This window comes from Podarcis vaucheri, assembly GCF_965113315.1.
Source record: "Podarcis vaucheri genome assembly, chromosome: 14".
NCBI lineage: Eukaryota > Metazoa > Chordata > Lepidosauria > Squamata > Lacertidae > Podarcis > Podarcis vaucheri.
In genome coordinates this window covers 24,475,856-24,620,034 of record NC_138752.1, presented here as the reverse complement: position 1 = coordinate 24,620,034, position 144,179 = coordinate 24,475,856, and positions in this window count along the sequence as shown.

The following is a 144,179-nucleotide window of genomic DNA, read 5'->3' as shown; positions in this document are numbered from 1 at the left end:
CCTCTCTCCCTCCCCCCCCCCTTACCAAAGCATCCTATGCGTTCCCTAAAGGAACCTCTCTGGGTTTCAATTTGAAGCCACAGTGCGACATAAAGAAGGTAAAGTGAGGCTGAGTAGCTGGAGAGAAGGAGGGAGAAGAGAGCCCCACATAAAGAGCAGGGTGGTGGTGGTCGAGGAGCGCTGAAAAGAATTCTTTCCCACTTTTCTTTTGCTTCTGCCCCCCCTCCCCAGCTCCATTTCCCGCACTTTACACTGGACTCTGCATCAGGCCCCGACAGCTCTCTGTGGGAAAATGACACAAGGAGAGAATAGATCACTCATTTGGATTCCGGCAACATATTCGTAAATAAAACAAAAGCGTTGAAAGAGAGAGGGGTGGGTGGCTTGGCAGGGCAGGGCAGGGAAGAGAAGAGAAGAGAAGAGGAGTTTTCAGAGAGGCTGATGGGGAGAAAGAAGAGCAAGGAGGTGAAGAGAGCCACACACCAGAGGAATCACCAGGGATCCGCAATCCTAAGGCTGGATCTTGAAGGCACTTACAATGTCAGTGGCTTGGCCTGGCCTGCGTTCAGATGGCTTACAGCTAGGAATCGAGGGGAGATTTGATTTTGTTTGCATTCTATTTATTTATTGAAGTATTTCTATATAGTCCCATATCATAAAATAGCAGGACAGCATTCAACCATAAAACACCATTAGAACAATACAAATAATCGTTAAAGCGACCAGCTAATTAAACAGCTGCAAGGCCCATCAGCAAAGAAAGGTCTTCAAGAGACACTTGAACGTCAAAAGCAAGGATGCCTGTTGAATCTCTGGTGGAAGTGTGTTCCACAGCATAGGAGCAGTGATACCAAGTGCTTGAAACCTTCTTTAGAAGAAACTACCCAATCTGCACTTCTCAAACCCATACACAAACAGAAACACAGTTCGCTTTTGAAATTTGCACTTTTCTGAATTCTGCAATGGTGTCCTCCAACCATACAATGTGTACAGAGACGTGTATTTTTAGGGTTAATTGTACATACTTGTGCACAACTTCCCAAGAAGAATGTAGGGGAAAAAAATATTACATATTAAGGAAAATTGCTTGCAAAATACATTTACTAGGAGAAATTTTCACTAAAACGTTGACCAATTTTCATGAAGATTTTTTCTTTTCTTAGAAAAAGAAATCACAAATTGCTGCAGAAATGTGAAGAACAGAATTTAAGATTCAAAGAGAAGAAAAGAAACCAAACTTGATCTCAATCATAGAACTTCTTCATTGGTATGGGAAGGCTTGCTCAATTTTTGATACCAGAGGCACAAGCTCGTCATTGATATCTCCAGAACAAATAGAGATAGGCTTAGATTTGTTCAATTTATACACTTCCCACTAAAATTTGCAACTAAAGTTTTGCAAGCATGGCACGTCTGCAAACATAACTTGAAGGCTGGCAACATCACCCCCGCAAAGCAGATGTCTTAGGACGATCTATCTTTTGCGTAGTGGGGAAAAGTTCCATTAAAATCATTTCCCTGCAAGCTGGTCTTTCTTTTGACTAGCAATGGGACCAGGATTTCTGGGCAAGGGTGACTCTCAGATTCCCTTGTGTAGCTCAGGCCTGTGTCAAGGAATCTCAGCACATTCTTATTCCACCCCTTGAGATAATGCTGCTCTCCATATATTGGACATGAGAGGCAGGATTAGGTTGAACACCTCCCAACTCCATGAGACAGAGAAAGGCAATGGCACCCTCACCATAAGGTTCATTTCACAAGTTGCAGTTCATTGTCTCCTGTGCTGGAGATGGCTGAAAAAAGTTCGTCTGCATGCCCAAAGGCATGGACTCCTTTACATTTGCTAGTGGAAGAAGAAATTTCAGCAAAGACAGCTATTCTCATCTCTGCATGACAAGCTTCTCCTGCTCTGCATGATGAGCTTCCATCCTGCTCACCCTAACCACCAGGGCTGCCCCAACATTTTCTGGCAGGGTTCCTGTGCATTTAACTTGTAGGCCATAGGCCAAAAAGTCAAAGGAGGACTATTCTCCTGTCTAAATTTCTACTTTTTGTCTTTGAATTGCAGCATCCTTCCACTGCTCAACCATTAAAAGCACAGGAGCATTCTTGAAATAAAAAGTGGCAGCTGGCAAGGTCTGAAAACAGAAGGGGGGAAAAACATATGGGGAACATGAGATATTGTGTCATATTGGGCACTGGGTAGGATTGCCAACTGATCAGGAGTCAACATACTAGCCTGCTCCTGTGCTTTTAACACCAACTTGATCTTGGGTAGCTTGGGGAGAGAATCAACTCATCATAGCAAGCGAGAAGATCAGCCTGATGAGTTGCTTGTGTCCACAGATCAAGCTGCAGCTAAAAGGCCCAGGAGCAGGGACGGGGAATGTATAGAGACTTCCATGGGCCTTATGCATCTTGTATTTCCTGTGTATTCAGAAACATATAGGCAAAGGCCCTATACATCCAAAACTTCTCCTGTTCTCCACCTTAGATCCTGAGCTTGGAACAACAGCAAAAATAGGAAGGTCCCTGAAGGCAAATTAAACAACACCAGCCCCACAACCCTCTAGAATCACTGACTCACAAACTCCATTGCCTTTGGAGTTTTGCTGCTCTCTCGGGTCCTAATAGCAGGTGAGAACACAGCAATGCCTGTGGAAAAATAACATTTTGCCAGTCGAACGACACCTTTAAATTTCAGCTATTAACAAGTCTTTTACAGAAACAGGAACTGCCAATAAGAAATTTGGTTCCTACAGTACCCTTGGTAATAATAACCCACTAATTTGACCAGGTCCCAGTTGGTCGAGCATAACTTTTATTGCTTAAAGGGACCTTTTCTTCTTCTCTTTCTCTTCACACTCTCTGTCACCTCTCTGCCCCCCCCCCGTACCAGTCTTTGTTTTGGTTGATTTTGCAGCTGGGAACTCTTATCTCATTTGGGGGAAAGAGAGGTTGGAGGGGGGAGAGCAGTGCAGGGGAACAGAGAATATATGCAGAGATCTGTTGCCAGCTAAGAATTCCTTTTTGGGATAAAGATGTTAGATGTGGCATGAGGGTGATGATTGTCTTATGTGGGCCTTTGACATGACTCAGGCTTTTCACAGCTGAGCTGAAGGATTAGATTGTTAACCTGCCATCTCCCTCAGAAGAAGAGTAAAGCAGAGAGGACGGAGTTAATTAAGACATAGACCAATAATAGCACAGAGTGATTCCTCACCGTTTGCTATTCCCACCACTATCTCAAGTGGTACCAGTTCCATGATGGGTGTTATGCACATTTAATGGTGAAGGAAATCAAAATGTCTACAATAGCACCTATTGATGGAATCTGTAGGAAAATACATACTGGGATGCACAGAATTGTTTTACAGAGTTGCCAAATGAGTTGAAGAAAATGAAACGGCCGGGCCACAGATATCTTTCTGAGCAAATGTATAGCATCTTGTTCAGTAACGGGGTCAAAGAAAAAAGAGGTTCCAGTGAGATTTCTCAAAGGGAGGAGGGAATCCACTATGCCTGTCAACTTTTTCACTGACCCCTCTTGAGCATTCAGCCACAAACCCACCTGTGTGTAGTAGACTGAGCAGCTACTCTGACTTTGTGCTGAAATACACTAAATGCTGAAATATAAAGTGGTTTTGCCTCAGGTGATGCGATTTGCAGTTTGCAAAACTTTCTTTCTTTCTTTCTTTCTTTCTTTCTTTCTTTCTTTCTTTCTTTCTTTCTTTCTTCTTTCCCTGTTCGAGGTCTTATACAGCCACACGCCAAATGAGATGATTTCCACCCCTTTTTCTGTAAAGAAAATTATTCTCAGTTTATACAAGGATATCTAAGGCCTCCTGCTTCTCATAAAAGTGGCATCCATGCGGCCTTTGAAATTTGTAACTTCTGCATGTTTTGCTTGGAGGTAGATTTAACACTTTATAGCAGTTTTCATGGCAAGTGATTTGCTTTCTAAATTTCTTCCTCTTCTTTTTTTGGCCTGAAGCCCAATCTTAATGTATGATCACTGGTGCTATAGTTAAACATCTGAGTTGTTTTGAAGTGTCCTCAGCAGTACAGTGATAAGACACTTGACTCCCCAAGCAGCTGCATCAAGGAGGGCAGTTTTCCTGCCCCCTATTGGGGAAGATGGGAGGCTAGAAGTGTGTGCGTGTGCACACACACACACACAAACCATGTGGTTGGGTATGCATGGAGATTTATCAATTGCTAATTTTAAAAACCGCTGAGATTTGCTGACGTAGTATGTACAGTAATTAGTCAAATTAATTGCATATTGCCAAATTCACTGCAGAAATCAACAATGGTGTATCTAGGGTTGCCAACTGATCAGAGCATAATCCACAATAGTCCGCTCTTGTGCCTTTAATGGGGTCTGCATGGATAAAAGTTTTAAAACTCAGCTGTTTTAGCAAAGTGTCAGCCACGGTGAGAGGCTTCTTCTGAATTTTGTAACTGAAGGTAGGGGAGGAGAAATCTCCTGATTCTGGGTTTCTCTTAGTTTCTCATTTTTCCAGCCTAGTTCAATTCTCCACATTTCCACATATATTTGTGTGTTTGTGTGTGTGTGTGTGCGCACGCAATTCTGTGTGCATTTCTCATAACATTTATCCAGAATTCTGAAGTTAATTCACTTTTCTCAGGTGCAATTTTCATCCAACGTTACGGACACAAATATTATCTTGAGTCTACATTATATCCCCTTCCCCAAACAATGGAAATCTCATTGGGATAGATAAACACACCCTAACTATTAATGTCTTTTCAGGAAAAAAACCCTCAAGATGACGTACAAAAAAACATTTTTAAAAGTACAGAAACAAGAATAAATGCAGTTTTGCCATGTCTGTGGCTGTATGCCTTTTGCAAGCAACTTCCCTCTATTAGTTTCCATTTTTGTATGTTGATTTTCACTTATTAATGCACTTTTGTTTTGTTTTATTGGTTGAGAAATTGCATCACAGAATTTGGAGAAGTGCGAATTTCTAAGGAAAGCTGTGTTTCAGTCCGCACACCAGTTTGGCAAGTGCAAATTCAATGGGCCCAATGCAAATCAAATGGATTTATCCCATATCCTCAATGGTATTGAGTGCATTCTTGGGAGACCCAGCAGACTTGAAGACATCGATCCACCAGCTGCTTCCCCTTGCCTTGAATCTTCAGCATCAGGGAGAGATTCCTCAGCAGATAAGTTGATGCAGAAAGAGTTCCCTGAAGGTGGAGCAACAACCCTCTGTCTTAAGAAGCGGGAGAGATCCCACTTGAGAGAAGCGGATGACAATAAATGTGAGGGGCGGCTGGCTTGTGTTGACAGGTGTCAATCTGTTTCTCTGCCACTATTGTGTTGCTGATGTCGGAATGTGGCCAGAGATGGTCTCCTCTTTGAGGAAGGAACCATGTAAATTCCAGCTGTCAACATGGACGAGGGATAAAAGGGGAAAGTTTTCCCCTATTAAATTTGTAGGTTTTAGCTACTCATTCACTGCATGTCCTTTTGTTTTGGAAGGTGTGGGCACTAGGCCGGGGGGGGGGGAGAGAGAGAAATAACTTTCTATCTCTCCTCTCTCTCTTAGCAAGCTGTGAAACCCACCAGGAATAAATGATACAAGTTATTTCCGTCTGCCTCTGACCCCCCACCCATTTAAATTGCACCCCCCAAAGGAAACTGCTAGCAACAAAATATCTCTGTTTTATTTTATTTCATTTTATATTTCTGCAAAGGAGGTGCCCCCACCCACATACCAAATAGATTGAATTAGAATAGAGCTGACATCCACAATGTGCCCAATGAACAACCATTGGGGGAAATTAATTCACAGGCTGTTATAAATGAAATTTCCTTGACTGCCTTTCTTTATATGCTGCATGTGTCAGCTCTATTGCGATATAAAACCTTTTAAAAAGGAAAACTCATTTAGGAGGTGGGTGGGATGCACCATATGTACATTTCCCCAGCAAATACTTGCATTTAAAAGGATATATAGGGCCCCTGGACACCCACCTCGCTTGGTTTATCTGTACATCGAATATATGAACCTGTCTTATACTCAGTGATCATTGGTCCTTCTGCATAGGAAGTTGTCGTGTCAGGCCACTCACCCATCTCAGTACAGTATTGTCAACACTGGCTGGCAGCAGCTCCACGGTGTTTCAGGGAGGAGTTATTCCTGGCTCTTAACTGGACAAGTCAGGGTTCAAACCTAGGATCTTTTACATGCAACGCGTAGTTTCTGCCATTGAGCTAGAGCCCTTCCCTGAGATTTCCAGTCTGATTATGTCTACTCTCACTGAAAGTTAGTCTCCAAGGTTTTAGACAGAGACTTTCCTCCACTGATCTGAGATCTGTTAATTCTAAATCTCAGGGACAATCAGTGCACATATTCACATTTGCATCATGCATTTAAAGCACTTAAACCATGGGTAGGCAAACTAAGGCCCGGGGGCCGGATCTGGCCCAATCACCTTCTAAATCTGGCCTGCAGATGGTCTGGGAATCAGCATGTTTTTACATGAGTAGAATGTGTCTTTTTATTTAAAATGCATCTCTGGGTTATTTGTGGGGCACAGGAATCCGTTCATTTCTTTTCTTCCCAAAATATAGTCCAGCCCCCCACAAGGTCTGGGGGACAGTGGACCAGCCCCCTGCTAAAAAAAGTTTGCTGACCCCTGACTTAAACAGTCATGGCTCCCCCCCAAAAAAAAACAATATTTCTGGGATCTGTAGTTTGTTTAGGGCACTGAGAGTTGTTAGAAGGCCTCCCTATCCCCCTCACAAAGTTACAACAACCAGAGTTTCCCAGGGAGATGGATTGACTGTTAAACCCCTCAGAGAATTATAACTACAACTCTTGAAGCAGTTTCACAGTCAATCCCAGTTCCCAGGAAACTCTGGGAAGCGCATTTCTGTGAAGGAAATAGGTGGCCTCCTGACATCTCTCTCCTCTCCCTTTAAGAAACTACAGTTCCCAGAATACATTGGAGAAAGCCTGTTTAAAGTCATATGATACTGCTTTAAATGAAGATGGGACCTAAATCTGCAAATCCCTGCTAGGCTGCCACCAGATTTCAATCCGGGATTGTCTGTTGTTTGCATATGTTCCCAGGGTCATGAATGGGACAATCTGTTTCCATCCCTCTGGGTCACTTACTTTCAACCCAAGCCTGATATTTTGGAACCCCCAATAGAGGGGGGGGGGCAAAAAGAGTTGGGTGCTGTGTGTGTATATACATCTCAATTTGTCCCCTATGGAAGACGGGCTGCAGAAAGCACCTTTTCAAGCCAGGAGAATACTCCAGCCAGCCAGGGTGTTATAAATTAAGGGTTGTCAGTATTACAATGTATATTAATAGTCACACCTCTTTTTAATGAGTTTGGCATTGGCAGCTGAGAGGAAATACAAGTCATCTCAGCTCTGCTCATGCACACCCCGACAAAGGAATCCGTAATAAATCTTCCTCGAACAGCACTCACCATAAATATGTATCACATAAGGCGTCTGTTTTACATTCTGCATATAAATCAGCCCAGCGCTGAATAGCAATGAATCAGCTTTCAATGCCTGATTTGATAACAAATCGACTCGGATCTGAGGAGAGAGAATTTACAGCCCTCACCCTCAAGACAGATCGTCAATACTTAAGGCAGGTGCCAAGTTAACTTTCCTTTGCCCAGCGAGTTTACACAATGAGACATTTTGGATTAAGGAAACACAGGGGGTGGGGGATTGCAGGCAAGAACTAAGCTACTTGCCAAGGGTTTTATTTTTATTCTCACCTCAAAGGACGCCTCAAGTTGCCTCAGTGCCTTTTCTCCATGCTACCTGCAGTCACAGGCAAAGTTTTTGACACAAGTGAAAATTGAATCATAGGGGATATATCCAAGACTAGTCCTAGAGTGAATATTGCATTAGTTTCCGTGATTATGATGATGGTGTTTCTGTCATGGTTTCTAACATTCCTTTCAGAATGCAGTACCTGTTGCATTATGGAACTTCTGCTGCCACTAATGTCCCACCAACATGTCACTCTAAATTTCCTCCACACCAGTGGGTGTGGCACAGCAACAAACCACACTGGATAATGTTGCTACTCCGCAACCCCTTCCACACATTGCTTCTGTTCCCCCATGAAAATGGGGGGACGGGACTGTATGCCAGTATACTGCCTTAAATTTCGTCATTTTACTCCCATGATTTTCTAGGTTAATGGGATTGCAAACGGATTTCCCCCCACCCGAAGCAGTTAAAATGGAAATGAGAGCTAAACTTTCACTGTATTCTGCTAGATTTCCAGAAGTGGCCTTTACATCACGTGAAAACTCAAATATGATGTGGAAATTAACAGTTAGGGAAACTGAGTAAAAGGTTGTGTGATTGCAACCCTAACCGGAGTAGGCCCATTGAAATTAATGGATCTAAGTTGATCATAGCCAATAACTTCAATGGGTCTGTTCTGATTAGGACTGGCATTGGATCCAACCCTCGCATGTGTGGGTGCAAATATCTCTTCAGGTGATACATCTGAGGAATTTTGAGGGAAGGCAAAAGTTGGTGCTGTCTTCTTGTGATGTGTGAAACATAATGGCTCTACCCATCCCTGCTGGACCGCCATCAGATTTTGTCCCCTGGTATTTCAGATCTGAAGTTGTTATTCCTCGAGATGGCCTATATTCTGTCATTCAGAAGCATTATTGCCCAACTGAGGAGACACAGCATAGCCATCATGGCTAGCAGCCATTGATAGCTTTATCCTTCATGAACTTCTGCAGTTCTCTCTGAAAATCATCCAAGTGGGTGTCCGTCACTGCCACCTTTGGGAGCAACTTCCATTGTCCAACTATATATTGTGTGAAGAAATACTTTTTTTTATATGTGTCTTTAATCTTCCAACATTCAGCTGCACTGGATGTGCACCAGTTCTAGTGTTAAGAGAGAGGGGTAAAAACTTTTCTCCATCCATCCACTTGAAATCTAAGTCTTATTTTGGGGGGACAGAGGCAAAACATATATTCCCATTGCTTGTATTTATTTATTTATTTATTTATTCCATTCCATTCCATTTATGAACCACTTTCCAAGAAATATCCCTAAACGATTTAACAATAAAGGCACCCGCAATTACAACTGATAAGGAATATCTGCAGAAATCAAGGGTCCACATTGTCACAAAAATCGCCATTTCCTGCTCTTTGTGGTCGAGGGAAACCTTCAAAATCCTATTTGGGTTTGTTTTTTTTTTGTTTCTTTTCTAAAGGCCGGGGGGAGAATGAACGGGAATGAAAGTAGACAAATATAGCATTATTTAGCTTTAAGTCGGTATTTCTTTTTTCTTTTTTTAAGAAAAAGAATGAAAACAGCAAGGGCAATAATAATAATAATAATGGTCAATCATATGCTGATATAGTGACAGCCGTCCTTCCCTTTTCACTGCTGCACAGGATATCCTGTCTAGCAGCAGGAACAAAATGTGGAAATGAATCAGTTAGCAGCAGACTCTCTCCCACTAAAGCTGCTGGCAGCTCGCATCCCTGCAACGGAAGTTGCACACACACACAATCCGAGGAGGCATTTACTCTTGGCATAGGACAAAACTTTCATCTATTCTCCCCTCCTCCCCATAATTTGTATATTTATCTGACCATAGCCACACCATGCATTTAAGTAGGGTTGCCATATTTCAAAATGTGAAAATTCGTACATAAAAGTTGTTGAGCTGCTTCTTCTTCTTCTTCTTCTTCTTCTTCTTCTTCTTCTTCTTCTTCTTCTTCTTCTTCATCATCAAAGTTGTTCAGCTTTTCTGGCAAAATCTCCTGAAAAAATAGAGAACTTTAAAAGCATTTTTAAAAGAAAATCGGGGAAAAAAATAATCACTTCCGGTATGGGCTGCCATATGCCTGGGTTTTCCTGGACATTTTAACTGATTTTTAAAATTCCGTGCAGATGCCATTTTCGATGGCTGAATTCCGGCTGTGTCCAGGAAAATCTAGACATATGGCAGCCCTAATTTAAAATACTATGATACTACAGTGGTACCTCGGGTTAAGTACTTAATCCATTCCGGAGGTCCGTTCTTAACCTGAAACTGTTCTTAACCTGAAGCACCACTTTAGCTAATGGGGCCTCCTGCTGCTGCTGCGCCGCTGGAGCACGATTTCTGTTCTCATCCTGAAGCAAAGTTCTTAACCCGAGGTAATATTTCTGGGTTAGTGGAGTCTGTAACCTGAAGCGTATGTAATCTGAAGCATATGTAACCCGAGGTACCACTGTACTTTAAACAATCATGTCTTTCCCTTAAGAATTTTGAGCTGCAGTTTGTTCAGGGTGCTAAGTTGTTAGGAGATCCATAAATCCCCCCCCCCCGAGCTACAATACTCAGTGTTTAGCTCCAGTCCTTCTTCCCAAGGGATTCTGGGAACTGCTGCTCAGGAAGGGGGAACAGGGGTCTCTTCACAACTCTTAGCACCCTGAACAAACTACAGCTCCTGGAACTCTTTGAGAGAAGCCGTGACTGTTTAAAGTGGTGTCACAGTGCTTTATACAAATGAATGTGAATGTGGCCTCCCTCATTCTTTCACATGTGCTGTTGTATGTGCACCACAGCTGCTCATAAAGAGTGTAAAGGAGCCATTCTGGATCAGGCCAAAGGCCCATCTAGTCCAACACCCTGTTTTCACAGCGGCCAAACAGGTGACCACTGAAAGCCCACTAGCAGAAATAGAGTGCGATAGAAACTTGTGTTCCCCAGCAACTGATTTCAAGTGTTAATCAAGAGCTGGGTGACTGACTCAGCATAAGGAAATTTCACAGAACTGTAGAGTTGGAAGGGACCATGAGGTTCAGCTCGTCAAACCCCCTGCAGTGCAGAAATCTTTTCCCCAGCGTGGGACTTGAACCAATAGGCAAGGTTAAAATGAGCTGCAACTTAACCATTGCTGAATCCTACTCCACTGCCCTCGAGTATTTGCTGTTTGAGGCAGTTTGCTTGAGGCACACTTGGTAGGGACATGGGAGAGGGCCTTCTTGGTGGCTCCTCCCAGACTTAGCACCCTAGAGAAATTAGGCTGGCATCCTCCTTCTTGTCCTCCTGCTGGCAGGTGACTGTTTTCTTTTTCCAACAGGCTTTTGGGAACCGACTGTTTATAAGAAAAGCTGCTGGTGTTGTGATGTTTTTATTCTATTGTTCTGTATGTTTTCACAGATCTCAGATTATTAGATAGATATAGATAGATGACAGATGATAGATAGATGATAGATAGATATAGATAGATAGATAGATAGATAGATAGATAGATAGATAGATAGATAGATGATAGGTAGACAGATGATACATAGATAGATGATAGATGATAGATGCTATTAATGTTTAATTGTTTTTTAGTGATTGCTTCCCCATCCATATTTTTAACTCTTTATATTTTAGCTGCAAGCAGCCTTAACAAGGCTGTTGATTTGTTTACAGGTGGGCCTGTCTTATGCATGCACCTGCATCTGGTAATAAGGGTTTCAGGTTAGCGGATTTCCTCCTCAGGCATGCACCAATTGTTACCACAAGGGGGCAAAATCACGAGATGCATTTATGGCGGAGGTGTCATAAACTGATGCTGAAGTATTTCTTTCCTCCCACATCAAGTGTGATATTTCTTTCCAGCCTTAAATCCAAACTCCTGAAGACAGGGTGAAATAAAACATCACATCCTTGCAGCTTTCATTAATCTCTCCCATATGTGTCCATCTTTTTCCAACTCTAGTTTATCATGTCAAATAATAATAATAATTAGAACAATAATCCAGCAGAGCTTAAGCATGTTTTTGTTTTGCTTGATTCCATGCATGCACCGGTCTTCTAGCTGTTCTCGGGCCACCCAATGGACTGACATCTTCCCTTGACCTCACTGGGAGCCATTGTGGGGTTAACGAGTTTGTTTTTGCGTTTCAGAAACGAAATTTACGGAGGCCGATCATCTCCGGGGTGGGGCTGGTGCCGCTGCAGAACTCCACTTCATAGCTCACCAAGATCTTGGCTGAGACCACCGGAATAGCTTTTTCATGTGTGGGCTCATCTGACCATAATTATTTCACAAGCCTCAGGAGGAGACAGCACCCTGGGTCTTTCTGCTGGAAACAGAGAATCGGAGTCAAAGGGGTATGGGTTGGACCACACAATCCCTCTGCATTTCACAGGAGCCCTGCTCTCCTTTTGCAGATGATGATGAAATGAAAACATCACTTCTCTCTACACAGTTAAGAGAAAATCCCTCTTCCTCACATTCTTTTTTTTTAAAAAAAGCTCTGACTTCCTCCCTCCCTCTCTGTATATATTTACAGAGGAAGGGGCCAAATGGGATCTCCTCTCCCCTCTTCAAAACACACAAATGATCTGATGTTAGCAGTTGGGGGGAAACACACACACAAACATCTGGCTCCTACTTATGTGATCATAACAGATGTTTTGCATGACTGTTTCCTGCAAGCTTTGCTTAGGGGCTATTATTGCCTTTACCACACATTAGGTTGAATTGAACTGAAGGGCTAGGATTGTTTATGTGAGTGTGCAGTTGTGTGTGTGTTTAATCCTTCTGTGCAGCAGAAGTAGCTCCATCAATGGCATTAAATTGTGGAGAAGAGCGAGGGGTGGGCCAGAAGGGGGTGATAACCTCCTGATGTCATCCATAAAGCAATATTGTGAAGCGGTTATGAAACCTCGGCCCAGTGGAGGGCTTGACAACCTGGTTTGTGGCTGTTGCTATAACCACTCTGTTTCCTCTCTCCTTCTCTCTCCCAGCCCCCAGCCTCCAAACCTTGTTCCAAGTAGAGCAGGCAGATGGAATGAAAATAAATTGTCAATGCATTTCTGAAGGCATACCGAATGGTGGTCTTAAATGCTTGCACACACCTTCCCCATTTATTAAGAAAGAAAACAGCTTTGTGCCATACCAAAAAAAAGGATGGTTCTTTCCTGTCTCCCCAGATCCCTGTGACACTGTGGGGGGGGGCATCTCATTCTTTGAGGTACGTCATCTTCTCACATCCCCATCATGGCTCCAAACCTGGCTGCTCTAACATTGAGTGGACCACTTCTCCTGACACCTTTGAAGAGGAGGAGGAGATAAGCGCTACACCGTCCTTGGAACTATAGCAAGGAGAAGAGGATGGTAAGATGAACCTTGATATGCGATGTTCATGTAACTGGATTTCTGCAATAAGTGGTACAGTAATCTGGGGTCATGGGAGCTTGAAGATCTAGTACTATTTCTGCAATAGGGTCCCACTAGGTTCCCTGTCTCCAGCATCCTAGAGCCACACAATCAGAGTAAAAGTAGGTGACTTAGCCATGAAAAAATGGCTTCTAGGGTCACTCTGGAGAATGCTCACAGGAAGAACATTGAGAAGGAGCTGTGCTAAGCATTTAGGAGCACTGAAAATGCAAGGTGCTTCAAAGTTCTGCTATATCCAATGAAGCTTCACAGAAAACACAATTTACCGTATTTTTCCATGTATAAGATGATACTTTTTTTGCTAATTTTTTTAAATAAAAAATTGGGGGTCATCTTATACATGGAATGCACTGGGGTTAAAAGGAACACTACTTACCTTCCCACGGCTGCTGTGAAGAAGCTGCCAGAACTGCTGGAGCCACTGTCCATGGAGCTGCAGCAGCCACCTCCTGCTCCTTAGCCCTGGCAACACACTCATGGATGGAGGCAGAGGTGGGGGCTCATTGCTTTATCTGTCCTTGCACCGCCCAGAGGACGATGAGGTGCTGGACGATGATGAGGCAGAGGCAGAGGCAGCTGGCTGGGCAGCAGCAAGAGTGCTGGTTCTCCTTGTCGGAAGGCGATGGCGCTCTGGAGCTGCAAGCCGGCTTGGATGATCTCCCCCCCAAAAAAATGTTCAATAATTTTGGACAATCTTGGGTTGGGCGATCTCAAAGTTGTTCTGCTTGATGTTTAAAATACTGATTTCTTAATTTTGGGTTAAAAAAAAATAGGGGGAGTTATACACGGAAAAATACGGTAAGTCATTCCGAAAGAAGACACTGGAACACTCCAAATCATTTGTTCATATATGTGCACAGAAAATAGCAGATCTAGCTGAAAGGCAATGCATGGAGAATTGCTTTGGTTGTTTTAATGCATCCCTAATTATTATTACTGTCTAAGTTTACTGTATAATCTTAGAAGGATGTATAATCTCAGAAGGGGGCGCGGCTGTGAGGGGGTGTGACTGTGGCTATCATGAAGTGACGTGACCAGGGCCATCTTACCCATAGGTGCTAGGGGTGTGGGGCACCCAGGAGCCGGGCTCTCAGGGGCGCCAGGCCGAGAGTCTGGGGCCCAAGAGTTGAGTCTGGGGCAGAGTCCATCCGTCAGTTGGAGCGCTTCCACTGCAGGCAGCTCTGCACCTCGAGTTCGGGTGCGACCAAGCCAGTGAGATGCTGAGGCGGCTGGCTGGCTCCACCCTCCTGTGTGCCTGGGACTGGACAACCAGGGGGGACGCTGGGCAGATCTTTGCACCCCAGCGCTGCATATGCTTAAGACAGCAGTGGGCGTGACATGTATGAATTTGCCACCACACTGCTGGTTGCAGTTATTTCTGTCAGCAAAGCTATTCTGAGAAGTCTAGCTCGGAAGTGAACTGCTGAGTTCTCAAAAGGTTGCCTTCAAAGAGAAGGGACATTTTTAGACCTCCCCAAATCATCCATTTCTCAAGTGTTATGTTGAAGGTAAAATGTGTGAGTGGTGAGAATGGGGGTGAGCATGCTAACTCCAACCCCCCCCCCTTAACATCCTTGTTGGGTGGCAACCATTCTGTGCCAGGAGATTCCAGTACTTACGAAGCCTCTCCACATATTCCAGATCCCTGATTTTACAGGATTCAAGGACACTCCTATTTTTATCAGAGATATGTTGAAGGGTATAAAATAGGATATCCCTATTTTCATTGGAGAAATGTTGGAGGGTATGCATTCAATACTTTGGGAGAAATCTGCCAAGCAGTGGGCATCACCAGATTTAGCATGGCCACTATTCTGCAGCATTGATAGGCTGTTATTTAATCTGGACCTGGCCTGATGCTTATTCTGTGTATCAAGTGGGGAGGGAACCAATGCTATAAAACGGCATGCTGACTTGTTTAATATACTAAGGCTGCCATATGAGTAATTCCTTACAATAACCAGGACTCTTCTGCTTCTCTGAAGTTGGGTACTAGCTGTGCTGCATTTCCTGTGAAATGATTCCCAGTTTTGGCATCCACTAATTCTGTAACCCTGATCCTATAAATCCCAGATAATAGATATTAATACTGCCATGTTTCAAAACATGCCCACAACATTTCTACCTCTGAGAAAAGAGCATGCATCGTAAGATCTCCCCTGATTAAATAATAAAACACATTTTCATCTAAGGGGGAAGGGAAAGGGGAAAAAAGAATCATTATAGCAGGATGGTAATTTACTTTATATGACCTTCAATTGATTATCCCACGCCTGCTACACAAATATCACCAGTGCTATTGATCGTAAAACCAACCAAATAGATCTCTAATAGCTTTTACGGAGAGGTGGGGAGAAATAATTATTCTAGCACTGTGGTCAAACACACATAAACCAATGTGGAGGTATTAATATATAGTATTATTACCTATCTGTCTGAAGGCCTGTGGCAGAGACACAATGGATCTGAAGGTGCAATAGCTGGTCGAACAATCACAGGGGGTTGTGCCCAAGGATTCATTGCAAGCGGCAACTGAAGGGTTGCTTAATAAACAAAAAGGTGTTCAGAGCCACCTCCCTAATTGCATCACAGTCATGCCTTTTTGGCCTTCAACTGATTTTGAGGCCTCCCTGCTGACCTACAGGTTGGCACCTTCATTGTATGGCTGCTGTCATCTGTTGAAGATGCACCTCTGTCTCTCTATATACACTCACATATATAGCTCACCCTATTCTTAAAGCACATTGCTTTATTTATAAAGAGGATGTTTAGCCTAGAGAGAATCCAAAGGGTCATTTAGAGAGGCTTGAAGGGCTGTATCATTAATAATAATAATAATAATAATAATAATAATAATAATAATAATAATAGTACCCCACCCATCTGGCTGGGTTGCCCCTGCCAATCTGAGCAGTTTCCAACATGTATAAAACATAATAAAACATCAGCCTCCTGATACACGCCTGCCTTCAGATGTCTAGGCCTCAGGTTCCCCCTCCCTGGGTTATTTATTATGTATTTTGTTTTTTTCTGTATTGTGATTTTATGTTGTAACCACCCTGAGACTTGTGGGTATAGGGTGGTATGCAAATAGTAATAATAGTAATAGTAGTAGTAGTAGTAATAATAATAATAATAATAATAATAATAATAATAATAATACTATTTTAAATTGACATCTATACATGTAGACGGTCTAGGGCAGGTATAGGCAAAGTCTGACCCTCCAAATGTTTGGGACTACAATTCCCATCATCCCTGACCACTGGTTCTGTTAGCTAGGGATGATGGGAATTGTAGTCCCAAACATCTGGAGAGCCAGAGTTTGCCTATGCCTGGTCTAGGGTGAGTTGAACTGCATTTCTTTCTATTTAAATGATAGCCATAATTTCCAAATGTGCAGTGATCATGTATAAATTTGCACAAGCAAATTCGATGGGACTCTTGGAGGGGGCCTCCAGTGATACACAACTGGCCTACTCTACACCAGCTTCATATGCTCATCAATATCCATTGTATTAAAGATGTAAAATTCCATGATCCATGTGAAGGGGAGAGGAGGAAGGCCAGAGGAAGGTTTCTCATCCCCAATTTTCTCCCAAAGAGAGCCAGGCTGTGTCACAGACTCCTAGAGAAGGATGGAGCCCAATAATGAGAAGCAAAGCATGATGCTCCTTTGAACCTAGTTGAGGAGTCGCATGAGACAGAGACAGGGGAGACCAACAACTCCTATACTTCTCCCAGCCTCTCAGGAACAATAGGGTTCAAATGTTAATTTTCCCTTTCCTCTTTTGGTCTTAGCAGTTTTGGTTGCCAACTGCAGAGCACTCAAAAGTTGGAGTCACTACTATCTTAGAGAATGATTTATGATTTGCAGGCAAGAGATAAGAACTTTTCTTGCCAAAAAAAGGGGAGTCGCCCCCCCCCCCCCCGCCGGCACCTACAACTTTCTTAAAGAAACAGATCCATGACTGTTCTCTAAAAACGTGCAGATTGAGGACTGCTGAATCTCCACTGCTTGAAACCCTTTTGTGAGACCCATAGCCCCCCCTAGTCCCCTTTCTAACTTCAGTGGACTGAGCAGAGTAGACATTTGTCAGCTGCCATCAACCTTTATGCACCATTGGACACATTTGGAATTTGGATAAAGTGTTGCGGGTACCAGTCACAAAATGGCTGGAAATTGTGAGGGGAAGAGAAGTCTCCTAAAGAGCACTTGGCACCCTTCACAAACTGTTTCTGGAATTTTGTGGGGGAAGCCATGGCTCTTTAAAGCACTATGCTTTAAATCAGGGGTAGGCAAACTAAGTCCCGGAGGCCGGATCCAGCCCAATTGCCTTCTCAATCTGACCTGTGGACGGTCCAGGAATCAGCATGTTTTTACATGAGTAGAATGTGTCCTTTTATTTAAAATGCCTCTCTGGGTTATTTGTGGGGCCTGCCTGGTGTTTTTACATGACTAGAATATGTGCTTTTATTTAAAATGCATCTCTGAGTTATTTGTGGGGCATAGGAATTCGTTCATATTTTTTCTTCTTCAAAATATAGTCCGGTCCACCACAAGGTCTGAGGGACGGTGGACCAGCCCACAGCTGAAAAAGGTTGCTGACCCCTGCTTTAAATGTAGAATGCAGATGGAGCAATTTTTTTGCTCCCGACTATGGGGAGTTGTGTACTGCTATTCCAGTCATTATTTCTAAATTTGCATCTAAAATAGCAGATTCAAATCTTTTCCTTCTTTTTTGACAATGTGTAAGCAATCATCCTATGACTGATCTATCCAGGGCCTTATTGGAAGAATGGCTCAGGGAGGTCCATGTGGGACAGTACCCATTCCCTTAAGCCCATAGAGGGCTGGGGGGGGGGAACTTCACAATTGCACCCAGAAAGTGACCAGCATCCAATAGCAATAGATGTAGAGGAAGGCTGCATTTTTGCCCAGCAGTTTATTCAGTTTCCCTGACATTTCCTTAACTGTTGATTTCTGCATTATATTTGAGCTTCCACATGATGTAAAAGCCACTTCCAGAAAATGAACGGACTCTAATAATAATAATAATTTCATTATTATTTATAGTGCATGTTCAGCACTCTTTTGTCTTTTTGTTTCCACAAAAGAGATAGTTTGCAGGCTCCTTAATGTGGAAATCCATGGTAGTAAAAATGATGAAATTTGGATACTGCATGCCAGCATAATGTTATTTTCTGGAGAAATCACGGGGAAACAGAAGCATGCATGTGTGGAAAGGGTGAGGTAATAGTGACGTTGTTGTGTCACACCATGCCCATTGGTGTGAGTGAATTTTAGTGTGACACACTGTTATATCGGTCAAAAAGGCACAGTTCCATAATGCAACAGGTACTGCAGCGTGAATGTTAGGAAATGGGACAGAAGCACCAAAACTATTATCAGGAAAACAGGCACAACATTCCCTGTGTCTCAATGCACCCCAAATGTAATATGCTCTATGTTAGTTGCACAGATTAGCAAGCGCTGCCAGTACAAATCCATTTTCGGTCTCTGCTATGTTTAGAATCCAAACCTCTACTCATGTTGGGCCAAGCAGGATTGTCGGAGGATACGTGGAATGCTGGCAGCACAGCCGCCGCGTCTGCTTGCAAGGGCATCGTGACATAAACGGTGTTATTCTTCCAGTGCTACGCAATTGGAAAAGGAAGGGAGCACACTGGTATTGGGGTCAAGGGGCAGGGCTTGTCAGCAGGTTGGAATCCCACCTGTGCTCGCTGATTGGCTGAGCCAGCTGTCAAAGTCGTTGAGCGCTCGGCAGGAGGATGCAGGGATGATTAATTGCCCTGTCTTGTGAGTGGAGAGTCCTGAGCTGCGGGGTTCTCGGCGTATGTAAATACAAGTGGTCTCAGCGCTGTAATGGGGACCAAATGAAATGAATAAAAAGACTTGACAAAAGGACTTGACTTGGAATGTTTAGATTTTGAAGATTAGTTTCCATTACGTCCCAGTGGGGGGAAGAATATGCAATGTGGGAAAGAGGCGAGGCTTAGTGTTCCACAAAGTGGAATTATCCCACTTCAAAAGGGGGGAAAAACCAGAGTTTCATTGCGGGGACGGAGGGGAAGGAAAGAAAGCTTTTCACAGCCACGGGGCGTGTGGCAGGAGAAGCAAAGCTCAAATCAGGTGCTTAAATTGGTTTTAAAACATAACTGAACTGGGTCTTAATGGCTATTTGGGAATTATTATGCAAGATCATCCAGGAGGGGATGAGAAATGAGCTAAGGATTGAAAGGAGCTATTATGCTAAAAGAGGAATCCTTGGCTGCTTTGGGGCTTACTGTTCCAAGTGCCGAATGCTCTTTCAGAATCTGTGATGAAACAAACAGTTTTAGAGAAGTTAGAAATGAGAAGCCCCATTAACAACAGTCTCGAAATCTGGTTTCCACACAAAAACCTATGGCAACGTTTTGCACTGTGTTGCATATTTCTGTGTTGAAATCAAGATTCCCCCCAACAACAACAATATTGTTTCCCAAATCTTAGGGTGTTGGTGAAAAGTTCATAAACAGTGGGTGGTATCTTTCAGTTTAAAACTTTTAGCCTTTCTATTTAGGGATGGGCAAATCTGTTTTATTTCCAGTAAATAAGTTGCATCCAGTGTTTCATCTGTTGGGGCCACATTCAAACTTTATCATACCTCTTTAAATAGTCATGGCTCCCCCAAAGAATCCTGAGATATGTAGTTTATGAAGGGCTCTGAGGGTTGCCAGGAGACCTCTATTCTTCTCCCAGAGCTCCAGTTCCCAGGGTGTTTTAACAAAAATCCAACTTCCCAAGGAACTCTGGGAACAGTAGCTATGGGAGGGAAAGAGAGGTGCCTAACACCTCTCAACACCTATTACAAACCACAGCTTCCATCATTCTTTTGGGGAAGCCATGACTGTTTAAAGTGGTATCATTGTGCTTTAAACACAGGATGTGAATGTGGACTTATAACAGATCCAATGAAATTAATGGACACAACAAACTTAGGTTCATTAGTTTCAGTGGGTCTGCTCTAAGTATGACTAATTTTTGGCTACAACCCAATATTCCTTTCACATGTTTTCATGTACCATTCTGTTCCATTTCCCTATTAATCTGCATTTATTATTTTTTAAATTATATATATATATATATATATATATATATATATATATATATATATTTGCTTTCGTAGATTTTCACGGGTACAGGAATGCAGGTTTTGGTGTCTTCGGGTGTCTTCCCGTGTAAGAGTCGGGGTGTCTGTGCGACGTTTCGACGAGGTCTCACTCGTCATCTTCAGGCTGGTGCTTTCGGCTTCTTGTTACTGTAGAATTGCAAGGCCTGGTCTGAAGCCTGGGACTCTCTCCTTCATTTCTGCCACTTGGCTCTTGAGCTTCTGCCTCACTTGCCATGCCTCCCGCCGAGATCATCAGCGGCAAGGCCGTTTCCGAGCAAGTGAGGCAGAAGCTCAAGAGCCAAGTGGCAGAAATGAAGGAGAGAGTCCCAGGCTTCAGACCAGGCCTTGCAATTCTACAGTAACAAGAAGCCGAAAGCACCAGCCTGAAGATGACGAGTGAGACCTCGTCGAAACGTCGCACAGACACCCCGACTCTTACACGGGAAGACACCCGAAGACACCAAAACCTGCATATATATATATATATATATATATGCAGGTTTTGGTGTCTTCGGGTGTCTTCCCGTGTAAGAGTCGGGGTGTCTGGGCGACGTTTCGACCCAAACCCAGACCCTCTCCACAGACATATTACAGACTCCATCCAGTAGCCAAACTATAGTGGCACCTCCGGATGCTGCACCCCCCTGCAATCCCTACACAGATCTGGCTGGCACAAGGCACAAAATCACAGCTCGCCCCTATACACGAAGCCAAGCCAGAGCACAACTAAATACAGCACAGCCATCTTCTCAGAAAAACTCTTCACAAGCTCAAGAGGTCAAGACACGAAAGCTTTAGCAACTAATCTACACTTAATGACCCACCCAGTGGTATTCAGAATATCACTCATGAAATCACTCAAGATATCCCTCAAGTAATTAAGGAACAAAAGAAGAAAAGGCACACTAATCCAGGAACTTCCTCTCTGCCCAGAACGTTGGAGGCTATACACCACACCCCTCAACAGTATTTATAGGAACTCAAACACCAGATTCTGCTCTGTTCCAGTAACAAGAAGCCGAAAGCACCAGCCTGAAGATGACGAGTGAGACCTCGTCGAAACGTCGCCCAGACACCCCGACTCTTACACGGGAAGACACCCGAAGACACCAAAACCTGCATTCCTGTACCCGTGAAAATCTACGAAAGCATATATATATATATATATATATATATATATATATATATATATATCCTTCTCAAAATATGGTAGGTGCATTAGGTGGCCCAGACGAACAACAAATAAGCAGACAGGATGCCAAGTGTTGGGATGAAAGCCAGATCTTTATTGATATCAGCAGGCAGGGTTAGGGTGGGCATGGCAGTAGGGTCTGGATCAGTTCCCCATTCCACCTGCCCAGTGCTGGTGGAATCGAATCAGCTGAGGCTGGACCATGCTGAATTCATTCCTTGGGAGTCGGTTGACTAGCATTGAACCTTGTCATGGTGGAAATCAAAATGGCATGGTCTCACTGGGTGACTGGGGCAAGAATCCCAGATAGGCAGGGACCCCAACCCAAGTTTGGGAGTGCTGTGGCCAACCCCCCAATTGACCCTGTCCAATGCCATAACAGTGGTACCTCGGTTTTCAAATGTGTCTGTTGACGAACATTTTGGTTTTCGAACGCCGTAAATGCTTCAGTTTTCGAACACACCTCGGAAGTAGAACATGCCTCATGGCTTCCGTATTGAGATTTTTGTTTTTGAACGTTTCGGAACTCAAACGGTCTTCCAGAATGGATTACGTTCGAAAACTGAGGTACTGCTGTACTGCCCTTATACAAAACATTCTTCACCTAACAAAAGAAAGCCATAATTTTAACTTTGGGAAAGGCAACAAAACAAAACAAAAGCAACCAAGTGCCAATCAGGTTGGGAGAAAATATTCCTTTCTGGCCCCATCCAGCAGTGACCCAAAAAGCCCTAACTGGAGGGAGGGAGAAGTTTGTGGTGCAAAAATCTCCTGAGGAGGGAGGAGACTTATAAAGGCTTCTACCCCCTCGTTCTCTCACGGTGACCCACAGAAGGGTTTCTTTCTGTGGGATCCCATTGAAACATTATGTGAGCAGACTTCTGCCCTCAGTTGTCATGCTCCCAGGTCCTGCACCACTGGCTAAAAGCATCCCAATCTGATTTTGGCCCAGAATGAGGTTTATATATTTATTTTTAGTATATAAATATGCATTTTATTTCAAAACATATATGAAAGGATGCATTGTTATATGTTTGAACTGTGGTGAACGGCATCACAACACAAAGTCTGTTGGGTAGTTATGGCTGAACCTGCACCAGGCATTTAATACAATATCATACCACTTTTAAGCTATTGTGCCTTTCCTCAAAGTATCCTGAAAAGTGGAGTTTGTTAATGGTTCTGAGAGTGGTTAAGAGACCCCTATTCCTCTCACAGACCTACAGTGCTTAGTGTGGTTTAACGGTCAATTCCTCTTCGCAGGAACTCTTGGATTTGTAGCTCTTTGATGGGAATCGGCGTCATCTAACAACTCTGGGAAAATGCTAGATGCTGACTAATGTGTTCATTCTAGGAATATATTAAACCTTTCCCTTTGGTTTTGCATATATGTCTGACCTTTCAACAATTGCCTTTACATTTTCAGAACACTTCTCTGTGAAGGCAGATTTTAACATGAATGCTCCTTTCTGTTTTAAAACATTATTATTATTATTATTATTATTATTATTATTATTATTATTATTATTAATTACCTGCCCTTCACCCTAAGGTCCCAGAGTTTAAAAGAATTTAAGTGCAAATATAACAGAATGAAGGGGAAGAAGAAACTATGTCGAGCCACATTAAGAAGCATAATCCATCACTCCTAATTTAAACACACACATGTTTAAACAGATATACTAATTTTAAGTATCCCGTGCCCTTGGCATCGCTGTTGCTCTCTGGCTTTCCTACACATCACACCTGCATGTATCCTTCCATGTTCCAAAGCACTTTGTGTGTTTTTTTATGAAAGGGGAAAATTCACTCTTTTATTTTCCCCATCTCTTTTCACCTGGCACTTTGCCCTGTTTTCCTAAGCAGCAGTGGAGCGGGTTAAAAATACCTTCATGTTTTCTCACACCTTTGGCAAGCGTTCCAGTGCCTAGTAAATAAAGCAGCTGCCCGCGTCCCTCTTAGCAAAAGCCATATATCTGCTCAGACTTGTGATTTGCACTGTTTATATCCTTTGCCCTTGAACTCTGCTTATTAATGCAATGTTTCTCCAAATGATGCCATATAAGTCTGCTCCAAGCGCATTCAGCGAGACTTTCGCGCACACAAAACTGCTCTGGAAGGCCAGTGCTAAGAGGAGAAATGGAGCAGAGGGGTGGCTGTGGGGGCGGAGAGATGAAAAGAAAGGGGGGGGAGCCAGTTTCTGAATTACACAAGATGTGCTGTCCTTTATATCATGCAACACAGAGCACTCTTTAAAAGGCAACTTAGATGGTGGCAGGAATTCTTAATCTATGGCTCAAACTGTATCTAACAGTTGTAAGTGTACGCTCCACCCCGGTTTTATTTTAATATTTTGCAAAAGCAACCCTGGAGGTTGCAAGGGGGGGTAGCAGAGGAAGGGGCTGTTTAACCCCTTGACCTCTGGCTGTTTTCTAGCTCAAAATGAATTAACCCTCCCCAAGCAGCTCTCTTCACACCACAGGAAAAATGAGAGGTATAACAGTATATTTCCTCCCAATGGGTGGAAGCACAGCTGAGTCCTTGATTTTGAGTGGATAAATGACCACAGGTGAAAGGGTTAAGCAGCACCCACCCACCCCACCCCCTGTTTTCCACAAGTCCCCTGCTTAAGATCTTAGTCTTCATGGAAGACTTTGGTGAGTGAAATAACATACAAGCTGAAAGAAACAAAAGTTGAATACATTGAGTCTTAGTGATCTTGTATAGACTCCTGTATAGAATGTTATTACATAGGATAGTCACTAGATGGCACTAGGAGGAGTCAGGAGGTTCCTGTGTCCATTTCCTGTGTTGGAGACAGACAATAAAGTTGTTGTCTCGTTTCTTGACGGGGTGACTGCTAAGCCTTCCATGAAAATTATTATTCCCATTTTGCAGACCCTGGGTATGGAAGGGGGTGAGAGGAGTCGAGATCTGAGGACAGCTCACCCATGGTCACTCAGCATGGAAGAGGGGAGCTCAGAATAAAAGACCTCCTGATTCATACTCTTCTGAACTAGTGTTGAGAGAGATTTGGGGACAAAAATCATCGGATCCCTTTTTCTCCCTTTTTGCAGTGCTGCACATTGACTGGTTGCCCCCAAGAGTTTGAAACCTGGGCAGTGAGGCCTGAATTGTATGCAATTTTTAACTTGTGTTCTGCACAAAAAAAGCTTAGGCTAAAACGAATCGCATTCACGATGCTCGATAAAGAAATAAAATGCTTTACACACGAAATATCAGAAGTCACAAAAACGAGGCGTTAAACGTGTTTCTCCCTCCGGTCAGGAGAAAGAACATAAAAAGGAGGTTCCAAAATGGTTTTCAAGAGAAAAGAATTAGTTTCATCTCAGGAACAAAACATGCAATCATTGTGTTAATGTAAAAAACAGGTTGTGTGGCTCTTCCAGCTGGGAAGATTCACCACATGGAGTTTGGGGAGCTGGAAGCCAGGGATAACCCTTGGTCTTATATCACCATTCTTCCAAAAGAAGAAGTGGAGCAACCTGGGAGAGAACTGAGATTGCAAAGTGCTTCTAAGTCCCTTCCAGGAGAATGAAGTCATAGCCAGGCAACTTGCTGAAGCTGATAGCTCAACTTGGCCCTTTCATGCACACAAAGTGTGGGGCAGATACTACCCCACAACTCTTACTAAACCAACCATGAAAAGGAAGCTATCTCTTCTTCCCTCGTGATCAAGGACCCTACTATGAAATGACAATTTGTTATACTGGAAACCTACAGGTCATGCAGTTTATGAGAGCTAAGAAGCAAGGCTTCTTCCTTCACTATCAACTTTTCAACAGGTAGCAGCCATTTCATTAGGCTGTAGTAGAGGAGGCGGAAGATGGGAGGAAGGGCCATTCCACCGATACAGCTGAGGGACCAGCAGCTTCCATAGCCTCCTCTCCTTGAGCTTTCCCACCTAGTTGATCTAAAGATCTTGTAACTTGCCCCTGAGCTTTCATATTTCCTCCTCCCTCCCGAACCATTTCCCTTTTGTGCCATGTCTTTTTAGACTGTAAGCCAGAGGGCAAGGACCGTCCCTGTTAAAGTGATCTGTAAGCCACTCTGAGATAAGAGCAGGGAATTTTAAAAATCTTCAAATAAATAAAAAAATCCCATTTTCTTTGAAACTGCTGTGCTCCTCCCATATCTGTTCTTACTAATTGAATTGTTCAAGATCCTCTTACTGTGACTTGAAGCATTCGTCAATTCCATCATGTCAGGTCTATATTTCATGTGTCTTCCGGAGGACTGTATGGAATCTATGAGGTCATCAGTTCTCTCAAATTGAGACATTAGTATTGACCGCCACCCTCCTTTCAATAGGAAATCAATAAATCCTCCACATAGACAAAGGAAAACAGGGTTCTTTCCAAGTGCAACAGAGCCACATGCTTTGTATTTTGAGAGTTGTTGTGTCGTAGGGGCTTGTACAGCTCGAGTGTGGTTGACACAGGGACACAGACTGTACATGCGTACTGTGCATGTGAGTAATTGTACATCTGAACTGTGAACCAGAGGTATGTGGATTGTACATTCATTTAATGTAAGGTGTGAATAGTTCTTCTGTGTACTTGTGTATGCAATAATGGAGCTGTATCAATCAAGAAGCATTAGGGTTGCCATATTTCAAAAAATCTGGACAAAGAAAGTTGTTTACCTTTTGGGGGGAGGGGTCAAAGTTGCTGAGCATTTGAGGGGGCAAAGTTTTTGACCTTTTTTTTCAAAATCGCCAGGGGGGGGGGAATAAGTTTTTCAGCTACTTTTAAGATAATTGGCACACAAAAAACCTCCACCATCATACAATTTTTCATATGCATGGCAGCCCTAAAAAGTGTACACATTTTGAACAAATACTTCCACATATGAAGAAAGTCAGTGTGGTGTAGTGGTTAGAGTCCTGGATGAGGACCTGGCAGACCCAGGTTGAAATTGGCTATGAAGCTGGCTGAGTGACTGTAGACCAGTCACTATTTCTCAGTCAAAGCTACTTCTCAGGGTTGGTGCAAGGATAAAATGGAGAGGGGAAGAAATATGTGAGCCAGCTTAGCTCCTTGGATAAAAGGTAGAGTTATAAATGTAAGTATAAAAAATTAAAATAAAAACAACAGGTACAATAGCAGTGTAAAACGTGAACTGACCACTTGTCACCACTACAGATGGGCCAGAAATTCAATTCCGTTTGCATTTAAATGTGAACCAAAGCTGAAACACAGCCATCCTTCAAAAGTCTCTGAATTTTGCAATGCTCTTCTCCAATTGAGCAACGTGTATAAAAATGCATATACTGAGGTAAAGCTGGCATAAACATACCTGCATTAGTGAAAATAACGTAACAAAAGAGCTTCAAATTTGGAGAAATTGCTCTGTAGAAATTGAGTATTTGGCAAAATTGCATGCAGATTTGGACATTAGAAGAAATTTACACTAAAATGCTGGTGAGTTTCCATGAGGGATTTTTTAAAATAATAATAAAAAATAAACCAATGTGGAATAGTTCCTTAATTCTCTAAAGTTGCAATACTAAAGGGGATGTGTGTAATAAACTACGCCAGTCTACCACTCTATCCAATACTCTGAAGTGAGAGCAGAGGAATCTCCTCCATCAAAATTCCCTTCCAAGGGAGTGTGAGAGTTCAGAAAGCTTTAGAGCAGTGGTTCCTAAATGTCTCTGCCAACCCTCATGGACCATGTGAAAACTGCTTATGGCCTTGATGGACCACTTCAGGATTTTCCTCCCTTTGCAGCAGTTGTTACATGCTGTGCTAGATGCTGCTTGGTTTTTAATTGTATTTTTATTTCTTCTTTTATATTGCATTTCTTCTCCAATACAGCTTGCCTTCCATAGAATTCAAATTGCAAGACAATAAAATGGAATATAAGAAATAAAAGACGCACTAAAAATACAATTAAAAATCAATTATGAATATTCAAATATAGACACAGACCACCTGAATGAAGCACACTGCCTGCTTGTGATTCACAGGCTGCAGTTTGGGAACTCCTGCTTCAGATCCAAGCCACTTCCTGGTAACTTGCTCCTAGAATGTCCTCTTTTCCTTCTCCATCCAACATTGGTGCTCCAACATCAATTGGGCCAGCATTTGGAGACTTATGACATCAGAGAGGTAGGTTTCAACATTGGATCTCTTTTTCTGATGTCTCTGAGAATTCTCATAGGAACCAAAAGATTGTGTGTGTGTGTGTATCTCAAATTCCTTGCAATCCATAGATCCAACCAAGACTGAAGGGGGGGGTCTGGACAAGAAATTTAGGCACTTAAGTAGTCTGCTGGAGATGATGGATTGGACAGACATGCTGGACTCAGTGAAAACAGATTTGGCAATCTTAGGATCAGATTAAATTAAACGTTGTTTTCCTTCAAGTGAAGGTGGTGCTTTCCATTCCCCTTGCCCCCACCTCCCATCCCAATATTGTGGTCTTGTTTTCAGAAGAATATCACTTTTATCTTTACTTTCCAAGTTGATGATACACAGCGGGTGATGATTGAGGGGAGTGACAAATACTTATTCACGGGAGAGCAATTTTCCTGCCCAAATAAAAATGAAGTGAGTTGGGTGGAGGGACATGACTCCCCATACCCTTGAAAGAGCTGGTTGTTCTACCTAGGTCATAATTTTTTTATTTATTTGGCCATGGTTTGTCCATTTCTCCTTTTATTCCCTTCCTGACTAGACGTTTGCTCAGTATCAGAAATGTAGCTCTTTCTTTGCAGCAACAACACCAGATTTCGAAAGGGCCATTTTCTGTGCTCATCAGAACTTTTTCAAAGGGAAGTCTGTTGCCAGTCATCTCAGGTATTTGTCGTTGTCTGGTATCTTTTCTGGGCATGAGGGATTCTTTTCAAATTCTCTTTATTCACATTTCTCCCTGGAGTTGGAGTTCTGAATTACTGCTCTGGTTTCCAAAGGGGAATTAAGGCACAAACATTTTCCCGCCCATATTCCATATCTGTAAAATGCCCAGATGTTTTACTGAGCATTATGCACACATTGTTTTCCATAGCTTTCAGTCCATTTGCGTCTCCCATCTATATTATCAATGTGCAGGTACAGGTTTCTTTGTTTTTAAGAAAATGTCCCTACACTGCACTCAAAATTTATTCCACTTTTTGCTTTTAACTATTCTTCATCAATTAATGAGAATATAAATTGCCTTTCAAACTACATTATGAAAGCGGAGAAATCTTTTCTGGTGAAATTCTCATGGGTAGGGTGGAGGGATTCTGCTTGTTTATTCAGAGGCAGGTTGACTCTAAATTCAAGACACAAGGAAACAGGTGAGGCATTCAGCTCCTGCTTCTGGGCTTCCCAAACACACGTGGTTGGTCAATATGAAAACAGGATGCTTGGCCTATTGGACCTTTGGCCTAGTTCAACTAGTTCTTATATACTGTTTCCATGAGGGAAGGGGAGAGTGAAAATTGAGAAGGAAGAGAAGGAAGCAAAAGATAAAGTAAAACTCTGCATACTGTATCTGATAAGTGTATCTGAAGAAGTGTGCATGCACACGAAAGCTCATACCAAGAACTAACTTAGTTGGTCTTTAAGGTGCTTCTGGAAGGAATTTTTTTATTTTGACTATGGCAGACCAACACGGCTACCTATCTGTAAGTACAAAGTTCAGTTATTCCAAAAGTTTTTCAGTGTTAATTTCATGCAGATGGTGCTGTAGAGTTTGATCCTTTGGTAATGTGTTTTCTCAAGAGGAGCTTTACAACACATTTTCCTGAAACTTCTTTTGATGCGTCTAGATCCAACCCGTGCATAACTTCATAAACTTCCACAATGTCGCAACTTACTCGATTTGTCCCAAAAGTAAAAAATGCTATACTAGCTCAGGATTGTTTACCCTGGCTAGCAGTAGTCCTCCCAAATTTGAGACAGGGGTCTCTCCCAGCCCTGCCTGGAGATGCTGAGTATTGAACCTGGGACCTTCTGCTTGAAAAGCAGATGCTTTACCACTGAGCTATGGTCCTCTTCCTCCAAACTTTATGTTCCATAGCACCAAAGGAAACCTATTTATCCATGGCCTAAAACATTGAAACACACACATATGGTGATGCCCTCACAAGACTTCAGTACTTCAGAAATTGTAGAACCTACAGGGCTCCTCAGGCTCCTCGTTTGCCTGTTACATAGCTTGGAGATGTACAGTTGGAATGACAAATAGAATAACAGCAGTTGACAACAAGCACATGGAGACTAATGGGGCACAATCAAAACAACATGTCAAAAGAGGGGGGGATGCAAACATAAGAGTCATAGAGATATTAGGGAAATATGGACATATAGGTGTTTAGATGTGAATGCTCAGAAAGGTTGAGACTGGCTTATAGTAGGACTGAAACTTAAATGGGGGTTGTATTCTGGGGGTCCATGAGCAAAGGCAAAATTGTGCAAAGCCAGGAAGAACCCTGGAACTGCCCCCCCACCTGTCCAATGCTGGTGCTCTGAGCTGGTAAGGTCACAGGAGTGTGACAGGACCACCTGGAGCCCTTTGCCTTGCTTACTGGGTTCTGGGGATGTCGTGGGAGAGCTCTGGGGGGTGTTGAGAGATCTCACATGGCCCCTTCTGATGGTTCCCCCCATCCTATTCTCCTGCCCTCTCTCTCTCTCTCTCTCTCTCTCTCTCTCGGTAAAGCATGCAAGGCTGCAATCGCATAAGTAAATTGCATGCAATTTTCTGGCCTACAGTTCTACAGAGTGGACAGAAGAGAAACTGGTGGAACAGTGACTATCAAAGGGATGTATATCATATATATATTAAAAAGCCAAGAGAAGCTTGTAGTGAAGGTGGCTTGTAAGAGCTGAGCTGTAATGTTGGGCGGCATTCACTCACTCACAACGTACACCCAGCTCCCTATTTCAGTTTGTTTTCCCCCAGGAGTAAGGTCTGTTAAATGGGGCAAGCAAAGTTTATCTGGAGGGAGGGCAGGCAGTGTTGCTCTCGTTCTGGTTTGGCTTTGTGACATCATCACTGGCTGTGTGGAATCATCAAGATGCTGATTCGGAGCCAGGGCAATGATTGGCTCAGTGGTGATGGCACGATGCCATCACATTGACAGTGTGTCAGGAAGACGCACACCTTTGTAGGTTATTCACTTTAAAGGTCACCAAAGAAGCCAAAGAAGCCAAAAAAGGTAAACAAGACGAGATTCCTGAAACCTTACTTTCTCCCTACAGCTGACTTCCATTTCTTTCTTTCCTTCATTGATCCCCAAAGTGACCAACAACATCTGAAACTACAGTGGCTTCTTTCTTCCCCTGCCCCCGTATTCAGACATTTTTTTACTGAACCTGAAATCTCTGGAACTTTGTCAGTCCACCCTTCTTCTTGCTTTATCTCATATACTGTCTCCCCAGGACACTGAACTAAATGCATAATTTAAAGAGCCCTTAATCTGCAATGTCATTCCCATTTGGTGAAATGTGTAAACTTCCCCAGAAAATGGCATTTTCCTGAGGATGCACTGCAGAGCAGCTTCTCATGTAAGCCATTTATTCAAGATGTCCCTGACAACCTCGTGTAACACTGGGGGCAGAGGTGATGACAATGGATAACCTTCAGTCCACTACTCTCTCTGGGAGGGACATGGTCATGGTGTTCAGAGGACCTCTTTAATTTGTATTGGCCATAGTCCTTCACACTAAAGGGTTGTCAATGATACCTCTACAGACAAGTTCAAATCCGTGTGATGGGGTGAGCTCCTGTTGCTGTGTCCCAGCCAACCTAGCAGTTCAAAAGCACACCAGTGCAAGTAGATAAATAGGTACTACAGCAGCAGGAAGGTAAATGGTGTTTCCATGTGCTCTGGCACTCGTCACAGTCCTCTGTGCACCAATAGTGGTTTAGTCACATGACCCAGAAAGCTGTCTGTGGATAAACGCCAGCTCCCTTGGCCTGAAAGTAAGATGAACACTGCACCCAATAGTCGCCTTTGACTAGACTTAACCCTCCAGCAGTCCTTTCCCTTTCCCTACAGACAAGTCATTCATTCATTCATTCATTCATTCATTCAGCCTTTATTGGCATAATAACTATTTCATCTTAGGCCACATTCACAGCATACATTGAAAGCACTATAATGCTACTTTCAACAGTCATAAAAGGTAAAGGTAAAGGTACCCCTGCCCGAGCGGGCCAGTCTTGACAGACTCTGGGGTTTGTGCGCCCATCTCACATCTATAGGCCGGGGGCCAGCGCTGTCCGGAGACACTTCCGGGTCACGTGGCCAGCGTGACAAAGCTGCATCTGGCGAGCCAGCGCAGCACACGGAACGCCGTTTACCTTCCCGCTGGTAAGCGGTACCTATTTATCTACTTGCACCCGGGGGTGCTTTCGAACTGCTAGGTTGGCAGGCGCTGGGACCGAGCAGCGGGAGCGCACCCCACCGCGGGGATTCGAACCGCCGACCTTTCGATCGGCAAGCCCTAGGCGCTGAGGCTTTTACCCATAGCTTCCACCAAAGAAGCTGAGTGTAAAGAGTGTTGAGACCTTTGTAAAGAGTGCTGAGACCTTGTCACAAAACTACCATTCCCAGAGTTCCCTGGGATGAGGGATCCCCCTCTGAGCATTTTAGCTCTGTGACAGGAATAGGGGGTTTCCTAGCAACTCTCAGAACCCTTACCAAACTACAATACTCAGGATTATTTGAAGTGGCCTCTTTGATCTCAGGTGGGAAGGAGTCCCACAAAATTGGACCTCTAATACTGAATAGAGAGTGCACAGCTCTATTAATGGGGGATCATTAACAATGACTCACTGGAAGACATCCCCTGAAATTTCAACCCAAGTAATTATATAGCTATCATGGAGTCATACAGCCAAAGTCATATTTTTTCAGAGAAGACTGTGTTTGTGTGTTTTAGACAGGGAAGCACCCCAAACATAAAACATCATAAACTGCGCATTCTGAAGTGTCACTGTACAGAGTGCTAACACCTTGAGTTCAGCCCTTCTTCTGTGAGCTTTGAATGAAGGTCATGAAATAGTCATTGTTTTAAGATGGCTTTCCAGCTTTCCTTTGCCATCCGTGAAGACAATGGGAAGTCAGCATGTTGAGGCTGACAAATAATATTTAGATAATTGCGAGACCCTTTATCCGGGATTCAGAAAAGTTCAACAAGATTGAACTTGGGCTCAGTAGGAAGTTCAAACTTTTCTTTGAAGAGGCCCATATTCCCTTCGAAGCTTCTTCTTCTTCTTTTTCCTTTTTACTTTTGCTGGCGAGAAAAACCACAAAGCTGAGCGATGCATAAAGCATCTCCCCGACCTTGGTTCTGGGGAAAAATCTATAGAGGGAACCAAACAATAAATAACCCAAATTATATTCATAATGGCTGTGGCAACTCAAACACATATTGCGGGTGATTGTTCCCACATTGGTAACGACTTGAGGCTATTTAATTCCAATCTTTGCCCAAACCTACTTAAGCAACGTCTGTCTCGAACGCACTCCATGGCTTGCATTTAATCGGTTACTATAATAAACATATATAAAAAAGATTCTCTCCTACCCACCCCATGAGAGGACAGAGCAGTGGCTATATAAAAGGACATCAAATGACACATTCTCCATCTCCCAGCAAATAAAAAAGCCATCAGCTCATAACAAGACGGTGATAAAAGGTGCTGAGGCCAGTAAGATTAAGACTTTGTAATAAGGTTCGGGCGCCAAAACTGACAGCCATTTTCTTTTATATTTATCATGTCTTCACATAGGGGTGAGAAGCCATGGCTCTGTCCCATTGCCAGGCGGAATTTATGGTGTCACCATTATTAGGAGATTGCACCGAAATGGGGTAAAGGTTTTTTTTCCCCTTTTCTTTTCCCCGAGAACGCCAACGATAGCCTCCTACATTATGCAGCTGACAGGTTTGTCAGCGCTTCATAACAAGCCTTGTAAAGTACTTTAATATCATTAGCACTATTTTCTTAATGTGTCTGCTGTTCTTGCAGCCTGGAAGTATCATAGATCATCCAAAGAGGAGAGAAGGATATTGTTATCTCCCCTCACACTGCCCCCACCGCCCTGACAGCCTTCCACCCACACGGCTCTGTTTTGTCCCTCATGGATTTTATGGCCGTATATGGGGAGCTTGATATTTTAATCAAAATAATGTAGCCATTTCCCTTTATTGATTAACAAGTAAATATGTATAAATATGTAGTTAGGGTGGGTAACCCTTTTAGGGGATATTGGAAACAACATAATTAATAGCTTCTCAGAGTAATTATGGGGTGTGTGTGTGTATGTGTGTGTGTGTGTGTTATATCAACCCATCTCCCCCGGTCTCCTTTCCGCTGTTGCCAGGGTATTTGTACATTACATGCTGAGGGTCAAAGGTTGCGGAGAATAAACCCCACACCTCCTTGCCTGATGCCATGTCTGCTCAACCTTATTGCCTGGGAGGAAGCGACTCTGTCATTCACAGGACTGAAATGGAATGGTGCAAAAAGCAGATTGCAATAATGATAGGCAATGATATTAAAGGATTATATGGATTCCAAAACAATAGCAGGCGATCCATTCTGATACATTTAGTTCTGGATTATATAATAGCATAATCCATCATTGTTACAGTCTACTTTTAGCACGATTACTTCTGCTGCATCTTACTGTTATTATAACAAAAGGTTTGTAATTTTTGTGTGTGGGGAGGGGGGAGAAGTGACAAACAGAAAAGGGTACGAAGCCACTGATTATTCCTTATATATCTATTCAGGGCATTTCCAGTCCACTCTTTAGTATTGGCAGGCTGGAGTACATAATATCAACAAAAAAACACAATGAAGAATTAAACCAATACATAAGAAACATGCACAGCTGGGGTCAAAATTATCTGAAGGACCTTATTCTCCCATAAAAATCTGCCCAGGTTCTAAGACTTTCAGGGACAGAATCTTCTTTCAGTGCTGCCACCTTCATAGAGAAGTCTGGTGAGGACCAGGGAAAGGGCCTTCTTGGTAGTTGTTCCCAGGCTTTGCAGCCCCTTTCCTAAAGAAGCTAGACTGGTTCCCTACTTGTCCTTCTGCTGGCTTGTGCGAACTGACTGCTTTTAAGGAAAGGGCTTTTAATAGTGTGCTGTACTAGGTTTGCTTTCACTTTTGTTTTTTTGCAGCTTTTTAGTACATACGTATTTTACATCATTTTAGTTCCAAAGGCAGTTTAATTTCTTTTTAACAATAACTTTTTATAAGATTTTGGCTGCTGCGTGCATTTTATCTGTGTTTGTTTTTTATTTTATTTTTGTGAGCTGTCTCAAGTCCTGTGGGTGAAAGTGGGAAATAAGTAAGTAAAATAAAATAAGAACATAATGCAAGCCTGCTGAATCAGGCCAATGGCCTATCTAGTCCAGCATCCTGTTCTCACATGGGTCGATCAGATGCCCGTGGAAAACCTGCAAGCAGGACCTGAGCACAGGAATATAGACCTGATACTTTCAGCAGTGATCCACAATAAATTCTGAAATTCTTTGGACTGGAGAAAAAAGGGGGTTAAATAACTGGAGCACAGGAAACTAGCCTCTGTGTGCCTGAGATTGTTGTGGTCGCTGATTTAGTTTTTAAGGGAAGTGCTTCCTTTTACCATTAAAAAAATCATATATATATATATATGACAGGGTTGCAGTGCTGGTCCTACTCAGAGTAGACCTATCAGAATTAATGAATGTTACTGACTTGGATCCATTTATTTCAACGGGGCCACTTTGAGTAAAAAATTAAACAAAACAAAGCTGTCAAGCACGTAATACCCTTACAAGAAAGCCTAGCTGAGGATGTCAAAATTCCCCCCACAGCATATGTGAGCACCCAGGAAGGCTGCAGGGGGTATTCCAGTGGAGAGGTGATTTGAATAATGAAATAAAGGACACTCAGAAAGCATCCCTTGGACACCTCAGAAGGAAGGTAAGCACTAAGGAAATTAGATAATGGCTTTTGTTTAACATTTTCCCTCATACTTTTTTTAAAAAATACAATGTCTTTTCTCATTAGCTGATGGAGAATGGTCTTCAGAGAAGGCGGAGTAATGCAGAAGGAATTTTCAGCACAGCACTACCATTGGCTTGCTTTCCAGAGAACAGACATTTCCTTTTTTAAAAAAGAAAAGCTGCTTTTCTCAAACGATACAAACTTTCTCAAGGTTATGGCTTTAATAGTTGCCCTCACTGCATTCTTGCCTATGAAAATAATCTCTTGTATCCGTCACTCTTCTCACCTTCGCTTTGGAGGCAGGCAAGCAGCGATGGAAGACGATAATATTTGGAATCCATCCCAGTGTGTGTTTTGATTGCATAGGCCGGTTAATGGACATTCCTCAGGCAATTTCTTTTGTTTGTGCTATTGCGTTCAAATGTTTGGTAGAGATGGAGATCTGTCGATAAATTGACCTGCATTTTGGGGGACAGATTTATTTTTTAAAGGGATTTGCATCCGGGTGAGAAAAAGAGTGTGCATTTCAGGTGCAGTTCAACGAATGCTAGATAGATAAACCATGAAAGTGACTAGGGATGGGTGAATCTGAATATCTCAGTTTCACATTTTTCCATTCTTAAATTCAGTTCTCCATATTTCCACGCCAGTTTGCAATTCTTTAAAAATGAAGTCCTCATGAAAATTCATCAGTATTTTTGTGCAGATTTCTCTGAATATACACATTTGTGTATGTAATTTCGCCTAATGCACACAATATTGCAAAACCATTTTCCTTCATATAAAGCTTTTATATATGTTACTTCCATAGATAGATAGATAGATAGATAGATAGATAGATAGATAGAAATGCACATCATTAGGCACACTTTACAGCAATATATACATTTTTGTACATATTAATTAGATGCTGGACAGTACAGAGAAATCCAGAGAATTGCAGCATTCAGAAGATGTCTGTGTTTCGTTTCACATATTGCTTCTGGAAGTGCGAATTAGGTAGGTTTGCCTTTAAGTGACCAAATCAGATTTCTGCTCCATCAGCACCTTTTCTGATACATGTATACAAAGTATATCTGAATACAATTATGGACCTGTGTGTACAAATGGATAATGCATCTGTTGGGTCCTTTTCACCACTGAAGCCAAGGCTGAATTGACTTCCTTGCATTTCCTTTGCATTCAAAATGCCTAGCATAGGAAAGACTTGGCTTTTTCTTTTTTCTTTTTTTGGCCATTAACTATGATGCTGAGCTTTATTGCACTGCCCAGCTTTTCTGGCTGTCATGCAACTCTTACAGAGAAAAGTAAGTCGTCTGTAAAACGAGCACCCGGTGCTGCAGTTGTATTGACTTTTCTGTCATGTTTGTTTCGGCGTCCCAGTCAAAACAACTTTCAGAGCTCTTCCCGCTGTCCAGCAGGTTCAATCTGCCTTATGAAAATGAAGCTGTCTTGTTTTCTGCTTCATAAATCATTGTCAAGCCTACAGAGAGAAGGAAGAAAGGAGTGCCGATTCTGGGGATGATTATTTGCGGAGACGATTCTATTAAATATACAGAATGCAACTTTGATTTTCATAAACTGTGTTGACTTAGCAAAAGTAAGACTTGGGTGGGGTGGGTGAGATATTAACTAGTAATTGGAAATCTGAATTCTAATGTCCATACCTTTGCAGTTCTCCCACAGTCATAAGAACATAAGAAGGCCCTGCTGGATCAGGCTAATAGCCGACCAAGCTCAGAATCTTGTTCTCACTGAAGCAACCCAGGTGCCTGTGAGAAACCAGGAACTGAGTGCAAGAACGCTCTGCCCTCCTACAGTTTCTAGCAAATGGTGTTCAGAAGACTGCTGCCTCTTACCACAGAAGAAGAGCAAAGCCATAGTGGTTAGTGGTTTTGACTCCTTCTTAGTCTTCTGCTCTCACAGCCCAAGAGATCTGCTTTATGAGCTTCAGCCTTCCGATAACTCCACCCTCAAATACACAAAGTCTCCTGCTGTTGCAAATTGCTCCACCGATTCTCCCTTAGGGACAGGAGGTCCTTCTCTCCTTCTCTATTTATATAGTCAAACCTCGGTTCTCGAATGGCTCCGTTTTTTGAACATTTCGGCTCCTGAATGCCGAAAACCCGGAAGTAAATGCTCTGGTTTTTGAATGTTTTTTGGAAGCCAAACGTCCGACGCAGCTTCCGCTTGAGTGCAAGGAGCTCTTGCAACCAGTCAGAAGCTGCGCCTCTGTTGTCAAACGTTTCAGAAGTCGAGCAGTCTTCCAGAACGGATTGTGTTCGACAACCAAGGTTGGACTGTACTTCAAATCAAAACCCATGTCATCAGTGAAGCAAACTAAAGACATCCCAACACAATGTGGTTGTGGCTATATAGCTGCTTGGGGAACATATTGGCTATACTGGCAAATGTTTAACTGTATTTTTTATTTTATTTTTAAACCCTCTGGGAATGGTAGCTCTCTGAGGAGAATTTTGTTCTCCCAACTATAGCTCCCAGAATTCTTTGGGGGAAAGCCATTCCTGTTTAAAGTGGTATCATGGTGCTCTAAATGTCTGGTGTGAATGTGGCCATGGTATAAGATAACCTGCTAGGTCAACCATGGACTTAACTCAGATTGATAGCCCTCATGGTACAGCAGCCATTTGTTTCATTGGAGCTTGCTTAAGAGAACTTCCCAGTGCATGGTGTCCCTTGTCTTTAGGACTCCATCAGATGCAACCCCCCCCCCTTTTAAACCCCAAATGGCTTTAACAATGTGAACAATAGATTTTAACCTTTTGCCACTTTCCTTTTCGGTTGCTGTTGTTTTATTATCCGTCTGTGCTTCCACTACCAACTTAGCACAGGGGGCTTTGAGCTAATTACATTCTCTGTGCTCCAGCCAAGTCTCACTTGCTTCACGCTGACATTCGGATACATCTGGGCCTGCTAACAATTACAAATACTCTGAGCAAACATTTTTTTTAAAAAAAGCGCTTACGTTTCAATGTGAAACAGCATGTTTTACAGCTCTCATAATGGTCAGATAAATACAATAGCCTCAAATCTCTCTTTGCTCCCCCCCCCCACCTTAAAACATTTGGCAATAATTCATTTTGCTCAAGAGATTGCCAACAAAGTGAAGCCAGAAACTTTGCGTTGCTTTTGCTTTAAAGATCTCAAATTTATACGGAATATTTCAGTCACAGCACAAGGACAGGGAAAAAGGCTTTTAAACACAGTTTGGTCTTATTCATTTACGTGTTTTTGTTTTGGTGGGTAAAAATCTTCTGCAACTGTTGCCAATGGGGGGGGGGGGATAAAAATGCATCTTGCCATATCAAGGACAAACTTATGACCATTATATATGGCTTCAACTGCCATTATGTTTCTCCAGGAATCCCGGGAATTATAGTTTTAAAGAAGGTGGATGAGAAGTCTGGGTTTGAGACCTGTGGACCTTCTTGGAGAATGGTGAAGTGGCCTTAGAACAAGTCACCTCCAATGACCCATCTAGTCCAGCATTGTGTACCCACAGTGGCCAATCAGATGCCTGTGGGAAGCCTGGAAGCTGGACATGAGCAAAAGCTCACTCTCCCCTCCTGCAGTTTCCGGTAACAAGTCCTTATGAAAATCCAGCAGCATGTTCATGTGAATTTTCCCCTATTTTGGAATAGCCAGTTGTTTTAATGATTGCCCTGGAATTATTCTAAAGCTCTCTGATGTTGCTGAACATTGCTCTTACGTTTTGCAAGAGGATGGTATATAAATTCTTTTATAATTAAAAACAGAATATTTTTTGTAAAGTATTGTTCCCCTATATACACATTTTTACAAAGCAATGCAATAAATGCTTGAATATTACTTGCACCAATATATGCAGTGCTTTTTTTCTTAAAAAAAAAAATATGTTTAGGGGTATTCTCATTTTGACTCAAGAAAACCACCATTTTATAGTTCGAATCGAGGAAAATAAATACAGTAAATGTAAAAAAGTACAAAGATTCACAAAATGTTTAGGGGTATGCGTCCCCCCAGAAAAAAGCACTGAATATATGCATTTATACCCATACTGTACCCTAGTAGTACTTCTGTATACATTTACTGGCTGGAGATCTGCACTTCAAAATCTGGAGAAGTGTGAATTTTCAAGGATGGCTGTGCATCGGTTCACATAGTGTTTTGGAAGGTGCAAACCTTTAAATGCAGGCTTAATTGAATTTCTTTTGTCTCCCTGGAACTCACTACTGATGAATTTCACTGGGCAATTCCAAGCTGATATTTTGAGACACATACACAGAGAGAGAACTGTTTCCATCCATTCATAATTTTACAAATGTCTCTTGTAGTTATCTTTTTCTCAGGCGTGATAGTTCCTCTTCATAAGCAGGGAGCCTCCAATCACCTAATGATTTCAAAATCCACAAAATAGTGAGTAAGCTTTTGAGTTCTCCAGAACGCCCAAGGCAAGATATTACCCAAAGCAGGGATGGTGATAATTTTGCTATTTCCTCCCTGCAAAAAAATACAAAAATATCCACTGACAACCAGAATTGTGCTCAGTATTCCAGATTCGACTGCAACAGGTCAATTTATACAAAGACATTGTGACATTGACATATTTATTGTTAACTACGTTTCTAATCATTCACAACACCGAGTGTTGCCATTTTCACTTCTGCTATACACTGTGTTGGTGTTTTCACCAAGATGTCCATCACGGCTAGTGCAGTGCCAAAAATGTTTCCCTTGCATTTTTGTTTTTAAATATTATTTTACCCTTCTCCATCAAAAATTGAGAAAGGAAATTGCATTCAAAAAAAATGGTGAAATTCTCTTGGCTATTTTGAGTGTCTTCAAAATAGGATAACAGGTAGTTAAATATAGGTGTCTTTTCATAAACCTGTGCCAGAGCTCTATGTTGTGTGTTCTACAAAGATGCTTCTTGTTTTTTTACTCTATTTGCTGGCACAGAAAATTCTTTTTTGGTGGGTGGGTCACCTAATTTTTCAAGGAATAGAACAATTCTTCAGTAATTTTGGGGGGCTGAGTGGCAGTAGCACATCCCCCCATGACTGCAAGTGGCAACACTAAGTGTGGGGCCAGTCTGGTCACCATTTTGCAACACCCACAATGCTTTAGCATCATTCTGAGGCACTGTGGGAAGAATAGCGGCTTTCACCACCCCCACCTCAAATGTGGGAAATAGAGAAAATTCTGCCAAGTGACCTTCTATTTCTGGAAGGGGTGAGAAAACAAGGGAAACCTCAGGATTTTTCTCTTGGGGAGAAAAAACCCATTTGGGGACACATTTCAGCTCTACCCCAATTTTACATCTAGGAAGTTCTGACATCTAGATGCATTTATTTACAGCATTTGTAAAAGGTAAAGGACAGTTAAGTCAAATGCTACTATGGGGTGTGGCGCTTATCTCACTTTCAGGCTGAGGAAGCCAGTGTTAGTCTGCAGACAGCTTTCCGGAATATGTGGCCAGCATGGCCAAAACCGCTTCTGGCACAATGGAACACTGTGATGGAAGCCAGAGTGCATGGAAACGCTGTTTACCTTCCCACTGCAGTGGTACCTATTTATTTACTTGCACTGGCGTGCTTTTGAACTGCTGGGTTGGCAGGAGCTGGGACAGAGCAACGGGAGCTCACTCCATTGCTGGGATTCGAACCGCCAACCTTCTGGTTTAGACCACAGTGCCACCTCCAGCCAAGAAACATTCCTCGAACCACTTCTATATAGTCACTTGAATATAATGGGGTTAGTAGAATTTGTCCTCTTTATACTAATTGTTAGATGAGCATTTTAAGGATTCCTTCCCCCCTGTGAATTTGGTTTTTCTATGAATCCTTTCTATGTATTTGTGTTTTTTAAAAAACATGATTGCCAAGCTGTTTTGCATTGAATAGACTTGCTACTCACTTTGAGGCATTTTCTTAGGGAAACAATAAATAAATGCAAATAGTCATAAAATAATTATGCAGGAGAAGGAGAAAAATTTAATACTGAAGCTTTCCCACACATTAGGGTTCCAGTTTTAGTACCCCCTGACTCAATAGTGTGATGATAGACAGCACAGTGGGTCCTCCTGAGAAACCAAAAATTTAGGAAAAGAAAACAAAGTAGATTTTATTCCTAAATTGCTTTGAGTGAATGAAAGTTCTTTAGTGAGTTTCTTCCGCTGTACCACACTTCTTAAGTACTTTTTTCAACAGGGAGAAATAAATTGCATGTGTAGCAGAGGGAAGGGGGAAAAGAGGTGAGCTAGAGGGAGAGGAATTAAAGAAACTCGGTTTACTTTGGGCCGTAACAATAATCAGCTGCCAACCAAACCTCGTACTGGGTGTGTGTTACCGCATCAGCAGCCATCCATCTTTTCTCAGTAAACAGTTGGGCAGTCATAAAACTGAGCAGCACGGCTGACTTTAACCTGGCAGATTTCCCTGCTCTTCATGTTTACGTCTCCTTAAGTATATCTTTGTCATATGGCTGCGAGGCTATTTTACAATCTCCGGTTTAATTCTCTGGCAGAACAACAGACACCTTCGCTATCGGCGTTTGCAAATGTGGAACTCACTTGTGGCCAGTCATCTTGCTCCCATTCCAACGAAAGAGTCCTCGATGCAACTTACGGATGGAGTTTGTTCTCCACCCCACCCCTGAAAACAACTTTGGGGCCCCTTCTGCTCGGAAATATTCCTAGGGAGAGATGTCCTTGACACAACTCTGTGAGTGGAGTTAATCCCCTACTGAAACAAGATGTTCTGGTCCCCTTCTCCTCAGAAATATTCCTAGGGACAGATGTTTTGAGAATGAAGCTTGCTTTCTGATAACTTCTGTGGGCTTGTTTTATCACTGACTATGCTGTTTTTCCCCCCTTGTGTGTGTTGTTTGCATGGTAGGATGGGGTTACTGACACAAATTGGGGCAGAAGCCCAGCAGAATTTTTATTACCGCATCTTTGCAAGGGAGGCAGGGAGAGAAAACTGGAAAAAGTTGACCCGAACTCTGGTAACCCCTTGGCCACCCCTCCCAATTCCAGTGGTCACCAGCCATCACTGTGTATGTGTGTGTTTTTAATGTGTGTGTGTGCGAGCCCGTGTGTGTGTGTGCACACGGTGGGGGGGGGAACGGGACTTTTTCTTTCTTTCTGGAAAGCCAGCTTCCTGCATTCTCAGGGGTTATAAAAATGGGAATCATTTTTATTGGCAATCCACTGGAATTGTGCTGAGACAAATGGAAACGTGAAGATAAGGATCCTCAGAGGTGAAAACATACAGCTGTTGGGAATTGCTAGAGATTCTGACCAATAAAGGAAGTCACTGTTTTTCCAGGCCTGAAGTGAATTATTGGCCGAGACGGGTGTTGTATATTTATGTAAGGCTACAGCAGGGGAGTTTAAGCGCCCGTATATTGCTGAAAGAGCATCATTCACATTCAGGCTAAGACAAAAGGTGGAAATGAAGTAACATCCTGAGAGGAGAAAGGCTCACGACAGTATAATAACATTTCAAAGAGGAGGGCTGTGTGCTAGGCTGTGGGTAGGCCTCAGAATGAGGAAATGATCAAGATGCGTTGTCAGGCTTTCAAAAAAGAAAAGAAAAAGCCCAGATATACACACATTCTCGTTCGCAAAGGTGGCCTGGCCGGGCGTCCTTGGGAAGGATGTCCATTTATCTTTCAGAGAAATGCGTACACAATTACTTGCAAACTTCATCAGTGGAGTAGTGAGCAATGGGTAGGTTTGGCAGAAATCCTGAGAAATCCATGCAGTGTATCACAGCATATATTACAGTTTTGCCAGGAGTCAGTTATATGTATCAGTCTAATGTAGTCTTTCCACGCTTCGCTATTAACAGGGGTAAGGGCAATAAAGTTGAAGGCATATCTTGAGCCCCAGAATGTTCTTGGTTTCAAGAGGATATCCTCTTGCAAATAATAATAATAATAAAAGCTTAACCTATCTTCCCGCCTCCTTTTTCAGGTTAAATTTGTTCTCCTGGATATCGTTCTGAATGCAGATTGGTAGCTCTCCAAGTATGAGAAGAAGTGAATGGAAGAAAGAGAATGGCTGAGAGGACTTAGAAGTTTTGCACATTTTCTCATGCAAAAAGGTTGCAGGGGGGGGGGGAATCATCTAGATATTCTCTTACACATGGCACTTAGCAAAGCTAATTGTGCACAAAATCCATGTATGTGTCAATGCTTGTGCAAGATTCTTTGCAATTTCACACTGAACTGTGCAAGCAGTATCCAGAGTACTCTCTGCATTTATTTACAAATATAAAAATGGGAAATGTTCATGCTCAGCACAGTTGTATGTAACATATGTGAGTGTATATATGACAGACACCCACTATCTGCACTTTCTGGAAACAATTGAAGACATTTTTGTTCTGACAAGCCTATCTATCTGGATGAATAAGGTCTTTGCTATGGGTGCCTATTTTACATTGTTGTTTACAATTAATATTTGGCCATTTTAATTTTCAAAGTTATTTTTATTATGCTTTTATTACATTTATTATTATCTTTATTATTATTATCTTTATTTTATTATATTCTATATTTACATTGCCTCGAGATATGTAATATAATTCACAAACATATCAGAATTTCCCACTGATATTTGAATGATTGGGAACTTTATGTAATTTGAAAAGTTTCTACAATATTCGTATTTTAGAACATCTTGTGTGGCTTACAGGATGAAAATACACACATTTACCTATTATAGCCCATTGAACATATGAAGCTTACTTCTGAGTAAACATGGCTAGTATTGCATGCAAGAATGTCAGAAATAATATTTTTTCATTAATCAATTATTTTGATTATTGTTTCCAAAAATAGCTAACATCTCAAATATTTCATGTTACTCCTTATTGGATACTCCTATTTTTTCTGTTGCTGATTCTAGTCGTCCAGTTTTGGCACAGCAATCTATTTTGACGGGTTGGGAGAAAAAGCTCTCTTTAATAACCCAAACTACCTTTATGCAGCTGATTGATGGATCAGCTTTCTTTTTTACTTAGCTTTCCAAAATTACCATCCTTTATACATTAAAAAGGTGGCTATGGGAGAGAGAAAAAGAAGGTAAGAGATCTGGCATTAGTCCTCTCAGTTGCAAGGAAATTGCAAAATGTCCCCACTTGCCGACTAAGCAATTTTTGCAGTCTGCTGGGACATCCATCTTATTAATGAGCCTTGTTTATAACCCGATGCCACATTCCAGTCACCTACCCTGTTTACATCTTTGGCCCCTTTAATTAAGAAAAGAACCAGTTAAAAGAAACTAAGAAGAAATATTAATACGATCTGATTAATTCAGCTAGCAGGAGGTTATGGGGGACCAAGGTTATTATAACTTATAAAGGCAGCACAAGCAAAGCTGTGTTCATTTGTAATTTTATTAGGCGGAGCAAATTAGCGGGTTTGCGTGGCAGTGACAAAAGACCCCTTCCTATTCACACTTACCCCCTGCTGAAAGGGCCAGGAGCTGAGAGTTAGGCCCAATATTAGGCAAATGGGAGCTGATAAATCTCAGACAGGCATCTAATGAGGCTCTCCAGATTCAGAGCTGCGCTAATTTGAAAAGATTAGCTGGACTCCCCCTATCTCCCTTCCAGTATATCTGAGAAGTCCAATGAACTCGAAACAGAAATTCCGAGATGACGAGAAGAGAGAGAAAGAAAACAAGATTCAGAGATAAAACTGCAGGAATATGTGAAGGGGAAAATTCAAGAACATATGGGAAATTAAAAGCTGAATTGCAAGCAAACAGAACACAGAGAATACAGTGATTCTGTGTATGCTAAGATGATTGTGGTTCTTTAAATGCGCGTACCAAAGGGATTATTATTATTATTACTTTTCATTAATTTATCTAGAAAGATAAACTGCTTAATCAGAGAGCTCTGTAAGAGGCATACATAAAAAAACTGCAGATAACTATAACTACTTTAGAAAATATTTATTTTATTTTAGAAAAATAAATATACATAAAATAACGACTAAATTACATGTTTATTGATAAATGCTTATTGAAAATGGTCAACCAACTATTACAGAAAGTACAGCCAACCATCCTGTAAGATATGTATTTATTATTTATCCCACTATTGCAAGTTAATGAGATTGAGGACAATGTCCAAGGAGTGACTTCATGATACAGGCCAGAAGTTAATGCGTTTACTTCTATCTCCCCAAACAAACGGGTCTGTTAAGAACCCTTCCAGAAACTATGTGAACTGTGTAGATGTTAATGGCCTTGCCTCTATGAGTAATGCCGAATGGCAACTACGCCAGAGTAATGCTAGTTTGCACCCATGGTGCATCACTATGGTCAATGGCTACTATCCATGATGGGAATGCCCTGACTCCATGGTCAGAGATAGTAATTCTTCTTAATACCAGTTGCTGGAAGCCACAAGAAGGGAGAGTGCTATTGTGCTCATGTTCTGCTTGCCCATTTCCCACAAGCACCTGGCTGGCAACAGTTAGAACAGGATGTTGGACTATATGTGCCAATCCAGCAGGCTCTTCTCATGTTCTTATGTTCTTACAGACATTTGTGCAACCTCCTGGTGAGCACACAAATTATTTTGCTCCCTTGTTGTCCCATTCCAGTTCCCAAAGATCCCTAGAATTCTTAAATTCTATCTGTGGAGGGATAGTAGGGTTAGTCATACGCTACCCCTAACTTCTCCCTGTACTGCCACCAGAACTGACTCAAGGTATTTTGGTACCTGAGGTAAACCCCAAAATGTACTCTCCTGCAGGGAGTGTGAGTGAAGATCGACATCGGGAATGAGGGAGGAATAAAGATCTACATCAGGAGCAAGGGTGGAAGGAGACAGTGGTGTAGCTAGGCGCTTGAGTACCCGGTGCAGCGTGGGCGTCCTGCAGCTGGGAGCAGTGAGAGCTGCCCATGGGGGTGGAACGAGCCAAGGCAGGGTGTGCTGCGTGGAGCCTCTCCACAGCCTCCCCCTCAGCTGTAGGGTGGCTGAGAGCCAGTGTGGTGTAGTGGTTAAGAGCGGTAGACTCGTAATCTGGTGAACCGGGTTCGCGTCTCCGCTCCTCCACATGCAGCTGCTGGGTGACCTTGGGCTAGTCACACTTCTTTGAAGTCTCTCAGCCCCACTCACCTCACAGAGTGTTTGTTGTGGGGGAGGAAGGGAAAGGAGAATGTTAGCCGCTTTGAGACTCCTTTGGGTAGTGATAAAGCGGGATATCAAATCCAAACTCTTCTTCTGAGGTGGTGGACAGACAAAAGCCCCGTGTTGCTCAAAAAAGCAGCGCGGAGCTTGCAGGCAGTCTGCCCGCCGCCTCCCCCTCAGGAGAGACGCGTGGCTCAGGCACGCTGCAGGCAGCACGGTGTGGCACCCAGTGCCCCCCATCTCACCTAGCTACCATTGGCATAGGAAGGGGGTGCAGGGGGTGCTCGAGTTATTTTTTCAAAACGAAGTGTTGTGAGCCCAATTTTTTAAATTTTATTTTAAAAACATATTTTTGCCATTTTGTCACCCCCTCAGTGATGACACCTGGGGCGGAACACACCCGCCACACCCCGCTTCCTATGCCACTGGAAGGAGGCCAGTAGTGTTTCCTATTCACCAAGAGGACACCGTAGAGGCAACATTGGGGAGGGGTGGGATCTGTACAGCAGATGGCAATCCAGTCTCCAAGGAGCTGTCACAGTCCCTCCAAGTGTCCCTATTTTCCAGGGACACCCCTGATTTAGAGAAGCCGTCCCAGTTTCTGATTTGATCCCAGAATATCCCACTTTTCCTTAGGATGTCCCTATTTTCATTGGTGAAATATTGGAGGGTATGGAGTTATCCGACCATCTGAAGACAATCCTGTATAGGGGAGTGTCAGGGAACCGACATTGGAGCCAGAGGCGGAGGCAAGGCTCTCAAATGATGCTGGAGAAGGGCCCAGCAGGGAGAGAGGCAGCTCATCAGCTGGGGAAGGATAAAGGGGGGCAGATGGGGGAATCGGCGAGAGGGCTCCAGGACTCTTCACCGGACACCAGCGGGGAGAGCACGGGTCCTCCGCTACCCACACCCTCCCTGCGCAGAAGACTTCCGCGCAGGGAGAGTAGGAGGAGACTTGGCGTCAAACAGCTTTTATGCTGGAAAAGGTTTAAGAAACGCCCACTGATGGATTCTGCTAGCGACTGAAACAGCCACGAAGTGAAGGGCTGTCCAGACAGAAAAGGTTTAACCAGGCATCCTAGCCAGGAGAGGCGGCAACTTACGCACGAGCAACCCCTATTATTATTACAGGGAGGTGTTTTGTTTTTTTGGGTTTTTTTTGTAAAAAATGTGGTTTTTTTGTGTTTTTATATATATCCTGGAAACTGGCCAGAGTGGCTGGGGCAAGCCAGTAAGATGTGTGGTGTATAAATAGTAAAATTATCAGTATGGAATGGGACGTCCCTATTTTCATCAGAAAAATGTTGGAAGGTATGCTGTCGCTGCCTACATGGCAGCTGCAATACGCAACACATTCCTTGGAGGCTGTTTTTTTTTGCCCCAGTGGATCCTGCCACCTGAGGCAGTTGCCTCACCTTGTCTCATGTGGTGAAGACATGCTTGGCTGAATGCACTTGCAATCGAAAACCCTGTGAGTTTAGGTTTCCCTATACAATGTCTGAATAGGACTCTAGTCAGCAACTATCTTTTCCAGATGTTGAGGCAGTATGCTTTTGCTACAGAACGTTTCGGCTCCTGAACACAGAAAACCTGGAAGTAAGTGTTCTGATTTTTGAACGTTTATCAGAAGCTGAATGTCCGCTTGAGTGTAGAAAGCTGCTGCAGCCAATCAGAAGCCGTGCCTTTGTTGTCAAACATTTCGGAAGCCAAACAGGCTTCCGGAACAGAATGTTTGACAACCAAGGTTTGATTGTATCAGCAAAAAGCGTGACACCATCCAGCGGTTTAAAAGAGCTGAAAAATAAAACTTATTTTTGTTTTGTTTTTGGGAACAGTTTCTTGAATAGACTTTAAAATGCAAGTTTGTGCTGGAAACTGTTGAAAGGGAGGAAGTTAGCTCTGGGAGGTTGTCAAAATGGGGAGAGCGCAAAATCAATTTTAAGGGTGTTATATTTTGAACTATGTCACCTAAGTTTAGATAGGAAATGCAGTCATAAATGTGATGAAGAATTACAAGCATGACAAAACCATTTGACACACATGTTGTGATCATTCTTAAAACTGTGGTCAGCTTCCTAGTATTGGGGGGGGGGAGCACCTGATGATCAACCTTTGTGTAAGGTAAGACAGCTGATGTTGGATAACATCTCACTTAGAATGCAATGGAATAAATGAGTGAGGAATGGATGAATTCAGGCTCTTAGCCTGTCAGAAATGGCAATTTTGTCACTTTCTTCCCATCAACAAAGCCTTACTAGGAATGGGGGAGACATCCGTTTAAGTTCACATTTAAAGGCGAACTTGCCTAATTCGTACTTTCCCAAACAATATGCAGAGCAAAACACAGCCATCCTTTGAAAATTGCAGTTCTTCAAATTGTTCAATGCAGTTTTCCAGCCAAGTTAATGTGGAATAAAATGCATAGGGTGAAAGTATCTACAGTACAGCTACCCCAGGCAGGATATCAATTTAATATAAAAAACAAAGAAAGCACACAGGCAACAAATGATCTAGGCATGTCCAAATGACACACGACCATGCATGCCCGCATGGCGCCGAACCCAGAAGTAGCCCCAAAATCTTGTAAAGGCATCAGGAAAAAGGGCAGGGCAGAACAGGGTGGAGTGGGCTTATGCTGGCTCCATCAATGCACATGGGGATCCAGAACGTAATATCTGCACAAAACAAGGATTGCCTTTACATTGAAATGACCTATGTTTCCGAGCACAATTCAAAGTGTTGGTGCTGACCTTTAAAGCCCTAAACGGCCTCGGCCCAGTATACCTGAAGGAGCATCTCCACCCCCATCGTTCTGCCCAGACGCTGAGATCCAGCTCCGAGGGCCTTCTGGCGGTTCCCTCACTGCGAGAGGCCAAGTTACAGGGAACCAGGCAGAGGGTCTTCTCAGTAGTGGCGCCCGCCCTGTGGAACGCCCTCCCATCAGATGTCAAAGCGATAAACATCTACCTGACATTCAGAAGACATCTGAAGGCAGCCCTGTTCAGGGAAGTTTTTAATATGTGACATTTTAGTGTATCTTTCATCTTTGTGGGAAGCCGCCCAGAGTGCCTGGGGAAACCCAGCCAGATGGGCGGGGTACAAATAATAAATTATTATTATTATTATTATTATTATTATTATTATTATTATTATTATTATTATGAAATGCATATAGTATTGAAAATCCTACAAAAGTGCAATGTGCTAGAGCAAACTTTCTGTGTCCCAAGCAAAATTGCATGCAAAAAAAGTGTTATGAATGTCCATTCATTTTTCAAAAAATAATTTGCTGTGGAAATGTGGGGAGCTTAGCTGAAACCACACCCACCAGAACAGACCAGAGCAGGATATAGGTATCCTTTGATTGTCCCAATTTATTCAATTTGGTGATGCTCACCTCAAAAACATTATCAATATGCCTCTGAAGATATATGTGTAATTTGAGAATTATGAAACTGAATTATGAATGCATGCATGCAAATGCAACAAAGACTGATCTGTTGCTCTCTACCTTTACATTTATCTCATGATAAAGTTCATTGTATGAAAAAATAAAATAAAAAGGGATCATTGCAAGTCTTTAAAGTGGGATCTGTCAGCATTTGATTCTGCTACCTAATTGGGGTTAACACAGGTTTGCCATGGATTTCTGTGGTCTAGTGGACAGAGAATTCAGATTGAATCTGAAAGCTTCAGAGTTCAAATCAGTCAGGGTCTCCCTGGTCTCTAATCTAGCCTTCTGTGGGACCCACATTTAACCCTCATTTACAACTTGGAATTCACCTTTCTACCATAAGAGGGTCTCTTTCTCCAGAGCCTATTAACAAATGAGATGAAATCAAGACGGGGTTAGATACATTGGATATCTAACAGACATTGAAGCCCCTTTTATGTTATTGCACAATGAGCACTTTTGGTCAATTGATGTTCTTTTATCTTTTTGATGTATTTTACATTTTAAATCATGCATGCTTTTATAATTGTAAGCTGTTTTGGGACATTTATAACAACAATGATGTATTGCAAAATCATGGGGGGGGGTGTTCTCCCCCCTCTCCCCCCACAATCTCAAACAGGCTGGAAAGAATTGTGGATATTGTAAAGTTATTAATTTGGAACGATAAGTTCCAGGAGAATATATATCATATTATAATTAGCATATTATAATAATGTAAATTAATTAATTGCATTGTTCTATAGCTGTATAAGTATCCTGTGTTTGTAAAATGAATAATTTGAACATAAGAGCATTGTTGACAGTGCAAAGCTGTGAAGGTTGACTTGACAGTAAGTTCCCCTTTGTTCAATAGGATGATTGCTTTAGTTGCTTGGATTTAAAGGACAGCCAGTTTGAAGCACATCTAAGTTGCATCCTAGTTCTGCTCTAAAACACATGTTTTGCAAGAGAAAATAAAACAACATTTGTTTATACTATAAGTGATTTTCAGAAAGAAAGAAAAAATCCCCCTTTCCCAGATTGTATCTCAAAGTCAGTCATTAAGGGGGGGGGGACGACAAAATAAGAATAGCTCTGTATGAACTCTACAATATACCGATCAACTGGTGGCCTTGGCTCTTCGTTACCTGTTTATATTTACAAGGCTAAAAAGTTTAATTGATTGTTCAATAAATTATCACTTAACAGATCAGTTCGGTCTGTGGAACAACCCACCTCTCATGAAGTTAACACACAGGATATAAATGAGTCTTCCTCAATAGGATAAAAATACGTTCCCAATGTACAGTAGGTGTGGCAATTAGTTTATTGATTTTAGGTAAATGTCTTGTTAATTATGCAGTAGGCTTAACTTCTGTCGCTAATTAACTAACTGTTTCATTAGATCAATTGCCAAAGAGAAGGGGGGGAACAGCCCACAGGAAGAAATGACCCTCTCCCAATGGACATGGGGGCAGAGCCGTTCCACGTTTCTGCCTCAAAATATCTGCAGGTGTGAGGTTAAATTGAGATTAGCATATTGTTATGAGCTAGCTGAGGGTGGCGTGTGTGTGTATAGGTTTTCTTTCCAGGGAACGTTTCTCCAGCCTAGCTGCAGCCAACCCTGCTGCCCACGCTTCCTGATCTGAGAGAGCCTCATGGCAGGAGTTGACACTCAAGACCATGGGTAGGCAACCTAAGGGCCGGGGGCCGGATACGGCCCAATAGTCTTCTCAATCCGGCCCGTGGACGGTCCAGGAATCAGTGTGTTTTTACATGAGTAGAATGTGTCCTTTTATTTAAAATGCACCTCTGGGTTATTTGTGGGGCATAGGAATTCATTCATCCCCCCAAAAAAAGATATAGTCCGCCCCCCCCAAGTTCTGAGGGACAGTGGACTGGCCCCCGGCTAAAAAAGTTTGCTGACCCCTGCACAAGGCCTTCCTCTGAGTTTTAATGGATGTGTGGGGAGGGAACCCGGGGAGACTGCATAGGACAGGCCACTGGTGAGACGATCGGTAGAATAAAAGAGAAGACACTCACAGACGCACCACAGACACTTCAAAAGTAATGTAAATCCAACAAACAAAAAACCAGGCAAACTACCCCTGAGAATTCCACAAAAACCCTTTCCTCCTCCCTTGATAATTTGGAATGCAATTTTGTTTCTCATCAATGGATGAAGGACGGTAGAAAAAAAGAAAAAGGAAAAAGAGGAATTTTTGGCACAGCAGTAAAGATGATAGTGAAGGGGAACACATTCTCAATGGAGGAAAGAGCCCCCCCCCCATTATTTTAAACTGATTTTTTTTTTAAAAAAAGGAAAGAAAAGAAAAGACAGCCTCCTGTAATAAAACAGTACAAGTTTGTGAGCAGTTCACATTGATGTTTACATGAAAGCCTGTTATACATAATTTTCCAAAGCTGTTTTCAATCATGCAAATGATTTTTTCCTTTTGCAATATGCTAATGCAATCTGATTTATTTCAGTTGTAAAAGTTAATTACAATGTGTTTGTGAGTCCCTAAAGATGATGTATTAAATGTTTATAACCAGGATTATTAAAATGTCCTGTCTCGATTACAGTGCTTCTCTTTCAAACACTAGAACTAATTGTAGCCTTAAATCACAACAACCTCGCCATTAAAATTAACACAAGGGCAACATTGCATAATTTTAATTAATTTTAATTTGGCCAAAGCAAATTAATTTTTGTTTTCTGGAAGGACAGCTAAACTATTCTGCAAGCCATTTCTGGTGAGCGTAGAGTTCACAAAGGTCCTCCCCTCCCCCCGCATGCAACGGCACTTTTATCTCTTTAATTTGTTCCACTGTTGCATATTTATTATTCGGCTCCCAACACAGCATCTAGCCTTCCTGCAGTTATTATATTCATATTAGCAACCATCTTGCTTTGTACCCAAGCAGTGGCGTAGCATGGGTTGTCAGCACCCGGGGCAAGGCAAGTAATTTGCGCCCCTAATCCGTGGATTTTAGTAGGGGCAGAGAGCTGTGAGTGCCAGTGCGCCCCCCCCAGATGTTGCACCCGTTGCGGCCGGCCCCCCCTGCACCCCCACGCTACGCCACTGTACCCAAGTAAAGAGGGTGAAAAAGCGAAAGGAATGTTGCATACTCATATGGGCTCACAACCAAGTGATTGGAAGGAGAACCTGTACCTGTTGAACCAGCAAAGATTAGATGAGCTTCAGGGGAAGTTTAGGGTAGTGGCCCACACACAACTTTTTTATTTTTGGCCCCACAGATGTGGAATGATAGGTAGATAATTAGTAAAAGGTAAAGGTAAAGGTACCCCTGCCCGTACGGGCCAGTCTTGACAGACTCTGGGGTTGTGCGCCCAACTCACTCAAGAGGCCGGGGGCCAGCGCTGTAGGTAGGTGATAAATCTTCTTTTCTCAGTTCATCTCCTATTATCCCTTTTTATTAGGGATAATAGGAGATGAAGTAAGAAAAGAAGATCGTAAACTATTTCTGTATGCCACGACTGTCGCTAGGAATCTGGTGGCCCAAAAGTGGAAATCCCAGGAGATCCCAACTTTAATGGAGTGGCAGACAAAATTATTTGAGTATGTAGAATTGGCAAAAATGACCTATAAAATTCGAGACCAAAAAGTGACAAAGTTTGAAGAAGAGTGGAGTAAATTTGTTGCGTACATACGAATTAACTGCAGAAGTTTAATAATAATAATAGCCACTCTGGCGGCTTCCAAAAAACCATTAAAATACTGCAATACATCAAACATTAAAAGCTTCCCTAAGCTTTCAGATGTCTTCTAAAAGTCTGGTAGTTGCTGTTCTCTTTGACATCTGGTGGGAGGGCGTTCCACAGGGAGGATGCCACTACAGAGAAGGCCCTCTGCCTGGCTCCCTGTAACTTGGCTTTTCGCAGTGAGGGAACCCCAGAAGGCCCTCGGTGCTGGACCTCAGTGTCCGGGTTTAAAAACTGTAGCAGGGCTAACATAAATCCTGTGATGTGAATAGAGGGTAAATAAGAATCTGTAAGAGAAGATGTAAATTAGGAAAACCGAATCAGGGAAGGAGGGAAGTCCAGGTGCGAAACTGTGCAGGGTAAATAAGATGATACAAAACATTGAATATAAAAGTTTAAGTTTTATTTATGTTTGTGAAAATCAATAAAAAGCATTTGGGGGAAAAAGTAGGTAGGTGATAGAGTTTTGTTCATGATTTTTTTTCCCGTTTTTTGTTTTTGTTTTATTGCTTCAATGTACAGTATTTCATACAAAGCTATTTAAAAATGGAAGGAGTCAGCTGGCTAAATGAGCAGGCTGTATTCTCAGTCCCTCTTCTGCGCCTTTTTATGTGTTATATCCAGTGCTACTCAGAGTAGACTTTTTGCAGTTAATAGCATTTCAGTGTGTCTTCTCTGAATATGACTCAGTTGGATCTATATTCATTTGCATTGCATGTGTGTCTATCTATATGCCATATCATTTTTAAATTTTATCACTTAAAGTAATGTTGTCAACTGCCTTGGAAAAGCATTCATTCTGAAGGCGAGAAATACATAAATAAATGAAAATGAGCGAAATATGAGTAAACAAACAAACTAGGCGGAATATGCAACTTGACTTCATCCAAATTCCGGATAGAGAGAAGCCATCCTGAGTTTTCAGTGTTAGGTGTGGGAGATGATCCTGTAAATGTGCAAAATGTGTTGCTGCACGTCTTCTCATGTGACGTCATCAGAACTTTGCTGTTTACCAGCATTACACTACTGACATTTTTCCACCAAATGGTTAGACTATTTGTGATTGTTCCATATGCTTATAGCAGCTTATCCAATGCCCAAGCTATTTTATAACTTTCTCAACAAATGCTATTACTCAACACAGGCTGTGTTCTTGTAGGTAGCAGGGTTTTACCAACCAAATACCAATTAATCAACTAGTGTTTGAGTTGATTAATCTACTCATTGAATCTATTTCAGGTTGCAGCCCCATTATAACTACATAGTTATAAAAAAATTAATATTATAGCAAATGGAAGGATTTCCCATAGTGGCATCATCATCATCATCTCTCTCTCTCCCTCCCTCTCTCTCTCTCTCTCTCTCTCTGTGTGTGTGTGTGTGTGCAGCCTTAATCGGCACCATTGATTCTGAAAGTGACCTGAGACTATACACTACGCCATCGACACTGTCCTCATTCAAAGGGAACTGGAAAAGATTAATGAAGGTGCAGCCTGGTGTGGACTCCCAATGACTGGGGTGATAAATCTCACTTGGAACAAACATGCCAATAAGGAGACTGGCATCTTCCCGGCCTGTTTACTTGCTGCCTCCAAAGTCAGCCATTGAGTGGATGAATGCTTCCGGCTGCATCACTATTGTTGGGGAGGCAATGGGAAGGAGGGAGAAAGAAGGAAAATTATATGGACCCAAGTGCATTTATCCTCCCCCATGGCTCACTGAGAATGGGTTCATTTATATTTTACAGATATTATGGCCTAGCAGGACTGATTCTATATGACACAAGGGCTGACTGGTCTGTTTCAAGTTTCTGAATTGAGAGGGCAAGCTTTTCCTTGTCAAATATCATTCTTTGGGTGGGTGGGTGAGTGGGGGGAATCCTTGCTCCAAATAAATGAGCACCCTGGAACATGAGAGCAAGTTCAAGATGGGCTAAAGCAGGAGTGGAAACCAGGAGTTGGAGGTTTCCCATAGGAATCTGCTTCCTTGGAGGTTTTTAAGCAAAGGTTGGATGGTCATCTGTCACGCATGCTTTAGCAAAGAAGGTAGATTTAATTATATATACAAGGGGTGGGGAACTCTGGGCCTAGGGCTCAAAGGAGGCCTTCTAGGGCTCTCTAGCTGACCTATACTTAAAGCCATGGTTTTCCCGGTAGTGATGTATGGAAGTGAGAGCTGGACCATAAAGAAGGCTGATCACCGAAGAATTGATGCTTTTGAATTATGGTGCTGGAGGAGACTCTTGAGAGTCCCATGGACTGCAAGAAGATCAAACCTCTCCATTCTTAAGGAAATCAGCCCTGAGTGCTCACTGGAAGGACAGATCCTGAAGCTGAGGCTCCAGTACTTTGGCCACCTCATGAGAAGAGAAGACTCCCTGGAAAAGACCCTGATGTTGGGAAAGATGGAGGGCACAAGAAGAAGGGGACGACAGAGGACGAGATGGTTGGACAGTGTTCTCGAAGCTACAAACATGAGTCTGACCAAGCTGCGGGAGGCAGTGGAAGACAGGAGTGCCTGGCGTGCTCTGGTCCATGGGGTCACGAAGAGTCGGACACGACTAAACGACTAAACAACAACAACAAGCTGACCTCCAGAACTCCCCCCCTTCCAAATCACATACTCTCCAACATTTGTCCAATGAAATTTGGGGCATTCTAAGAAAAAATGGGACATTCCAGGATCAACCCAGAAACTGGGACGACTTCTGTAAATCCGGAAAATAGGGACACTTGGGGGGCCTGTATTTCAATTGAATGTCTCCCCCGCCCTCTGCCTCCAATCTATGAACTATGAGCAACCCAGTTCCATCCAGGTGGTAAATATATGAAGCTTGTAACATCAAGAGTTTGGGGAATGAGTTTGCCTCAGGGCAGGGACTGCATTTTTATTTATTTTTAGTGATTTTTTGAAGATGCTCTAGGAGCTTTTTCCAGCTGAAGTGTGGGGTATAATTGCTTTAAGCACACAAACAGTGGCAGAGACCACTATGTTGATACCCCTCACTGTTTTCTATGAGGCTCTGTGACAATGCTAAGCATTTCCTTCCCTTCCCCATGTCACACAGTGCCCTCCAATTTATAATTTAATCTTAAAATGATGTTTTCCTTGATGGGAAGATATTTCCTTTTACTTTCCTTGTGACTACAACAATGCCTGGGTTTGCCTGGCAAGCCTACAGATAAGTTCATAACATTTTGCACAATGAGTTCTTCAGCTCCATGTTAACCCATTTGTGTGTGTGGAGGTGGGAGGGGAAGTCAGAGCGTAATTAAAATTTGCATTGTTCTCTGATACGCACTCACGTTAAAGAAAAACATATAGGCAATCAACGACCTTCCTTTTTTTAGCCAAAGGTGCGTGTGACCAGGGAGACCTTTCCAACTGGGGTTGTAAAAAGTCCTGTGATATTAGATAAGACCTATTCTCCATAGAAGGAGATAAGCAAATGAAGGAGATGATAGATATCTTGCCAGCGAGACTAGAGTTCCTAGACAAACATATCTGGTGGTAGCTTTGATTGTGGCTCACATATCTGTTTTTCCTGCGTTTCTCTGATTATAAGTAATATTATTGTAGTCACCCAAACTAAAATTGGAACCTATACTTCAAGGGCGATCCTTCCCCCCACCCTTATTGATATCTGACCTTAAAAGGTTATCAAGGATTTAAATGCAATTTCCCCCCTCTTCCTGACACCTTCATTGTGGTGGTAATCTCAGCTGCTGCCATGAATTGTGAGAAGGAACTTTAGAAAATAATAATAAGAAGAAAGATGGTCTGAAAATCCTACAATTGTTCTGTTCTAAATTGCAAAAAAAAAAAAATTCTCATAGGAAAAACATCTCTTATGGAGGAGTGGGTGTGTGAATATTGCCATGGTGTATGGATGAAATTGACTCTCTCTCTCTCTCTTTCTCATGTTCTGCAAAGTGACTGTTTGGCAGGGAAGGAGAAGTGGACTGTCATGTTGAGATGAATCACACCCTTGGAATTTACCCACGACATGGGTTGAAGACGGGGGGCCAGGCACTGCAAGAATCCAAATGTGTATTCTCAAAACTAGAGTAATCTGCTTCCAAAGATCCCCACTCATGGCCACATTGACACCCCCGCTTCCCTTCTTTCTCTCCGCAGTTTGCATTTCTGCTTTGTGTCTTGTCACCCAAAATGTAAACAATTCTGGGGAGTTCAGAAAGAGTGATGAGGGGGGCATCTGCATCAGGCGGAGGATGAGATGCCATTTCCTGGTGTTTCTTTCCACTGTCCACAATGAATGGGAATGTTCCAAGCATACAAACTTTCATGGGGATGGATTCCAGCTCCCTTGGCATTGCACTTTTTTAGGGTGGGGTGCGGGAATATTCGTGCAAAAAGCATTATGGGATGCTGCATTTCCTTCTCCCTACCCCAAATGTCATATAGTCCAAACCCCTGTAATGCAGAAATCTCAACTAGTTCATATATGGCAGGTGGCCATCCAACCTCTGCTTAAAAACCTCCAAGGGACCTCCAAGGGAGGAGAGTCCACCACCTCTCGTGGGAGTCTGTTCCACAGCTCTTATTGCCAGAAAGTTCTTCCTAATATTGAGTTGGAATCTCCTTTCTTGTAACTTGAATCCATTGGTTTGGATCCTAGCCTCTAAAACAGGAGAAATCTGTGCATGCACACGAAAGCTCATACCAAGAACAAACTTAGTTGGTCTCTAAGGCGCTACTGGACAATTATATATATATATTTCTAGGAGAAAACAAGCTGGCTTCATCTCTCAAGTGACAGTCCTTTAGATATTTGAAGATGGTCATCATATCTCCTCTCCAGGCTCTCGGGACTCTTCTCCAGGCTAAACATACCCAGCTCCCTCAACCGTTCCTCATAAGGCTTAGCTTCCAGATCCTTTATCATCTTGGTTGACTTCTTCTGCACATGTTCCAGCTTATCAATATCCTTAGACTGTGGTGCCCAGAGATGGACAGTACTCCAGGTGTAGTCTGATGAAGGCAGAATAGAGTGGTACTATTATTTCCCTGATTCAGACACTATACTTCTGTTGATGCAGCCTAGAACAGCATATTTTGAGAAACCGATGCTGGGTCTTAGTAATCGCAGCATCTTTTTCTAAGTGCTCAGCTAAGTCTATCTAATTCTCACTTTCTGAAACAACATGAGAACCAAAATAGAGTCATCCGTTGAAATCTGCACTTATTCAGAAGTTGTGATGCAGTTCTCTTGTCAAACATTGTTCACAGATATGCATGTGTCAGAGCTGCTACCAGGTCCCAGCTCACATAGGACCACGCCACACAGCGTCCACTTTAAAAGAGTCTTTATTGAGTTACAGGTTTCATTTCCGAACTGCAGCGTGCAGCTCTACACCTTCTGCTCTAGGTCGGCGAAGACCCGTCTGAGTCCCCGCCTCTTGCACACCAGCTTAATACCCTAGCCTTGCTCCACCTCCTTCGCCTCTCCCTACGTCTCTGGGTCCTTCTGCCCCCCTGGGCCTCCTCCCTTCTACTCTCCTCTGACGCTGACCCCCCTGATCCTTCTGCCTCCTTGCGGCGGGCTTTAGGACCTGGCTCACTCTCCGGGCTGCTTACTGCTCCAGCTTCCGCTGCATTTGAACTTGGCGCGCGCGCCCAACTCTCTACTTTCCTCTTAACCGTTGCCTCGCTCTCTGAGGAGGGCGTGACCACCCCTGACTCGTGCCCTCCCTCCTGCTGACAGCCTCCGGAACCCGATGCCTGGCTACCTTCCTCCCTGCTGCTCTCAGTCTTGAGCGTGGGTCCCGACTTCCAGCTGCTGCCGCCCTCAGTTATGAGCGTGGGTCCCGACTTCCAGCTGCTGCTCTCTGAATCTCCTCTGTTCCCTTCCTCCTGGGGTGTCCCCCCGGATCCCCCCCTTGCTCTGCTCACTGGGGCTCCCTTTTGGGAGTCCTCTGACTCACTGCTTAGGCTTGGAGATCTCGGGTCGTCATCATCACTCATTCTCCCTTCGGCTTCCTCCCCCTCGCTCTCTGTTTCCACCCTTCTCTGCGTCTCTGCTTCTGAACCCCTGACATCCATCCCCCCCTCGAAGCCCCCCCTTCCCCCCTCCCCGCTTTCAGGTGTGGGTGCTGGGCGCTCCATCATCATGGGAGGGAATGCTGGATACAGGTCGCTCCCCGTGGGTGGCCGCCAACTGAAGACCTCCGAGTCTTCCCCCTCGCGGTCGTCGACGTTGACTTGTTGCTCTTCCATCTCTGTACCGCCGTGCTCGAACCCGAGGTCCTCCCCGAACACGTCCATGTCAGTCTCTGCGTCGGTCGCTCGACCTGGCATCTCCAGCCACTTCCTGCGCCATCGCTCCTCTGGTCGATCGTCCCACCAATACGAGTTGCCTGATGCCGAACCTGCCGGTGAACCTTCTGGGGAACGGGTGCTCCGTGCGGGTTCCCCTTCTGAGTCGAATCCATGGAACGTGCTGGAAGAAAGTGTGGGTGTGAACAACCAGTCGTCGAAGAAGCTCGCTGGCATGGGTTTGTGTGGGAAGAGGGCATGAAACTCGTCCTTGAGCAGGGGTTCCTCCAAAGCGTAGTCTGGTACCCAGCTATTGGCGCTGGCCCGGGTGCCCTCTCTGGCTAAGAGGTATTCGACTCCCTCTTCCCCCCATCTGGAGTCCAAAATCTCCGTGACCTCGTTGATGTGGTCCTGGTGCTTCACCTCCCGCGTCTCCGTCCCTTCCCGGAGCGGACTTGGCGCCGTCCCTGGCTCCTGGAACCTGTGAGGTGCCTTGTAGGGAGTGAGCACCGACCTGTGGAACACCGGATGCATTCTGGAACCCTCCGGCAGCGCCAGTCGAAAGGCTACCGGGTTGATCTGCGCTTCGACTTGGTACGGACCGATCTGCTTGTGCCCCAACTTCTTCTTGGCAAGCGACCTGGTCGGCACTGCGTGGGCTGCCAACCAGACCCAGTCTCCCACTTGGATCACTTCGCCAACCCGCCTGTGCTTGTCAGCTTGCACCTTGTAGGCGTGCTTAGCTAGCTCCAGCTGCCGTCTGAGTTGATCGTGGACCGCCTGCAGCTCTGACGCGAACGCGTCCGCCGTCTGTGGTTCTCCTTCCCCCACTCTCTCCAGTCCCGGGAAGGTTCTGGGATTCCTCCCATTGTTGGCAAAGAACGGCGTCACTCCTGTGGACACGTGCTTCGTGTTGTTGTAAGCGAACTCGGCTAGCGGCAGGTAATCCACCCACGTCGCAGGCTGTTGATTGGCATAGCATCTCAGGTACTGCTGCATGATGGCATTGACCCTCTCTGCTTGCCCGTTGGTCTGCGGGTGTCTTGCTGATGCCAGATTGACCTTGACATTTAGAAAACCCATCAGCTTCTGCCAGAAAGACGAGATGAACTGGCGTCCGCGGTCGGACAGGATAGACCGTGGCAGGCCATGCACTTTGAACACGTGATCTATGAACAGTTTGGCGGTTTGTTCCGCCGTGGCCACCTTCGCACACGGAATGAAATGTGCCATCTTGGTGAACAAGTCCACCACCACTAGCACAGCTGTCTTGCCTCTCGAGCTGGGTAAATCCGTCACAAAGTCCAGGGCCACCCTCTCCCACGGTTCAAACGGTGTTTGCAGCGGTTCTAACAGTCCCGCCGGTGGTCTGTGTACCGGCTTGGCCCTCTGGCAGGTGTCGCACCTCGCGACGTAGTCCGCGACCTCTCCTCTCAGCCTGGGCCACCAGAAGTCTCTCGCGACTAATTCCATCGTTTTCTCTGTGCCAAAGTGACCGGCCGTGGGTGCGTCGTGCAACTGTTGCAGTACCTTGGCGCGAAGGTCGTCTCCTGGTACATAGACAGCCCCTTTGCGTAGGAGCAAGCCGTCCCGCACCTGGAACTCGTCCGTGGTAGCCGTGCCTCTGAGCAGTTCCGCCATCTTGTCTTGCGCGAATGAGTCGTCCCGCAATGCACGTCGCACCGCATCCAGGTCTACTGTAGCTGAGGCACACGCCCACGCCGTCGGTGCGAAGATGTGCATGGCCGCCGCTGGCGTCACCTCTTCTAGGTATTGCGGTTTTCGGGACAGTGCATCCGCCATGATGTTGGTGTCGCCTGGGACGTACTCTATTCGGAAATTGAAGTCAGCAAAGAACTCCGCCCAACGTATCTGCCTCTGGTTCAGGAACTGAGCCGTGCGCCAGTGCTCCAGATTCTTGTGGTCCGTGCAGACCTGCACCGTGTGCTTGGCGCCGATTAGGAAGTGCCTCCACGCCTTGAAAGCTGCATGAATGGCCAGCAACTCCCTGTCCCAGATGGTGTAGTTCTGCTCCGACTTGCTGAGCTTCCTGGAGTAGAACGCTCCCGGCCGCCACACCCCCTGCGGGTCTCGCTGCAGCAGGACAGCTCCCACGGCTCTGTCTGACGCGTCTGTCTCTACCCTCAACGGTTTACTGGGGTCGATATGCAGCAGTTGCTTCTCCGATGCGAAGAGATGCTTGAGCGCTTGAAAGGACTGTTCCGCCTGCTCCGTCCAGATGAATTTCTTTTTTTTGGAGCTGAGCGTGTCCGTAATTGCTGCCGTCTGCATCGCGAACCCCTTGATAAACTTGCGATAGAAGTTGGCGAAGCCGACAAACCGCTGGACCTCCTTCCGGTTGCGCGGGCTTTTCCAATCCAATACCGCACGAACCTTGGTGCTGTCCATGGCAATCCCCTTGTCCGACAACTTGTATCCCAGGAAATCCACCTCCGTCGTGTCGAACTGGCACTTCTCCAGCTTGGCGTACAGTCTATGTTGTTGCAACCTGCTGAGCACCTCCCTCCCGTCTCGGTCGTGAGCTTGCTGCGAGTCAGAGAAAATCAGGATGTCATCCAGGAAGCAGACGCATGTCTTGTAGAGGAGTCCCTCCAACACGTGATGCATAAAAGCTTGAAAACAGTGAGAGCCATTTTGTAATCCAAAGGGCATAACTCTGTATTCGTAGGTGCCCAGCGGTGTGAACATGGCCGTCTTCCACTCATCGCCCTCCCGCATGCGGATGAGATTGTACGCCCCTCGCAGGTCCAACTTGGTGAACACGCGTCCCTTGCGCACCGTCGCGAGGAGGTCGTCAATCCTGGGCATGGGGTAATCAGACGGTTTGGTCATCTGGTTCAAAAGGCGGTAGTCCACAACTAGTCTTTTTTGGGGCGTGTCTTTCTTTTTCACGAAGAAAACGGGACTGCCCCCCACTGCCTTGGACTCTCTGATGAAGCCACGCTCCAGATTATGCTCGATGAACTGTTTGAGTTCCTGCATTTCATCTTCAGACATGGAGTATAGCCGCCCCTTCGGCAGCGTCGCCCCCGGTAGGAGGTCAATCTTGCAGTCATATGGCCGGTGAGGGGGTAGCTTGTCCGCCTCCTTCTCGCAGAAGACCTCCAAAAAGCTCGCGTATTTGTGGGGGACCGCTTGCAACGTTCCCAACTGCAGTTGTGATTCCTCCTCCTCTCCCTCCCGTCGGGGCAGGATGCAGTGTTCTGCGCAATAAGAGGAGCCGAAGATCAGTTGTCTCTGGTACCAAGCCAGTGTCGGACTGTGCCTGTCCAGCCAACTCATGCCCAACACAATGGGCGTGTCCGACAGTTGGGTGACATTAAAACTGATGACTTCCCTGTGGTTGCCAAGGCGCATCACCATCGGTGGCGTCTGCTTCACCACCTGCCCCCCTAGCAACTCTCTGCCATCCACTGTGACGACTTGCAGGGGCAGAGTGGCAGGCAATAGCTGTATAGCGTGCTGCTCCACAAAGCTCTGCGCTATAAAGTCTGCGTTGCTTCCAGAATCCACAGAAAGCGGCACTTCGATAGTGACGCCGTCGGGTAGCTGGAGAGATGCTGTGAGCTGCACTACTGGTTTGGGTGGGAGGGGATCCGTGGGTTGCAAGATTGCTGGGGACTGCTTCACAGATGCGTCTGGCTGGGCCCCAGTGCCTCCGTCTCCAGCCAGACATCGTCGTTTCCCTGCTGTGGTTCTCCTTGCTGCGTTGCTGCAGTCACCATTGCTGAGGCTGCAGTGTGCTTGTGGAGCCTCCGGGGACACTCCTTCGCCAAATGGCCTGGATCCTCGCAGATGTAACACTTCCTGTTCCCTCTAGGAGGCTTCGCTTTCACTGCTGCCGGTGCTAGGGCTCTGGCTGCTGACTGAGCCCTTGCACCTCCAACCTCCATCGGTTCCCCTCCCCCTCCTGGCGGAGGTGTGGATTGCGCACGCGCTGCTTCCCTCGGAACGAAAGAGAAACTTCTCGCTGCTTCGCGCCCTCCACGTCCTTCATCTCTGCACCATGGACGTTCTTCCAGCCTCACCCCCACAGTCAGCGCCCTTTGGACCACCTCCTGCGTGCTTCGGGGCCTCTCCCCCCTTGCAATTTCATCCTTAACCGCTGAACTTAGACCCTCCCAGAAGAGGTCTCTGACAGGGGGCGAATCCCGATCCCATTCTAAAGCACTGACCAGCGCAAAAAATCGGGCGTGATACTGCCGGACGCTCGCCCTCCCTTGTTTTAGTCCATGAATCTCCCGTCTGGCAAGATCCACATCAATAGTAGACAAAAAACACGCATCCATCGCTTTGATAAAGGCATCTGCATTCTGAAGCGCCGGATCTTTATCCCTCCACAAATTGCGCAGCCAGGCTTTGGCATCCCCATGCAAATGGGACAATATGAACCCCACCTTCTCTTCCTCATCTCTAAAGTCTTTTGCCAGCAGTTGCAGTGCGCACATTACGTCTGCTCTAAAATTAGGGTACTGTTGCAAAGTCCCATCGAAGTGAGCCACAAGCCCTCCTGCTCTCCGTGCCAATCCCACGCCCTCCGGTCTGGGTCCCGGTTGCCCTTGCTTAACAAGCATTTCAAACCTGGCGTGTAGGTCTCTGTAGGCGGCTGTAGTCTCCTCCTCCCGTTTCTTGGAAGCCAATACCTCTGAGGACAACTGGGTCACTGCCTCTTGCAGCGCGGAGATCCTCTGTTCTTCCGTCATTTTGCTAACCTTTGTGAGCTCGCTTACAGACACCCCTCTTCCTCCCCTAGCGGCTTCTGCTCCCGCTGCGAGGTTTCAGGTTTCTGAAGCTTTGATGAGACGGGTCTTACTGTCAGAGCTGCTACCAGGTCCCAGCTCACATAGGACCACGCCACACAGCGTCCACTTTAAAAGAGTCTTTATTGAGTTACAGGTTTCATTTCCGAACTGCAGCGTGCAGCTCTACACCTTCTGCTCTAGGTCGGCGAAGACCCGTCTGAGTCCCCGCCTCTTGCACACCAGCTTAATACCCTAGCCTTGCTCCACCTCCTTCGCCTCTCCCTACGTCTCTGGGTCCTTCTGCCCCCCTGGGCCTCCTCCCTTCTACTCTCCTCTGACGCTGACCCCCCTGATCCTTCTGCCTCCTTGCGGCGGGCTTTAGGACCTGGCTCACTCTCCGGGCTGCTTACTGCTCCAGCTTCCGCTGCATTTGAACTTGGCGCGCGCGCCCAACTCTCTACTTTCCTCTTAACCGTTGCCTCGCTCTCTGAGGAGGGCGTGACCACCCCTGACTCGTGCCCTCCCTCCTGCTGACAGCCTCCGGAACCCGATGCCTGGCTACCTTCCTCCCTGCTGCTCTCAGTCTTGAGCGTGGGTCCCGACTTCCAGCTGCTGCCGCCCTCAGTTATGAGCGTGGGTCCCGACTTCCAGCTGCTGCTCTCTGAATCTCCTCTGTTCCCTTCCTCCTGGGGTGTCCCCCCGGATCCCCCCCTTGCTCTGCTCACTGGGGCTCCCTTTTGGGAGTCCTCTGACTCACTGCTTAGGCTTGGAGATCTCGGGTCGTCATCATCACTCATTCTCCCTTCGGCTTCCTCCCCCTCGCTCTCTGTTTCCACCCTTCTCTGCGTCTCTGCTTCTGAACCCCTGACAGCATGTATTAGGGGAAAGTGTGAATATACACACACACACACACACACACACACACAGTGGTGCCCCGCAAGACGAACACCTCGCAAGACGGAAAACCCGCTAGACGAAAGGGTTTTCCGTTTTGGAGGCGCTTCGCAAAACGAATTTCCCTATGGGCTTCCTTCGCAAGACGAAAGCCCATAGGGAAATCTCCGGGACAGCGGGGAAGCGCAGCGCGTCTTCCCCACTGTCCTCGGACCTCCTCTGAAGGCTGGTGGTGGGAGGAGGGCTCTCCTCCCGCCGCCAGCCTTCGGGGCAGCCTTCCGAAGGCTGGCGGTGGGGCAGAGAGCCCTCCTCCCGCCGCCAGCCTTCGGGGCAGCCTTCCGAAGGCTGGCGGTGGGGCAGAGAGCCCTCCTCCCGCCGTCAGCCTTCGGGGCAGCCTTCCGAAGGCTGGCAGTGGGGCGGGGAGCCCTCCTCCCGCCGCCAGCCTTCGGGGCAGCCTTCCGAAGGCTGGCGGTGGGGCGGGGAGCCCTCCTCCCGCCGCCAGCCTTCGGAGCAGCCTTCCGAAGGCTGGCGGTGGGGCGGAGAGCTCTCTGCCCCACCGCCAGCCTTCGGAAGGCTGCTCCGAAGGCTGGCGGTGGGGCAGAGAGAGCTTCTCCCCGCGCCAGCCTTCGGATGGCTGTCCTGAAGACTTGCGGTGGGAGGAGGGTTTTCCTTCCCACCGCCAACATTCAGAATGCTGTTCTGAATGTTGGCGGTGGGGAGGAAAAACCCTCCTCCCACCGCAAGCCCCGGGAACAGAGGAGAAGCGCTGCGCCCCTTCCCCTCTGTTCCCGTACCTGTCCTGAAGGCTTGCGGTGGGGAGAAAAGCCCTTCTCCGCACCGCCAGCCTGGCAAGCGGTTTCCATAGGAACGCATTAATTGATTTTCAATGCATTCCTATGGGAAACCGTGCTTCGCAAGACGAAAAACTCGCAAGAAGAAAAAACTTGCGGAACGAATTAATTTCGTCTTGCGAGGCACCACTGTATATATACTAATAAAATAAAATAAAATACAAAAAATACATTATATTAAGAGAAATTGCTTCCAAAAATGTATGCATTTGTCAAAAGTGAATGCAAAGATGTGTTAATTGGTAGAAATTTGCTATAAAATGCTTCAGAATTTTCATGACATGCTTTAAAAAACAAATAAATGCGGAGGACTGAATTTGAACCTGGAAAAAAAGAGAAAGTAAAAATAATAATAATGAAATTGACAGATTCTTCAATTCCTGTTTCTACACCCATCAAATGATTGGCTTGTTTGTTGGCTTGTTTGTTCCCTGACCTGCCTGTTCTAGAGTCGAAATGTATTTTGTATCAAGTGAACACAAAGGCAAGCAAAATGCAATTAATGGTTGTTTGTTAATTATAGGGGCTGAGGGGAAATTCATTTAGTTCACACTGGAATGTGGACTTACTTACTTTACACTCTGAAACAATGTATGGACCGAAACACTGTTATCCTTCAAAATTTGCACTTCTCCAAATTTTGCAGTGCAGACCCTAAGCAGAAACATGTCAAATATAGCATATACTAGGGGGACATTTGCATAAAATGCATACATTGATGAAAATAAGAAAGATGCATTATTTTAGTGCCCTGGAGGAAACTGAGCAACAGATTCTTCTGAAGAGATGCAGGAATGGTGAGCAAATGGTGGACCAGTTTCCGCAGAGCCTCCAGAAACGGGGCAGAAACAGTGTCAGCCAACAGCACCAAGCTTCAGAAATGAAGATTCACACTTTATATGTGGGTGCCTTTGTGGGATCACACACAGGGCTACAGTTCCCAGGGAACTTGCTAGAAATAGGGGGCTGGCTTGCTTCTCAGTAATCAAGTTTCTTGCTGGGAGGTGGGGCCAGTCCCAATTATATATAGGGGGTGGAGCCGAGAACAGCCAGGCAGTTGGATCTGGAGATTCACCCTCCCTACCCTCCCTTTGTTTAATGTTTTCCTGTTTGCAGGTTAACTTTTGCTTCCTGTTTAGCGGGCACTGCTGCGGTCTTTGACTGGTTGCTGTTGAAGGATCAGGAAGAAATTTTCGTGCATTGGCAGGTTTTGTCTTCCTCGTAGCAGTTCATCACAACTTTGGCGGTTATGGCCTTGGGTAGAATCTTTTAGTCTTTTCTTACCTATAATGGGGGGGGGGTGAAGTGGTGATTCACCCCCCTGTGGCACCGATTCCAGGGTCCCTTCTTAAAGGGATTATATAGATATGGGTGTCACTGGCCATACACTGAAAGGTCGTCAGTGAACTACCCTATGTGCGGGGATATGGGCTTGGCTGCCTGCTACACTCGCAGAGCACCCCCACATCCCATTTACCCTGATGTGCCCCAGTTCCCCCAGCTGGGGGGCTGGGAGGGATACATCCCAAGACCTAAGCCAAGGTGGAGGAACGGGGGTGTGGAGGGAGCGGACCGCCCCCGGCACCACTATTCCGGTAGGGTGCCATCATGGTGGCCCCCCCTGGACACACACTGCGCACCCCCGCGTGTGCCAGGTGCTCACAGGCAGCCTGCCATGCCCTCATAATGTGTGCCATGCCCCTGGGATGCACATCACGCCCCATGGAGGGCGCCAGCTACACCCCCGGTAGCGGAGCATGTGGCTTCGCCACTGGTGCTGTGAGAAGAATAACTTTCTGCTGTCTGTCCCAAATCTTCCAACATTCAGTTTAAGAGTCAAAAGGCCCCCAGCCATAAAACAAAACTGTAAAGCACACCCAACCATTCCTCGAAGGAAGATTTTCATTAACTGCCTAAGTAGGCCCCAATTCCTGATCACCAACTTGTTGATAAGGTTGCCTGGGGGAGTTCTAACTCATGCTTAAATATTAAAAGGGTAGCCTTCTTTAAATTATAGAAGCAAGCATATGGTCCAATTCATGGTTGTTGGTTTTTTTTTTAAAAAAATGTTATTAATGATGAAAAGTAAAGACTTAAAGCCTTGCTATGCTAAGTCTCTCTCAGCATTAACTTTACATCCGTTTCTTTTTTTTTATAAAAAAAAGCAGGAAAGAATGAAATCATATGGTTTTAATAATATTTTACAGAACATATAACTACAGGTTGTAACCATATGTTTCCTCATTGCCTGTTCAGAAATATCTGCGCTAGATGTATAAAACAGCCAGCTTACCCCAAGTCCTCTTAACAAAGTATTTAAGCTAACGGGTATTATATATTGGAGGAAAGCATTATGTTTGGATCCCACGAGCAACGGTGTGCACCTTTGTTGGCTTATCTAAATAGCATAGTCATTCTTTAATTTGAGAGGAGCCAAATTATCTACTTTCCTGTCTATTAATCATTGAAATTGTGTGTGTGTGTGTGTGTGTGTGTGCGTGTGTGTGTGTGTGTGTGTGTGTGTGTGTGTGTGTTAGGGATGGGGATAACTTAGATTCAGTTCACACTTAAAGCCAAATCTATCAAATTCACCTTTTCTGAAACAACATGAGAACCTAAACATAGCTATACTTCAAAATTCTTATCCAAATTTTGGGACACAGTTCTCTAACCAAACAGTGTTTACAAACATGCATACATTAGGGCAGGCATAGGCAAACTCGGCCCTCCAGATGTTTTTACAAACATGCATACATTAGGGCAGGCATAGGCAAACTCGGCCCTCCAGATGTTTTGGGACTACAGTTCCCATCATCCCTGGCCGCTGGTCCTGTTAGCTAGGGATGATGGGAGCTGTAGTCCCAAAACATCTGGAGGGCCGAGTTTGCCTATGCCTGCATTAGGAAGAAGTGTGCATTACGAAAAGGAATGTATCAATGAATAACATACCAAAATGCACTGTATCAGGAGAAATGGCTTGCAAAAATGTGTATGTAAGTCAAAACTGGATATGGAAATGTGTTCATTAGGAGAACTTTGGACAAATAGAATTCACATTAATAATAATAATAATAAAAATTCCTGGTGGGAGAACTGTTATACTCAGGGCCTGCTTGCTGGCTTCCCATAGGCATCTATTTAGCTGGCCACAGGGAGAATAGGATGCTGAACCAGATGGGATGACCTGAACCAGCAGGCCTTTTCTTAACTTGTGGCTTACACACAGGAAGCTGTCTTATATCCCATCAAACCACTGGACCATGTAGCTCAGTACTGGCAACACTGACTAGCAGTGGCTCTTCAGGATTTCAGAGAGCGGTCTCTTCCACTGCTACCTGGAGATGCCATCAGGGACTGGATATGGGTCCTTCTTCAGGAAAGGCAGAGGCTCTGCGACGGATCAATGGTGTTTCCCTCACAGTACTCCACAGCGTATTTTACCACTTGTAAAAAGAGTTTAACTCACTCATCATTTTAACTCAGGTCCTGCTTTTCCCCCTTGTTCAGTCACTTCATCTTAAGATTCCCCGGAACTTACATATTTACATATCAGTGATCCAAGAATCCCTCTTTTCTTCCTGAGAGGCAAAAAACAAGGAAACAATCAACCCCAAATTAGCAAGGCAATCAGCATGCAAAAGGCTCCTCATTTAATAAGTGCTAACTTTTATTTTGCTAATAGGCTTGGAAAACAATAACACCATGTCCATGATACAATTTGATTAAATTGGCTTGGATGGCTTGGGGAGCTGTAATATGATTAAATGTCTGAGAGCTTGCTTTTTCTGTGGCTGATGGACAGATTCCTTCCTTCCATATTCCCTTCAGGGACCAAGTTTTGTGATGGTGTTAACCATTTCGAGGAACAAATCCTCTCGCCCCCGCCACCCACATCTCGCTGCGGGGACCATTAATCTAAAGGAATGGGGCCGACTTTCTTTCCTTTTTTTGAAAGAGCTGCACGCTCTCCTCCCTGCTTTCTCTTGCGGGAAGCTTTTTTATTTTCAAATGTGAAATAATAACAATGCTTAATGTCTGTGCAGTGCTATGGCTTGCCCAAATCACTTAGCATCCACTCATTGATCAGCACAGTGCGCTCAACGTGGGGCTGCCCTTGGGCCTGATCCAAAGGCTCCAGGTGGTGCAAAACACTGTGGATAGACTGTGGATTGGGAAAGCCTATCGCCAGGACATAACTCTGGTGCTCAGAAGCTTGCACTGACTGCCCATATGCTACCAGGTGAGGTTCAAGGCTCTTGCATTACTTTACAAGGCCCTTAATAACTTGGGTCCAAGATACCTCAGGGACCACCTGACCTCTTAGATTCCTGTCTTTTCAGTAAGGTCTTTTTGGGGGTGTCACTGTCAGTGGTCCCCCATGGCTTGGATGCAGGAGCTGCACATTCTATATCGTGCACCCTAAATTATGGAACTCCCAGATGAAGTCAGACAGTTCCTTCGCTCAGGAGAAGAGAAAGGGGCAAATCGCCCCAGGTGTCATCCTGAGGGGGGTGACATTCGGCGTGCCACCCACCCTCCTGTGACTCCCAAGCCTCCCCTGACGGGGCAAGGGAGGAGCTACACCGCTTTGCCAGCAGCCTTCCCCCTTCGTTTTGACAGCTTCAGAGTTGGGGAGAGTTGTGGGTGGGCAGCTAGCCCCCACATGTGGCTAGCCCCACCCCTGGGTGGTTAGCCTCACCCCCAGGTGCCCGCTCCAGGTGCTGGAGCACCTAGCTCCACCTCTGCCATTGCTGTTGAGCTTCCAGCACCTACTGAAAACCTACATAGTGATTTAGCAGTTAAATCCCTTTTCCTAGACAGCTCTGGGAGTTGTAGCTGTGTGAGGGGAACATGGGTCTCCTAACAACCCTCAGCACCCTTGGCAAACAATAGTTCCCAGGATTCCTTGGGGGAAGCCACAGCTGTTTAAAGTGGCACAATGCTGCTTTAAATGTATAGTGCAGATGGGGCTTTAGTTAAATGTCTGCAAGCCTGTAAATAAAGAAACATTGCTGGGGGATTTCTAGAAGTCACTTTCTGAAGTCCCAGCTAAGACCACACCTTTTATCTGTGCTTGTGCTGAAGACCTTCAGGTTGTGTTACAGTTAAAATATCCATCTCTCTCATGGAACCTGATCTGAAAATGGATTTAAACTTAGCAGAACTTTGCACTAACCTCAGGATACTTCCCCCTCCCTCTGCATGTGACTTCATACTTCAGGCCTGGTGGTATCAAGTAGGCATGTCTCTCCTGGTAAACTTTGGAGGTCTTGCCATTCTCGCAGTAGAAGAAGAAGAGAGAAGAAGAGTTTGGATTTGATATCCCGCCTTTCTCTCCCTTTAAGGAGTCTCAAAGCAGCTAACATTCTCCTTTCCCTTCCTCCCCCACAACAAACACTCTGTGAGGTGAGTGGGGCTGAGAGACTTCAAAGAAATGTGACTAGCCCAAGGTCACCCAGCAGCTGCATGTGGAGGAGAGGAGACGCCAACCCGGTTCCCCAGATTACGAGACTACCACTCTTAACCACTACAGCACACTGGCAGTACAAAGCAAAACTCACGTTTCCAGACGTGCAAATTCTCTTGTGCAGATGAGTCGACCAAAGATGATGTTGAAACGTTGGCGTGACTCCATCTTAGGCATTGCAAACTTTACTCTGTCCCCTTGCAGCTTTGAACCCCTGACTCTATTGAGCATTCGCAAAATGTTCAGGTGAGATGAGCAATCGTTTGACTGGAAAGGCTGCCCTGGTGGCAGGGGCAGCTATAGAGCTGCCATTGTACTAATCTTTGGTGTGGTTGCATTTGGTACACTGTGTACCGTTCTGGTTGCCTCGCCTCAGAAAAGATATGGCTGAGTTGGAAAAGTTCCAGAAAAGGGCAATCAAAATGATCAAGGGGGTGAAGCGACTCTCCTATGGGGAAAGGCTGTAGCATTTGGGACTGTTTGGGTCAAAGGGAGATTAGAGGTGACTTGATTGAAGTTGTAAAAATGATGCATGGCATGGAGAAAGTGGATAGAGAAAAGCTTTTCTCCTTCTCTCATAACACTAGAACTCATTGGCTTCCAATGAAGCCGAACATTGGAAAATTCAACATAGATAAATGAAAGAGCTTCTTCCCATGGGAGACAGCGATGGCCACCTCATTCATCAAGGATAAAGCTATCCATGGCTACTAGCCATGATGGTTATGCTTGCCCTCCATGGTCAAAGGCAGTAAAGTTTCTGAACACCTGTTGCTGGAAACTTCAGGAGGAGAGTGTGCTCTTATGCTTGGGTCCTGCCTGGCGGTTTTCCACTGGGGCAACTGGTTGGCCACTGTGTGAGCAGGATGCTGGTGTAGACGGGCCATTGGCCTGATCCAGGAAGCTCTTCTTCCATTCTTATGTTCTGAGTTTGGCCATAGTGTTTTAAATGCAACAGGTTCAAGCTCATTTTCCTCTGCTAACTCAGCACTGGCAATTCTGGGAGCTGTCATTTTTGAGGGTGCTATAGAGTTTTTAGGAGACACATTTCCCCTCCCACTGCTACAATTCCCATAGTTCCCCATGAAAAGGGATTGTTAAAGCAATCTGGGTATTGGAGCTTTGTGAGGGGAGGAGCAGGAATCTCCTAACAACCCTCAGCACCCTTAACAAACTACAGCTCCCATAATTCTTTTGGGGAAGCTATGACTGTTTACATTGGCTTCACAACACTTTACATGTGTGGTGGGAACATGGCTGCTGTTAACTATTTGATGACAAAAACAAAGTGTGTGTGTGTGTGTGTGTGCGCACGTGCGCACGCCTGCATGCATGCATGAACCAGAGGCATTTGTCATACACCAGTCTCCCCAGAGCTAATAAATGGCTTGCATCAAGTTAACTGCACAATTTGCTAATAATAGTTGTTGATGTGATCCATGAAAATCATTCTGGCAGTCTAATTTTTTTGGCAAGCGTACAAATGTTTTATGAAGCACATGTGGCCTGTGAAAAGTGGTCAATGCAAAGTTAATCCTTCTCCCTCTCCATCTTGCTCCCCCTGGCCAAAAATGAGGGAGGTGAACATATGAATTGTTATTCTTCTTTCTTTGTTCATAACATTGGAGGCTGATTTTCATGGCATGAGAAGCAAAAGGTTTCTGATGGGCGTGTGAGATTAGGAATCATCATCATCGCAAAAATAAAGGTCACCTGCCTGCTCAGAACTCTTTTACCTTCCCTTCATATTTCAAGATATTTTGTCCAAACCTGTGCTGAAATCTGCCCTCCGCTTTCTCGGAATTTTTCTTCCCCAGCAAAAGAAGCTTCCCCTTTACTGTCTCATTCTCATAGCACTAAAAAACAAAAATCAGTGGGAGCTGGGTTTTGAGCTTATTCTTGTGGGATGGCTGAGGGTGGCACAGGGTTTTTTAAATCTTTCTTTCCAGTAAAATTCATTAAACATTCATCTCCCCTTTGATATTTCCAAATTAAAGTATTTATTTTCTCATTACAGTCATACCTTGGTTTTCGAACAGCTTAGTTCTCAAACGTTTTGGCTCCCGAACGCCACAAACCTGGAAATGACAAACTAATTTTGCAAACTAATTTTGGAAGCCGAACGTCCGATGGGGCTTCCGGGGCTTCCGATTGGCTGCAGGAGCTTTGGTTTCCAAACGTTTTGGAAGTTGAACGGACTTTCAGAATGCATTCCATTCGACTTCCAAGGTACCACTGTGCTTGACAAACAATGGTTAGAAAAAACAATTTAGGTAAAAAATTCAGTTCCCATTTCAAGTGCAAAATTCATTGGTATCCAAAGACATGTGAATACACTCCTATTTTTTGTGGGGTATTTGGTTAACTTTAAGGGGATTCTGTTAGCACCTGTCTGGACATTTATCAGGGATTTAAATCTTCACATTCACGTCAAAGTCTGAGGCAAAAAAATGGTGTCAGATTTGGTGCTATCCAAAGGCTGGTGAATGAGACAGAATGATAGTTCAGCACGCACACGCACACACATACTCCCAGTGTTGGACTGCCCAATAGGTAGATTAAGCACAATCAAAGCAGGGGTACCAGAGACAGCGCAAGAGAGAATATATATATATATATATATATATATATATATATATATATATATATGATATTTGATATTTCAAAAAACATAGAAGTAGGGGATGTCCAACTAAAGTAGATCGAAGTAATGTGAGGAAATCAGATCCTCTCACTTGTCACAATAAATATTTGGTTTATTATTTATATCTTCTCCTGAATTATATGTACTTGCTTCATTGTTGTTTTTCATATACATACATAAAAATAGTGGCTTGCACTCTTTATAAAGATTTGAGGAGTGAGGTTATTACTCCTCTATTATTGTCCATGCTGAGTCGCTCAACCATTGCTACTGTGTCCTCTCTTCTAGCAGATCAAGATGATCAGGTGACAGCAAAAACTGCAAGGTTTTTAGTGGGGGAAATTAGAATAGGATCTATTATTTGATTATTGATGTAACCCCCCCCCCAATTATATAGTTAAGTTTTTACCTTTATCTTCAGTACATTTTATTTTATTGCTATGGCTAGTGGCTGATGCAAATAAAGATTCTCCATATTCTACATATACATAAAAAATAGTGTATGGTGTATAATTTTATTTCACTTTTAATTCCAGGTTACTGAGATAAGTGGCAGAACGAACATAGCCAAAAAAATATTTAATTTTATGGTTTAGTATTGTTCTTAGTTTGGATTATGTATGCGGGCACCACAATCTTTTCGCTGTTTAGGGCCTCTCAGAGTCTTAATCTGGCCCTGTTACCATCCATGCTTAACTACAGCCTGATATCAAAACTACAGACTCTGCCCTGCCATCAGCAGACGTCTTACGTAATGATGAGGAGGCTAAATATTTTCCTGCTAAGAGTGAATGAGCTGTTAATGACTATAACCTGGAAGGTATAGTCAGACAAGGTGTTTTGGGGTATACTGCTCTTCATGCCCATTATTTCCCCTGCCATTACGCACTATGCAATCACTGACACTCCGAAGGGGTGTAGTTCAACGGCAAGATTGAGCAACGTGCTAATGATAGGCCTCGTGGTGATAAAACCAGAGGTTAGTGGTCATGAGAAATGTCAATACATCATCACCACCACCCAGGAAATTGAAGACTATCTTAACTGGTATTCAGCACGAGTAACTATACTGTCTACTCAGATGGAACGGATGACGGGAGATCATGTCCTTGCAGTCCAAAGACAAAAAAGGGTTGCGCTGGGGGGAAGGAAGAAGAAAAGATGTCCTGTGTTGTTCGGGCTGTTTCACTTAAATGATGTTTCTAAAGAACAGAGCAAAGAGTAAATGCATCCAGAGGAGGGATGGATGGAACCATCTATTCCTGGTCCATTCCAGCTTCACATCAGTTTAATCCCTTCTGTCCCATTCCCACACCCATACAATTAGAGTCGTACTTGGTTTTTGAACAGCTTAGCTCCCGAACGTTTTGGCTCCTGAACGTCGCAAACCTGGAAGCATCTGAACATGGTTTGTGAACTATTTTTGGAAGCCGAACATCTGACAGGGCTTCCGCAGCTTCTGATTGGCTGCAGGAGCTTCCTGTAGCCAGTCAGAAGCTGTGATTTGGTTTTCAAACATTTTGGAAGTTGAACGGACTTCCGGAATGGATTCTGTTCAACTTCCAAGGTACGACTATTATTTATGTATTTATTTATTTTCTCAACTTTTTCTCCAAGTAGCTCGAGATGGCTTGCTTGGCTCTTACCCTTATTTAATTCCCATAAGAACCCTGTGAGGTAGCTTAGGCTGAGAAGTAGATACTGGCCCAAGGTCAACCAATGCGCTCCATGGCCGAGTGGAAAGTTGAACCCTGGTCTTCCAGGTCCTAGTCTGCTACTATTAGCACTACATAACACTGCAAAATGGGGGGGGGGGAGAGTATTAATTGTATATACTTGTTGAGGGAGGAAGATATAACCCTTCTCCCTCTGCTACTGCCGTTTTCTCTGTTTTTTCTCCTCAGCTGAAAAACAATCCCGCAAATATAGCAAAGCATCTGAACACATTTCGCAGCATGAAACCCTCAGCAGGACATCAAAATACCATGCTAGCTTCATGGGGAAATTATTTTCCTCGTTTCACTTTTTACTTTTACGGCTTTTCCATAATGCTGGGGATCCACCTCCCCGTCTCCAATGAGTTGCTCTCTCCTTTTGGCCTAACGCTTTGCACACGGACTAAACATTTCGATAGAGAAGCATGTTAAGAGTGCTTTTGTGTGTGTGTGTGTGTGTGTGCATGAAAGAATGGAAAATCCAAGGCGTTTGCATTGCAGTAACAATTGCACAGAGAAAGCCAGAGCCTGTGATTCTTGGAAGTGTTTTCATGGCACAGCTATTGCTCATTTCTCTCCAGCTGTCTGTGATAAAGGTTCATAGGCAGTTTTGTGTATAATTATATGAGGTTCTGCAAGCAAACCCAGGCAGCCAGGAGGATGGGAGCATGCCGTTCTCCTCCTCACACTTGTTATGGTCCCAGGCTTTCGAAAAATTTTGTAGACAAAATAAGGTTCCTTTCATTAAAACGGGATTTATTTGTGGTTGAATAGCCTGGAGGTTGTTGAAAGGAGGGTATTCCACCGTTGGGTCAAACACAGCCTTGAGCTCTTGCCATTTAATTATATGGTTTCTGACACCTAAGCAGACTTTTCTTTTCTGTTTTTTTTTTAAAAAAACCCAGAAAAATGATGCAATGGCCACAAGAAATTCCTATCCCAGATGGAGAAAGTATAAACATTCAGATACAAACGGATCTGGATTAGTGTTCTGGCTGAATAAGGGTGATTCAAACCACACTTTTGTAGGATTTTATTGGCACCTGAATTAGAAATTATTAATCCAAATGGAGATTTGGTCATGCCCGTATTTCTTGTGTTGAAAGCAGATGGATCATAAATATGGAGCACATTCCTTCCTTCCCCCCACCCCACCTCTCCCATGAATGATGGAGCTAGAGGTGGTTCCCCCTTCTCTTCCTCATCCAGAAAAAATAAATGTAACTCCTTCTGTTTGTTAAAACAGGAAGCGTATCAATGTACATGAAACTTGTGTTTAGCTGTAGGGACTGCTCATAAATTTGTGATGGTTCTAGAGGCTCAAATAGCACATAAGAGATGGTAAGTCAGAAAATGATCCTTAATTATTATTATTTAAAAAAATCATTTTCACTTTTCACATTTCTCATCATACACAAATCATAATCATTTTACAAACAGGATTCTCAGAATCCTCAAACTTCCCTCCACAGTTTCCCCAGATATCCTTTTCAAACTGCATCCTATTGTATTCTCCATATTTTCTTAAATCCCAATTTTCATCATAATTCTCGCTTCATTTTACAAACAGGATTCTCAGAATCCTCAAACTTCCCTCCACAGTTTCCCCAGATATCCTTTTCAAACTGCATCCTATTGTATTCTCCATATTTTCTTAAATCCCAATTTTCATCATAATTCTCGCTTCGTTGCAAGTGTTTTTAAAATCCTGCCAATGTTTCCAGTTGTTTGCAGTGTCCTTTCAAGTAACTTAAAATATTTCCCCATTCTTTATTAAATTTATTTTCCTCTTCATCTCTGATTTTTCCCAGTCATTTTCGCCAATTTGGCATAGTCCATCATCTTTACCAGCCATTCTTCTTTTGTAGGCAAATTGTCCTCCTTCCATGTTTGGGCAAGTAGCATCCGAGCAGCTATTGTAGCATACATAAATATTCTCTTCTGATACTTAGATATTTCTGGACCTAAAATTCCTAGTAAGAAAGCGTAAAGTTGTTTGTTGGTTGGTTGGTTGGTTTTTTAAACAAAAGTTATTTCAAACATTTTTTTCAACTCATTATAAATCATTTCCCAGTATGCTTTTGATTTTTTTGCACGTCCACCACTTTACACTTCCAACATGTATCTGTAGCAGTGCTATGCATTTTTGATAGTTTAGCAGGAGTTAGATACCAGCGATACATCATTTTCATATAATTCTCTTTCAAGATACAATATGCTGTAAATTTTAAATCTTCGGTGCATCAGAAAATGAACCTGTAAGACAGGCACACTTTAGGGATGCCTGCAGCAAGACGCCACCTGTGGATCCTCTTAATTAGCAAAGGGACAGCAGGGCTAGGTTTACACAAACAGAGGGCAAACTCAAGATTGCCCACCCCGAACCTATGTTCAACATCAATAATAATAATAATAATAATAATAATAATAATAATAATAATAATAATAATTTATTTATTTATACCCCGCCCATCCGGCTGGGTTCCCCAGCCACTCTGGGTGGCTTCCAACTAAAGATTAAAAATACATTAAAACACCAGTCATTGAAAACTTCCATAAACAGAGCTGCCTTCAGATGTCTTCTAAATGTCAGATAGTTGTTTATTTCTTTGTCGTCTGATGGGAGGGCGTTCCACAGGGCAGGCGCCACTACTGAGAAGGCCCTGGTTCTCTGTAACTTCGCTTCTCGCAGAGAGGGAACCACCAGAAGGCCCTCGGAGTTGGATCTCAGTGTCCGGGCTGAAAGATGGGGGTGGAGATGCTCCTTCAGGTATACTGGACCAAGACCGTTCAGGGCTTTAAAGGTCAGCGCCAACACTTTGAATTGTGCTCAGAAATGTACTGAGAGCCAATGTAGGTCTTTTACCTCAACTGTATGTTAAAATAGGATTCAGAACATTTTTTTAAAATCCTTCACGACGTCCCCAAATTGTTTGGGGATAGATTTTAGATATGTGCCCCCCCAGGGCAGCACAGGGTGAATCAGTCCACAGATCAGGGCCACAGGGCAGATTAGGGGGTCTTTGCACAGTCCTAGTAACAAGTGCCAATTGGGACAGAAATAAAGGAGGGCAATGGTAGGTGGACCCAGAGCCAATTCCAGGGGGAGACAGTTAGTTGAAGCTGAGTCTTTATCCTCCTGCCTGCTATGTTCTCAAGGGCAAAACTGAGACTAAAGAAAAATTCAGAGATTGGCTTTCAAAGGAAGCCTGTGTGGCATTTTGTGGATTGTTTTGGAATGTACAAATTAGGTAGGTTTGTCTTTAAATGAGAACTGAACTGAGTTTCTCCCTCGCCACTAGTCTTAACTCAACTTCTTAGCTGCTGTGGTACGACAGGTCTTAGCAGAAGGGACCCCTTACAACCCTAAGATTACCTCCACATAAACCCTGATTCTCATCAGTGAGCCGCAGAGGTCAGAGGTCCTCATGACACCAAAACATTTGGGTCTATGGCCACCCAGATCATACAAGAGATGCTTCTAAGGTCATATGCCGGCTTAGAGAAGCCTGCTGATACCAATTTCAGCCCTGAACAGGAACAGTGGGAAGTTGGGGAGAGGGGAGGGGGAACGTAGACCTGTTTCTTTGCCTGAATTGCTCACCCCATCTGCTTTGCAGTAGGGGGTTTGGTAAGGAACGTACACACTGCCTGTAATGAGCACAGATCAAAGCTCTTTCTTGTGTCAAATTGGGAAGAATAATGAACAAGGTATTTAAGCTTCCATAATCGCCAAAGCAGTGCTGCATGGCAACAAGGCCTGTAGAGTCCTTGGGTAATGGTGTGGTTTGTGATTTTTGTGTGATGGTCTACACAGGATGATGGGAGCAGAGAAGGGGCCCAACAGCTTTTATCAGTCAGCTGCATGCTTCTTCTATACCTATGGATAGATGAAACTTGTCCATTTCAGGTGCTCTCAGTTTTTCAGTTTCTCCTCAACTTTAAGTTTAGTTCTCTGCATCAGTTTGGGATTTATTTATCTTTTTTTAAAAGTTTGCATGAAAATTCATCAGCAATTTAGCGCACTTGTCTTTTAATGTACACTTTTTTAAATGCACCTTTGCCTAAATAGAGGCATTTTTTTTTAAAAAAAGTTTTAGGATAATAAGAATATACACATCTGTCTAGTAATGTAACAATATATTTTTTCATTCTCACTTGCTTTTTTCTCACTCTGTCTTTTTATAAATGAAATTATTCTAATAAAATATTTTTGAAAACACAAATATTATACACCACTTGTTTGTAATCAAACCTCTACAAGAAATATTAAAAATATCAATAAAAACAGTTCGAAACATTTGAAAGACAGTAAAAGATTCCAACAAGTCTGCATCTATGTGGCTGGATAAATTCCCCTAAACAAAAATGTTTTAAGCAGACACTGAAAAGTGCAGAATGAAGGCATCTGCCTGATGTCAACAGGCAGGGAATTCCAAAGTGTAGGTGCTACCACACAGAAAGACTGATTTCTTACAACTGTGGGGTGAGCACTGTAAAGGTAAAGGGACCCCTGACCATTAGGTCCAGTCGTGGCCGACTCTGGGGTTGCGGTGCTCATCTTGCTTTACTGGCCGAGGGAGCCAGCGTACAGCTTCCGGGTCATGTGGCCAGCATGACTAGGTCGCTTCTGGTGAACCAGAACAGCGCACGGAAACTCTGTTTACCTTCCCGCCGGAGTGGTACCTATTTATCTACTTGAACTTTGACGTGCTTTCGAACTGCTAGGTTGGCAGGAGCAGGGACCGAGCAACGGGAGCTCACCCTGTTGCGGGGATTTGAACCGCTGACTTTCTGATTGGCAAGTCCTAGGCTCTATGGTTTAACCCACCCGCATCCCAGGGTGAGCATTATGTAACACTATAACAGTTCCTGGTCCACTGATTAAAGTGGTTGAGAGGGCACATATGGGGTAAGTTGGACAAGCCTTAAGGACTTTATATAGCAATAGTAACATACTGAACTGAACCCAGTAAGAAATCAGCAACCAGTGCGGATCTCTGAGCAGAGGTTTTATATGTTGACTGGATCTCATGTCTGTCTGCACTGTGCTGCAACATTCTCAACTGACTGCAGTTTCTGAGTCAAACACAAGGGACGCCCCACATGTAGTGCATTGCAGTAATCCAGTCTTGAAGTCACCAATGCTTGAGCTAAGATGGCCAAACTCTTCCAGTCCAGGAACTGTCAAAACTGTTGCACCAAATGCAGCTTGCAAAAGCCACTTTTGGCCAAGAGGTTGCCTGGGCCTCCAGTGACCAATCTGGGTCCAGAAGCCAATGCAGCCTGCATACCTTTTGCTTCAGGGGGACTTACAGCTCCATCCAGGGCAAGCAATTTCAGACACAGGAACCACTCACCCACAATGCCTCCATCTTGCCAGGATGAGCTCCATTTAGTTCTCCTCATCCATTCTGCCACTGCATTATAATACATTCTTGTACATTATCGTTGCTAATATATGCATTGTTAAAGAGCACTTTCTCACACTTCTTTTTTTTGCAGTTGTAGAACTGCATTGCAAAATTTGGAGAAGTGCACATTTCACAAGATAGCCATGTTTCGGTTTGTAATTTGTTCCGGGAAATGCAGATTAGGTCTCATTCAAAGGAAAAACCAAACCGAATTTCTCCCTCATTTCTACCCCTGCTCCACCTCTCCCTGTTTCCCATAAATATCACCAGAAGCAGTTGAGTTAAACCCTTAGTGGAATTATCCTCCTCCTCCTCCTCTTTTTTCCCATTTTTTTTTTTTTACAAGCCTGCACACTTCCTCTTCTTTCCCCTTGTTAATTTTACTCGGCCAGGATTCACTTAGCATTTGCTTTGAGGGATAATTGACAGGCAAGACGACACCCATTCGCGAGAAAGCCATAAATCAGAAATAATTTCCAAAATTGGCTGAAAGGCTGAAGTGTTGAATAGGCAAATACAGGTAAAAATCTCTTTATTAGGCCTGACAGGAACGGCAAATGTCAGTGGAGGATTTCCTTACATGCCGGACGAGATTAATTTTGTGGGGCCTACTCCAGGCTTGCTTTTGTGCTGGGTGGCAAGGCTGCTCTCTAACAAGTCTATCTGTAGCAGTTTCCTGAAGGCAGGCAAGTAGGCGCTCATTTGTCCTCAATTGATGAGCAGTCAAGGATGCTCTGGAAGGAAGAGTCTGCTTCCTTCTGTAGCTTACCTGAAGGGCCGATTTTCACTGAATGTTTTCTTTTTCTTTTTGGTCCCTTCACAGAAAAGTACTCTTGGAGGAATACCCACAGTAAGCGTTAAGGCGTACCTATATTTAAACCGGCTTCACAAATGTTTCCCCTCTCTGGGGAAGTGAAATACTACAAGGAGGAGCTGGTGGTGACATCGGAACTGAGAATTCTCTGTATCCTTGTCAAACTACATTACCCAAGATTCTTGGAAGGGTGGGAGCCAGGATAGTGAAAGAGGCATCTATTGGTTGATTTTATTGAAAATATTCATACACTGACATTCTTCTATGGTGATTCTAGAGGGTGGAAGCACAAAATGAATCAGACTTGTCGTTAGACGCAGGTGAAAAAAAGGCAGGTGAAGGATGTAGACTACAGGTGGGGAGCCTCAAGCCCAGGGGCCAAATGTGGCCCTTCAGGACTCTTTGTCTGGTCCACTGGTCTCACCCGCACCTCAGACCACACCTCTCACCAATTCCAACCCCCTTCACACCCTCCTTATGTGCTTTTGCTTGGCTGGAATGTGATGTTCAATTCCAATTTCATTTGCTTGCCTGGACTGAAGATACAGAGGATTGTGTAGACATTAGCCTACCGTACAAAGATAAAAATTTACATCTGTGCCTCCATCCACTTTTGCCTCTGGTTCTACTCATGGCGTGAGGGCAGCGCGGTGCAAACATACCAGCAGATGCCATCTGGCACTCTTGCCAGCCCATTTGCACTGTGCCATCCTCACCACTGTCTTGCTGTCCCGGGTCCAATTGCGGCAGTGACTCAGCCAGAGGGAGCTCAAATAAGCATCTCAGCTCTGTCATACACCTGCTACTGGCAATGACTGGCCAATTTGTCTACAGGCAAATGCCTTCCCGGCTCCAAATATGGCAACCATTGGCAAGGTCAGGAGCACAAACAGTCAAAACTGGTTAAACAGAATAAAGCCAAGAGAATAAAGCAAAGTTAAAGCCGAAACCGGAAAGGTGAATTAGGTTAAAAATGCTTGATAAAGAATTGACCTAAAAAGTAAATAAGCAATTAATGATAAGGGAGGGAGGAATGTTCCTCAGCCAACTGCACTGTGGAAGGAACACACACCTGGCTTTTAGACATTGCTGCCCAACCAGGCATGGTAGTAGGCAATGCCTAACCAACTGGCAAGGCACTGCCCAACAGATGAGGCCATTTCAAGCTAGTCCTCTTGCAGGAAAACCCACCCTGTGATTCTGCCAGCCAGGTGAATTCCCAACAGCCAGCAGACACATGGTCCTGGCTGCCAGGGACAGTGGCCAAGGGCGAAGGGCCACAACTGCTGCCCTCCTGAGAAAGAGGTGAGCAGCTATTGCAGTCCCAGTCCCAGTGCTACCCTCCGCTGGCAGTGACCAAAGTGAGGTGCGATAAAATAAAGTCAAGCAGACAATGATCTGGATTTGTAAAATGTCCACAACTTTATTGATTAAAGATGTAGGTGGAATTGTGGCTCAGGCATTGGGTGTATATCCATTTTAGCCTCGTGCCAGAGGACTGGAACCACTTCAGAGTTGCGACAAGGATTATGGTGTCCCCAAGATGCTGATCTACTGAAGTGGACATCCAAAGACCACTTCTGGAAGCTCTATGGCCCATTTGCCCCATTCTCGGCTTCTGGATGGAGACGTCCACTGAGGCCTGTCTAATCCATGCTGCGTTAAACAGTGACAACACTGAAATTGAGAAGGAAGCTGGCATCCAGTGTCACCCACAAGACTGGATGGATGTAAGGAGGCAGGTCTGGATGAGGGCAGACGGAGGTTGATGGGGCAAAGCCTGATTTTCCCTAATGGACCAATCCCTGATGATCATTACCAGTTTAATTGGCATTTCTCATTTTTGCGGAGGGAGAGACGGGATATTTGTGGATTAATGCCACATTTTATGAGCAATCCAGTAAACGAAGTTTCAAGCATGTTGGCTCTATAACCTTCCCTGCCACATTCCTGCTTTGTGTAGGAGTCAAAGCAAATTCAACACAAGTATATTGCAAAGACAAGTATGTAAACCAGTGGGAAACATTTTCATGGGTTGTGTCATAAAGGAAGCCTTAACCAATGGCAGTTATGCTGCCCGGACCAATAAATGCACTTCCCAGATGCGCAGCTGACTCTTAACTGCTAAGTGCTCTGGGGTAGGGAGAAAGTCTAGGAGAAAAAATATTTTTTTTAAAAAAAAAGACCCAGAAACAACACAAATGTGGGTTATTTTACATGTTTTGATTTCTGAGACTTACTGTGATTTTAAGTACATGTTTTCAGATGTACTTCACCGCAGGGACAGGCTAATCTGTCCATTGTGGACTCTCTCAGTTTCTCATTTATTTCCAAAGTAACTTTAGTTATCGACATTTCTTCATCTCACTAATAATAAAAATAAAATCCTCATGAAAATTAAACCATATTTTAAAGTGCATTTCTCCTAATTTGCACATTTCCACATGTAATTTTACGAAATATATGCAATTTTGCAAGCAATGTCTCCTAATACAATTCATTTTTATATGGTATTTCCATGCCACTTAATGATATTTCTTCCTGCTGCTTAGCAATTGGAATGTACTCTGCTAGATGCTAAAGGTTTTTTCTTTTTCTTTTTTAAGATTAAAACATTCTACTCCAGAGCACCTGTATGAAGTTTATGGGCCATTTTGAGAACCCCTACATTAAAGTACACAGCCCCAGCTTGAATGAGCTAGTGGTGTGACTCAGTGGAAAGTAAGTTGTTCGTATCTCCATCTTCTCCTTTGTTGAACTGGATAATTATGGCTATATGTATGTGTGAGAGACAGTGTGGGTGGGTGGAACTATAGGCAAATACTTCAGCATGAAATTTTTGTGGAGGAAGATCTTGCAGAGGAATGGTGACAACAAATTAGTTTCTTCTTTAGGCTTGAGGATCTGCTTCCACAGGCACTGTTGGAAAACCCATACACCTCCTCCCTCCCTCCATCCTAACCTGCCCCCCCCCAAATCCATGCCAATTAAGAATATTGTTCTTTCCATTTTTCCTCATTAGCAGCAACCACCACCACCACTGGCAGCTGTAGCTTATTTAATGTGTGGGCTTTATTTCTCAGTATAATGAATTGCAGGGATTGAGCACTGAGAGGCTGGAACTTAAGGCACACCATATCTTCAGCTGTGCCTTGAGGAATTCAACTTTTGTGTCACTCCAGGCAACTGCAATCCCCCTGAAAAAAAAGGAGAAACCTCCACATGTGCCTCTTTTTCAGGCTAAAAAAGTTACCTTGTATTGTTGTTGTTTAGTCATTTAGTCGTGTCCAACTCTTTGTGACCCCATGGACCAGAGCACGCCAGGCACTCCTGTATTTCACTGCCTCCCACAGTTTGGTCAAACTCATGCTGGTAGCTTCGAGAACACTGTCCAAACACCTCGTCCTCTGTCGTCCCCTTCTCCTTGTGCCCTCCATCTTTCCCAACATCAGGGTCTTTTCCAGGGAGTCTTCTCTTCTCATGAGGTGGCCAAAGTATTGGAGCCTAAGCTTCAGGATCTGTCCTTCCAGTGAGCACTCAGGGCTGATTTCCTTAAGAATGGAGAGGTTTGATCTTCTTGCAGTCCATGGGACTCTCAAGAGTCTCCTCCAACACCATAATTCAAAAGCATCAATTCTTCGGCGATCAGCTTTCTTTATGGTCCAGCTCTCATTTCCATACATCACTACTGGGAAAACCATAGCTTTAACTATATCTTTATATGCTGTCTAGGTTTGTCATTGCTTTCCTCCCAAGAAGCAGGCATCTTTTAATTTCGTGACTGCTGTCACCTTGCATACCTTGCATAGCAGACAGCATATAAAATGTTAAGTGCTTAATGCTGGGCCTGCAACTGGGGAGTGCAGGTCAATGGCAGAGTGGTCAGCTGTAGCTCAGTGGTAGGTTATGTGCTTTGCATGCACAAGGTCCCAGGGTTTGATCCCTGACATCTACAGGTAGAACTGGGGATGCCAACTGTCTGAACCCCCAGAGAGAGATGCTGCTAGGCTGTGTAGATAGTATTGAGCTGGATGGACCAATTGTTTGACTCAGTATAAGGCTGGAAACTGTAGGTTGCTGGAAACCACAGGAGGCGAGAGTGCTGTTCTTGGGTCCTCCTTGCAGGTTTCCCCCAGGAAACTAGTTGTCCATCATGAGAAGAGGATGCTGATTTAGCAGACTATTCTTACATTCTTAAGGCAGCTTCCCATACAGTGGTACCTCAGGTTACATACGCTTCAGACTCCGCTAACCCGGAAATAGTGCTTCAGGTTAAGAACTTTGCTTCAGGATGAGAACAGAATCGTGCTCTGGCGGCGTGGTGGCAGCAGGAGGCCCCATTAGCTAAAGTGGTACCTCAGGTTAAGAACAGTTTGAGGTTAAGTACAGACCTCCGGAACGAATTAAGTACTTAACCTGAGGCACCACTGTATTCCCATGTGCTGCACAAGCTCAAATCTGTTGGGCTTGAATGCAGTGTGCTCTAAGTCCTCACTTCACCCATGACCCTCACTTTCTGGCCTCAAAAAGCATCCAGGAGTTTTACGGCATCTTAGAGACTAAGAACTACAATTCAACTGTGTTCAAAACCCCACACCCACCAATGTTCAAAATAAATTCTCCAGTGCTAAAAAACAAGGCTGAAAAATAGAAGTCTTTTTTTTTGGGGGGGGGGGTAGGGGAAGATATAATTTTTGAGAAACTAGAGGGCAGATTTCATCCCAGCACTAGCCCTAAACACAATTTCTCTACCAGCCACCCCAGTGTTTTTTTATCAATGCATCAGATCAAAGATGCAAATGAATGAATGAATGGAAACCCTAAGTCAGTCATGCCCATAAATTTCCATGACCCTACTCTAAGTAGGAATAACATTGGCTGCAACCCTGTGTAAGCTTCAGTATTTATAAATTTACCCTGTTGATTCATAATTCAGGAGCAGTGGAGTTTCAAGCAGTGTAAACCAGTGGAACAATTAAGGGCCAGGGCAAGAATAATAATCTCATCAGGATTTTGCAGATCATTATTCAGATGACTAGTTATATTCTTCCACAAATGAAGCTGTCCTAATGAGGGGCTGAAGGAGGCACAGAGCGACTGGTCCTCTGATGTATCTGCAATCCTGAGGATTCTTGCTGGCCAGGAGAAGGTGGTATTGGAGATGCTCTTTTAGCTGGCCCAGCTCCAAGTTAGTTCAGGAGAAGAACACGGACCAGATCCCACTCTGGGGAATGAACTGGCTTAGAGGCCAAGCCCCATTCGGGGGAGGGCATAGCTACCACTGGCTGAGTTCAGAGGACACTTTTACCATATTCCAAGTGTTTCCTTACCTCTTAATTTTCATTTTTTTTTTGTGACCTTTCACATGATATACAAGCCACTTCTGGAAGCTTAGCACTTATTTCCATGTCCATTGTTTTCAAGGAAAAAGAAACAATGTTTGCAACCTTGTTAACTCAGAAAATCACAGGAGTTTTCCCCATAATTTCTCTGTGGCTTTCATGATCATGCCACCTTTGCTCACGAGACAAAATTTGAGGTTCCATCCCAGCATACAGTTCTTCTCATCATTTAAAATTTAGGATGACATGGCAGTATATTGATCAAAAATCCAGTTTCATAATGCAACAGGTACTGCCATGTCAAAGTAAATGTTAGAATTTCGAAGTGCTAGCATTAAAACCAGTAAAATTAATACAATATACCCCACCTCTGAATGCAGCCACTGTTAGCATTATCATTTTCCTCAGCCACATTTTTGGTGCATGACTTCCATGGTGGTCAGCTAACCCTAGCATGGTAAAAATTAACCAAGAAAGCAAATTTTAGGGTCGTATCAAAATAATGGAGACCCGTCAAATGGCCCGAGTGTTTATTATGAATGTTAAGTGTAACATGGCCATTGATGCATATAAGTACTTTCCTTTGACGTGAAGTACATTGCTTTTAAATATATTTCTTTCTACATCCCTATTCCATAAAGATGAAGTGGGTGGGAATGAAACTGTCCTGTACGTCTTTATTTTCCATGCACTGGGGTTCTCTTCCAGCACTCTAGCCACACCCTTTTGATCTGGATCTGCCAGAGCTTGAACACCCACCAAGCCAATTGCTAATCAGCTCGCCCGACTGTAATTCTTACAGACCATTTTACAACTGGAGCCTAATAAATAACAACTGTGAGAAATAGCCTTCAGACAGTAAAGGAGTTGGAAGTTCCCCTTAATAGCCCTTTTAAACACAGTATTAATTAATTCCATGCGTTCCTACAGGATTATCAACTTTACAGTGCAACTACAAGGGAAAACTTTAAGGGAGCCACGAAGATGTTTTGTTTCTCGTGGCTTGTCATCACTGCTTCTTAGCTAGGAGAATAAACCTAAAAATAAGAATAAGCATCCCACTTCGCTTCCTTTTAATGTGAACCAACTTAATCCACTTTTCCTCAGCTTTTGTCAAGGGCAAAAATTCAAACATCCCCAGAAATGATAGACATTGTAAATGTTCTTTGAATGTGCCAGACACCATAGAACATATTCTTTTCTATTGCCCATTGTACAACCAGCTACAGAAATGCGTGCTATCTCCTTTTTGGGGTAGTCTAACATGACAACACAATGAAAATATCAGATTCTATCTGTCTGACATTAACCCAGAAGTAACTGCAAGGGTGGTTAATTTTTAGTCAGTAGTATCTCATAGAGTAGTGAATGGCACTATTTGCGTGGCGATACCCGCCCCCTACCACAGATGGAGTAAATAAAGACACTGGACACCAGAAATTTAGGTTGATGGGCGAAAATGGCCACAACTTTATTGATTACAGGTAAGAGAGGTATTGGCCCTAGGCATTGGCCCTAACATTCTAACCGGTCTAACCGGGGAGGTTAATCACCAACAGGGGGAGCCCCCCAGATGTACATCCGTAGACGCTCCCCGAGGGGTTACCGCTCGGGAGCGCGCTTTAGGCCCTAGCCTCCGTAGGTTTCGGACGAGGCGACGCCCCCTGGAGTCCTTTAACGAACTACCCTCCAAGCATTGGGGGAGGTGATGGTGAACCTCCCCCCTGAGCTGATCCGCATAACAATACCCCAGCCAATGCCTAACCGCCAAAAACCAGCGAGTTGTGACGTTTTTGCTACGAGGTAGGCGGAAAAAAACCAAATGGCTTCAAAACATAGCCAATTAGCCAAATGGAAAAACTCCTACCAGGCCCCTTACGGCGACCAGCCGAAGCCCATAGCAAGGTCATAATGCAAACCTAGAGGGTGGGTGGGTGGGAAACCACGTCTGCTGCAGCGAGGGAAAAGGGGCGAGCCCGGGCTGACCTGACCTTAAGTGCCCTCAGGTAACCCCGCCCTCGGCGCCAGCCCATTGGCTGGCGCTACTAGGTATGAATATTAATGGGGAACTGAAATCTCGCGGGGCTGGCGCCAGCCCCGCGAGATTGTGGGTGGGGTCGAGCGCCCGCAACCCCCCCCCTCTGTAGTTCGGGAGTGGCTTTAGCAGGAAGGAATTCCAATGAAAATCCTCATTATTACATACATATTTTACATGGCTCTTTATTTGTATATATTTTAAAATTTTATATGTTGGACTATTTATGATGGCCTATATTTGTGAATGCCAAATAAAGATTTGGTGAAGTAACTACTTTCCACAAAACTTCCTTCAATTTTTCCATGCAGTTCTCCAGACAAAAATTTCTGCACAAAATTATGTATATTGGGGGAAAATGGACATAAAATGCATGTGTGTGCATGTGTGAAAATAACATACAAAAATGGCATATATTAATCAAAAATACTTGCAAAAAAAATGTGTACAAAGCTACAACTCCCAGTGTTCCCTGGAAAGAGAGGTGGGCTGTGAAACCACTCTGGGAACTCTAGTTCTATGTGGAGAATAGGGGCCTCCTAACATTTCTCAGGACCCTTTACAAACTACAGCTCCCAGAATTGTTGGGGGAAGCCATGTCTGCTTAAAGTGGTATCGTAGTGCTTTAAATGCATGGTGTGGATGAGGCCTTAATTGGCTCCATCTGTTCTTGGTCTGGCTATCTCCTGCTGGCCTTTCTGATTTCCATTCTGCTAGTCCGAGTGGCCATCAGTCAATACCTGAGGATCATAAAATCAGCAAAATGCAACTGAACCATGCTCACAGGCTAAGGTGTGTGCATTGTATCCCACAATCCTATGCTCACTTACTTGGGAGTCCATCCCATTTTGCTCACCAGGACTTCCTTCTGAGTTCGATTGTGCTGTTTGGCAAGTCATGGATCAGATTTGTTGTAAGGCGATTGCTCCCCCTTGACATCAACCCTCAACTTAAAGACACGGCTGGGCAGAGCTTCTCCTACTCTCCAAGCCACTCTAGGATAAGATGATAAGAAGATTACAAGTAAAGCCTCTGTTTAGCAGTTCCGCCATATCCCTGTCAGACACAGCAAGTTAAATTACAGCGCAGGCCGCCAATGAATTGATCATCCACTCAGCCTCTGTAACCTAAGGGGAGAAAGGATCCTTGACAAGAATAAGTGAAGTAATCCCGGGAAAGTTTATTTTAGTTGGGAGGGGTTGGACAAGTGCCCTTAGAAGGCCCTCTGGGAAGGCAACACGGGCTGAAACAGGGAGCTCTGAGCTGCTTTCCCCGTCGACTGTTAAAATTATGAATGCTATGGCGAGAGCAGCTGTCTCTCCCTCTATCTCTCAATCTCTCTCAAACACACAACTCGCAGTCAGCTAATGAAATTGATTGCCAAGCCCTGACCAAACACTACTTCTTCACACAGTGTATAATTGTAGTATCCCGTGAGTCTGAGATAGGCCACACACACCACAAAAAATGATGGAAAGGAAAATAAAGAGGAAACAGTGTGTGGTATAGTCTTGTTCCAATGAGCACTTGGTACAGCCTTGTTCTGGTTAACATGATTTATCTGTATGTAGTTTTGGCATCATGCATAACCTCTAGATGTTTCTTTGGAAAAGCATTTCCTTTCCTTCGACCATTGGCTTTTGAAATGAACTTGTTAATGGAAGTTACTTCTGACTCACACTCGGAAGAATATCTACAAGTTCAGTGATGGAGCTGGGTGGGTATTTTTCACACAGCACTTCCAAGAAACTGGTCTCATTGAGCAACAGCCATTTGGCCACATTCTCACAGGACATTTTGTGACCGAGAAATGCCGTTGACGTGTATTAGTACACTATTCAAATATTCTGGGTGTGTACGGGTGTACGTTTCTTCTTCCTGTAATCCTGCAGAGAAAGTTTGAATCTTTTCCTCTGGGGAAAAATGGGCTGGATCCGACAAAATCATTGCACAAAATGAAACTTCCACTCACAAAGTGAAAGTTCCTCTACTTCCCCTCTGCAACCCACCGAGCAAAATCTGCTCCAGAGCAGATTGTGGGATGGGTGGAAGGTCAGCTTTTTAATCCAATTGCTGAAGATCCATGGTGGCTGGTGTCTCCCATTCACTACCAACAATTCACTAACAGTTTTACTTCAAATATGAATAATTCCCAGTTTTCTCCCTCTTTTTTCTTGGTTGCGTGTGAATGTGTGTACCATGCTACATTGCTCTACTGTGGATATGGGGAGGCTTTTGCCCTCCAAATGCTGCTGAACTACATCTCCCATCATCCCTGGCCATTGGTCATGCTTACTGGGGCTGATGGGAGCTGTAATTCATCAATGTCCGGAGGGCCAAAGGATCTTGACACCTACTCCGTTGCTCATGAAACATGGTGTGGTGGGACATATTATTAGTTAGCAGGTCATAATGAGGGGGGACATTGTCTTCACACTGAGCTTCCACTTCTTTAAGTTTCCTGGGTCCCTCTTCCCCTCCCCTTCCCACTCAATGCAAAATGACATCTCATCCAAAGCTTTCTCGCGTCATCTTAATCTCTCTTATTTTGCACTTTATACCTTTTTGCTCACATGATGAAGCTTTTACCTGAGACAGCAATACCTATTATCTAAGGCATTAAGGCACATATACACTTTCCAGCTGGGAATAATGCAAATCAATTGGATGTCAGTGGCCCAATAAGGATGAATTGTATATTTTCTTGAAAGTGGAGTGAGAAAATAAAAGATGTCAAACTCTCTGACCTTAACACCAGCTCTGTCTCAATATTCATATATTTTATGCATGCATGGGAGACCATTTATATCTTCCTTATAATCCTGTAGGGAAGTTTGAGTTCATCCTACTGGGGACTATTACTTGTGCTTCTTTTTTTTTCCAGAGGCAGTTATGATTATAGGTACTTACTAAGACAAGAATAATTGGCCATAAAAAACCTTTTATAGTTCCACAATTATTTTTGCATTGACTAAAAGTGGCAAGGAAGATCTGGTTTTATGATCAAGTCCTCTAACTTTGCTTTCATTTAATTTTTCAGCTCCCCCACCCATTTCTCCCTTCCTTCCCCACAAATACGATGCATTTTTAACTTGGAGTATTAGCAGTGTTTTTTTAAAAAAGAACGATCTGTTTCAGAATTCAAGGAGAACAGGAACTTTATAGCCTTAAATATCAAATCAGGGTGTGGGGAGTCCTTGCACATCAGGGATGCCGGTTTGGGGCAAATATGAAGTAAAATGAAGTGTGGCCTTCAGGTACAATTTATCAGACTGAGGATGCAGGTTAGATTCTGAGCCTATATATAGCTAGGGGGCACCCTATTGGCATATTTGTGTCCCTGATAAATACCCAGCCATGAATGACAGTTCTGCTCCCTGGCCAGTTGCATTGATGTCACATCTACAGTACATATCAGGTTAGCAGCTTCCTATTCTGGCCAGTGAGCCATCAAGTCATGTGCCTGCCACTGGGTGCCAGAGTCCTGTTTCCAAATTACTGGCGCTTGGCATTGTGAGCCAGTGACTGAACTTTGAGTTTGGGACCTCATTTGACCCTCTGTCGGCATCACACTTAGACATCCTGCATTCCACATGGCAATTTTTTCTTTGATGTGTATACCAACATAGAGTTTTAAAAGAGAAAAATAGTGCCCGCTCTAGAATCTGCTGCCCAAAGTGGAAAACTTCATCTAGTTTCATTGGAGGACTGACCCCATCCAACTCCTCCATTGTTAAAGATGATAAACTAATTTTCAACTGTCTCTTTCTTTGTTTCGTTGGGGGGAAAGAGACTATGTTGGGGACAAATACCCATCCCATTAGATTATTAGACATGAATAGAGTTAGAATTGTTTCACTTTTAACTGCTCCAAATGAAATCTGCAGATGAATAGGAAGCCTGGCTTTTAAGAAACTCCACCATAAACATAAACAAAGCCACTGTGCCAAGGAGCAATTATCACTCTGTTGCTTTGTCTTTCTCTCTCTAGCAGGATGGTGGGATGTTCCTGCTTTGTCAAAGCCAGGCACATCTAGCCCAAACTTGCATCCTCGTTTCTAAAGTGTGTGGGCTTTATTTTCAGAGAGGGTGTTCTTATCTTGATGAATAACGTTGATTCCTTTTATTTGTTTCCCCACATCATCCTGTATTCACTTTGGTTCAACTTGCAGTAAGAACTGATAATTTCGATATAATATACTATGCTTTAAAAAACCCACAATTAAACTTTTTGTTGAACCATTGTGTGTGTGTGTGTGTGTGTGTGTGTGTGTGTGTGTGTACTGTTTCATAGCTTCCCATGGGTTGCTGCAACCAAGAAACCCACTCACAGTACTTCCACCTGCCTGAACCTTTGGTATGTGGAACAGGGAGCTCCACGTTGCCAGAATGATGGTAGCCTCATTCCATGAGCAGAGACTGGTGGAGCTGTTCCAGGTGCTGTTGAGTATAAGCCACTTTGCATGCCTCCAGTCAGTAGAGGGCAGGGTTGAGATGAACAGTTAGGAAAATACACATTGTGGTTTCCTACTAAACCCCAAGCTCCACCCATTCCTTTTTTTCTCTCTCCTCTACACAGGCAGCTATGGAACTAGCTCTCACCATGGAGGCTTAGAATCTAAAGGCATCCTTTTAAATATGAAGAGACTGTAAGTAAAGATCCTTTTTTCTTTCCAATGATGCTCCCAATGATGTGTTTTATTTATTCTTCTTCTTAAGCAACGCTAGTGATGTGTGAATGAAACAGAACAGGTGGTGGAGGGACCTGGTAAATCCAAGTTCCAGGCTGGTAACTCTGCTATGAACTATAAATCAACCCAATTTTTTAACCCAATAGATGCCATATAATTAAATCCCCCCCCAAATAATAATATTTTTTATAAAAGCTCAACCACTTTTGGGGTGTCCTTGTTTTAACTTTTTTGAAATATGGCAACCCTAGATTGCCCCCTAAGTTAGTTGAACTCAGGCCCTTTTGAAATCAATGGGATGTTCGCCAAAGCCAAAGTCCTGTCGATTCCACCAGGAAGTAAGTTAAAGAAACTTAGTGGGGAATATAAGTCTATGAATTTGTTTAATTTCAGCACTGAAGTGACTTTATTCTCAAAAGTCTAATTGTGCACTCACTTCCAGCCATAGAGTGGATACTCGCAAAACCTCCAACATTTCTCAGATGAAAATAGGGACGTCATAAGGAAAAGTGGAACATTCCAGGATCAAAATAGGAACTGGGGCAGATTCTGTAAATCCGAGACTGTCCCTGGAAAATAGGGACACTTGGAGGGTCTGTACTTGCCCATCCAAAGCCCTCCTCTCATTTTGCCAAACTTTTCCCAAAACTACAAAGTCCGCCCTCTCTGAGTCTTTTCAAAAGCAGATTTAAAACATGTCCTTTGTATATTTGCTTAATTCACAGGGTTCCCTCCCTTCACAGCTACATACACAACGTGTCATCTTGGAAGTATAAATTGTTGATTGTAAAGCTGCCTGCCTCCTTTCCCAAACCCTTTCCGAGGATCTTTTTGTTAAATATACCCAGACACCGTTTGACAGATGAGCGGCTAATTGCTGCGCGAATTACCTCTATCGATTCCTGTTTCATGTTGAGCCAAACAAACAAAAGATATTAATGCTTTGGAGAGGGGGGAAAAATGAATGATGACCTTTCTCTGCAAACACAGCTTGCGGCCTCTGATTATTGGTGATTCCAAAGAGCAGCGGTCAATCGCAATAGCTGTAACGCTATGATCACTATAATAAGCTTGCCTGACCTTCTCTGCCATGTTAAGTGGTTTAAATTTATTTGCCCAACAACTCTAAAGCTTTCATTTAAAGTCACAGAACAGCCAGTTCAACTTTAAGAGGCAGTGTTAGGGGTTGTTTGGGGGATTGGCTTTTTTATTTATTTCTTTGTTTTTTTGAAGAAAGCTTTGCATGCATAGAAAGCTTGTAATGTTGAGTGTCCAAACAGTATAAAGCTCAAATGCCATTTAAGTCTCTATGGCTAGAATGAGAAGTTACAAAATCCATGTAGCTGAGGGAGAAAAAGAGCTAGACCTCTCATTCCCCTCTTGAGTCCCTATAAGCTGTCCGATACAATTTACACATGTCTTGATGCTGTGAGTTGTGAGCCTGTGATGCTGGATTGTTGCAAAGTCTCACTCAGACTAGACCCAATGAAATTATTGGACCTGCATTAGTCATCTTCATGAATTTCATTGGGCCTCCTTTGTGTATGACTAGCAATAAGTAAAACCCATTTTGTGCTTTCTCACCTCCACTGGCAGTTGTTGGTTGATGACGATGGAGAACAAGGCGACACAGATGCCCTGTCGCCAAGACTAGAATTTTGATTTTCTTTGCAATTTGATCTCATTTTCACTTCTCAAACCAAAACACGAACAAAAACACAGTTATCTTTCAATATTCACACATCTCCAGATTTTGCAATGCAGTTCCCTGAACAACCAGTGCGTACAAATATGCATATGTTACAGGAATGAGTGCAAAAAGGGAACATATTAGTTCAAAAAGTCTTTATATTAGATGAAATTGTTTCCAAAAAAAAGGTATGCCCAAACTGCATACCTGTGGCCAGGAAATGAGATATTTTTGATAGTTCTTTCTGCTTTGTTATGGCTTACAGCTAAACAAATAATGTTATTACCTACCATTACAAAAATACTATACAGTGGAACCTCGGCTGTCAAACACTTTGGAAGTCAAATGTTTCTGCTTTCGAACGCCAGCAACCCAGAAGTGAATGCTTCCATTTTTGAACGCGCCTTGGAAGTCAAGCAGCTTCCAAGACGCATTTCTCCATTTTCTCCATTGCAATTGCCAACCAGCAATTGCACCTCGGTTGTTGAATGTTTCGGAAGTCGGATTACGTTCAACAAGTAAGGTTCCACTGTATTAGGAGAATTTGCATTAAATTTCTGATTGTCTTGCCCAGGATGTCTCTGAGGAAGGATGCCCCTAGGCCTTCATCAGAACTAGGTAGAGTGGAGGGGGAGGGTCCTGGCTCTGTCAGTGGGTGACAGTGAGGGGTGTCATCTGGCAAAGCAGGTGAGGCAAGCATATGCAGGGCAGTGGAGTGTCATTCCACTTCACTCCACACCCATTGCATTAGGTCATGTGCTGTAATAGGTTACAGTGTCCAACCAGGACCTGGAAGACCAATCCTCACTCAGCCATGAAGTATACTGGGTGATTTTGGGATAGACACTGTCTCTCTGCCTATCCTAGGATTGTTGTGGGGATAAAATGTTGTGGAGATAAAATGGAGAGGGGGAGAACTATGTACCTTGAGCTCCTTGGAGAAAAGGTGGAAAATAAATGTCAACGTCATCGTTGTCCTCATCTCAGCTTGCCTCATGGAAACACTGGGCCTGTTTTTGGTCTGAATTGTTCCAAGAAGTGCTTAAAAGACATAATATATTCCAGTTTCTCTCCAGTTTTTTTTTTTTTTTAATAATCAGGACTTTATTTCCAGAGGGTGTGATACGATTGATTTTGGAAACCAATCTTACTGCTTTAGTCAAATGGAGAGTACATTTACATGCTTTTTATTTCATTTTCCACCTCTTTTGTGCCTCCCCCGCCTGCTCCTCCTTGCAGTTCAGGGCTGCGCTTTTCCAGGTTAACTGCAGCCCCAAGAGTTTTACTGAAGTGAATTTCCTTCCCATGGTCAGGCCTTCTGAATCACTAAGGGAACCCTATCCATCAAGATTTAACATTTGCATAATCGGCAACACAAAATAGCTACCTAAGTGCTTCTCTGTTGCATCTAGGTGAGGGAGTGTAATAAAATAGGTCAGATCTATTTCCATAGATGATAATTTATTGGTAGCTCTAGGGAGGGAGGGAGTCAGGTGACAGGTAGGTGCATAGGGTGGTGCTTTTCCAACTTTCATGCCTGCTGGGGACACTTTCCACCTTCCCCTCTCCCGTGTGCTTGCCATGAGCTCTTTGTGCATTTTTAAAAGTGAACTTTTGTGTATTTTTTTTTAATTTTTTTGCAGATTAACGCAGAAATGGGATAGAACAGACTTAAGGGTGGAGATATGTAGAATTGTCTTAGGCAGCATCTGGACCATACACTGAAATTTGGAGGAGTGTGCCTCCTCCTCTACATGTATCCTGGGTTTTGCATGGTTTGGGGAAGTCTGAATTAGGTAGGTTTGCATTAAAATGCGAACCGAACCAAAATTCTCCCCCACCCCTACTTTCTACAGAATTTGTAGTTTGTTAAGGATGCTGTGAGTTGTAAGAGATCCCTGTTCCGCACAAAGAACCACAATTCCCAGATTGGTTTATTAATCAGTTCCTCTTCCAACGGTACTCTGGGCACTGTAGCTCTGTATGTAAGGAGCTCTCCTACACTCGAGTAGGACCCTGGCAGAGACACATGCCCAACTGGCATGTCCCCTCCCTCCTGGTTGATCGTTTGGGAGCTTCAAAAGCTTTCTTCAGCTCGAACATCACAGCGACCGATGCCAACAGACACCGGCACACTTAGGGATCCACAGAATCTTCTCAGCTTGCGTAACAGACATCAGCAACTCAGCATTTTGGCTAATCTACTTTATTTACATATAAACACACACAGAGCACTGCAACATGGCTCCCTCTCTCTCTAGCATCAGACAGCAAAGAGAATGAACAAAGGACAATTGTCCCACTTCACGGAACACAGTATCACAAACATCCTACTCCGTCACTTCCCACTCTGTGGAGTCAAAATATACACCATCACGCGATAGACAAAAATCTCATGACTGCAATCACGGAGCAGGAATTCTAACACTGTACTCTCAACATCCTTAACAGACTACAGCTCCCAGAATTCTTTGGGAGAAGCCATGCCTTTCTCCAATGAGCAATTGCAGATTCCCTGCACAGTTTCAGTCATCTCCCACATAGTTTAGAGCCCCAGAAACCCCAGGAGGGAAGAGTGCTCTTGTGCATTGGTCCTGCTTGTGCGTTTTCCACAGGCACCTGGTCAGCCATTGTGACAAAAGGAAGCTGGACTAAATGGGTCATTGGCCTGATCCAGCAGGCTCCTTATGTTCATCAAAGCCATTGAGAAGCTTTGATGAAACTCTTCCTACTGTTTCCTCCTCTACTCTTGCTCCTCTCAAGCCTCCCTGGTCTAGGAGAAGGAAAGTGACAAGGTAGGAGTAGCCCCAACAGTAAATTCATCTAATATGCAATTAGCACTGAAGGCTTTTCTAAGGAAATTTGGGGGGGTGTCATTGGATGCACTTATAAGAATATATGCTTGCCTCTGGCAACATATGTTACAATGTTATGACCAACAATTAAAATTCTATGTCACCATATGTAGAATGGCTTGTTGTTTACTGGGGGAGGGTGCAGGCAAGTACAGAATGTTCCTGAAAATCAGGTTGGGGGCTTTAAAAACATGTTAGTCTAGGCTGAAATGGAGACATTGAAGGGTCAGCCCATATCACTGTAGGTGGACATTAGTTTCATAGTGACTGGAGGTGGAGTCTTCAATTAGTGCAATGCATTGGTTTCATTCATTTAAAATATTTCACTTCCACTGTGTATGCATCTATTTCAAATGATTTAAAGTAAAAAAAAAAAATTCTTTACAAGGGACATTAAATTCTTAAAGTTCATACAGCGTGTGAGTGGCAGAACATGTAATGGAACCTAATTATTCTCATAAAAGCCTTGATATGTCCCCTGGAGTGAACTACAATCAATTCATTGCACATTGTTTTCTTGAACAATGGCTGCTTCAGAACTGGACTTGGCAAATCAAGCTATTTCACCACCACTGTTGGAAAAAAAACTAGGTTTGTTCTGGACCCAGTTTACGGCCCAGTTCAGACCTGTTACACTCATGATGTCAGCAATGGAAGGGCTCACACAACTCCCCTCAGTCTGCATGAGTCCCCAAAATCTGATCACGAGCTCCTGAAACCTGTTCCACTATCCCATCACTCTAAACTTGGCTGACCGAGTGGCAACAGGAGGCACTGTGACAGGAAGTTCTCCTTGGAAGTTTCTTTTCCTTGCTCCGCAATGTGTTCTGAAATGCTGCTACATCAGTAGACCAGGTACCTTGGGAAATGCAATTTCCCTGGGTTGTCTGGGTTTTTCCACGCATGCGGTGTGGAACATCCTGAAACCTAGGAAACTGACCTAGCAGTACTCATGCTCCCAGGGGGCAAAGGAGACCTCTAGAAAATGTCTCCATCTTTCTGCCCCTTATGGTGACCATTTGAGCACCAAGTGAGCATGATGAGTGTCCCTTCCCTGAGGAAGGATTTGCTATGAGGTGCACCAGGCCTGAAATAATTTTCATTTTAAGCATCTGGAACAAGGATGGGCCACTGCTTTTGTCTAAGATGCTGGATTAAAAGGTAGCTAGCCCTCCATGGGGGACTTTTGGCAGGTGGGTGGATCATCCTACCTGTCAATCATCCATTATTATATGATGTCAGGTAAATCTGACATAGCAAGAAAGCAGCAAATCTTGCATTGGATTTAGACAGCGCTAAAAATTCTCTAACTAAACCAATACATATAAAATTACATTCCCCAGTTCAGTTTTTCCTAGTTCCTTCCCATTGCACTGCTCAACTGCATTCTCTCTCTCTAAAAAAAGGAAAAAACCCTCCAGTGTTTCAGTTCTCAAATGTTTCTCAAATGTTTCAGTCCTTTCTCCCTATTACGTATCAACTCCAGCTCTTCAGTTCTCTGACTCTACAACTCTCTTACTATCCTATTTTCTAGCTTGACTTATATGTAATATTTTCAGTCTGTATCCCAATAGTTTAACCAATCATAAGAAGAGTAGTATCTTGCCTAAGTTTGTTTTTCATTGCCAGCTTCCTAGACTGAACCTTTGACCCTCCTGTGCAAAATATCCCCTTGTACCAAACTTCCCAAGCAAGATAACCCGTGGTACTTTTAACCTTCCTTTGAACTTTTGACCCTCCTGTGCAACTGAGTTTCTAAAGCAAAAGAAGCAACCATTATGCACACCAAATGGCTGAAAGTCGTATTCCTTCATAGATAGTATTGAAAAGCACTTTTCAGAGTGTTGCATCATGTGCATCATTTGAAAACTGTTCCCGCTGTTGCATTTGCCAAAAGATATGAAAACATATCCATTGCTGATGTGTGAATGCCCTGCTCCCAGGCATGCACCAGATTGGCTCAGGAACACCCAGAAATATTTCCAGCGTATGGGAAATACCTCAGCCACTAGCTGAGCCAATGTGAATTTGTGAGTCCTCTAGCCCCCTTCAGCCACCTGCTGATCATCCAATGCCCTCCCTATTCCCTTTAAATGATACATATCTCTTCCTACCTCTCGTCTCTGGAAGGTGGTATACTGCATAGCAATGCACCAAAACCCAAGACATAGACACTCATGGGAATTGTAGTTTTCACAAAGCTACCGTCATTGCAATCTACTAATTAATATCTGTGCTCCAAAGCTTGGACCTTAAGCCAGACCTGGCAGGCTTCACCAACATCTCTAATCCCAATAGATTAGCAGGTATGTGTGGCACTGCCACCAACTTAGAGATGGTACATGTATTTGTCCTGATGTAAGGGTCAAAGGAATGTTAAATAGCAAGCTTTGCAATGACACATTGCCATCACAGGGGCTTTAAACTTTAAATAATCCCTCAGGAAGTTCTTTTCACGTGAACAGAGTGGTGCAAAATTGCACCACTCTAAGTATCTAGCTCATCTGGGGGCATGTTTTCTGGGGAAGATATCAGAGCATATTTTTTCTAAACCAGATTTCTTTAAAATTCAGTTCTGGTCCCCCTTTCAGTTATCACTGATACTTCGCTGTTCAGAGTATTGGCTTTCTGACAGGGTTTGGAATGAAGCCATTTTTATTAATTTAGTTATTTTTGCTGATATAAAAGATCGTCTATCATGTTAATGATGTATCGGTCTGTGGTACCACTGAACAATAATTACAGAATGTTCTTAATAGTAAATCATTTGTCACAATCACGGGTCTCTGCAACAATCTTTTGTTGAGCAATAGAATACATTAGGTGGGCCGCGATACACCTTTACGCTTACCAATTAAAAGGTCCTGGACATATAGAATTCACATGAAATTCAGGGCAAAGTATTATAAATTATGACAGCTCCTTAGGAAATCCTGCTAGGCATATAACTTGCTGCTAATTTTTAACTTGTCAGACAATTTATACATGTCTTTTCAAGTGTAATTGGAGACACAAAGACACAGGCGTTCCAGTGTGCCATAGCTGAAATGTAAGGGAGGTCAGAAAATATGAAGACAGAACGAAAGGGAACACCTGGGAAGAACTCTTCTTACTATGAAGATTCTTTTCCTCTTCAGTCTGACTGATGAATAATTATATTTCTTTTAATATTACAAGTTCCTAGCAAGAATTCCAGAATTTTTCAAAATAGTTATTCATGAACCATTGGTAGGGATGGACTAGAAATCTTTTAAACTTCAGTTATTATTATTATTTCTCTCACCTTCTCATATTTTCCAGTCTTCAGCTCTCCACATTTCCGCATCAGCTTGTGATTATTATTTTTTAATGTCCTCTGGAAAAGTAATCAGCATTTTAGCACAAACCTTTCCTCCTATACACATTTTGTATGTATTATTGTCTAATATACAGTTATATGCACACTTTACCCCATTATATACATTTTGTTCACAGTAGTTGGCTGGAGAACTGCATTGCAATATTCCAAGACACGTGAATTCCAAAGGCTGACTGTCCTTCAGTTTGTATATTGTTTCAAAACCTGTGAATTAGGTAGATTCATATTTAAATGCCAATTGAATTGAATGTCTTCCCCATCCCTATCTGTTGAGTTTGTTTCCTGTTCACTGTTGAGCATGTGAGCTGACTAGGAATCTAGTCCACCCCTTTTCCAGTATGGCACCTTTTGAGTTTGCCCTGTGCCCCAGGGTTAAGCATGAAAGTGAACTACTAAGCAGGGGAGTCACAGTCAGGAAACCATCTTTGGAATGCTGCCTTGTTTGCACACATGAGAATCAAAGAAGCATAGAATTGTAGAGTTGGAAGTATGAGGAGTTACAGTGTGTGTGCAGACCATTCCCTATGGAAGTGAAAGCAATTCAGCCTTCCAGAGATGCTTAAGTTGTTGATCAGCTCTTGTATTCTAGGCTGTATGTATTCACGAAAATTCGTCTGCATTTGAATGTGAATTTTTCTCACTGTACATGTTTCGCATGCAATTTTGCTTAATATACACTTTTTTTTACAAATATATGCATTTTTAGACACACTTTACTAGTATATGCATCACTGCAGACATTTTACAGCAATGTAAAATTCAGAGGAGTGTGCACTTGGAAGGACAACTATGTTTTGGTTTGCATAATACTTTGGAAAGTGTGAATTAGGTAGGTTTGCCCTGAAATGCAAACTGATTCAAATACCACCACTCCCTTGCATCTGTTGAATGGATGGAGCAGTCTAATTCCATCCCCTTTCCATTTCGCTGAGAGAACCATTTTGTCCCATTTTGCGCATCTTAATTTTTGAAAGAATACACGGGAGTCTCTATTTAAATTGTACACGTTTACTTTCTTATGCACTTTTTATGCAGAATGCTTATTTTTCCTGTGCTCTTCAGTGTGTTTCCCATAAAATACACATTTTGTATGGATTTTTAAAATGTGAAATGCCTATTTTTGCATCCACACCCCACCCATATAATGAAACCATACTGCAAAATCTTAAGGAGCATGCCACATAACTGGGAGTTGCTTTCCAATTGACAAGCAAATTCCAGAGAGCTGGATTGTGTGAGTCAGCTGCAGGAAGCAGACCAATGATTCACTCAGTCCATTTATCTCAGCACTGTACACACTGAGTGGCAGCAGCTGTACAGGATTTTGGGGGGTGTTCTCTCACAGCCCTACCTGGAGATACTGGGGACTGAACCTGGAGTCTTTTACATGCCTCTTCTCCAATCCTTGGAGCATTCGTCACCCCACCCTTCTGACTGGCTTGAACCCTAAACAGAATCACATGACATTGCTGCATTTTGTTGCAGAACCCTCTTCTTTAAAATACTTGCAGATGACTTTTCTGAAACTCAAAGCAGCGAGAGAGAAACCATTAAAACAAAACACACTGTAAAACAAAATAAGCAATATAAAAAAACAATAAAACAGTATAAAAACTGCATAGCCATGGGGGGGGGGAGCTGGCTGAAAAAAAAGGAAAAAGAAGCTCTACAGCCCCTTCTGAATCCCAGCAAAGATGTTGGTTTTTCAGAATGTTCAGGTAGAAGGTACAAAAGCTTATGGGGCTACTGCTATAATAACCCTGCTTGAAACTGCTACTGCCCTCACTTCCTGCATGGGCAGTGAACAATGCTCAACTGGTACATAGGCTCTTATGCAGAGAGACCATCCTTCAGATATAGAGAATCATGGAATTGTAGAGTTGGAAGGGTCCCCTAGGGTCATCTAGTCCAACCCCCTGCAATGCAGGAATCGAATCACAGCCAAAGGATCCCTGACAGATGGTCACCCAACCTCTGTGTAAAATCCTCCAATTAAAGTATAATCACCTCAAGTTTAGTTCCTGGATGTGTATTTCCCCTTTTCTCCCTCTTCACACAAATTTGTATCGTGGGGGAAGAGAACGCTACAAAAACACTATTTTGATGTGTCACATCCACATTGCTTTTGAGTTGGGTTTTGTGTGCATTGCTAGATCTGTCTATTCCTGATTTGCAATATGTTTATTCATAAGTCCGCTTCCTCCCATTTGCACGTTAATCGGTGGTTCTTTTAAAATGCATGAAAATTCAAATTTCAACATGTATTTTAACACAAATATAAATTTGAATATGTATTTATCCCAGTGTGCACATTTCCCTTTTAAAAACTCTTAATACATTTTAGGATATATATATATATATATATATATATATATATAGTAATTTGGTGTGTGTTTTGAGCTAGGAACCATGCTGCAAAATTCAGAGAAGTGTGAACAAGGATAATTACACCCCAGCCCAATGTATTGTGTTTATTTATCTATTTATTGAATTTATACCTTTCCCTTCCTCCCCAATGGAACCAGGGAGACAAAAAGGCACACAATTTACAAACAAAGTGATAGGAAAAGCGTTCTAAAAAACATTCTAAAAATGATTGCAATCAAAAACTTTCCAAAAGCAATTACATATATTCTTCCATCAAGATTGCCAGGAACAGTATTCTTCAGCTGCCAAATGCCTAGGTAAATAGAAATATATTAAAACTCCTCCTGAAAGGAATGGAGGCAGCTACACCTCACTGGGGAGGGTATTCTGCAACATAGCAGCCACCACCGAAAAGGCCCTACCATGGGGCAGCCACAGCCAGGCAACCCCTCACCACCAACAAGGCCTCACCTGCCACTTGTTGAGTCCAAGATGGTTGGCATTGGAGAGGATGCTCTTTTAGGTCCAGATCGCTTAAGGATCTTTGAATCCCTTGGCCAAGACCTAGTGAGGAACCTTTTGGTTTGCTTCTATATAGCAGAGGTGGGGATATACAGAGTTCAGGACCTGTTGGATAATAAACGTGCACTAATGTTGGAACCTCTGATGTAGACATCCAGTTTGTGGTTGATCTCATGGTGGAGAGAAAGTTTGAGAACTCATAGCTGGCACCCAAGTTCTCTACACCCCTCTAAAACAGCAACATTCCAAGGACTACAGTGGTGGGCAATGCCAGAAGCAAAATAACCAGAGCAACAGATGTGAATTTTACCTTTGTACAGTCAGCTAGTTTCTATGTACAATCTCACACACCTCTCTATCCGGACAAGCAAGAGATACACCCCAGACAAGCCAGAACACTCAAGGAGAATGCAAAGTCAGGCTGCTAAGTGATGTGACCTTGACAGGAGGTGGCCTAAGAAGAATCCCAGGGGTCAGAAAGAGAGATCTGGAGGCACACTCTTGGTTCTCATGCCTGAGGTTCCTCAGTCCTGTTCTAAAGGAACTTGTGACCTTCCAGATGTTGTTGGATTCCAACTCCCATCAACCCCAGCCAACATGGCCAATGGTCAAGGATGTTGGGGTTGTAGTTTAACAACATCTGGTGGGCCACAATGTTCCTGTCCCTGCCCTACAGGGACAGAGAGTCCCTCAAAAACAGAAATTCACATGTCTTTCCTTTCCCCCCAATGTCCTGCCTTCGTCACCCACCTCTTGCCATGTTCTGTCCAGAAGAAAAATCCCTCCGATGCAATGGTTGTTTTTATTAAATTCTCCTCAATAAAAAGCTCAGGCAGGATTTATTAGGTACTCAGGGCGGACGTTTAGTATTTCGCCAGTTATTAAGTGAAAATCAATAGAAAGCAAAGAAAATGGAAGTCGCCGCTCTGTTAGCACGGTGTTGTCGCCTAGATATTATGTCGGCTGTCTTGTAGATTCATGACAGACGAAAGCAGCTAGGAGAGGACTCTTTCTGCTTACATTGCAGGAGCCAAAGTGGGGTTATTCATTAGACGAGGCAGTCGGCCAGATGGATTTCCAGCTCAGTTTTACCATTTATCTTGAAAATGCCGGTATCGAGTGAGAAAGAACACAGATATTATGTGATATCAATGGCAGCTTTATGTATCTAAATCAGGATTTATCGTTATTTTGTTCGGAAGACCTCTTCTTCTTCTTTTTCCTCAAGAAATGCCATTTCACTGGGAGAAAATAATAGCTAAAACCGTGTCAAAGATAACCTTTCATGATGTTTGTGCACCACGGGCTGTAAAACAAATAGAACCCAGGGTATTAATAGGTTTAACCACGTCCTAACAAATCATTCCGTCTGATTTTGTGTGTGAGAGAGAAAGTGTGTGGGCGTTTGTTTGTTTTTTAAAAAAAAAACCCAGTGCTCCAAAACAGGAATTTGGATGATCAGTCACTTCCCTTGCCAGAGGTTTAGTGATAAGTAACACCAGATCTTTTTCTTTTCTTTTCTTTTAATTGCCTCAGAAACCATTAGTACCTTTACAGCTCTAAAAGAGTGTAAGTGTTCTGGTGGAGGGTTTTTGTTGCTGTTGCTAAAATAATCAAACACAGTTTTCTGACTGTGTTGCGATTGCAATTACGCCAGCACAAAAGCAAAGCAAAAAATGCCTCCCCCACAAAACAGCATCTCCATGTTGTCTAGTTTTTTAAAAAATAAAATCACACCACTGTGTTGGACTATACCACTTGTGCCTATTTAACTAGGCTAGACGATGGTTAGGGGGCAAGGGGCTAAAGATTCACTGCACCACCTATCAAAAATCATTGTGCCTACTGTGTGAAAGAGGGGGCAGCGGAGAAAGCCCACTTCCCTGCTTGCATGACATCCTCTGGGGATTATCTGCATTGACTGGGACCTGTTAATGTCTACTGCAATGCACTCTATGTGGGGCTTCCCTTACTGAAATATACTCAGAGTCCTGTAGTGATTTCATGCTCTTTATTGCAGCTTGCAAAACAGTGATTGAATTGCCCCCCAAACCTCAGGCTTTTATATACATTATTTACCCAATGAGTCCCATCTGATTGGCTGATTGTGCTTCCCACCTGGAGCCTGATTGGTCTTTTCCTGCAGGCCAATCAGTTGTTGCATTCTACGATCCTACCAGCCTAATAGGCTGATTAACATCTTCCTGGAGCCTGACTGGTCTTCTCCTGCAAGCCAATCAGTTGTTGCATTCTAGGATCCTACTTGCCTATTGTTCTAGGATCCAAGGTTAGTACATAACACTTAATGCTTTATCTGGAAGCTACAGTTAGTGCAGAATGCTGCAGCATGATTGCTGACAGGAGTGAGACCCTGCCAACATATAATGCTTGTGCTCAGAGACCTATACTGGTAGCCGATTTGCTGTCAGGTCAAGTTCAAGGTGTTACTTTAAGTCCATTTAAGTCCCTTAACAACTTGGGACCAGTGTACCTCCTGCGATATACCACATATATGTCCAATCAACCACTTTAATCTGCAGATGCTATGTGCAGAACTGGAACTCTTGTAAGTACCACATAATGCTTGGTTTTTAACATTATGTTTTATTTGTTGTTATTTTCCCCTGGGACCTTAGGGTAAAGGGCATGGGCGTAGCCGGGGAGGGGCAGGGGGCAGCTGCCCCTCCCAGATCAAGTAAAACAATAGAAATACTTAACCAACCAAAATCACATTGGTTCTGCCCCCACAACAAAGTTCTGCCCCCCCCAACAAAAATCCTGGCTACGCCCATGGTAAAGGGTGGAGAACAAATTAATAAAAACAGCACACTGAACTTTCCTGTTGAATTGGCACTTTGCTGGGGGAGAGAACATGCCAATTTCATGGGAGACACCCATGTGATCAGCCCCCTGTCACTTGATGCATCCATTAAATTACACTTCTAGCTACATGGGCACCATTCATAGATAAGGGGCTGTATAATTTGGGAAATATGTCAAGGATGCTTTCTCTAGAATGGTTGACCTTCCCAGATTGTATCCCGGTGCCTTGGACTGGACATAATAGATCTGAAAGTCTCTCCGTTCTTTTTCTTTCCTAGTTAAAACGAAAAGGAGTTGATGAGCGGTCAGCAGTTTTCAAACCTGGATCTTTTAAGAGGATTCCATTAGGCCCAGAGCCGACAAGACAATTTCTCTGGCTGTAAAACAGTCAAGTCAATCTTGCCACCATATAGGTACCATTATTCATATTCTGTAGGTCTTTTTTCTTCAAGGTCACTTCACATGTTATGGGCGTGTTTCTGTGCACAGATATAATAAACATGGATTTGCAGGTGTGCATCATATAGGCACACTCTCCAGTAAAGTGAGTCTGGATTGTTGTTACCTGCACAGGTGAGGCCACACCCACCTCTAGTCACATGCAGAGGAAGTCTGTCCCAGCCCAGAAGGAAACAGGAAGTTTACCTGCTGGCTGAGCAAACATTCCTCCCCATGTGTAAACATGTTCACTCTAGGAATGTAGTACTTGACTGCTCTTGTGTTTCACATCCCACAGCAGGGGCACACAAGAATGGCGGGTCAAGGAGGGTCACTTCAGGGGGAGTGACAAATGTCCCTATTTTCATCTGAGGAATGTTGGAGGCTCTGCTAATTGGTTTGTCTTCCTAATACAGTGGTACCTCTGGTTAAGTACTTAATTCGTTCCGGAGGTCCGTTCTTAACCTGAAACTGTTCTTAACCTGAAGCACCACTTTAGCTAACAGGGCCTCCTGCTGCAGCCACGCCACCGGAGCACGATTTCTGTTCTTATCCTGAAGCAAAGTTCTTAACCCAAGGTACTATTTCTGGGTTAGCAGAGTCTGTAACCTGAAGCGTATGTAACCCGAGGTACCATTGTAATACATCTTCAGCTGATATCTACTGATCTACTGTCCAGTGCCTTTCTTTTTTACCGCTTAACCATTAAGTTTGCTTTTCATTTCCACCTGTGTTGTTACTTACCAGAATTTTTACTTTGATGAGAGACAGTGAGGACTGCCATCCCAGTCTTAATAATTATTTGCAGCAAAGAGAATTGTCTCTAGGGATAATCCATGCTGAGCCTTTTGCTTTTCTTTCAGTTTATGCTGGAGACAGACAACAGTATTTAAAAGCGCTGGAGAAGGGATGATAGCAGGACATCGTTGCTTCCTCAATCGCGTTCCCTGTTATTCCTACAGCCACCACAACCCAACTTCTTCTACAGCAGTGTTTTAACAAAAGCTGAATCTTAAGGAACCCTTTCCACAGCCACTTACCTGCTGAAGAACACCTGGATATCTACTATGGTGCCCTTCTGCCATGGCAGAGGCTGCTGGGGCATGTTCAAGGATGTACAGCTGGCCCAAATGGAGCATCTGAAAGGCCTGGAGGTCTTCATTCTTGCATGGAACAGAGAGTGCATCCTGGGATATGCTGGTACTGGTGGGCAAGCTATCTTTCGGCGAAGCTTGTCCTCAAATAGTGATTTTCACCCACCAAGAACATACCCCCTCAACTGTCCCAATCCAGGATGTCCATCCTGGAATTACAGAGGCCATGCCAGCTTCTGATTGGATCCCAGAATGTCTAAGAACTTGCTACATCAGGCCAATAGACTATGCTGCTCTCACAGTGGTTAGATTAGATGCCTATGGGCAGAACAGAAGCAGGATCTGTGCACAACAGCACACTCCCCACTTGCAATTCCCAGCAGCTGATGTTCAGAGGCCTACAGTAGAGATTTCTGTCCTTTTCCATTCCAGAAGATTTTGTGATTTGGGGAATGTGGCACTAAAGGGGGTTCTATAATAACTATTAGGCAGCTTAAATTTCCCGGTCAAATATAATAGTTCTTCAATATAGGAACAGCAGAAGTTGAGGCATACTCAAGCCCTGGGAGAAGGCTTAACATGTGCATAATTCAGTCATTAACATTAACTTGGCTTAACAGGACTTAGAAATTCTTAACTTTGGCTCCAATTCTGGCTCTGATTCAACAGAGCATGCATAGACAACTAAAAATAATAATAAAAGGCTGAAAAATTGTTGAGCGGTTGTCTGCTGAGGAGCAGGTGCATGCTGGGAGACTGAGTTCATTGCCTCAGCCCTCCTGAACAAGGGGAAACCAGATGTTTGGGGTTTTTGGAATGTTACATTTCCACACCTCTGCCTGTTGAATTGTTTGAGTACATGATTCCACACGCAGTTCATGATTTGTGCATAAGGCCCCAGAGCAGGCGTGCCTAAACTGTGGCCATCCAGTAGTTGCTGAACTACAACTCCCATCATCCCTGACCATTGGTAATGTTGGCTATTGCCGATGGAAGTTGGAGTCGACATCTGGAAGGCCAGAGGCTCCTCTACCCATATCTAGACAGCTCCAGTCTGCCAAGCACAGAACAGTCCCGAGCAGTCAGCTAGTTGCCCAGAAGAAACTCTCCCCCCCCCTCTTCTACCCCTGCAAGCTCCTTCACCACCCCAGAAACTGCACCAATGGGTTGAGGGGAAACCCCAGAGCAGATATGGAAGCTGGAGGGGGGAGAGAGGGAGGGAAGAGAGGTTCTATTGCATGAGCAGAAGTTGTTTCACTCACACAATGACCTAGCTGGATACAACCCAAAATTGCTACCAACTCGACAGTTCTATGATTCTATTCTATTTCTCCTTTTATGCTGCTGTTGTAAATTGGGTAATTTGGATACTTTTTGTTTTTAAATCAGTTTTTACAGTGGTTTTTCTTTTCCTTTTTGTAAGCTTCCAGAAGACTCGTTGAACAACAGGCTATGAAGAGTCCCCTAAAATAATCAAGTAAATATATATACATACCATGATCAACCACCCCCTTGCAGACCTTTGCTTTGCCATTTAAAACAAAAAAACTTGGCATTCTTTCTGTGACAGATGTCTCCTTCTTGAGAATTCTTCCAAATCTTAGGACTTTCAGAAATGTCTTTTATTTCCTTTGCACAGCTTACCAGGCAGAGGGCCTTCTCGGTAGTGGTGTCCACCCTGTGGAATGCCCTCCCATCAGATGTTAAGGAGATGGGTAATTATATAAGATTTAGGAAACACCAGCCCTGTATAGGGAAGTTTTTTAAGGTGTAATGTTTTACTATGTTTTTATATATGCTGGAAGCCACCCAGAGTGGCTGGGGCAACCCAGTCAGGTGGGTGGGGCACAAATAAATTATTATTATTATTATTATTATTATTATTATTATTATTATTATTATTATTATTAAATAAATAAATAAAAATCCTGTTTGTCCATGTGTGTAAGGTGTAGGGGTTTGTGTGTGTCAGCCAATCAGCTCTGCAAGCAAGTAGATGCTGGACCACTGCCAAGCAGAGCAGCACTAACATGTCAATCCTATGCATGTCTACTCAGGAATAAGTTCAGTGAGGATTACTCACAATTAGAGATGGGAGAGAAATGTGATCCAATTCGCATTGAAAGGCAAACGTATGAAATTATCACATTCCAAAATTGTTTGTGAACTGAAACACATCTTATTGTTATCATATACATTTACACACACACACACTGTGCATATACACACCCCTATATATAATGGGGGCTATCTATTTTATCTATATGTATACATCTGTTTGTGTGCTTACTCCTAAATGGTCAAAGTACTTAGCAGTCCTCTCAGTGGAAATGTTTCTTTTTAAAAAAATAAATAAATAAACCCAGAAAGATGAGCACCTGATTTGATTAGATATATATATGATCATATTTCTTTTAAAAAAAAACAGAAAGAAAGGAAAGGATAGAATGTAAATGCAGCACTAATTGAATTACACTTTGGCACTGTGAGGCACTAATGTAAATATTCTTGCGAGTAGGCCTAAGACACTCGAAGTAATTACTTAAAGGCTTCCTTTCAAAGAATCCCCCCCTTTATTAAATGCCTTTTAACATTAGCACTTTCTTCCTGACAAATTAAATGAAATTTCATTACTCTCTCTGACTTAATGGCATGAGGCCGCCTGTTCTCTCTCTCTCTCTCTCTCTCTCTCTCTCTGTGTGTGTGTGTGTGTTAACTCTCTGTGGGCAGAAGACAAGGAGTTTGTTGGTGTTCCCCCCACATTCCCAGATGTCCCCTGACTTGCCATTACTGGGAGCGGTTGACCAACCCTTCCCCTCTCTTCTGCTCAGAATGGCAGTGTGCAATGGGACAGAAAGTTCTTCTCTGCCTTTTCAAGACATGCAGGCATTCCCGATTGGCAATGAATTTTAAACCAGGGACATATTTTCAAATGTAAAAAAAACCAACTGGCTCAACTCACTGAGGGTGTATTCAGACATGACGCATATTGTGTTAGTTTTCCTGAGTATAATGCTGAGTATAATTCTGTCCCATTTCCTAACATTATTTTCATGCTACAGTACCTGTTGTTTTATTGAACTGTGGTGTTTAGACTGACGTAACAGCGTGACACACTAAAAAAAAAATCGCACCAATGGGGAGTGGCGTGACACAACAAATGTCATTGGACAACAATGCTACTCTCGCACCCTTTCTGCACATGCCTGATTCTGTTTTCCCATGATTCCCCTATAGAAAGCAATAAAGTAAAGGTAAAGGGACCCCTGACCATTAGGTCCAGTCGTGGCCTACTCTGGGGTTGCGGCGCTCATCTCGCTTTATTGGCCAAGGGAACCGGCGTACAGCTTCTGGGTCATGTGGCCAGCATGACTAAGCTGCTTCTGGTGAACCAGAGCAGCGCACGGAAATGCTGTTTACCTTCCCGCTGGAGTGGTACCTATTTATCTATTTGCACTTTGACATGCTTTCGAACTGCTAGGTTGGCAGGAGCAGGGACCAAGCAATGGGAGCTCACCCCGTTGTGGGGATTCGAACCGCTGACCTTCTGATCGGCAAGTCCTAGGCTCTGTAGTTTAACCCACAGCGCCACCCGTGTCAGGGTTGTGGGTTCAAGCACCACGTTCGGCAAAAGATTCCTGCATTGCAGGGGGTTGGACTAGGTGACACTCGTGGTCCCTTCTGACTCTACAATTCTAAGATTCTAGAAAAGAATCGGATGCCAAGATACCACCCAACATCTCATCGCTTTACTCCCATGATTGTGGGAGTAAACATATTGCAAACATATTATTTCTGGAAGCAATTAACATAAATATGAGAGCTAAATTTCCACTAGATTTCCAGAACTGAAATATAAAATGGAAATTAACAGTTAGGGAAACATGAGGGAAATGGAGCAAACTGCCATGTGAATGCAGGCTGACTCTCTCCCTGGGTAACAAGAATTCAGGCAAGGGAGGGGGTTTTAACTTCCTCTATGTTGCTGTGAAATGCTTCAGCTGCTCGCTTCCTCTAACATTGGGCAGGAGGTGGGCAAAGTGCTGCCCTTCAGGTGTCATCGGACTCCATCTCCCCTCTTCTCCAACCAGCATGACAAATGGCAAGGGACGGTGGGAGTTGTAGTTCAAAATATCTGTAGGGTACCAGGTTCCCTTGCCTTGGGCCACTTCAACACCATTCAGTGGTACCTCGGTTTAAGAACAGTCCTGTTTAAGAACTATTCGGTTTACAAACTCCGCAAAACCAGAAATAGTGTCCCGGTTTGAGAACTTTACCTCAGTATAAGAACGAAATCCGAATGATGGAAGGGTACTGGCAGCAGGAGGCCTCATTAGGGAAAGCACGCCTCAGTTTAAGAATGGCTTTGGTTTAAGAATGGACTTCCGGAATGGATGAAATTGGTAAACTGAGGTACTACTGTACATTTAAAGCACCAGGATACTACTTTGGTACTAGTTCAGTTGTGCAAATCAGAATTAATTTACCTTGCTGCAGGAGATACAAATGAAACAATAAATTAGACACCACCCCACACAGTCTTTAGATGCATTCCAAATCAGGAATTGTTACCTGGAATACTAGAAACTAAAAAGCTCACATGACTCCACACAAATACCTTGTATTTCAAAAAGTAAAGAAAAGCAAAACCTTGGAGATGATGTCTCCAAAAGGCTGATGCACCAAGAAATTTGCAACAAAAATGTCAAATTACCAAAACATGGGAATGGGGTGATAGCTAACTTAAATCCAATCTGCATTACACATTTAAAGCACTATGATACCGCTTTAAACATCATGACTTCCTCCAAAGAATCCTAGGAATTGTACTTCATTGAGGACAATGAGAGTTGTTCGTGAACCCCTATTCCCCTCACTGAGTTACAATTCCTGGAGTGGTTTAACAAGGGAATTCTGGGAACTGCTGAGAGTGGGAATAGGGCTCTCCTAACAACTCTCAGCACGTTAAACAAGCAACAGTTCCCAGGATTATTTGTGAGGAAGCCACAACTGTTAAAGTGGCTTAACAGTGTTTTAAATATGTAGTATAGATGAGGCTTGAGGCTACAGCAGCCTCAGCTTCCTTGCAAGGCAATAATAATACTGACCTGCCATACCGGTTTGTTGTAAGGTCTGCAAATGAGGCAAAAGATTTAAAGTGCTTTGAACTTTACAAGGACACCTCAAATGCAAAGGATTGTTACCACTATTGCTGGGAATTGGGATTATTAGGCATTTTGAACTGCACAACCTTCTGATCTCAAGTTGCCGTTGGCTATAATGGGAAGAGGGTGATTGTTCTGGTGTGCTTGTTTGGCCCTTAATCTCATCCTCTAAGATTTCTTTTTCTTTTTTTAATGATATTTATTAAGAGTTTTAGAATTAGAGAAAAAACAGAGAAGAAAAAGAAAAACAAAAAACAAAAGAGAAACAATCCACAATCAAACAATACAAATTGATAAAAATCAAAATAAAAAAATAAAAACAAAGCACGTAACACAACACAATCAAAAGGCAAAAATAAGCCACAAAAATTTAAAAACAAATCCAATATTTTCAAATCCTTATCTGTCATTACCTTCTTTCTTTGACCTCCTCACTCCTCCCTTTTTTTGTATCCTAATTGTTAATAGTCACAGCAAATCCTTTCTATTTTTCATAATATTCTGTCATTGCATTACCTTAATCTATTTTAACCTTATCTTACTATAAAAGACCATAAAACCTAAAAAGTTAGATCTTATTTATACCAATTTCTCATAGCCATAAGATGTTCTTACATAATTCTTTTAACATTTTTGCTAAAGTCAAATAATTTCATTCCAACATTTTTCTAACATTCATCAATTTTATAGGGCAATCCTAATATTTTTTTTTTCTTCCAATCTTCATCCAGCGTCTCTTCCTCCTGGTCCCGGGTTTTGTCAGTCCTTTCTATCTCATCAATCTAGCGCATTAACCTGGTAATCTTATGTCCGAGGCCCTTAAGTCTCTTCCATGTCCCTTCCGCGGCTCTTCTTCATATTTATACCTGTACTTTACTTTGTCTCCTGCTCCTTTCACTCGTGGGAACTCCAACTTGACAGTGTTTTTGACCCTTCTCGACAAATCAATCCCTTTTCCCTGCTCCACACTAAACTCCATGTGGTATTTAAAAACATGTTTCAAAGTCCCTCCAGAATTAAGAGCCCCCACAACCCCAAACATCTCATGGCCCATTGCCAGACTTGAAAAGTCCAAACATCTCTGCATCTATCCAACCCCCCATTTCCAAACCAAACCAAACTTTATCTTTCCAAATCTGGCTTTTTCCAAGTTCATTTGTCAGCTCCAAGACATCCTCTAAGATTTCAAGCCTCAGCTTCACGATCTGTCCTTCCAGTGAGCTCTTTGTCCGTGGAGTTTTCTTGGCAGGGATACTGGAGTGGCTTGCCGGTTCCTCCTCCAGGTGGATCATGTTTGGTCAAAACTCTCCACTATGACCTGTCCATCTTGGGTGCCCTGCTCTGCATAGTTCATAGCTTCTTTGAGTTATTCAAGCCCCTTCACCACGGCAAGGCAGTGATCCATGAAGGGTGATCCGTGAAGCTGAGGCTCCAATACTTTGGCCACCTCATGAGAAGAGAAGACTCCCTGGGAAAGACCCTGATGTTGGGAAAGATGGAGGGCACAAGGAGAAGGGGACGACAGAGAACAAGATGGTTGGATAGTGTTCTCGAAGCTACCAGCATGAGTTTGACCAAACTGCGGGAGGCAGTGGAAGACAGAAGTGCCTGGCGTGCTCTGGTCCATGGGGTCATGAAGAGTCGGACATGACTAAACGACTAAACAACAACAACAAAGATTTCAAGCAATGTCAGAACCCTGCAGGAATATATCTGGCACTTTTGGGGAGTGGAGGTCATGCAGATCTCACTAGCAGTCTTCCTGGAACATACCTCACACATAGCATTGAGGTTTGCTCATGCCAAAAACTTGCTTATCACAGAGCTCTTCTCTCAGGGCTCTGGGTATCCAGCTCTGAAAACAAGGACCTTGGAAGATAAAGCACATGGAACATTTTTTTTTTTTGGCTTGGACCATGTATAAAGAAAATATCTCTGTTTTCTATGCTAGAGTTAGAATGGGTTCTGAAAACAACTTTCTCCTCTTGTGAGGTCCCTGCTAAAGTTCAGAGAGCCCCTTGGCTGGTCGTTCCTTGCAAAGGAACGAAAAAGGAAGGATCTGGAAATAATGCTTGTTTTGTTTTTTGAAGGAAAACAATCTGCAAGCAGAAAAGGTTTAATAGTTCAATGTATAAATGTGGAGAGAGTTGTATTGTCAAAAATAAAATCCCACAAGCTATAGTCAGAGGTAGCTCACTGGGGAGTAGTGTGTAGTATGTGTGTGTGTTTGGGAGGGGGGGAGTTTGGCCAGCTGCCCTTTGAGGTCTTCTGGGACTTTCAATCTAATTGCGGCATCTTTAGTGGATGTGAATTTCAAGGTTACACCTGGGTGTTCAAGGGCAGACCCAAGTGTAATCGGTACTTAGATCATGCATTAATCTTATTTGCCATCTATTAGGTTTGATTCCTGCTTTCCTCTCCTCCTCCCTAAAGCCAGGATTATTGTGATAGTTTAAGATAATGGATTCTAACGGAAGAAAGGTCATGCAGGCACCGAGATTCAGAACCTTAAGATAATATGATTAATCTAAAAGCTGCTTTCTGTATGGGGAGGGGCACGCTTTCATATGTTTAATTGAGAAGAGAGGAAGAGATGGAATTAGCAAGCGGGGGGCAGGAGGAAAAAGGAAAAAAGAAGGAACTCTGACGTCTTGTCAACAAGTGTAATTAATAAATGTTATCGAGAAATTCATTAATTTCCAAACCTATAATGCAGATTTTTTTTGAGAGGGGGTGTATGCCTGATTCATAGCCTGAAAATAATGTATAGTGTGAGGTTTCATGGTGGGACCATATTTCCTTGCTCCAGCCAATCCAACAGGATGCAAACACAGCTGAGCATGAAATTATAGGGAAAGTGGCAGCATCACAGACTTGTGGCCTCAGTAAGAAATGGGAAGGAAATTCAGTTCAATCTGTATTTGAAGATGAACCTACTTAATTTGCAGATTCCAAAACAATATGTGAACTAAACACAACTATCCACTGAAACTTACACTGCCATGAATTTTGCAATGTAGTTCCTCAGCCAAGTACTGTGTAAGTTATGGTTACCAGATGTCCCCGTTTCCTGGGGACAGTCCCCGGATTTACAGACAAAACCCCAGACAAAATCTGTCCCTGGAATGTCCCCAGATTTCATTTAATGTCCCTGGATTTATATTTTAAGTGTTGTAGATTTATTTGTAGGGAATGAATGCTGTGTGATTGTTTCAATGGCACCATACACATCATATGGGAACTTCTGGCGAGGCAAAATGGTGGCCGCAATGGCAGCGAGCAGCTCCTGAAACTAGCCAGAGCCAACTGCGCTACCAGGCTGCTGAGACTTCCCCCTGGAGCCAATGCCAAGGGGGAAATGGGGATGCCCAGCATGTCAACTGGGGAAACCACTGAACACCCCCCCCCATGACCCAAATCGAGCCAGAAGCGAGAGTGCCTGGCCACCCAACCAACTGCCCAGCGGCGCTCCGGGGCTAGTACAACCCCCAGAGCCAATGAAAGGAAAAGGAGGAGAGGAGAAGGAAAAGGAAAAGGGGAGAGAGAGAGAGAAAGAGAGAGGAGAAAAAAGAGGGGAGCCCCGACCTTACCGCGCCACTGCTGCCTCCGCTGTTGAGGAGAGGTAAGAGAGCACCAGGAGGGCAAGGACACATTGCCAAGCCCAGGCCTGACCTGAGCCTACTCCATGGTGGCTAGTGCTCCAAGAGAGCAGGCCGGGGCCCAGAGGAAGGCCGTGCAACAGAGGAGACTACAGAAGAGAAGATATTACTTTTTTATTTTTTTAAAAAAATTAATAACTTTTTTTTCTCTTTTCAAAAAAAAAAAAAGTGTCCCCGGATCCTTTTAAAGAAATCTGGTAACCTTAGTGTATGCATTGTATTAAGGGGAAATGCTTGCAAAAACACGACAAGATTGAATACAAAAATGTGTACATTCGGAGAAATTTGCACCTAAATGCTGATGAATTTAAATGAAGACTTTTTTAAAAAATGAGCAAATGTGGGGAATGAATTTAAGATTGGAACAATGAGAAACCAGGAGAAACTGAAAGATTAGTCAGCATGAAATCCCCTGCCCCATATAAAAAAGAGCAGGCTGCAAAGAAGAAGCAAGGAAGATTAGCAGCAATCTCACACTAGGCTCTGACCAATCTCCCCAACCAGGAAGCTCCTGAATGGGTATTTCAGCTGGTGGCAAACTTTTCCCATTCAGTGTTTTGGAAGGAATGCCAGTTTAAAGGGACTCTTCACTTTCCCAAGAAGCCAGCATCACACTGCACCTTGCAGCTTCCTTCACACACCTGTGATAAGTAGGTAGCTGACATGGTAGGTGAGTTTCGTGGGTGCCCAAGGCTGAATTTAACAGATTCTCTGACACCTTGTCATAAGAGTCATTGCCTGGGCCATGTTAGGTGCAACATATAAATTAAGCATCCTTCATCAGTTTCTAGGAAATGTTGTTTATGCTTTTGAACACACACACACACACACACACAATCAATGTGGAAATTGAAACATATGGGTACGATACACACATATCAAAATAGAAATGCATATATTAATGCGTGCCGGTACAGCGTGAAGTATACAGCTCTGGTGATGAATGTTATTTTTTAAAAAAACCTTAAAATATTGACACATCAAAATAAAAAATTGGCATAACAGCAGCAGATCTGATGGGCTACAGTATACATAAATAATTGTTCTGGGGCAAAATTAGCACAAAAATTGAAAAACCCTATTGAACTTGCAAAAATAAATCCTCAGGTTACTTTTTCTATAATGGCAGTTTTTGACACCCGGCTGGCATCCATCTGCAAAAAATGTACCCTTGTAGAAAAGGTGAAAATCCAGATTCTGATTTATAGTTTAAAATTCTTTAACACTCCCTGTTGTAGATGATCCATGTGTACTGCAGCCCATAGAAGCTTACGGGGTAAAACACCTTCTTAAAGAGTGCGTTCTTTAAAAGAGGAAACTTTGCAATTTGGATCCTTACTCCCTCTCCATTGTTAGATGACATGTCGGCAGGAATCATCACTTTCCAGCTCTTCCTTGGAAGGATTGCTGATCTGCTGTCATTGCAACAGATTAGTGCTGTGCCAAAACCTGTCCTTCATCCCCCCCCCAAAAAAAAAACTTTTCTTTCCCTGCAAAAGAGACTTCTGTTCTTCTGTCCCATTTGCAGGATGCTTTTGAATTCTGTCAGCATTTTGGTGAGTGTGCAAGTTGAACTCACCTTATCCTTGCTCAATGACCAAGGGTGGTATGCGTGCTTTTCTTTTCATTATGCATTTCTTAAACACTGTTCAGTCTCCCAGGCTGCCCAGGCTTCCTGATCTGAAAAAGTCTCACGGGATGTTTTACCTGTCAGATTAAATAAAGCACAGGAAGCCAAGAAGACTGACCACTACATCCATTGCACAGCCATCTGAGGACATCATGGTTTCAGCTACAGCTGAGCATATTTCATATAGATGTCCATTTGTTCTGGATACATCTGGAAGGTTTATATTAAATTCTATGTTCAACTTAAAATGTGTGTTCTGATGGTTGTTGTATCCATAATGTGAACTGAGATGTTACTATTGTTTATATATTGTTTCTTTCCCCTTATTTTATTTTATTGTTTTTAATTCTTCCACATTTTCCTCCTTCCTTTTCTCTGCTAAATTCGCAAGTACAAATTTAATGATGATGATGATGATGATAATAATAATAATAATAATAATAATAATAATAATAATAAGTGTGAATCTCAAAGGATGGATTTGTTTTTGGTTCACACATTAGATTGAGAAGTGTGAATCAGGTGGCTTCTCATTACAAGGCAATCGATATCAGATTTCTCCCTCCCTGCTTGGGAGCATGAAGAGATAGACTTCTAGAAAGAGGTCCTTTAGGTGGGGAGGCAGAGGAATCACTTCCACTAACAGGAGCAAATTCTGGACTTGGAAGAGGCTATTTCTGCTTCCTCAACACCATCTCTACATTGTTTCTCCTCCCTTTGCCTCCTTTCCTCCTGAGAACAGGGCTGCGTCTAATATATGATGGGCTTATTCATCCCAGACGCAGGGCATATCATTCTCAAATGACTGACAAGCCTTCCAAAATGAAGAGAGAGTGGAATGTGCTCTAATAGCGATGGGAAGCATTTCTAGTCAAACATAAAGCAAATTAATGTGAGCCCCCAATGCACCTTTCATCTGGAAATGTCATAAAGTAATAAGCAGAGTGACCCCGGCACTCACTAGGTCTGGATTTCAATAGATTTACATCTTAAAGGGCACAGCACTTCTTCTTCTTCTTCTTTTAAAGCACAGCAACTTAATCCCAATCTTACACATCCATCCATGAATCTGCAGGATGTTTACCAATTTTAGGTATGAGTTAAACTGGTGTATGATGAAAGACATCAGTAACTTGTATCTGCCCATACTACTCTGAGCAGGTTTGTGGTGGTGGTGTTGTTTTCCTTGACTGAAATCACAGTTTTTCTTTTAATCAGTTTATACACAGGGCTGCCTCTAAAAAAGGCCTGGAAACGTAAGGTGAAAAGGGGTAGCAATATTAATTTGAGGGTCTGGGAGATATAGGGCCCAACTGCACTATTCATCTAATGCAGCTTCATATCCATTTCAACTGTAATATCTCCCCAAAACAATCCTAGGAAATGTAACTTGCTAAGAGTTGCCAGGAGACCCCCAATTTTCCCACAGAGCTAGAATTTCAGAGTTCTTTGGGAACTCTGGGAATTGTAGTTATGTGAGGGGAACAGGAGTCTCCTAATGCCTCTCAGCACTCTTAACAAACTCCACTCCCCAGAATTATTTGGGGAAAGCCACAACTGTTTAAATGTGTGTGGGACCATGCAGTGTGGATGGGGGCATATTCACATCACTTAGGGGTTTCACCATCAATTCTGGCTCCCAATCCGTTTCCAGGTCCAGTTCAAAGTGCTGGGATTCCCCTTTAAAGAGGTAACTCAGGGATGGGCGGTCTCAGGCACACCTGATGTTGCTGGACTCCAACTCCCATGATCCCTGGCCAGCATAGCTGATGGTCAAGGGAAGGAGAGAGTTGGCCATCTGTATGCAGAAGAGCCAAAGTTCCACTCCCGCTTCTCCGTTGACAAAATGATCAGCCAATGTGAAAGACCCTAGAGATCCACTATCATTCTGAGAAGTTAATACTGGGATATTTGGACAAATAGTCTGAGCAGAGGCACTATTTTAGAATACTAGCAGGTGGGTTGTTGTTGCTTATTTGGAGAGGTGAGATGGCAGGGAGGTGATTGTGATTCAAATGCATGGGTGGAGCCAATCTGGCTTTCCTGCCTGTATGTTTGCACAGCACTAACCATCACTTCTGATCCCCACTCCCTCCTGGTAAGCAAGAGCGATACACCTGCCAGGAAGCTAGCATAGCAGGAGCGCCATACCCAGCGAATTTCCAGATTTTCCAAGTGATTCTATTTCCCAGGGACAGTCCCAGATTTACAGAAGCCATCCCAGGTTCTGATTTGATTTTGGAATGTCCAGCTTTTCCTTAAAGGTAAAGGTAAAGGTACCCCTGCCCGAACGGGCCAGTCTTGACAGACTCTGGGGTTTGTGCGCCCATCTCACATCTATTGGCCGGGGGCCAGCGCTGTCCGGAGACACTTCCGGGTCACGTGGCCAGCGTGACAACGCTGCTCTGGCGAGCCAGAGCCGCACACGGAACGCCGTTTACCTTCCCGCTGGTAAGCGGTACCTATTTATCTACTTGCCCCCGGGGGTGCTTTCGAACTGCTAGGTTGGCAGGCGCTGGGACCGAGCAGCGGGAGCGCACCCCGCCGCGGGGATTCGAACCGCCGACCTTTCGATCGGCAAGCCCTAGGCGCTGAGGCTTAGGACGTCCCTATTTTCACCGGAGAAATGTTGGAGGTTATGGAGTTATGTGACCCCCAAGACAAGGAGACAAGTAACTATACAATGTTTAGAATACATCTGAAGGCAGCCCTGCATAGGGAAGTTGTTTCGTGTTTCATGTTTTATCCTGTTTTTATATGTGTTGGAAGCTCTTCGGAGTGGCTAGGGCAACCCAGTCAGATGGGCAGGTATAAATAAAAATGTTGTTGTTGTTAAATAGAATGTCCCTATTTTCATCAGAGAAATGTTGGAGGGTATGCAGCTTCCAGGATCTGCTTTCATTTGTGATGCCGCATATGGTTGTGTGTCTTTTCCCTTTTGTCGCAGTTAGTCTTTAAGGGTTGCTTTTAAAAAACAAAGTTTTGAAAAATGTAGATGTTAATGCAATGATCTTATTCCCTAGAATCACATTACACTTGGTGCTCTAGATATGTGAGCCAGGCTGTCACCGCAGAAAATTCTAAAGGGTCTCCTGGAGACTATCAGAGAAAGCTGAAGGGAATCGCAGGCAAACTCCATCAGTAATTTATCTCCACTCATCTTATCTCTCTTTCAACAGCTAATTGTCCCTAGGAGTTGGGCAGAAAGACAGAAAATCAGCAGAGATTGTGGAAGGGAAGAAAGCACCTTCAGAGGCTCTACAGGACCCCTCAAGCTTCCTCTAGCTGTCTTCTTCAGGGGGAGCCTAAAATATCCCCCCCCAAAAAAAAAGGAAAAAAGAGAGGAAATATATCACTAAAAAGGGTGAGCAAAAGAGGACACAAACTTATGCAGATTTAGAAATATTTGCTATAATTTAAATCGAAAGACATCTCACCACAGTGGGGAACCAGAAGGTGGCCAGGTGACCAGGGTACCTACTTCATCTGCTTCCCATATGCAGCTTGTTGATGGGCAATATCAAGGGTCTTGTTCTCCCTTTTTATGGTTCTTTCTTTTTAAAGCAGACTTCAAAAAGAGGACTCATTACAGGACTGTCCCGTGACACCCCTTCAAACACAGAACCGACTTCTTCAAAGCAGGGCATCCTATGTGAGGAATGGGAACTTTTAAAAATGCACAATTTCTTACTGGTTACCCATGAAAGAGCTCAGAGCATTGCACACATTTCTTCTTCCCCGTCTCATTATGGTCACAACAACCCTGCAAAGGCAGGTTAGGCTGAGATATAGTGACTGGATTGAAGTCAGTCAGTCAGCTTCCTGGTTTGAGCAACAGTAACCCCTTATTTCATGACATAATGGCTACCCAGCTTCATATTTTTGCATGCCAAAGCCCCAGGCCCCACAGTTCCTTTAGATATTAAATGCACGGGCATGAATATTTAGGTTTATGGGATAAATTAGACCACAACTTTATTGGTTACAGATGTGAGCGGTTTGGCTTAGGCACTGGGTGAAACCAGGCTAAATCCTGACTTCTGCCCATCTGCAGAGAGTCTCACTAAGTGCAAACCACCAGTAGGGGGAGCCCTATGACATACATCAAATTGGGACACCCCACGGGGTCCCCGTTGGGGTCATGGCATGGCCCTAGCCATAGCTGTCAACGTTTCCCTTTTTTAAAAGGGAAATTCCCTTATTCCAAATAGGATTCCTCGCAAGAAAAGGGAAAAGTTGACACCTATGGCCCTAGGCCATGTCCAGGCTTTGGACAGGACCCCCCCCCCCCCGTATCCCTTTAACAGGATATGATTACCGAGGAGGGGCAGGCAGAGGCAACAGCCTCCCCTCCCATGAACCAGGCTTACCCAATGCCTAACCATCTAACCTTACAAAGTTGTGATGATTGCTACAAGGTAGGGGAAAACCAAATGGCTGGTGCCAATTTGCCAAGTGGAAAAATTCCTACCCGGCCCCACCAATATGGTGGCTGACATTTGTCCACAGCTAGGTTGGGGCATGTGGGCTGGGCGGTCTGGTGAGGAGGCGAAAGGAGGAAGCTCCCTGGCCACACCATGGTTTAAACAGTTTGCAACCATGCCCCCGGCCGTGACGATTGGACAGCTGGATGTGTGACATGGCTGGGAGTCAGTGCAATGAGGGCGGCATCCCTCCGCCCCACAGCCGAATCACTGGGAGGTCCCAGATGCCCAGCCGCAACACCGCCCCCTGGGGAAGGTGAGCGGACTTGTTGTGAATGGTCTGAAGCTCAGAGAAAAATGCAAGAAACAAATGCTTAAGTCAAATAAATGAACTTAAGTCCCAAATCATATAAGGGTAGCTTAGTAAACACAACAACAGATCCCAGTGTATTCAGAAAGAGGGGAGAGCTATTGATCTTGGGGTGCCAGGGCAATATATCATTATGGCTTCTGTAAGTTAACGTACCATCCTCTGCTGCCTGTGGGCATTATTGCATCTAAGCAAGAGTGGATGATAGCCAGCCAGCAAATTGTCTGATTGCTAACAGGATTTTCAGTGTAATATCCCTTTGCAAACAAAGTACTGCACTTATCTGTTGTAGATCTATGTTCTCAGCAAGCGTGTGTCCCCTCGAATCTCCTCTCAACATTCATTAAACACCAGGGAACAAATTCCCTTGTCGCCGTACAAAAATACTCTTTTGACAAACTTCTTTTTAAAATTGCCTCTGAGAGGCAAAGAAAATCCTACTGTTGAGAAAGACGAGCTCATAAAATCTAATAAGCTGTCTGTACCTATATCCCTACATCCAGAGCATGGTAAATTCATTTTCAAAAGGAACTATTTCTAGTTTAAGATCAGAGTGTCCAAAAAGGAACTAATCCCAGTTCATGTTCATCCCTTTAGAAAAAGAACTAGTTCAGTTCACAGCTCAATTCAAATTCATACAAATGATCCTAAGCGTGTGCACACACATGCACACAAACATTAGCATTCAGAATGTTACAAGCTGTTTTAGAGAAATATAAGATATACCAAGGAAGACTAAGAAAGCATTAAAAGCACACACACAATGGAATTGCTTGATTTATTTTTCCAAACAATTATGATATTAAAGGCTAAAAGCCCAAATTGTCTGCAGGGTTAAAAAAAATAAATGCAAGAAAATGAACTTAAAACCATTCACAGTTCTAAGCCAACGCAAGCTTCATCCACCTTCAGGTTCACTTTCAGGTAAAGTTCAGAATTCTTTCAGCTAATTCATGGAACTTCATCAAACTGAGCAAGTTCATTCCAAGTACCGTCTGTCTCTGATATTGACTAATTAGGTACCTTGGTTTGTTTTGTGGTCTCATCCTTGAGCCATATTCTGAAAGCTGGTATAGGATAGTGCTGGGGCGACAAAGCTATGTCCCTCAAGAGGTTGTTGAACTCCAACTCCCATCACCCCAAACCAGAACAGCCAACAGTCAGGGAGGATGTGAGTTGTATACACTGTTCTGGGGGTTCACTGTTCAGGTGCTTACCCCATGAAACACAGAAGCAGAATTCTCTGTATGTAAGCTCAAATGCTCATTCAAGTAATCACTGACTTTTAATCTCTATTACCGGCATAAATGGATCCATCAAAGAGGCAGACAAATTTGCACACTCTTAAATGAGAAGCTTCCTTGGGGACCTTCTTCCCTCTTTGTTCCTTCCAATGGCAGGTACATTCTCTCTCTCTCTTTGTGTTATAACTTTATCTCTATTGATTTTATAATAAGCCAAGTGTTATCTATGATCAGCGATCCCCCCCTCCTCCCGATGCAACGATAATACTTTTGCACTTACAGAGTTATACTTTGCACTTAGAACATAGAGCTTTCCTGTCTTAGGTATCCCAGAGCAATTTGCAAGAGTCACTTAATGATCAACCATCAGCTGGAAAGGCAAGTAACATAACTGTCAGACTGGGGCTTTGGGCAGCTGTAACCTAAAAACTGGATCCAGGGTGGAGGTGTCTAAGAGGTCCCCAAAACCCATTGAAATTGATTTCGATGATTCTTATGATTCTAAGATGACTCTGCTGCCAAGAGCCTCAGCTTCACCAGGCTGAAATTAAGACCTCCGTTGACCAGACAAGAGCCACATTCACACCATGCCTTTAAAGCACTCTGATAGCACATTTATCAACCATTGCTTTCCCCAAATATTTCCAGAAGCTGGAGTTTGTTAAGGGTGCCGGGGGTTCTTAGGCATCTGCCCTCAGAGAGCTACAAATTGCAGAGTTCCCTGAAAAGAGGAATTGCTTGTTAAACCACTCTAGGGATTGTAGCCCTGGGAGACGAATAGCGCTCTCTTAACAACTCTTAGCACTCTTTAAAAAAACTATGCTTCCCAGATTTATTTGGGAAAAGCCATCATAGCGCTTTCCATGGATGGTATGAATGTAGCCAAGCCAGTGTAATTTAATTACAGTGGTTTCAGTCAAGCAGATGATAATTGTTTGTAGCCAATAGCCATTAGAATACAAATCTCTCTCTCTCTCTCTCTCTCTCTCTCTCTCTCTCTCTCTCACACACACACACACACACACACACACACACCTAAGAAGACAACCTAAGAGTAAATTCAGCATTCCCCCCCCCGAACTTCATATTATCAAAACTTGCAACTGTAAAGTTCTCCAAATCATGTAGACTAAAAAACAAATGAACTCATTGGCTGTAGACACTGCTTTTGGTCAAAATTAAGGTCACCTGTAATTTATTCACTCAAAGGGCATATGCATCTACCCTGTTGGTAGCGTTGCCTACACCTGCCAGTGGCCACCTAATTTTGAAACAATCTAACTGACCTTCAAGAAAATTCCTTAAAGGACAGAGAAATTGAGAACCGCTGTAGTAATTGTGTCATGTTGGGGGCATTGTGGGAAATTTAATATAATGCCCACATAATCCCAGCATGCTGTTCCAAGATCTAGAACAGGCTTCCTCAACCCTCCAGATGTTTTGAGACCACAATTCCCACCATCCCTGACCACTGGTCCTGCTAGCTAGGGATCATGGGAGTTGTAGGCCAAAACATCTGGAGGGCCGAGGTTGAGGAAGCCTGATCTAGAACTTGCAACCGCCTCCTAGTATGGAACAGTTTGGATGTTCCAGTTGTTTCTCCTAAAGCACCATTCTTGGAAGTTTTAATTCATATAAAAATATGTATTTATGTACATACATACCAATATCCATACTTAAATTAATGCATAAACCAAACAGGCAGAACTGTGGGTAAAATCAACAAGCAAACATGGCACAGAATGGAACTAGATTCACCCAGCTCTGGTATAAGATGCCAGGTTCAATCCCTGCCATATCCAGTTAACAAACTGGGTACCAGCAATTGATGGGAAAGAGCTCAGTCTGAGATCCAGGAGAACCGCTGCCAGGTTAGAGTAGACAGGTGGACCAATTGTCTGACGCTGTTGGATACATATTCCTATGAGGGCAAAGACAGATCATTTTCCAAAGTTAGAGGTCAAGGTGGGCAGAGGTGGGAAGGTACCACAGTTCAGGATATCAACCCCCATTGCTGCTGCTGCAGATCCAAAGGGTGAGAGACAGCTGACATGCTGCACACAGGCAATTCCTTCCCTTAACAAAAGCATCAAGCCAGAGGGAGGGAAGGCCAGGCTCAGACATCTGCAGAGCAGAACCTATGTCTGACAAGTTGCTTAGGTTGTGGAGCTGAGTCTGAGGGACTTGGGCTTCCACAGACCTCCCAGATCACTTGGTCCAGACACCATTCTAGCCATTATCTTGGTGGTGGAGCTGGAGAGCACACAAACCAACCATTCCTTCTGCCTGAGAGCTACGCAAGTGGTGAGAGGACCTAGGTGCCTCCTTCAGATTTCCAGGGTCCCAGCCTCGAGTATCCTTTGTGCTTCTCAACTCCCATGGCTGCTGGGTCTGTGTGGCTTAGAGGCTTATTACTCACACTGGCCTGAAGTCTGTGCAGCTACTTCCTCCGCTCACCATTGAGATTCCACTTTTAACTGCAGAGAACCACAACTGTTCAGCATCCTATAAAACTTTCAGTGACGGGGCTAATGAAATGCAAAGCTTTTTCCGTGAGTCCGAGCTAGCCTTCCTATCAAATCATCTGAAATATTTATTTGTCCTCTTGAATAATTGATAGGGGCATCAGCTATCCCGGTCAATTGATTTATTAAGGGGCTGTTTGGAATTAAACAGCTTAAAGATATTAGATTTAGCAGCGACCTCGCTTGTTAGCATATTCATTTACCTACGGGAGCTCCTATTAGATATTGTTAATACATAACATTCCCCAGTCATGGCCCGGATCTCCTCAAATTGCATTAACACTGGGGCTGTTTAGCCACAGAATAACAGGTTTGATTGAGTGCTCGGGTTTGGTGTAATTAGATTTTGCTGGAGAAAGAGGGGGGGGGTGGTGAGACTGGTTTTAATGTGGTGTGCGTTAAACTAGATATGTCATCAGCATTACGGTAATTGGCAAACAGGAGCATCAGAGACCTGGCTGTGTAAGAATATTTGTGTTTATGACTTGTCCTCTTCTCATCCAAGATTGTGCATAATAAGAGTCACAGTTCCTTAGATATGCATAGCTTTGATCAAAGGTGGCCGGGCTCTTTAACGAGCATTCTCTTCTGCAAATAATTAGAATAATAAAAAAGTGGAATATTTCCTATGGAATAATGGAATCTATTTATTGCTAGCTAATAGTGCCAATTATTGGGTGGTCTTTAAAGGTCACTGTGATGGTTAATCAATGAGGGGGAAATGCCAGGGATTCGACTATCTGTATGTATCGAAGGGGGGGAAATGATGTAGAATAACCTGCCAGTTGAGAATTAGCAGGTTCCATTTGTTTCAACTTTATATACCTGCTGAAAACTTTTTCTATTCTGTCAGAGTTAGAAGAAGAAGAAAAGTTTGGATTTGATATCCTGCTTTATCACTACCCTAAAGAGTCTCAAAGCGGCTAACATTCTCCTTTCCCTTCTTCCCTCACAACAAACACTCTGTGAGGTGAGTGAAGCTGAGAGACTTCAGAGAAGTGTGACTGGCCCAAGGTCACCCAGCAGCTGCATGTGGAGGAGCGGGGAAGCAAACTCGGTTCACCAGATTACGAATCTACCCCTCTTAACCACTACACCACACTGGTGTAGTTATGTATGCAATTAAAAATACACCATTTCACAATATTTAATTGATTTCTGAGTTGATTAATTTTTATGAATAGTGGTATATATTATATTATATTATATTATATTAATTATATTATATTATATTATATTATATTATATTATATTATATTATATTATATTATATTATATTATATTATATTATAATTTTATACTATTAATCTCCCAAAGAAACAGGCTCCTAGGTGGGGGGGGGAATCCAAAGAAACACCTCCCTAAATGTTGATGCTGTTGCCTTGTGACCTGCTATTTTGTGCAAAAAGTACTAGCAAGTACTCCAAGAATGCTGTTGCCATAAAGCTTGTTTAATTTTAGCCAACATAAATATGTCCACACAGCAGCCAAGGTCCAATTAAAACAAGAAGTCTCAGCTCTGACCAGTTTGTATTTACATGGTGGCTAAAATTCCCTAAATCATTCACACTGTACTTTTGGACAACTGGTTTGTCAACAGAGTAGTACTAAGTGATATATGAATTTACTGTGGGCATGCTGTAACAATGTCTATATTGTGGGAGTAAAAACATCCTAAACATTTTGTTCATCATTCTAAAATAAAATATTTTGCAATCCATTCCACCTCCCCTGCCGCATTTTTCCAATTTTTCCAAAAAACACAAAACGGCTTTTAAAAAAAGTATGCTTTTCCACACATTTTTCTGTTCCTCCAGCCACAAGGAAGGAGCCAGGCAGGTGTGCTCTGGCTTAGCACAGACTGAAGCTGTTGGGTCAGTGCCTCACTTTCCATAATGAGCCAACCCCCACTGTAATGGGGAAAGAGTGCAACTCCATGGCAAAGTGCACAATTTCCTTAGAAGTTGTCAAGTTCAATCGGCAACATTGCCAGGTCAGACTGGGGAAGACCCCTGCCTAAAACCCTGGAGAGGTGTTGTCACTTCCAACACCTCAATGGCAAAATCCAGGACACAATCTTCCAGAACCCCATCTTCCCATTTTTTTCTTGTGGGAGAATGACCGCTCCATGCTTAAAACGGGGGGTGCCCTTTGCGTGGACGTGCGCAGCCCCTGGATCTGGAGCGGCTCCAACAGCATAGGCTTGGTTTGCCTTCCCTCAGGTGGGATACCTGGAGGTCTCCGCCTACTTCAGTCAGTTGTCCAATCCCACCTGGGGGAAGCGTTGCCAAGGAGACCAGGCCAGGTAGGGGAGGGATTACCTGCCCACACAATAGAGGGAGGATCTTACCTGGGAATCCTCACTTGGCTCCAGAGCTTCTTCAGGAAGGACGTTTCTGGACTTCCTCACTCCAAAAGGTAAGCCTGGGGCCTTTGGCCTCCCCCCCCCCCACGACAGGGTTCCCAAAGGATAGCGGGGGGGGGGGGTAATGAGAATAGCAGTCATTTTGTATGCTGTGATCTCATGTGATTTTGTGCCATGATTTCCTCCCTAATAAGCACTTTTTCGGGCATGGTGCCCAAATAATTGTGTTTTGGGGCACCTTGCAAGATCAAAGACCCCCCCAAAAGTGCTTGGGGGGGGGAGACTATGACGCAAAATTGTGTTAGAAGACTGCTTCCGAAACAGGATGTCCCATTTTTTCCCAGACACTTGCAGGGTATGCAGTTGGTGTAAACGTTAGATGGACCAATGATCTGAGCTAGATGGACCAATGATCTGACTTGGTGTTGTAAATAATGCTTCCTCTGTTCAGAGGAGGAGTCATAGCTCAATGGAAGACCAGAGGATTTGCATGAAAAAGGTCTCTTGTGTTCATGCGTCTTGCCGTAGATCACGGGTGTCAAACACAAGGCCCGCGGGCCGAATCCGGCCCGCCAGACCTCATCATGTGGCCCGTGTAGTCTGGTCTATATATATCTGTGAGGGAAGCTTGGGCTACGGCACGCGCACAGGGCGCCTCGGGTCCCTTCTGCGCAGGCACAGGCCTCCCCCTCCTCCAGCTACCTAGCCGAGACTTATTTGACACGGCGAGGGCGGGGTTGGATATGGGAGGCCGCTGCTGCTGCTCTCAACTTCTTTTCGGGCTCGCCGGGGTGAAATAAGTCCCGGCGGGAGCCCAGCGCGCCTGCGCGAGGTGGAACGCAGAGAAGGGCAGAGCCGGCTTCGCGCGCGTTGGAGAGAGGGAGACCGAGAGCGCGCTTGTGTTTCGGGAGTGCGCCCTGTGAATACTCGGGGCGGCGTGCTTTTGCTTTTCTTTTCTTTATTTATTTCTTTAGGCGCGTTTCTGCGCTGCCCAATGAACAGCATCCTCTGCCTCTGGGGATTCGCGATTCAAAAGCAAATTCGATATGCAAGTGCATGTTTTGTAAATAACGTCAGGCGCGGCTTCCGCAAGGTGCGCGTTGCAAAAATTGATATATGGGGGGAAAAGCTGATAAGGAATTGGTTTATTTTTTAGGGTATTTACACATCATGCAATTTTTTCCTCAATGTTATTACAGGGTCCAGCCATCAGTTCCCGCCCTCCTCAAAGGTTTAGGGTAGGTAGCAAAGGGGGAAAAATCCAAACAAATGCTCGATTAAAATTTGGGGAATGAGAAAAATTAAAACCTGCACATCTTGTGTAACTTAAACACCAAGCCAAACAGGAAACAATTTTTATATTCATATATGTATTCAAATGAAATCAAGGTGTAGTGTTCCATGAGCCAGAAGTTCTGCATTACTTAATCCAGCTGTTAAAGGTGTCATGGGCTTTGAAGACACTCAAACTCGAACCGGCCCTTTGAGGGTGACCAAACTGCAGATGCGGCCCCCGATGAATTTGAGTTTGGCACCCCTGCCGTAGATGGTCATTGGCCTCCTACTGGAAGTCCAAATCGCCTCCATCCTGAGAGGAGTGGCTAGCAAAAGTATGGGACATTGCACTGTCAGAACATAGAGATGGAGGGTCCTGAATGGCTTATCAAAAATAGAGCATTTTTATTTGACATGGTATCAGTTTTTCAACTGAATAGCCCACTAAACCACTTGCTCTGCAGACAAGTATGTGGATAGGGTTTATTGAGAACTGAATTGACTCACCTTTTTCTTCTCATATGCGATAGTTGAACGCAGCATTGTATTTTCAGCTGTTTTCTGTTTTTCTTTCTTTCCCTCTGTACAGTGGTACCTCGGGTTACAGACGCTTCAGGTTACAGACTCCACTAACCCAGAAATAGTACCTTGGGTTAAGAACTTTCCTTCAGGATGAGAACAGAAATCATGTGGTGGAGGCGTGGCAGCAGTGGGAGGCCCCATTAGCTAAAGTGGTACCTCAGGTTAAGAACAGTTTCAGGTTAAGAATGGACCTCCAGAACGAATTAAGTTCTTAACCTGAGGTACCACTGTATCTACGTTTTATTTTGCTACTTTTATATTTCTTCTTATTTGTTACAGTCATCATTTTCATTCCATTTTAAATGTTCTTATGTCAACAAATTTTATTTATTTTTATTTAAAAAGGGAAGGAGAAGGTCCCCAATACTAACCCTGTCTGAAAGCCTGGAGAGGTGCTGCTAGCCAGGGCAAACAATATTGATGGACCGATTGATGGACCTGTAGTCTGGCTCAATATAAGGCAGTTTCCTATGTACTTAAACAGTTGGTGCCCATAGCATCCAAATTGGGTTTTAAGCATCGAGCCCAAAAATCTTGGTGCAAACCGGCTGTTATTCCACCAAGTGAACCAGGACTATGTCCCTAGTGGCGAAGGTATAATTGAGGATGTCTCTGTGTCTGAAATCCTCTCTAGCATGTGGTACAATGTTGGGAAAGAGGGGCAGCCAGAGTGCATCACATGAGACCACCCATGCCTTAAAGTAAAGGTAAAGGGATCCCTGACCATTAGGTCCAGTTGCACGTGACTCTGGGGTTGCGGTGCTCATCTCGCTCTATAGGCCGAGGGAGCCGGCGTACAGCTTCCAGGTCATGTGGCCAGCATGACTAAGCTGCATCTGGCGAACCAGAGTAGCGCACGGAAATGCCGTTTATCTTCCCGCCAGAGCGGTACCTATTTATCTACTTGCACTTTGACGTGCTTTCGAACTGCTAGGTTGGCAGGAGCTGGGACCGAGCAACGGGAGCTCACCCCGTCGCGGGGATTTGAACCGCTGACCTTCTGATCAGCAAGCCCTAGGCTAATCTAACCAACCTCTGAGCCAAACTAACCAACTCGTGGGGCAGAGGGGGGATATTCCTATTCTTTTATCTATCGAATCTGAATGTGCTTCTTAATTAAACCCCTGGTTATATTCTGCTTCAGATTGAGTTATACTCTCCTCCCCAATCCCTCCAACCCACTCCATATGGCACAGCTGTCCTATGGAATGAAACATTCGGAGAGGGGAGAGTTTCCTCCCTCCCCCCCCCCCGAGGCCCTGGAAATGGTGTTCCCTCTTTAGAACTAAAAATTTAAAAATCACCAGAAATGTGAAGGATGCTGGGACCAAGGCCCACACATGACATCTCCCACAACACTCCTGGAAACAGCCCATTGCTACCAAATGCACATCTATAAAGACTTTCCAGGTTAGTTTCAAACAATGCAGCATGCCAAAAGCCCCTCATGCCGCCTCCTTGAGGGACGGTGGGGGAATCAGGGACATTTGCTGCTGTTCGCTAATGGTTTAGGTAAGCCAGGCGGCATTGAGCGCGGCTCCTCACGAGGGCCATTCCTAAAGACATTACCTGTTTTGCTCCAGGAAGCAGCGGCTGAGGTTGATCTAGCGCATCCTTTTAAAGAATAGACCATTACGAAGTATCGCTTAAGCTTGCCTGTGTGTTAGGGTGGGTGGATTGGGGGTGGGCAGCCATATAAAGCGAGTATTAGTTCTTTTAATGCCAATATTAGAGTGTCATCAAAGACACGAAGACAATTTGCTTACCTCTCTCCATCTCCATCACCTGTTTTGGGTTTTTTGGGGGAATGGTGCTCTGTACAATGTTATCCCATCCAGTGAGAGGAAAGCAGGGAAGGAGAGGAGAGCCATCACCTCTGAGGTTGTTCCCTTCCTTCTTTCCCTTCCTTCCTTTCTTCCTCCCTTCTTTTTCTTCTTTAAATTACAATAGATTTCTTTTTTTTCCCCTTCCTCCTCCTCCCTCTCCTAAAGTTGTATTAGGGATTCACTTAAGCAGAAATGAACTGTAATATGCAAATAGTTCTAATTGGACTGCTAATAGAGCGTGTCTCTGTTGTTTTTTTCCAAGGAGTTTTATGTCTATGTAATCAGTGCAGACAGACGTTAAGTAAATGAAGAGGCAACTAACAATGTCAGGAAAGAGACCGGGCGGTTCCAGCTGACACTACCCTAATCTTCCAGGACCCATTAAATGGCAGTTTCAACGCATTACCTACCATAACAGCCTTGAATATCACTGATTTTATTTGCAGTATCAAACATTCCATTTCATGCCCCATTAACAATGGGAGCCTGAGCTTTTGACGCAGCTAAACATTTTACTAACTACCTGGACTAAGTAACCAATTAACTTTTGGAGACAATACGGCCAATTAAGCGCAAAAAGGTAAGGCTGTCATCCCCCACTAAAATTGAATTTCTTTTTTCTGCCCCCCTCCTCTTTCCTTGCTCCTTTCCTCGGTGGCACTTAAGCACTGGGTTGCTTGATGGAGATTTGGTTCTTATTAAAGGGACGGTGACAATAAAGTTCGGGGGACGTCAGTTCCTGCAGAATAGGTCACCAAGTGTCCCAGAGGGCCACTCGTTCCATGGAGTTTGCTCCATGCCAACCCACTCATCAGATTAGGCTGGCAATGAGTGCTAAGCTGGCATTCCGTTGCACAACATGGTACCACAGCCAGTATGCCTGGCCAAAGTGGGCTGAGGGTATTATGAGAGACTGAAGAAAGAGTGTGGCAAGAATAATTGAGGTTACGATGTTGGTTCGCTTGGTTAAGATCGATGGATCAAGAGGAAACATTTCGTTTTGTAAAGAGGATTTAATCAGGAAGCAGACTGAAAGTACGTACCACAAGATACACACACAAATGTTTAAAAATTCACGAGAGGTTGGTAGGAGCCATCTTATAAGAGGCATTCCATCTTCTGTGACACAAAGGAAAGAATACTTCTTCTGGGACACTGGAACAACTCCATGCATTGTCTAAAAACAAAAACGATGTTTGTTCTTGTAACTGCAGAACTATTATCTGCTAACAGGAATGCTCAGATTTTTTTTTAATTAAAAAAACTATTGAACTATTGTTATATTATTATATTATCTATTATTATGTGTCTGTGTTTTCAATTTTGCTCCATAAAATGTGTTCTTAATGTTGTCCCCCACCCTGGTGTCTTTTGATAAAGGGCAGTATATAAATTGAATAAATAATCATCAATCATAATAAACAGTTTATAAATTTAAATAAATAAATGTGGACTAGATGGATTCATTACAGTGCAATCCTAACTGTGTCTATTCAGTCATAAGTCCTACTGAGGTCAGTGGAACTCACTCTCACATAAATTATTGGATAGCTCAGTTGGCTAGAGTGTGGTGCTGATAATACCCAGGTTGCAGGTTCGATCCCCTTATGAGACAGTTGCATATTCCTGCACGGCAGGGGGTTGGACTAGATGATCCTCAGGGTCCCTTCCAACCCTACCATTCTGATTCTGTGATTGCAGCCTTTCTTTACACAGGCCACGTGTCTTCTACTACTGTTATACTACCACCACAACAAAGGTATATGTCCTTTGTGTGGACAGGCGGAGTCCCCAGATCCCGCGCGCCCCCCCTGTCATGTGAAATAACGACTCATGACAACGTGCTATGGGATTAAATTTGGCCACAACTTTATTAACTTTCAAATGTGGGTAGACCTTGGCTCAGGCATTGGGCGTTCTCCCTCCCCAGTCCCCAACCAGGGACCTAGGGAGCATCAGGGTTATCCAGTGTGTGTGGGGGGGGATGGGCCGGCTCTGGAGAACATATGTTCAAGCAGAGATAGACGTCCCCATTACGCCGCCACCGCAGGGGAGAGCAATGACGACCTTTCGGCGTACGGTCAAAGCCTCCCTTCAGAAACCCCTTTAACGGGGAACCCTGGCATCGCCGCCGCAAAGAGGAAGATGGACTAAAGGATTCCGCCCAAGGACTGATACTGCCAAAGTTGTGACGTTTTGCTACGGGAAAGGCGAAACCTGCCAATGCAGGGAAATTCCTTTCCGGCCCTTTAACAGCGACCTTAACGTAGCAGCGCCCGCATACCTGTGAAGAAAAGTTAACCTGCAAAACCTGTGAAGAAAAGTTAACCTGCAAATAAGACATTAACTGAGGGTGAGTAGGGTGGGAGAAGCTCTGGAGCCAAGTGAGGATTCCCAGGTAAGATCCTCCCTCTATTGTAGGGCAGGTAATCCCTCCCCTACCTGGCCTGGTCTCCTTGGCAATGCTTCCCCCAGGTGGGATTGGACAACTGACTGAGGTAGGCGGAGACCTCCAGGTATCCCACCTGAGGGAAGGCAAACCAAGCCTATGCTGTTGGAGCCGCTCCAGATCTAGGGGCTGCACGCGTCCACGCAAAGGGCACCCCCCGTTTTAAGCATGGAGCGGTCATTATTTATTTATTGTATTTAATGCAATGTAGTAGTGAAAATGCAACTTGGGATAGCATAGTTCAAATGTCCTTTCTTCCATAAGTTCAAGCTACTGTCTCTCAGCCACTCTCCTCTCTGCGACATAGGAATGATAATCACAATATTGGTCTACCTTACAGGATTGTTGTAAAGATGCTTGGGATAGTGTGTTAAATGGCTAAGAGACAGTCATCGAGACTGACACCTCTCCCATGGGGCAAGCCCTTTCATGAATTTCCTTCTGTGGCTACGGTATTCAGCTTTTCCTTAGATGGGTAGGAGCAGTCAAGAATGGTAAGTACGCACAAGGCAGAGTGCTGAACCAGGAGCTGGGGGACCAGGGTTCAAATCCCTACTGAGCCATGAAGCTCACTGGTCAACCTTGGGCCAGTCACTACCTCTCAGGTTAAACCTACCTCACAGGTTAAAAAGGGAGGGGAAGAGCCAAGGGGAAGAAACCCTTTGCACTCCTTGGAGGAAAAGCTGGGCTATACAAGCAATAAACAAACAAATATTACAATTCCATGGGACATTTTCTCAGGACTCAACAATCCTGATAGCTCTTGTTCGGGTGTGATTGTCTTCTTGCAGGGTGGGAGCCTGTCCGGGCAAGACACCCACACGCTCCCAGGAGAACAACATCAAACAATCATATTCCTGTGCCTCATTTGCCCGGCAGCTCTGCCAGTGTTCCAGCCCGATGGGAAATCCCTCTTCCCTGTGCCAATGTTGCTACTACAATTGGAAGGAAATCCATAAAGCAGGCGAGGTCTTTGAAACTGTACGCAAGGCAAGCACGGTTTCCTTTTGCGGCTTCCCCAAGCGCCTCCGCGAATAGTTTCAGTGTGTAAGACAAAATGGGAGCCCACATCAAGGGCCAGGCCAATTCTTAACATAACAAAGTTAAAGATTATCCCCCGCCACAACACAGCTGTTTTGAGGCTGCTATTAATCTAATCTCTTAAATGCATGTAATATCCAAACAAGAAAGCCGGCGTGCCAATCTCTGATTTCTCTAATGGTAAAAATATGTCGTGGGCTTTTTGCAGCAAGTCCTTACACCGTCAAGCAATTTTCGTGGCTGGGTTCCTAGCCACCATCTTGGCGCGGCTTATAGCTCCAGGATTTGACGGGTGCTCCGGCTAAGCCTTCCAATTAAACGTGGTTTCTTTAGCTTTCATTTTCTTCTTCTTCTTCTTGACATCCCTCTGATTCATTTATACCTGGAGGGAGACATTATTAATCTTAGTAAATTGCCAAACTAGGATTAGGTGCATTGAACTAGAAAGTAGCCCACGTTTTTAGATGGCTTTTGTGCAATTAGCCAAGTTGTAGTTATTATGCGGGTTTTCTGACATAAACGGCTTTTAGACCAGGACTGTCTGTGGAAAATAGGGACACTTCAAGGGTCTGTCATTTTACAGTGGCATGGTTCAGAGAGCAAAAGCACCTACGGAACTGTACTTGGTGGTTACTCCAGACCTATAGAAATCCTGCCTCCTAAAGAATTGTTGCAGCCTGAATCTGATTCCTTTTGGAACCATCCCTAATAACTTTGTAATTTTGTTAGCTGGTTCTTAGCCTCTATATGGGGCTATGTGGGGAACTCAGGGCAAGGGGTGAAATGGCCTCTCTGGCTCTTTGAACTCTCTCCAGGATACACTTGTCCCTCAAGCTAATGCCTCTCCTCAGGACACACCATTTGCCAGCCCTACCTTGCACCCTCTCTTGAGTGTTTTTGCCTGGCTGGAATGAACTTTGCTAATGCTTCTTCCTTGCTGGATGGAGGATAGAGGGGGCTATGTGAGTTTGTGTAGAATCCAGTCTACTGTAGACAGCTAGAATTTACATCCAGTTTGTCTCTGGCCCTGCCCATTGTCAGCATGTGGCCCCCAGAAAGTTGTCCAGAAAGGAATGTGGCTCTCAGTCTCTAAAATATATTCCCCATATCATTTGTAAAGGAGCTAGTTCTGTGCAAAATAATTAAAATTAACGACTTGCATTTTTTTTTTAGTGATTCTCCATCAATTTGTGGGAAAATAAAGTTTGAAAAATAACAAAGTTAGATGTAGGGTGGGCCAACAATTCCCCACATCTGATCTAGGGGCTAATCATAAGAGCTGTTGTGCAATGAAAAAAACCTTAGTTGCAATTGATGGAACCTAGAGCTATTTGCAAATTTATTTTTAGATGATGTATGAAGGTGTCACAATCAATGCCTTCTTAGAAGAGGTTTCCCTTCATGGATGAGACAGAAGAATGTTTCTTCTCTTTTGGCACCTGCTATATGCACTCTTCATGTTAACAAATAGTTAACTTGTGGGGTGGGGGAGGAATCTGCTGCCCAGTTAACTGGGGGCACTTTATAAATTTATCAAAAGATTTCAAACTGATGAATCTAACCACGTCATTGCCTTAAACATTGCATCTCCAGTATTAATACGCATGAAACTCTGGGCAAAATCATTCAGCCACTTCCTAGCAGGAGGAGAAAACTCCCTGGATGTCAAACTATAAATAATCATAAAGGGTAAATAATAAAAAAGAGAGGTACAAGGGATACGGAGAGCAGGGAGGGAAAGGGACCCCCATAAGTGAGAAGTTTTAAATGAAAGGTGATGCACTGTGAACTTAACACACTGGCCCTTTAGCCTCTCTGTTAACAAGGTAATCTGATTGCCATTGATTTTCTTCACCTCCAGTACTAAGAAGGTGATGGAACGATGTCCACATAGATGTATTGAATCAGATACTAAACAAAGAGCAACATAAAGCACAATTATCGGCTCCCTGGCCTTCAGCTTGCTGATTATGACATTAGCAGGGAGACAAGGTCTGGGTGACATATATATATATATATATATATATATATATATATATATATATATATATATTACACACACACACATCAGGTGGTCTGCTTTTCAGGCCTGCCTGAAGCTTGAACACTATTTCATCTGGTTCTTTCTTGCACACTCCCCTGGTTTCTGTCACTAACAACAACAACAAAGTTTCCACCACTGCATTTTGCAGATAGACATTTGAATGTAATCTAATTAATTACTTTTATGACGCTTGCTGAGAAATTAGCATAATGGGGAGGAACCAGCTACCGGTGTAGAATTTTTCCCTTGGGTCAAGCAGAGAGCAGTGGGAGATATTGAAGTATTGGAGGGAAAGGATAGAGGGCTGCAAAGGGTTGTTTCCCCCCTCCCCCTTATGAAACTTAATTCTCTCTGATTTTGGTTATGCCTGTGTATGCATTGCAACACAAGCGATCCTCAATCTACTGTTCTTATAGAGAAGGGATGGGGAGAAACTGTGACCTTCCCGTTGTGGCTGGATTCCATCTCCCATCAGCCCCAGCCAGCATGGTCAGTGGTCTAGGATGATGGAAGCTGTTATAGTTTGTTTCAGGGACTTATTGCATGCCCGGTGGGCAGGGGCCTGCCACAAAAATGGTGGCCTAAAATGATGTTAAGTCTGGTTGTAGTCTGGTTAACACGGACACTGGCACCAGAGTCTGCAATAAACCCAGATGCCAACTTTGCTGCCACATACACCAGGACAACACCATTACTGGCCCCAACAACATCACACATACCATCTCGGGACTATTTAATTGCTCATCGTCTAACATTGTGTATGCCATCAAATGCCAACAGTGTCCTTCAGCTCTCTATATTGGACAAACAGGCCAAACCTTACGCCAAAGAATAAACGGACATAAATCTGACATCAAGAATCACAAAACAGAGAAACCAGTAGGAGAACACTTCAATCTCCCAGGACATTCTATACAAGATCTCAAAGTAGCTGTTTTACTACAAAGAAATTTCAGAAATAGACTGGAAAGAGAAGCTGCTGAATTGCAACTCATTACCAAACTTAAAACCATGGAGAGACCTTGTCTGAACAGAGACATTGGATTCTTATCTCATTATACATGACTAAGCCATTTCTCACCTTCTCACCCCTTGCCTGTAATAGGTCTTACAGTCGTTAAGCATCGTCAACAGGCTCATCTCAGCTATCTGCCAATCTCCCATTCCCACCACCCTTCTGAGTAATACCCCTCCCCACCTTCTCACTATATAGAAGGATCTGGCAACTTCTGTTTCAGTGTATCTGAAGAAGTGTGCATGCACACGAAAGCTCATACCAAGAACTAACTTAGTTGGTCTTTAAGGTGCTACTGGAAGGAATTTTTTTATTTTGACTATGGCAGGCCAACACGGCTACCTATCTGCTACAAGCATCCAGTAATCCTCCTGTCTGAGCTCAGTGGCAGCAGCATTGGCAGAAAAAAAATAGGAACATTCCAGGATCGAATCAGAAGCCGGGATGACTTTCGTAAATCTGGGACTGTCTGCAAAATTGGGACACTTGGAGGGTACGCTGTTGAGCTCGTGTTCTGAGGTTCCAATCTGGAGGTTGCTGGCTTTCTTCTTTCATGCTAGCATCTCAATTAAACAAAGCAGGGGGTGTTGATATTAAGGGGACATTTGCTTTCAACTCCTTTCCATGTTCATGGACAGCTTTGCTTTTCAGTAAATATTTCACTAGCATTCAGCAGCTTGCCTTGGGGGTCCATGCTTTCTGATCTGGAAAAAGCCCTGTGGGAGACTTACGTCATGCTGTCTCCCCTTGAGACAGCATTTAATTTATTTCTGGACACCTGGGGAGGCAGCAAAGAAGTGATTTGTATAATGATTTGTAGACACAAACATCCCTTGGTCATCTCAAAAGTAAGGTAGGCATGGAGACCTACCCAGGAGACCTTCACTCAGAGTTTTTCTCTTCTTTGATAATTTTTGAATGCAATTCCTTTTCTCCTTAATTGATGGAGAATGGTTGGGAAGAAATGCTAGAGTTAGAACTAGTCCCAGTGAAATTATAGCCCATTCCCCATCATCTTTATTTGTGAGATATTCAATGGTGAGATCTCTGCCTCTGTATTTTAATATTTCAGCAGCCATCCATGAGGTAGACCTAGCAAAATGCTATTAGATTGTGTTGACAACCGAAATGCACCAAGCAGTGCAACTTCCCTTCCTAACAACAGCATTTCTTTTCCTTTTCTTTTTTTATTGACCCTGCAGGTGTATAAACTGCAGCCACGGAGTTCTAGCTCTCGTCTGTCTTTATGCGCCAGGTAGCAAAAGTAATGACGCCTGGGATGTGATATTATTATTTTATGACATCAGAAAAAGGTATGACATTTTCTCAAGGGCAGCCCATATCCCCTGCCCTCCTCCATCTAGGCAGCCATCACTAATTGACTGTGAAAGTGGGGAACTCAGTGGTTTAAGATGATCTCCACTCTGAACTCCAGAATGGCTTGTGGATGGAAATCAGCTGAAGCAAAACAGCCGCTCAATTGCATTCTCGAAGAATAGAGCACCTGCCCAGACAAACTAGTAAACAGGCACGTCAGAGGCAAGCGATTGCTGTGTGCAACTGTTAGCATTATTATTGCCTTCAGGAGTCTGGGAGATGTAACCTTGGGGAACTGCTGGGCCTTGATTCCTGCCAAGGTTTAGGGGGAAGCGGAAAGCCAAAAAGGCTACAAGGCCATATTTACACCACATATTTAAAGCACAATGACAATTCAAACCGTCATGGCACCCCCAATGTATTATGGGAGCTGTTGTTTTGAAGGCTGCTGAGAGTTGTTAGGAGACCCCCATTCCCCTTACAGAGATTCAGTTTCCAGAGTGGCTTAATAACCAACCCATCTTCCCAGGAAACATTGAGAACTGTAGTTCTCGGAAGGGAATAGGCGTCTGCTAACAACTCTAAGCAGCTTTAACAAACTACACCTCACAGGATTCTTTGCTGGAAGCTATGACTGCTTAAAGTGCTATCATAGGACTTTATTGGATGGATTTCCCCCCTAAATTGATTTTTGAATTCTGACTTTATTGTTATTCACGTTTTATACTGTATTTCATGCTGTTTCTTGATGCATCAATTAAGTGTTTGAAATTTGTTGTTAGCCACCCTGAGCCCAGTTTTCTGAACCAGGAAGGACGGGGTATAAATAAAAAATATTATTATTTATTATTTAAATATATGGTGTCAATGTGGCCTAACTCTGTAGCCATCTGCACAGACTGGTTTACTCTGTCTGGTGAAGAAGCCTGACCCAGAATCATTTATAAAAGGACACAGTATCACACAGCCCATTTTGGTGTTTTGGTGTAAAGCTAAGGTTGAGGTCCTTAGGCCTGGGCCCCCATTTGGTCCTCCAGGCATCTCTATTTATCTGCTCCTCAGGATACCCTATCTTCTCAGGCCACACCCATCACTGAGCTTGCTTCAGATTTTCCTTCCGTGATTTTTTGTCTGGCTGCAATGTGCCCTTGAACTCTGACAGTGCCCCTTGCTTCTGTCTGTCTGTCCGTCTTGTATTTCTCTTCTTTGGAAAGAGCTGGAAGCAGTAGCACACACTAAATGCAGACAGCTCCAAGTCTCCAGTTCAGTCCTGACAGGAACTTTGTTGGGATACTTCTTTCAGTAGTCGGGAGAAATGGCCAGAGTAC